The sequence below is a fragment of the Oryzias latipes genome, chromosome 4 (assembly GCF_002234675.1).
Source record: "Oryzias latipes chromosome 4, ASM223467v1".
NCBI classification, from domain to species: Eukaryota; Metazoa; Chordata; class Actinopteri; order Beloniformes; family Adrianichthyidae; genus Oryzias; species Oryzias latipes.
The window spans coordinates 23,774,549-23,888,200 of NC_019862.2; the positions used below are offsets into that span (position 1 = coordinate 23,774,549).

The 113,652-nt window shown below is 39.0% G+C and overlaps 5 protein-coding genes and 1 long non-coding RNA gene across 13 annotated transcripts; 4 read left to right on the top strand and 2 right to left on the bottom strand.

Moving 5' to 3' along the window:
* Nucleotides 1-4,090: 4,090 nt before the first annotated feature.
* LOC105353982 lies at nucleotides 4,091-16,199 on the top strand. Its single transcript, XM_011474313.3, has 5 exons — nucleotides 4,091-4,562; nucleotides 10,357-10,618; nucleotides 11,491-11,514; nucleotides 14,766-14,860; nucleotides 15,034-16,199. The coding sequence occupies exons 1-5, from the start codon at nucleotides 4,446-4,448 to the stop codon at nucleotides 15,124-15,126; spliced, it is 591 nt and encodes a 196-aa protein (XP_011472615.1). The 5' UTR covers nucleotides 4,091-4,445; the 3' UTR covers nucleotides 15,127-16,199.
* Nucleotides 16,200-28,440: 12,241 nt separating this feature from the next.
* On the top strand, nucleotides 28,441-41,230 carry LOC111947384. 5 transcript variants are annotated; one of them, XM_023954438.1, is made up of 9 exons: nucleotides 28,444-28,764; nucleotides 28,929-28,977; nucleotides 32,573-32,654; nucleotides 35,225-35,384; nucleotides 38,860-38,976; nucleotides 39,421-39,692; nucleotides 40,247-40,270; nucleotides 40,358-40,484; nucleotides 40,782-41,230. In XM_023954438.1, exons 5-9 carry the CDS (start codon nucleotides 38,906-38,908, stop codon nucleotides 40,894-40,896), a joined length of 609 nt encoding a protein of 202 aa, XP_023810206.1. In that variant the 5' UTR covers nucleotides 28,444-28,764; nucleotides 28,929-28,977; nucleotides 32,573-32,654; nucleotides 35,225-35,384; nucleotides 38,860-38,905; the 3' UTR covers nucleotides 40,897-41,230. The 5 variants fall into 5 exon arrangements, 4 of the variants coding, with proteins under 4 accessions (XP_023810206.1, XP_023810205.1, XP_023810203.1 ...); XM_023954437.1 differs by lacking the exon at nucleotides 32,573-32,654; XR_002873193.1 differs by lacking the exons at nucleotides 28,929-28,977; nucleotides 32,573-32,654 and having other exon boundaries at nucleotides 28,441-28,764; nucleotides 39,893-40,270.
* Nucleotides 41,231-42,710: 1,480 nt separating this feature from the next.
* LOC101166864 lies at nucleotides 42,711-46,175 on the bottom strand. Of its 3 annotated transcripts, none has more exons than XM_004068144.3 (5): nucleotides 46,109-46,175; nucleotides 44,309-44,555; nucleotides 44,164-44,181; nucleotides 43,191-43,305; nucleotides 42,711-42,869 (listed from the first exon to the last, which is right to left on the bottom strand). In XM_004068144.3, exons 2-5 carry the CDS (start codon nucleotides 44,553-44,555, stop codon nucleotides 42,800-42,802), a joined length of 450 nt encoding a protein of 149 aa, XP_004068192.1. In that variant the 5' UTR covers nucleotides 46,109-46,175; the 3' UTR covers nucleotides 42,711-42,799. The 3 variants fall into 3 exon arrangements, with proteins under 3 accessions (XP_004068192.1, XP_020558237.1, XP_020558236.1); XM_020702578.1 differs by having other exon boundaries at nucleotides 43,191-43,308; XM_020702577.1 differs by having other exon boundaries at nucleotides 43,191-43,323.
* Nucleotides 46,176-47,555: 1,380 nt separating this feature from the next.
* Nucleotides 47,556-62,762, top strand: LOC105358497. The gene is made up of 5 exons (XM_023954439.1): nucleotides 47,556-48,029; nucleotides 53,876-54,137; nucleotides 55,058-55,081; nucleotides 61,270-61,364; nucleotides 61,538-62,762. The coding sequence occupies exons 2-5, from the start codon at nucleotides 53,876-53,878 to the stop codon at nucleotides 61,628-61,630; spliced, it is 474 nt and encodes a 157-aa protein (XP_023810207.1). The 5' UTR covers nucleotides 47,556-48,029; the 3' UTR covers nucleotides 61,631-62,762.
* Nucleotides 62,763-67,549: 4,787 nt separating this feature from the next.
* LOC111947383 lies at nucleotides 67,550-77,243 on the bottom strand. 2 transcript variants are annotated; one of them, XM_023954434.1, is made up of 8 exons: nucleotides 77,081-77,243; nucleotides 69,525-69,658; nucleotides 69,020-69,142; nucleotides 68,780-68,819; nucleotides 68,661-68,693; nucleotides 68,119-68,222; nucleotides 67,807-67,938; nucleotides 67,550-67,662 (listed from the first exon to the last, which is right to left on the bottom strand). In XM_023954434.1, exons 1-8 carry the CDS (start codon nucleotides 77,130-77,132, stop codon nucleotides 67,651-67,653), a joined length of 630 nt encoding a protein of 209 aa, XP_023810202.1. In that variant the 5' UTR covers nucleotides 77,133-77,243; the 3' UTR covers nucleotides 67,550-67,650. The 2 variants fall into 2 exon arrangements, with proteins under 2 accessions (XP_023810202.1, XP_023810201.1); XM_023954433.1 differs by having other exon boundaries at nucleotides 67,557-67,662; nucleotides 67,803-67,938.
* A 50-nt stretch (nucleotides 77,244-77,293) lies between these two features.
* Nucleotides 77,294-84,837, top strand: LOC101167112. The gene is made up of 3 exons (XR_177355.4): nucleotides 77,294-77,638; nucleotides 80,032-80,191; nucleotides 83,812-84,837. It is a non-coding gene; the product is annotated as an uncharacterized LOC101167112 (long non-coding RNA).
* Nucleotides 84,838-113,652: the final 28,815 nt, after the last annotated feature.

The window sequence follows — 113,652 nt, forward strand, 5'->3', positions numbered from 1 at the left end:
ATGAGGGTTTTTATAAACTCACATTTCCAGAGAGTCCTTGTTAAAAAAGTATTTGTGCGTTTTTATTTTTTCATTAAACATTTGAAAACCAGATGTTAAAAAGAGACATTTTCCAATCAAAACCAGCTTTCAGGGAAGAAATAAAGATTTGATTGAATTTCCATTTTTTGGAAAGCGTTAACTACTGCAACCGTGTAATATCTTCTGATGATAATCAGAAAGTACTTCAGCTTTTTCTGTTTTGATTGAAGTCTGGTGCAGTAACTCCAGAGCTGTCTATGTCATCAGCTGTTGTCTCCATCAACTCAAGAAACTCTGCTATGAGGTCTCTTTAACACATCTAATTAATATGCACAGCTGTATAGATTTGTGATGTCGGTGTTTTCATCAATAGGGACCGAAAATGCAATAAATCACTGGATTCCGTCATTTGGCGCCCAAGTCTCCTCAGAGATGTTGTATCTGTAATCCTAATCCTTGACAGACTCATGTCGGCAAAGGTCGACTGCTTTTTGGGGCACAAACCTTTTTCAACAAGTTCACTGTCTGAAAATGGTTTGGATGTTTGCTCCAACTTGTTTGCAATAAGGTAGCTAGGTATGTCTGCTCCATCACTGACGTCACGGCTGCAGTAAATGCAGACGTTCTTTTGTCATTTTAGCTAATAGTTGGTAAATCTTCTCTTTTCTTAACTCCCCCTGCAAATGGTGACACTTTTCTTTATGGTGAGTCTCATAGTGGTGCTGAATGTTGTATTCTTTGAGCATCTGTTGATGACATACCAAACATGCAGGTTTTGCATTCAGCTCTGTGAACAAATAAAACGGTTTTCATTTTTCCTGCATTTTTCCTCCTCAAAGCTCAGCACTCCACTTCAACCTTTTTTTCTTTTTGACAACATTTTGGTCGTTAGTGTGTCACTACTGATCATTTTTATAGCAACATAACAGTGGTGGGGCTCGCAGGGAACCAAACTGTCTCTTACCCAGAAGCACAGCTACTAGGTTTTGCTTTTAGCAAGCAGTTTCACCTGTTTTGCTTTTCTCCCCCTAGTGCCGGAATTGCGCATTTCGGTTATTTCTTTAAAAACCATGACTCGCCACAGGAATGGACTAGAAACGTGCTTTCTTTTTTAAACATAATTATAATTTTTACTCCTCATGTCTGGGGCAGATTGAACCATCTGGGGGGCCATATGTTTGACACCCCTGAGATAGAGGATTATTGGCTATGTTAATGCTTATGTTACTTACCTCATTGGTTAATTTATGTTATGTGCTCATACAGCAGTTTGTTTAGTAAATGTGTTAGATCTGCTGACTGTCAGACTTCGTGGTAACACATTTTATATATTTGTTTTGTTTTCAGACCACACACACATACACATCACCTTACACACACGGGGGAAAGCAACAGGTGCTGTAGTTCATCATACTCCAACGTTGTTCAATAAAAAGAAGAAACTTCAGTCTCTCTCTCCAAGTGCCAGGATTCTCTGACCGGAATCCTAGTCCATAATCTGCCGCCTCAACCAGAAATCTTTCAGCGAGGCTTGACCCCCTCGCACAGTGACCAATCAGATAACAGGTAACACGTTATCCTTTTCCTGCTTGAAAATCCCACTAAATTTAAATGGAGAGGTTAAATGATTTTAAAAAATAAATAAAAAGTTTACAAAGTGGAAAAAATTAGCTGTTTTTTAAATCTACGGGAAAAATAACTTTCTAATTAAAATAAGGATTTCTGGGATTTGTTTTTTATTCAAGAAATTTTTGGGCAAATGTAATAAAATCCGTTTCTAGAAATGATTTGAAAACACAATTCCTAATTTAAAGTGAAATTTCCTACAATGTGGAAAGACTGTACACTTTGCAGCTGTTTTGTTGAATACAGTATTAAAATGTGGTATATTTCATATAATTTTGTTATAACTTAAAAAATCTTCCAGCCTCACTGAGAAAACCAGTCTGCGCGTCTACCAAACCTGCTTGTCCAGCACTTTCCTCTACGGCAGCGAGATGTGGACCACCTACGCGAGGCATGAGAAGACGCTCAACACCTTTCACTTGAGGTGCTTGCGGCGTGTGCTGCAGATCAAGTGGCAGGACAAGGTCCCAAACACAGAGGTGCTGAAACGGGCCAACATGAGCAGCATTCAAGCAGCACTTAGTGAGAGACGTCTGAGGTGACTTGGCCGTGTCATGAGAATGGACGCATCACTAAAGACCTCCTCTATGGCGAGTTAGTTAAAGGCCATAGAAAAAGAGGGCATCCAAAACTGCGATTTAAAGACATCTGCAAGAAGAACATGAGGTGGTGCTCTATTGACCCCCAACAAAGTCAAGCAGATGATCGCCCCATATGGAGACTCGCAGTCAGGCGAGCTACAACAGACACAGAGGCCAAGTGGAAAGAAAATGATGCACAGAAAAGAACCAGCAGGAAGCAGCGGCAACAGCAAGAGCCACCATCCTTCACCTGTACCAGGTGTGGCAGGGACTGCCGTTCCAGAATGGGACTGCTCAGTGCAGGTAGATTCACAAGGAGCATCGTCTCTCAAGACGGACGGCTGCCGACGAGCAAAGATTCTTACATGGTTGTTAATACCAGAGGCTCAGGAATAATGGTGACGATTTCTGTTTTCATCCAACAGAATTTTGAATGGAGAAAGGATCTATGATTTAGATTAATTTAAAAAATACAATTATGCTGCAATATACAAAAGAAACCCCACAATAATCCCCAAATAAGCCTATAATCTTCATTACCAGCAACCAAACACTTTTTAAAATGGACAGAGATGCACCCATGAGGACTGAACGGTGCAACCATAAGTTGTTCAATGATTAAGCTTGAACCAAGGAGGGAAGGTGGCCTCCTCCAAGAGAAACCACAACAGAAAACAGAGAGGAAGTTAAAGAAAAGAGATTAAAAGGGACAGAAACATTTGAAATAGCTCATTTCAAAGAAACAAATCCCACAGAACACACAATTCAGTCAAGAAGAAGAGAATGCGACAGTGACTTCTTCCTTTTACTTCCCCTTACATGTAAGCCCGTTTGAACTTTTGCTTAGGGCAAGTATTTCCATTTCTGATAGTCACAGCCCAAGGTGTAGATTGTTCTTCAAGTCCAAATTCTTTCAGCTCTGTCTACTTCTTTCTCTTTCCATCCAGTGTTCCATGTAGGGCTTCTGACCGTGCTTTCTTTGCTCCTCAGTACATGTTCCATCCATGTCCAGCGTCTTTTGGAGCTTATTGTTGACATGTCTTCTTGATTTCATTAGGACCATAGATCTTTACTGGCAATCTTTTGAGGTCAGAAATTTCTTCATATTCTCCTCAGATTTCTGACAGCTGCTGTAGAGTTTTGGTTTGGTCTTGGTGCTGTGACGATTTCCAAATATTGTTCATGCTGATGAATGTAACCCTTGCTTTGTTAATCCTCTTCTGTATAAAATTCTTACTTCCACCATCTGACATGATGATGCTTCCCAAGTAGGTAAAGCTTTGTGTGAATGGTGCCGACTTGGGCCTGAATAAACCTTCATGCGTGATATATTTTCCAACTCACATTTAAGGCCCCTTGGCACCAAATCAATCTGGTGTGTTTCTTATTCATTTGTGTGTCCCATTGAATTGTTGTAGCACTCTCACTTTTTCTAAGTAACCAACATTTTTAGGTCTTTTTTTTCCACATCTGAAGGCACTTGGGCATCTTTGATTGTATAATCCATTGTAGAACTTTGACCTTTACCTCATAGTTTCTGTGAGGGAAGAAGAAATTATAAATTGCAAAGCATTCTTATAGTGTGTGGAATTATGTGCACACAAGACAACAATTCTCACGAGGCCCACTTGAACTGGCTGTTGGATGAGTCACCGTCGTTTTGGCAGGAAGCCCAGATGTTTGTCAGAATGATGAGCTGAGCCTTTTGGGCACAATTCACCACAATGTAAACAAAGACATGTGCATGAATAAAAAACTGACTGCTGCTTCTCTCCAATCTGTGGTGTAAATTATTGTGAAATTTACAATCAAGAGGAACTATTTTATGTCAGCTGACGGACCGGAACTGTGTTACTGCGCCTGCGTTGTTCCTGCCTGCAGTCGTGTCTGAAGGAGGACGTGTTGTTTTTTTCAGGGTCGAGCATAGTCTGCAGAAGCGTCAGTTTAACCCCCGGAGGAGGAACAACTCTGGACAGAAGATGGCTTTTTGTCGGAGTGCATTTATGATGGAATGTTGGAATCGTTGTTGCGCATTTGGAATTTTACAGATCCAGCTTTCGACGACGAACCTCGACTTCAAAACTGAGAGACACAAACCTGAACCACTGTGGTTGTTTTCTGGATGTTTGGAGTTAATTTGAAGTGTTTTTCAGGTTTTTATGGGGGGGCTGAGAGCTATTTTTAGTTTCGTTGTCCTTCGGATTGACAGGCCTGCTTATGCAACCTACTTCCTCCAGTGACGCCCCGTCCACTTCACACCCCCTTTTTTTCTCCTTTTCCTTCAACGGTGGATCTCAGAAGTGCAGAACGACCATTGACAAAACCATCATTGAGGTGAGTAAAACCCTTTCAAGATTCAAGGTCGGTTTTATAGTCATTTCACACAGTATTTGCATAGAAATACAGGAGAGACGAGATGTAGTTTCTCGCTAGTAACGAGTCGACAGTCAGTGCAAAAGAGCGAGCAACAAATAGCATCAACTAGAAAATAAATAGTAATACAATAAAATTTACTTCTTTGGTTTATTTCATGCAGTTTTTAGCAAATGTTTTTATTAGGTTTGACTGTTAGCTTGATAGAAATTCTCTTCTCAGAGAAAAAACTAGCGGGCTAAAATAAAGGTTTAGCCGGCGTGATGCCTTCAGGTGTTGCAGGGGGAAAAAAGTACAAGTGACATTTTAGTTTAAAGTTCGCGGGACATTTTTCGTTGTTAATCGCTCTGTTGATATCTGCACAGCTTTGATGCTGCTATTTAGTTTCCGTCGTTATTTATCCGTGTATTCACGTCTGATGTGAAGCACAAGAATGTTTGGATAAAAAATCAACTTGTGATCTCATGACACGCACACGGTTCTTTTCTTTTTGGACCAATTTTTAACACAAAATTACCCAAGTTAAATGTCTACTTTTTTGGCATTTTCGGCTTTCTAGTGCTAATATAACAGACTATTTACCTCTTTGTTGTTCAACGTTTAAAAACGGGCAGTCGGGTCTGGACCACTAGACAGTGCTCTGAACCTTTGTCCTTCAATGATTAGTGATCTTCACTGGTGTCCATGGATTGCATGAAATCATCTCCACCTTTGTCATGGTAGGAATAACTAGTTAATGTAAGGGTGGGGTCATCCCGACCTCATACATAGCCCAAGGGAAATAAAGATTTGCATATAACGCTGTTACTTTTTGCAAAGTTGTTGAAGTCCCTCAATGGATTAGTAGCAAAAACTATGCAAATGCGATTCATTTACCAAAAACAAATCTGTCCATGAGAAATATGATTGCACTTTGGGTTTTATCTTTTGGTTGCAAAATATGGGTTTTGGTTATCAGTTTATGCATGTTGATGCGCGGATTTACGGTTTTGATGCTCAAAACGCTCTGCGCTGGTTTGCGGTCCTCAAACGTCTCTGAGCTCCTCATTTACATATTTCGCTCCGCTTTCACACACACTCGCCATTCTGTTCTGATTAACTCAAGTTGAGCAACATTTAGACTTTTTTCCCCTCGATACTTTATTCCGAATTTCTGGCCAAGTGAGTGGACTTTTCTTTTCTCACAGTGGCCTTAAAACTCCGTCTCATAATAAAAACATCACAAATATTTACAATTTTGACTATTGATTAAAAGTAAAGACACATAAATATAGAGGGATATCCACAGAAATGCAATAAGCTTTCAAAACCAGATAAGTTATTTCTTAAAAAAACCTTCTCTATTGTTTTTTTCGGTCTTAGTCAGTAATAAATCAGTAATAAATTTCAGTTTTCTGTTTATTCAGTCTTCTATACCTGCTGTATTCAGATTTACACAGTTAAATGAACACTTTTACAGTTCTTTAACCTCAGTCAGTGGGTCCTTCTGGATGTTAGGACACAGCAGCGCTTCCTCTCACATTGGTTTGAAAGAGGAAGCAGCTGAGTCCGTCAGAACGGCTTGAAGATGATTGTCAGAAAGTCCGGACCTGTACTTGGACTTATTGAAGTTCAAGGTGAAGAAGAGCTTTTCCCACAAGTACCACTATGTGCTCCCAATTTGGAGTCTGTGTAGAAAGTTTTTAAGTTTGCTCTTTAAATCAGCTAAAGGGAGAAACAAAATTCATGAAGCGTTTTTGACCTTTCTATTCTCTGATCGGGGCCGGGGTCAGTTTGAAACAGAGAAAGTGTGACGATCCCAGGGGTGCCTAAATGTAAACAGAAAGCCACACATAACCACATTTTAATAACCAAATTTAATATTAAATAATCTTCACTGGGTTCTTCACAAAAAATTATAATAATCAGCACATATATAAAAATACTCTATGAAATTAGTAAAAAAAAAAAAATAACCCTCTCTGGGTTATTTACATAAAAAGTCAGAAAATATCTAGTAACAGTATTTTAGATTTTAGAAAATCAATTATCACCAAATAACTCTGTGGGTTTTTCACAGAAATAAAGCTTCTTTTGTCCAAGCACAATCTTGGGTAAATGTTCCAGTTCAGTTGTAAGAGCAGAATCTCTTCAATGACTCATAGGAGCATTCTCTTTAGGTTTTTGTGTTTTTTCCTTATAATCCAGTTTTGGAGGTAGACACCACTGTTTATTCTCTCTGATCAACTTCCTGGATTAAATACCCTGCATTCTGGATCAGTGTGTTCCTGACCTTTTAGTCATTTTTCCATTTTAATGGAAAAAAGGTCAAGTTCTCTAACGTTGAGTTTGTGGACCCCTGACTTACAGGCTAAACCGGTTTATTAAAGGCCAAGGTGCAATTCTTCTTTGAGGAAAATCCTGCAGCACACCAGCAACCAAAAGTAAAAAAAAAAAAGGGAAACTCTGTAGTCTGTATTGATCTACAGTCTCTCCATGATCTCGTTTGCATTTTTTTGTAATTGAGGAACAAGGTTGAAGCTCTTTTTCCTAAAAGTTATGATAGTTTTCCATAATAGTTTTCAGCTAAATTTGGTTGAAGTTTTTCCTTCCAGTTTATTAAATAGCAGTTTCATGTAAACCTCACAAAAACCAAATAAAGTGAAAAAAATTTCTAAACTTTAAATCATTGTAAATTTTTTTTATGTTTGCGCAAGAGAGACTGAAAATTTTGAACAAAAATATAATCACAGCATGTTTAATAAATGCATAATATAAAAGTCGCTCCTCAACGTTTGTCCAAAAGTGTGTTTAGAAACCTGACGCTCCCGCCGCGTGTGGGAGGAGCTACCGTCAAAAGTTTTTCTCGCCATCCTAATGAAAGACGCAGAAAGTGCTGGGAGATCCGGTTCATTTATTTAGAAGAGTTCCACCTGAGGTTTTTTGGGCTGTCCATCTCACACAGAACAGTGGTCGCCGCGGCACACTGGTGGAAAAACACTGAGCTACAACATTCATAACAGCAATGTTACAAAAATATTAACTCAACTGAGATGTTTTTTAAGCAATAAACAAACAAAAAATGCTTTCTTTGCTCTACTGGACAACTTCTTCTGGCCGTGGACAGTCCTCCACTCCACAATCAGATCTCTGGAAAACCAAATATGACATGATTAAATCAACATTTGTTAACTGATTGAAGTTGTAAGTTTTCAATTTAAAAATTTTTCTGTCTTGTGTCCGACTCAGTCCACCCTTGAAAATATCGCCACACAATAAAAATGAAGAAATAATTTTGAGTTGATGCTATTTTTAACGTAATGCAACATGTAGGAATGAAAAAGCCTCACAACATCACCATGAAATGTGTCTTTGAATAAGCACACAAAGAGTTAATGTAATTCTAAAGCTAACTTCAGAGATGCTAATGGATAAAACCATAAACTGAAGGTGAATTAAAGAAATGTGTTTTTGTTTAAAGGATACAACAGAGGTTATCAGCGTCAAAATCAGTAGAACACACAAACACTGGAAACAGTTTCCTGTGGTTAACTCCTGCAGAACAAGTCCAGACTAGTTCAGGTGGTGAACATGTCTGGACAATTTAGTTTGAATCAATCTATGCAAAATGAAATATGCTGGCGTTCAATAAAACCATTTTTTGTTTGAAATATTTTCAAAAATAACTTTGAGAGATTTCAAGAAAAACCTGTTTCAGAAGTAAATTCCCTTCAGTAGATAGTGTGACATGAACAAAACCCATTAAAGACTGATAACATTGTGGTTTGACTTTTTGTAAGAGTTCCTCTTTTTGTTTTTGTTTTCAAAACCTCTAAGGCACTTGAAATTAAACCTGTTTTAATTTATGAAAAAAAAGAATGGATCCCCTGTGTTAACAGTGTTAAGGCTGGGTTTAAAAAAACAATCAATGTCAAATTGATCTTTACTTAAAAAGTCAATATCTATTATCAGATCAATAAATCAATTTTCCTTTAAAGTCATTTTAATGTTTTTGAGGCAAAAGTTCTTTCTATTAGTTTTTAAAGTAAAAAAAATGATTTGATGGTAGGGGTGGGATTATCTAAGTTTGTTTTTTCCCACTCCTTTTCAAGCAATAAATCAAGCTCTACTTATACTTTATTTAATGATCACTGTATTTAATTAAGCAAATATGATTTAAGTGACTTTTTAGTTTTGTTTTATTTTCTGTCTTTTTAATCAATGCATTTAATCATTTCTGTAATGAGTTTGATAAAGATGTGTAAATTCTTTTTTGCTTTGACTACAATGCTTGAAATAAATAAATCAAATCAATTTTAAATAATAAAAGCTCCACTTTTGTAGAGTTATATCAGTAGTTATGAGAAAATGTTTCATCATTACCAAAACAAATGAACATAAATGTGTATCTTTTATAAGCAAAAAAAATACTATTCCAGATTCAAATGAATTTACAGGAAACATTTTCTTACAAGAACTTGATAGTGTAAATATACTTAAAAAATGTTGGTTTTATTTTTACAGGTGCACAAATTTGAATGGAATATTAACATCATGGTAGAACTGCAAAACCATATTGAAAGGAATAAAACTCCACAAAATCCATAATAAACTCCAAAGAGTACTATCATTTATCAGTTAAATTGAAGTACTGCTTTCTGCTCTGCATGATGGACGCTGGTATATTTGGTTGTTTGGCCTCTATAGTGGGATATATTGAGGAAATGTTTCTCCTTTTTTCTTTTCACACGCAATATTAAATGAACAGGACCTAAGTTAACTTTCTTGTTGGAGTTAAAGGCTTCATGTTTCAAGTCAAACTTAAGGCTACTGTCAAATCCAAGAAGAAGGTCCTTCTAACATTCAGCTCTGCAGCATTTACAGCAGTTAATCTAGACTCATTCTGTGGACAGGAAGTTGAGAAATTTGATGAGTCACCCTTTCTCTGCCCGAGAATTTTAGTTGTTTTATGATAGCAGAAAGACACCAGATGCTAAGCTGCTTGAAAGAAACTTTAAAGGGTAGATTAGGAGAACAAACCAGACAGTAATTACAAGTACAGCCAAAAAACTGTCACTTTGTCAGAATGTGGGTGTAATGAGGCAATAATTACACACTTTGTGTTTGACAGCTGTGTGCACCTAGAAATCATGACAGTGATCTTGATTTGATTTATTGATTTATTTCAAGCATTGTAGTCAAAGCAATAAAGAATTTACACATATTTATCAAACTCACTACAGTAAGATGAAATGCATAGATTAAAAAGACAGAAAACAAAACAAAACAAAAAGTCACTTAAATCACATTTTCTTAGTTAAATACAGTGATCATTAACTAAAGTATAAGTAGAGCTTGATTTATTGCTTGAAAAGGAGTGGGAAGAAGCAAGTTTAGATAATCCCATCCCTACTGAGTTCATTCATTTGATAGTTTTACAGTTTTTGAAATCCGGTTCTGATCTTCACATTCAATTCAAGGATTTCAGGCCTCTGAGCTGATAAACAGTCACTAAAGTGACTCAAGAATCAGATGAGGAAAAAAGAAAACAGGGGATCATAGAAGAAACAGTAAACAGCAAATAAAGTAAAACATTAACAACAATTAACTCTTTAAATAATGCGTTTCTGTGGAGTCTTGGCAGTCTGATTCTGTTGAATTTTAATGAACGTTGTCATATTGTTCTCCCTAGTATAAAGCTTCATTCATACAGTAGAAGTGTGAGTGTTCAGCCACACCTGAAGATCCTTTGTGCTCACGGCTGCTCTGTCCACAGATGGACGTTTCCTGTTTCACCTCTGCTGACTCTGCAGCTAGAAACGCCACCAGGCTGTATAATGGAGACGTGGACACAGGAGACTTCTGGTTCAGAGATGACCTGAGTGCTCCTCTCCCCGCCTGCTCCCCTTTTTCCTTTGCCACCTCCCCGTGCACGGTCTGCGTGGACCAGCTAGTCCATGCTGTGTGCCGCAACCTGTCTGCAGGGGTGAGGATGGTGATGGAGGGGGTGGGAGTCAACGTCCCCATCAGTGAGGACGGTAAGAACCTGTCATTCTTCCCTGAAGATCAGTCCATCTGTTTGTCAGCAGTTTCAGAAAGAGCAGAGACGTTTTTCTGTCAAAAGCGGTTAGAAACTCATGTTAGTCACGTTAGTTAGTCACAAAAATGTTTCTTTGTCAAAAGTGATTTGTAGTTCCTGGCTTGAACCTGGCCTGAGGTAAGTTTCCTGCACACTTCCAGGTCGTGACATGTTTGGTTGGAGAAATCAAAAAAACATTCTTACAAAAATAACCCATCATGATGAACCCCCCCCCCCTCCCGGCCAGCTAAATGTTTTAGATGTTTTGACTGGAGAGGAAGTGACACTGGAAACACTTATAAAGAGATTCAACTCTTCTGTGACTCATGTTTAAGCAAACAAGAGAGTGATTAGGGCGTTAGCTGCAGGTACTGAAGCTTTAAGTAAGCTTAGCCAGATTCCAGAGAATCAGTTCTGTAAACAGCTGAAGGGAATAGAAAGGATTTTGTAGCTTTAGGTGTTTTGTGTTAGTTTCTGCTTTTGCTGCTGCCTGGATCAAATAGAAACAACATTCTAACCTCAGAGCTGATATTTGTTCAGTTAAATCAATGCCTTTCATATTATTAAAAGCATTAGAAATATCGTTCTTTAAAAAGAAACTTCACTTTCTGTCTTGAAAACTGTTCTCCTTTTTTCCATTTTTATCACTGACTCATCCATCCTCATAGACGGTGACATTTTACTCTATGCTGTGTGTATTCTGACTGTTTATGAACACAGAAGAAAGTTCTGCTGATCTGCAAACAGGAAGCAGTTTTTTCTGGATCAGTCTTGGTTCTGCTGCACTGTGGTTCTGCGTTTGTTTTCATCTGCTTCTGTTCTGTCTTTCAGGTTGTCCACAAATCCCTCCTGTAGGTAAGTGTCCTCCTCTTTTGTGGATTTTGGAAACTGTAATAGTGAAATATCAGAGCCTCACTAAAAAATAAACAAACATAAAGTGTTTTTACATCCTCATTTGTAGACAGAACATTTCCTTAATTATTTGCCCCATAAGTGGCTTCAGAGGCATTAAAGTCAAAATTCAAACATGTCTTTATTTTTCTGTTGAGAAAAATGTAACTGGTTGTTAATTTGGTTTGTGAAAAATACCGCAGCTTTGCTAATAGTGTTATCAGGAAAAAGCGTTTTTAGAATATTTCAAATGAATATTCTAAACCAGAGATGCATCATTCAGATGGATGTGGCTGATTAGAAACTGTAAATTATAAAATAAATTTCACAAATTAGAAAAAAAATCAATAGATTAGTCAAAAACCACAACATTTATTCGTTGAGGTCCTGGTCTGTTTCTCGTTGGTCGTTGATGCGTCTATAAACTGGTGGTTTACAGACCACAGTCACCGCTGCTGGAGATCGTCAGGTGCACCATGGGAAGTGATCCAATTCCTATTATTCTCACAGTGCAGCCACTGCTGCCTTATTGCATCATATCTACTGCTCCTCCTCTTGCCCCCCCCCCCCCCCTTCCCTCCTCTAATGCCCCTTTGCCCTTCCTGCATTAGTGGAGTGCCTAAAGTGACTTCCACTCACCACCATGCAAGGTGGAAGTGAAAACCTGCTTATATCCCTGATTTATGAACGGATTCTTTGGTGACGTGTTGAGATGTTTGGCTGCAGCTCTGTGTGAGACACACATCTGCAAACGCTGGAGAAGAAACGGTCATTTTCTCTTCAGTCTTCACAGGATCCTTTGACTGGATGAAGCAGCCATACAGCTCAGCATCAGTTCTAGGAAATGACACAACGTTACCGTAGCAACAGGGAACCAAGGAAGTTGACAAAATCATTGTTTGGTGCTAAATGTGGCAGATTTCCTTTGGACTCCTCCTTTGACTGCTACCAATGATTTACTCATTCTGGTCATTAAAACGATTTCAAGAACATTTCCCACAACAATAGCTGTGTGAGCAGAACTTTTCAATCTGGACTTTGATAAAAACAAAGACAGAGATTCCTTTGTGTCTGTCTTCCATTCCTGCTGGATATCAGCTTTGTGTTCATCTAAACAGGCCCACGTTCCTCACTAAGTGAGTATAAACAGGTTTAGATACTGTCTGTTGATGCTACGTTAAGCCAAAGTGTGTTAAGTTGGTGTCCATGTGGATAAACACTGACTTAACTCTCCCTCTCAGTGTCAGATCACAGTGAGAGTTTATATTACTCATAGTTACAGTTGTGGTGTAGCAGAGATGAAGAGCTGCAGCCGCTTCAAATGACGATGTGGTTCAATGTTTTGACATAACAGGGAGCAGCTGTACAGTTATCCGCTACATTACCACACATTCCTGTAAGCTGTTTCCTCGCAGGACGTCACCACAGTCTGTGATCTGCTTTCTGCTGAAGTGGTGTCATGCAGCCGTCCACACTCACACCTAAAGCTTTCATATTTTTGTCCTGACGTTCATCAAGACACGCCTTTGAAAAAACGCCAATTTCCCATTCTCTTTGCAGCCATGGACACATGGATGTAGTTCAGGAAAGGTGACGGCAAAGACAAATCTCCATGCAGACTTTGCTGAGTCATTCACAGAGTGTGTGTGTGTGTGTGTGTGTGGGGGGGGGGGGGGGGGGGGTAACTTGATGTGGACTGTAGGACTGTATTTTTTTGGTTTGAAGTGGGTAACACATGATTGTTGATCCGTGTAGACGTTAGTGGCTGAAGGAGTTGGTTTGTCTGTGAGAACTGCAGCAGGTTTTCTGTCAGAAACCGTTCATGGGTGGACATGTGCAGCCATCATGTAGGTGGTTTCCATCTGCAGGACCTCACAGCAGCAGGTTTTTTCTCCTCCTTTTGATTTGTCGGCAGCTTCTGTCAGGCTCACTCTCTAAAATTAGCTTCACATGAGACATTCCTAAGCACCGCCTTTACTTCCTGTTTGAAGCAAACCAGCATCAGGTCGGTTTACCAGCCGTTCAGTGGAATGACATGTGACCTCAGAATAGTCTGGTCTAGAAGGGGATTCTGTTTTAACTGCTGCTGGTCTCATTGTCCCACTTTTGTGGCCATTTTTAGAAAGACAGGAGTTCCATAATGTGGAAAAGGCTAATTATAAGCTGGATCCTGAAATGCATGAGGCCCTTTCAGAATTCCCTACATTTTAAACCACCAAATGGTTCCAGAGAATGTCTTTTCTGCAGCTCACCAGGTCAAATGCAGAGAACAGATTTCATACTAGGTGCGTGACAGTTAATGGGACTTTAACTGTAGGCTGACAAAAAATGACCAAAGTATTTTAAGTGCATCCAAGGCTTAATTTTGTTGTTATTTAAAATTCAACTTCCCTCCCGAGGCCCTCCAGATGTTTTCCCACTTGCTGTTCAGATCTTCTACAGATCGTAGAGATCTTCTTCTCAGATCGTCACTTATTTCCTCAAACTTTTTCTTTTGCTCTGGGCAAACAGTGCCATCTACTTTCAGCATAGATTCTTTTACAAACTCCTTTCCTGTGGTCTTTTCCAAAGCCACAATGCTGCTGGCTTCTGTCACCGCGTCACTGGATTTAGTCATTTTTGTAAACATTGTCTGCTGTGCAGCATAGCCTCGTTGTAGTCGTTGGAGCTTATTGTTGCCAGTAAATTTGTCGTAGTTTTTCTGAATTGTAACATAGTGAAGATTTAGATTGAATTCTAATTTAGCTGCACAGGACTTTTTCCAGCTCATGAGGTAAAATAAAGTAAGCGTTTGTCCAGTTAGCGTGAAAGCGTCTTTTCTCCTCGTCCAACACGTTTTTTCCCTCAAAGGAACTTCCTCTGGCTCTCTCTCTCTGAATCCCGCTTTTCCTTCCGCTCTGACTCCTGACTCATTTCAGTCCGCGCATGCACAAATATTATGTCACAACTTTGTGATAGTTTAGTTATTCTATTTATATTTACTCCTGTAACTTGGATATTTTTATATGTTTATTGTTTCAAGATTGTAAGCCTTGTAATTCATTATCAACATTTTTTTATGATGGGAGATGATAGAAAAAATGTTTTTTTTTCTGCAACCTGCAGAAAAAAAGTGGTCTGTAGAGGAACTGCAGCATTTGATAATTCCTGGTTTGCATCAAAACGGGGACTGAATGATGGAGTTTTGTTGTTAACTCTGCTTGTTTGTCTTACAGATGATCCCAGATGGAGGATCGGTATCTTGATCTCAATCATCTGCCTCTTCTTCCTCATAGCGGCAGTTTTGTTTCAGTGCTGGAGATCTAAAAAGGTTTGATCTTTTAAAGTCTCATCTTTTACTGTTTAAACAAAATAATTTACCACTGCTCTCATGTTGACCGATGCCCCGTTATGTTTGTCCACTTTAACCCAACAACTTCCTGCTGCAGTTGTTTGTTCATAGGTGCTGCAGGTGAAAACGTCATGTATGTGTTTCTGTTTTAGTGTCGCAGCAGCAAACCTTGTTTCCAGAAACTAATGAAGAGAGGCGGAGCCAGCAATGGTTGCAGTATTGAAGGGGGAACGACGTCACCATAACCTCTGTCTCCCATGGCAACCATGTACCAGTACCTAATGAGCTCAAAGGCCCCTCCCCCACGTAGAATTAGAGTCAACAGAAGAAACTTAAATATTCTGAATTAAAACTGTTAATTGAGGACTAAAAGTAGAAAAAACAAAGGTTAAAAATACAAAACAGCAGCTGTTACAAATGTTCTTTTTCTTTCAGTTGGTTTTAATTAAAAAAAAAATCATTTCTTTCTTTCTTTCTTTTATTCACTTTGAGCTGATCCTGATTTGATCCTTTTTTTTGCAACCAAAGCTAAAAATGCCATTCTAGACCCATTCTGAAATAGTATTTTTGGGGCTTTTATGCTCTTGTTCTATTATTTCTGATAATGGAGGACACATCTAAAGAAAAAAGCATTTTTGAGTATTTCTTTATTCAAATTGTTGTGAATTGGAAGCAGACAAAATAATATCATTGGAAAAAGAGCTTCTTTGTTACATAGAAGCTACAATGGACGGGCCAGGAGTTTCCTGCTCTGCTCCATTCTGATGGATCCACCTGTAGACAAATAGATCCTTGATTTTCCCCATCTAAGTTGGATAACTCCAAATTGCTCCCAATTGTTGTTGCACTGGTAATTTTAGGTTGGGGTTGTGAGGGGCTGTAAGCTAGCGGGACAGAGCGTAAATGGAAAACGGGAAGTGGGGACGGCATTGCTCCACTCCAACAGTATAAAATCCTACAAAGGACACAGGTTTTTAATTTTGGCTAAAAAACAAGACCACTGGGAACGCTTTTATAATAGATGAGAAGATGATCAGAGTGGGACTTTAATGCTAACCTAATGGGTAACTGTAGTTTTTTTCCCTCTAGGGGACACTGAACTTTGAATGTGACCTTGATATGTATTTATAAATGTGAAAAGCTAAAACCAGAATTCTGTTGTTGTAATATCATGAAGACAATTCTGCCTTGTTGGAACGATCCAAACTGGAATAAAACGTCTGTAATGAATCAAACTGAGTTGGATGTTTGTTGGGAATCACCTGAAACGACCTCAGTAAAGAACTGAGGATTTACAAATAAAGAGAATTAAGTTAAAGTTTTTCTTGTTCTGTTTGTTCATGAAATGTTTTCTGTGAGACCAAAACTATTAAAAAACAAAAAATAAATGTGAATATTTCATTGGAAGACTGAGATTTTTCACTGACATGAGATCAAATTGATTTAGATCTCTGGTGAGTGATGGGAGGGAGAAGTTACAAATGTAATCAGTTACTATAATTAGCTGTAGGATTACTAGTCATTCTTAGCAACATTTGACATGTTGAGTAACACAGTTTTCTGTGTGTGTGTGTGTGTATTGTCATACAATGTTGTGACGATGTTTCCAATATCAGATCAGAGAGGACTGTTGAGATCACAACATTAACTATCTGTGCCTAAAGACACAAACAGAATCCAGATCCAGAGCGTATTATTCCTTTTCTACTACGTCACCAAAGATGAGGGGAATATCGTGGAGAGTACAACATTAAACCTTCATTCTCACTTCTGTGGGCTATTCTTAACTCATTTGGTTTGTTTCTGCGTTCCCTGTAACCGTACTACATGGCACTGGATTCTGGTCCTACATGATGAAGAAGCTTTGGGTTTCTTTCCTTTGAAAAGTCGCATCGCATCAACTTTCTGCATAGATGCAGTGAGGCGGCTCCTTCCCGCAGTTTGAGTGACAACAATACAGAAAATGTAGCATCTTATCTGCTTGAAACAAAGAAAAACTTGCATAAAACACAAACAGATATTAATGGAACAATTGAACACTTCTTTAGCCTGATAAAAATCTCAAAAGAGACTGAAATCGGTCTACGAGTGGAGGACTTATAGAGCAGCATCTCCAGGTCTGGTTGTTCCAATGAATTCTCCACAGAAGCAGGCCGTGAGATTCCTCATGAATCTTCACATAGCTAAAATCAATTCATGTTTGTGTCATACCGCTAATGTCTGGGTGATAAAAACAATCTTCTTTCATGCTTTACTCTGACTGACGGACTCTTGAGGGGATTTCCTTTGGGATTCCCCTCCAGATAAAATCTAGTTGGGCTTCTTGAGGAAACATCACAGCCTGCAGAAGCTGCCTAGAAAACATCTGTAGTTGTTTGCAGACTAACAACGAATACAGCATCTAGGTTGAACACTTTACTCTGACAGCAGCATGCCACACCCTTTGTTCAACAGAAACTGTTGTGTGTTTGTTTTTTCTGCATCCACTGAACTACATGATAACAAAATCAGAGCGCTGCAGAGAGCCTGAAACCTGGTTCAGGGTCACAGTCATACTAGCTCTGCTGCCTAACATGGTTTGTGTTTGCAGAGATCCATGATGGGGATCAAAATGGTTTAAAAAAACTCAGTTTTTAAAATTGAAGTCATTTTTTTGTCTTTAAGTCAGAGGAGTGTGGCTGCTGTGGGGGTTCCTGACTGGTAAAGTTGTGAAACTGGGCCTGCTTAGATCTTCACTGCCAGCTCGTACTCCTTATATTGTATAAACGACATAGATACGCCGCTGAGTTTTTTCTTTGGGTGATTCATGAACTGTGGGAAAATTCTCACTCTGATCTACAGGTTTATGTGAGTCGGCAGCTTTGCAGATCTCCGTGTGACGATGGAATACAGTCTTCAAATCACTGGAAGAGTTTCTGGACCTGCAGCCTCAGTGGTTCTGATTCTGGAAGAGATTTTTTTTTTCTTGCGTGGCACAAAAGATGGTCGTGAGGTGGAGCTGGTTCAGCCGCTGTGGTTTCGAGTGAAGCTGCAGCACAGATGAGAAAGGCTCATTATTGAACCTGTTTGCTGCTTCTGTTCCTGTTGGAACGGCTCCCAGTGTGTCAGAGTCAGCAGTATGGGAACCTGAGGGCCTTACCTTTATCAAGCATTAAAAGCTCCATTTTTATTGAAAGTCTGTCAGAAAGTCTAACCTATTTACACAAAGAGGAGAAAATCCAGGCAATTTCTAATGTATTCTGAAATGCTTTTCCTTAAAAACATCTGTGTTACTGCAGGATTTTATTGATTTATGCCTAAAAACACGAGAAATGAGGTCTGTAATGATAGATTTGATCAAGTTTGTTAGTCAGTTGGTATTTTAAGCTGACCCTGGTGAACAGCTGTCAGGATCTCCTCTCACTGAGATGAAACAGCCGTCTGACTTTGTTGTTTCATATTTGCTCTCGATTCGTCCTGAACCCCTTCACGCCGTATGCGGCTAATTGACCTTGAACAGAAAAAAACACTTTTATTTAATTAGTGGTAAACTCAGGCATGAAGGGGTTAATGTCATGAATGACGTTTGTTGCTTTCATTCAACTTTCAAACTGTAAAGTTTGGAGCAGATCAACCAAACATGTGCTCTGTGCATAAACTTCATTACCCACAAACCTTAACAAGAAGTACTACACGTACAAATGTAAAATTTAAAATGTTGTAACTTAGTCTGAAGAAGTATTCAGTTAGCATACTTCATGTACTACATGTACATGGTCTATAGTATACCTGCTGTACTCGGGTATACTTCATAAACCTTTAGTGTGTAACTATTTGCTGAGGGAATCCACCATTTCTTAACATTTTCTGGGAGGAGGTTTTCATTTGGCTTGAGATTTTAGTTTGAAATATAACGTTAAAATTTATAAGCAGAAAGTTATTTTTAACTAAAAACCAAGTATCATCATCAAAGTGTTGATGAAGAGCTTGAAACCTCTATGGTCCTGAAAGCAGGTTCATGATCATCTGTCAATTTAAGTGTTTCTTCTGATAATCTGCATTTGACTCATAATCTCATGATCATTCAAACAAACTCCTACAAAAACAGACTTTGGGATTTCCTGAATCATTTTTTACATTCTCTCACAGTTGAAGTGTTTCTCTGATGAACATCACAGACCAAACTATTCTTTTTCTACAGAATCTGTCACTGAAAAATACGGTTTGGTTTTTTCGCCCCGCTGGGGGCTTTAGAGAGTTTCCTGAATGATCTCCTTCCTGCTCCATCAAGACTGTTGTGGTTCCTGCAGTTCTTCCGGTTCTAGAGCTGAGATGAAGAACAGAAAGATCACTTTCTACCACAATGATGAGAGTTTCAGTCTGTGAGACTATATATAAGTAAAGAGATTCTGATTTCATGAATATCCCTCACCATCAATAATAAGACTATATTTAACAACAGTAAATCTTTCACCTTTATGTCAGTTTAGCTAATGGGGAGGTTAAGACTCCAAGACAAATCCACAAAAGCCAGATTAACTTTTATTTAAAAAAACAAAACAAAAAAGATGCCGATTGATGAAACCAAGAAATGCATTTAAGGAGAACAAACAGTGAGTCAGCTGAAGACATTTTTTTTATTTAGCTCTTAACACAAATAAATTTGCAAATTTTTGATAAAATTGTTCGCTGTCTTTGTCTTAGACTGCTTGGTCCACCACAGTGTGTGTATATATATATATATATATATATGCCTATATATATATATATATACACACACACACTGTGGTGGACCAAGCAGTCTAAGACAAGCAGTCTAAGACAAAGACAGCGAACAATTTTATCAAAAATTTGCAAATTTATTTTTCAAAACGTGTAAATGTGCAAAAATGGGCCCTTAAAAAAGGGTCAAAGTAACAAAATTAACTCAAGCTTTTAATCTAACAGAGGACAACTGAACAGACAAACAAACTTACTTAAACTGACTTACCTAATGGAAAACACAAGGGAACATATATAGTGGCTGATCAGACCAACTAGACACACAAGGGAAGACTAAGACAAAATACAGCAAACAAACTAAACTAATGTCCATCCTGTGGTAAGTTAGCATACACAAATGAATGAAAATAAAGGAGATAAAAATAGAAACTAAAGTAAAGCAACACAAAATAATTTCTTGTCCACTGGGCGATGGTTTAGTCCAATTAGCTGCCTGCTGAAAACAAGGCCTCCGCTGACTGGCATGCATTGTTGTGTCATTCCAGCAGCAGATGGCAGCAACAATAGTTCCCTCAGCACTGGTAACTCAAAGCATAACATCCAATTAATGAAGCAAACTATAATAAAGTAAACTGAAACGTATTAATACATTTTTTTTCAAACCTGTGTTTGTGTTCCTTTTGAAAAAAGAAATCTAAAACTTTATGCAAAAAAAAAAAGTGAACGGATATATGTAGGGTGTGGTGCTGGAGGTTACTGCCCTGATGGGGTGGCGGCGTAGGCAGCCATCACAACACACATTTTTGCAATATAGCTTATAGATGTTTGTGCAGTCCATCAAAGTATTCTGCTTAGAGTAACTCAGAATTTACCGAAAATTGGCAATGTTTGACTTATCTCTAATTTTTTAAGTTGTATCTGGAAGTGCTTTACAGAAATGCTGACGCTATTTTAAAGTAGACTGAAACTTAACCCAACTTTAACGTAAAAACGTTTCAGTAAATAAAGCCGACAGAGGACAGCAAAGGTATTAGAAACAAGCAAAAGTTCAAATACAGTTCAATAACATCTCAGCTAAGCAGAAAAGTGCTTCCATCAGTTTGTAACATCACAGCTAAAGCAGCTTCACTCTGTTTGGTCACAATATGAGGTTCAACCAACGGATTTGATTCTGGCAAAGTCCTGAACCACAAATATGACAGAAAAGTGACTTCAAACAGTCCCTGCAGTGATTTAAAGACCTGCTCCAATGAAATTCGTGTTTTTAGTGTTCTTAACATGTTCTTGTGATCTTTGGGGTCTTTAAAATTAACTGTTATCAGTGGAAAGACTTGAGGAGTGTTGGGATCAGTTCTCCAGGTTCTGATCCAAACTCTGGCAGCACCATTCAGAATGTGCAGGCACAGTTACAGCAGTGCACCCTGGAGGAGGTGCAGCCTGGAGGAGTCAGGCACTTTTTGGTGCTGCCAAATTATGTTACGCCCCCTTTGTGTGTCTAGGGGTGCTAGGGGGGGGCATAACATAAAAAAGTAAAGGTTTTGCTACCAAGTTGACTGCAACACAAAACACCAAACGAATGTCTCCATAAAATATGACAAATTTATTTACATATAAACAAACAATCCAACAATAACTAAAAGTGAAGCTAAAAGGCTTCAGGGTGAACCCAGGCCAAAACAACAAACAAAACCCCAACTAACTGCAACATGTAATCTTACCTGCAACAAAAGAAAAGGGAAATCAAAGACAAAACACTAACCTCCCTAACCTAACAAAACATGTACTAAACAAAATGGCGGTTCACCCCTACAGCTTCACTTAAACAAAATCATAAACCAAAGGACTAAACAGAGTGGGCACAGACATAACTACAAACTACAAAGAACTACAAAGTGCAACACAAGCTAAAACAAGTGGAGAAGACATAAACAAAATGGAGAACAAAACAAAATGGAGAAGAGGGCCAAGCTGCAGTGGAGGCTATTGCTGCAAGGCACCCTTCTCACCGGCTGGAGGTCCAAGTGGTGCTTTTAAAGCTGCCTCCACCAGCTTGTCCAAATGGAGGCCACACCCTTGCCAGCACACCTGAAAATAATCACAGACATACAAACAAAGATCCACAAAAAATACAGAAGTCCCACTCTGATACAAAAATAACACACAAAACACAGAACAAACAAACAAAACAAAATCAAATACAGCCCCAGCTGTAACACCCCCCTACCCAAGATAAAACTTCTTCAAAAAGAAGTTTTTACCCTAAGTGGAGCACACAAAAAAAAAAAAAAAAAAAAAAAAAAAGGTGGCTCTCACAGCACACCACACAAACTCAGATGGCCTCAGAAGACGAAGCACACAAACACAGGACACCACACAAAGCTAACAGGCCACACAAAACGCATTACAGAAACTCAGGACGCGTACAAGATGCACCACACAAACTTAAGGCACTACACAAGACACACCACAGAAACTCGGGACGCGTACCCCTCTGGGCACGCGACCGTCAAACTCGGGGTGCGCGCCCCACAAGACACGCACCCGTCAACTCGGGACGCGTACCCCTCTGGGCACGCGACCGTCAAACTCGGGGTGCGCACTCCGCAAGACACGCACCCGTCAACTCGGGGTGCGCGCCCCGCAAGACACGCACCCGTCAACTCGGGGTGCGCGCCCCGCAAGACACGCACCCGTCAACTCGGGGTGCGCGCCCCACAAGACACGCACCCGTCAACTCGGGGTGCGCGCCCCACAAGACACGCACCCGTCAACTCGGGGTGCGCACCCCGCAAGACACGCACCCGTCAACTCGGGATGCGCGTCCCGCAAGACACGCACCCGTCAACTCGGGATGCGCGTCCCGCAAGACACGCACCCGTCAACTCGGGGTGCGCGCCCCGCAGGACACGCACCCGTCAACTCGGGGTGCGCGCCCCGCAGGACACGCACCCGTCAACTCTAGTCACCAAAGACTAGTCACACAAAACAAACTCCAAATTAAACAAACAAAACAAATGTGTTTCAAACAAAATTCAACACAAGTTTGGTTAACAGTTTTTTTTTTCTTCAAAATGCTGGCAATGTGCTTGAAGCACTACTTAACATGTTATTGGCCCAGACCAAAGAGGCCACAATGCACTCAAGAGTGCCAATACAAATTCAAAGTGACTTAATCAAGAGCGAGGTGTTTACTCACACTGGATGGGCTTCTTGTAATTGTGCCGGAAAAATGAACCACCCATTCAGGGCTTTGAAACCACACAGAACAGCGGCATCTCGTGGCGGACTGGAAGTTTATAAACCTAGGTTTCAACTACGCTCCTTGTAACATTTCAATGTGGACAATGATGACAAAACAAATGAAAACAAATTGACAATGACTCAAAACAAAACAATGTTGTTAATGATGATTAGATAAAAAAAGCAACGTTAAATAACACATTTGATGTTTTCTGTGAGAGGTGCTTGACACTACAAAATATACATCACATGAAGAAAATAAACGCAATAAAAAAAAAAATCGCAGAAGACGGGTCTTGAACGCGAGACTTCTGGGTGCCAACCCCGTAGACTGCTCTGCTGAGCCATCACTACTAGTACTACTAAGGTCCACCAGGATACATTGATTGAACTATTTCTTTTTTTACACAATGTTCATAGTGGATTGTTTTCTTCGGAGAAATCGAGTTGAAACGATCCAGAGCCACAGTATGTTTTTTGCAAGGAACCATGTTGAAGTGCAATGAACTGACGCTGATTCCAATCTTGGGGAAACAATAGAACGTGTCGGGAAACGTTCGGGATTCATTTCGTATTTCTAGAGAATAGCGCGCCCAACTGTTCAAAACGCAAGTGACATATGAAGCGTGGTTCGACCAAACGAAGCATGTGGCGCGTCATACGACATCAACCACGTGATCTGCGCTAGTTGACACACGCCCCGAAACATTTGTGCCGAAACACTCTGTTTCATGAAGGTGAACCGAAACGTCTGTGTCAAACGGGCCATCCCTATCTCCACCTGTTTTACTGTGTTTTGCACTTTAGTGTTGTGTTAGTATTTTGTGGTTTTATGCCCACTCTGTTTAGTCTTTTGGTTTGTAGTAATGTTTAAGTGAAGCTGTAGGGATGAACTGCCATTTTCTTTCGTACCTGTTTTCTCCTGTTTTTGTTAGTTCAGGTTAGTCAGTGTTTTGTCATTGATTTCCCTTTTCTTTCATTTACAGTTAAGATTACATGTTTCAGTTAGGTGGGGTTTTGTTTGTTATTTTGGCCTTAGTTCTATGAGGTTCATATAGTTCCCCTGAAGCCTTTTTGCTTCACTTTTAGTTATTGTTGATTGTTATTTCTTAATTTGTAAATAAAATTGTTACATTTTTATGGAGACATTCTTCTGGTGTTTTTGTTAGTCAATTTGGTAGCCAAAACCTTTACTTTTTATGATGGGCTCCTCAAGGTACCCCTAGATGCAACTGGGGCGTAACAGTAGGAATAAAATATGATTCATTGATCAACTGTAACATGCCTATTCAGGACGATTGATCCTGTGAGAAATGGTGACTTTGGCACTTCTGGATAAAGATCAGAGCTTCACATTCTTATTCTCCCCATAGGAAGCATAGCCAGTTAAGTTGGGTTTACCAAAGATCTGGTACCAGAAAGATGTATCGATCTTTGTTACGTCACGCGTTAAAACTGAAAGTGCTGCAACATCCAGGGTTTGAAAACCTAAAAAATAAACAGAAAAAACAAGGTTTACGACATTTAATGAAACCAGCAGAATGAAGGTTTAATCAGAGGTAAAGAGACAGATTATGTGAGATCATTTACATATCAAGATGGTTAGAAAAGTTTTAGTAAAAGCAAATTTTCTCTTAAGTTATCCTCCCACAGAAAAGGTTTGGAGAAAGAGCCCCCCCCCCCCCCCCCCCCCCCCCCCCCCCCCCCCCGTGGCTCTGTTAATTTTTTTCTTCACTTGGATTTAAGTCAAGATCTCCAAACCACTGTGTTGCTCTCTGTCCTTTGAGCATCTGCCTTCGTTCGGACATAACTGTATCATCATTTAGTCCATCATTTGCTGCACGATGTGCTATGAAAAGAGCAGTTCTGCCTCTGCATACATGGACTAATAAAACATGACAAAGTGGAGGAAATGAAAAAATAGTGGAGTTAAAGCTGACACTGTTAAACTAATTGAACAGCATTCTAATAACACTTTAGATAAATGACCATCAAATTAGAGCAACTTTTACAAGACACTAATGTAAAGTAAAACTATTGTTATGAGACTGTTATATACACTCAAAAAAAGGAAATTACCAGCCAATTAAGTTAACGAAAAAGTAACTTGTCATTTCAACCAGAAAATTTTATGTTTGTAAATCTTACGTGAATGAATCATGTCGATTGTACATAAAAATAATCCATTTAAAAGTTACTAATTTCAATAACGTTGATCCAACATGATACCATTAAATTGGATGCATTAGTAATCGCAAGGAATTGTGGGATACCATTTTCTTTGTCTATCTAGGCAGATTGGGGTCTAAGTGTGAGTTTTTGTCCATGGGTTTTATTGTCTAGCTGTTTTACTCTGTTTTAACTAGTGATTTAAACTGTTATGTTTATTTATTTTTTTGCACCATGAGTTAAAGTTTGGTAGAGGATGATGACCAACCCCCTTGTGTGGCAAACTGTTAATGTCCCAATACTTAACACAGAGTTCGCGGTAATTGAGCTCCTGTCTTGTGATGGACTTTGCTGGGAAATTCATGTCTTTGATGTGAAAATTAAAAGACCCATTGGTTGTAACATTGGAACAACATATCAATTACAGATGAATAAATAAAATTAAAGAAATAAATAGAAACTCAAGTTAAATAAACTTAATTTACTTAGGTGAGACCAATTGAAGTGATTCAATTAAATTGGATCAACTTTTTTCTTTTTAGAGTGAGCAACAATATCAATTTAAAGTTGGGTGCAACTGCTCTATTTAAATTGAATCAACTTAAATTTATTAGTTTGAACCTAAATACATTAAGTTGACCCAACCTAAATACATTAAGTTGAGCCAACATAAAAAAATTAAGTAGAAACAAAATGATTCATTTTTGTTCAAGTAACGCAATCTAATCATGTGGAAATCCTTCCCATAATTTTTTTATGTTCATTCAAAGTGAACGTTTTTTGAGTGAGCAGAAGCAACACAGCTATTACAGTCTCCACCTTCACAATCAACAGTTAAATGAAAGTGGATCTGTCACATTCCTCTAATATGCAGCAAACAGTACAATGTTTGAAGAATACGATCCATTCAGACATTTTTAACTGTCATAAATGCAAACAGATTTTATTTACTTTATTACATGTTATGAGCATTTTACTTTATTAACACAAAATAAAAATTAAGTTATTCAAAATGACTCTCATGTTTAAAAGCGTTATTAGATATGAATGTGGCCACGGGCTGCTGCTTTATGCTGCTCCACATAAGAGCCTCAGTTCTTTTACTTAACGTGTTGTGGGTTTCCGCAGGCAGCGAGCGCTGGGGGGGGGGGGGGCGGTTGAGGCTGCCGGTGCCCGCCTGTTCTTTTTTTACAGCCGGCAGCGACCCCTCCCCTCCCCTCCTTGCATAGAAACAGCTTCTCCTCTCTGCATCTTCACCTCCCTACCAGCGCTCGCACACGTGTCCACTAGGACGTCCTCTCTCTCTCTCTCTCTCTCTCTCTCTCTCTTTCTGTACAAGAACGGAGCGAAGGAGGAGCGGCGGTGCGGGGACGCCTTAACAGTTATGATGTGCTTCTGTTGCTGACCATATCATAAAGTATATTTTTATAGCGTAAAACCTCGTGTGGTTCTCGTAGCTGGATTGACTGACAGGTTTTACCTGCCCTTGTTGTACCCCCACAAATATTACACTATTTATCATGTCATACGGTACACATGTAAGAAGTCCATGATGGAAAAGTGACAAACTTAAAGTTAATTTTTTGGGTCATGTTTTGAGCGAGAGAAGAAGTTAAAGCTGTGAGGAAAACTTACCACTGATCACGACGATAATGAAGAACTTCAGCAGCAGAAGACGAGCCATGGTGTGTTGACAGACGCTGTTCCTGAAACAGACAAGCACCTCAGCATCAGCAGCTGCAACTCTGAGGTGGGCGGGAGGAGAGATCCCTCCTTTCCCACCGAAGGATGAGAGAGTTTTTTTTTTAACTCTAAACACTCACATTCAGATTGTAACAATACAAAGAAGAGAGAACAAACAAAACCGAAGGAAGAGAGAGAGGTGCCTCCTTCCTCTCTCCTCCCACCCAAGGAAGAGAGAGTTTTTTTACTGAACTTTTCAAAGAAAAAAATACAAACACCAGCAGAGGATGAACACATTACGAAATACACACTCACTAGGGGGGGGGGGGGTAAATAATATTCTCAGATGTCATCAACTTAAAGTGTTAGAACACTTAGAAAAAAATATCAGGAGCCAAATGATAGCACAGGACAGAAACTAGAATAACAACCACAAGGAAATTTGTTTGGATATTATTTTAACACCTACCGAGGATTGTAATCTTTTCAGTGAGGAATAATATAATTTAAATTTGTTAATAAAACCTGGGAAGGAGAGCTTGGAACCTAACCACTTGCAACAGTGGATATGGTATTTTATTATTTTGAACCTTTTTTCTTCAATGATTTGTGATCTTCACTGGTGTTCATGGATTACATGAAATCTTTCCACCTTTATCCACCTTTGTCATGGTAGGGAGAACACGTCAATGTAAGGGTGGGGTCATCTAAGATAGCACAAGGGTTAATGATATTTGAGAAACAATCATCTAGATTTTCCATAAACAGAAGGACATCAGAAATGCCAAAAGGGGAATGTTCAGTTTTAAATTAATCCAATTCCTTATGAAGGAAGTGTGGCACCTCTCTCCTCCGACCAAAGTGGGAGTGAGTGAGTGACCTGTGTGACCTCCAAAGGCAATGCAGCAGAAAAATGGAAATCTGCATCTCATCTACATCCTCTCCCGCCAATATGCAAATAATCATTTATTTTTCAAATATTTAACACATTAAAATGATGTAAAAATGCAAAAAGGCTTGTAAATTCTTACAGCTTACAGGACTTTTAAAAAATTACATTAAGAGTAACGGTAACTCTCACAAGGATAACATCACACATGTTTGTTTAAGGTTTAAAATGACCTATGTAAGATTTAAAAAACAAACTATAAACTCCTACAATTTAAAGTTTGAAGCCCATTGAGATGACTATTGTTGCAATATTGGGCTATAAGTAAAACTGAATTGAATTGAAAATTCTCATAGCTTACACCATAAACTTGGTTTGCTTCTCTCAGTGGAAACTAAAAATGTGCCCGTCTTGCCTTAGCATGGGCAAAGTCATCAATCATATCCTCAAGTCAAGTCATCAATCAAGTATGTTGGTTTCTCAGCTATGGTGTGGTTTATGCTTATGACTGCCACACCAGACAGCTGATCTTGAGCCATGGATGATCTTGGGAACATTTTGATTAGCTTAATCTTTTCTTTTTTTGTCCTTACAGCTAATTCTTTCCAAGTTTTCATGCAGTGGATATGATCTGGGCTACTGTCATGTCAGATGATCAAAGAACCAGCATGCCTCCAGCCTTTAAATTCAGGGTTTGTTAAACTAATTTTCTTTTTGGAAAAAAGTTTGCAGCAATAAACACAAGAGCCTATTATTTTCCCCCTGTTGTGATCTTAAAAATGTTATTGTTTAAAGGGAATTGTTGAAGGATTTGCACTTTAAGGGGACCGTGCCTCTTGGACAATAAAGTTTTTTTTAAATACAGTTTTTAAAAAAACCGACTCCACTTCCTCAAAGTTGGAGCTCTGTACGAGAACTGGTTCTATCCGGTTAGCAAGGACCGAATTCTGTTCACGAAACGATTCTGGATTGAATAATTTGATAGAATTTACATAGATACGTTTAACGTTTTTAAAGGAAGGTCTTTTGGTGAATAAAAGAAAGATGGCGCTTGGTAAAAGCAGGTTTATTCGGTGGCGTCGGTGGGGCTTCGTCTCGACTGGTTCTCTCGTGTGTGGGCCTTTGAAGTGGAACTACGGTGGAAAACCTGGAAAACGTCTTTTCTTCGACCAACGTCTGGATGGTTTGGAGCTTTTCTACAGTGAGTTAGGTCTTTTTATTTTTAGCCCCCCGCCCCCGGTGGGGCCTGTTGGGTGGAGGGACAGTCCACCCTCCCTCCGCCCCTACCGTTGCGTGCTACGTCAGTACGTGCACGCTGGTTTTTGGTTTTTCCTCTGACAGTGACAGTGACAGCAGTCTCCTTAGGTCCCAACTGCACAGATTTCTTGAAGGCTTCAGAAAGAAAACAGCAAAAGTAAGTTTGAAAACAAAAAAACGGATTTTGTTCAAAATGATCATAAACTTATTTATTAGGGATTTTAAATACGCTTTTGCCAAATTTATACTTTGGAGGTAATAACTTTTCATCATCAGCCTATCAACCTAAGCATAAGAGTCTTATGTTTTTGTCTTTGAATTTTCTTTGGCTTGCCTCGACTAACTGGTAAATAGGCCTGGGCGAAAAATTGATTGAATTAATTAATTCGAATTTTTTTGTCACGGGCAAATTAAAAATAATTAAATCGAGTTTTTGTGTAATGGCGTATTTTATGCTCCCTTGAGCTTCCGTAGCGTTAGTTTCAGACGGCGGTATGGCCAGCGACAAACAACAACATCGTAGTACACACAAAACAGCTAGTGACTGCATGGCTACCTGAGAGTGGGAAGTTTGTTCCCAAGAAAGGAACATCCTCTGTTGTTTGGAACTGGTCTGGGTTTACTGCCACAGGCGTGGAGGAAGGGACCCCACGCTGCAACATTTGCCTAAAGCTCATCACAGTCAAAGGCAGCAGCACCACAAACCTATTCCAACACCTGGGGGAAACCTTTTTATGACATGTTATGTTAACTCCGTTAACTCCAAGCGTGAACGCGCGCCCCGAACGCACTTGTGGACGCTCTCACTCAATCTCGCGTGGCACGCGCTCCTTCCATCGCAACGTGCTGACACACAAACACATACTCATTCTACAACACCTATACAGTTGGCTCATTAGTTAAATAGTAGTTAGTTGTTACTGTCATTTGTTTATAAAGAATACTGCGTTGTAATTATTACTTATAGTTTATTCCGGTATTCATTTGCGACGCGGGCGGCGACGCGGGCGGCGGCGCGCGCGGGGTGGGGGGTGGGGGGGTGGAGTGTTGACCGTGACTCCTGCTGCTTCATCAGCGCGGTGATCAAGAACCCCACACCGTCACAGCTCTAGTTTATATTTTGTGGGACACTGCTGTGTGCTGATAGTCTATTATGGCTACGTTCACACTGCAGGGCTTAATGCTCTTATTTTGCTAGACCGTTCACATTTCCAAGTAAATCCGAACTTTTGTGATCTCCGGTGTGACCGTGACACGACCCAAACGAGACCGGCATGCGCAGAAGCCAGAAGAATACTCAACGGTGAACGACGTCACTTGTTTGTGGAGCCAACGTTAACAATGGATGTCAACAACAGTGTTGTCAAAAGCGGAGCTCTTTTTGTAATATTAAATTTATTTTCACGAAGGAGCAGCACAATTACAATCTTCTCATTTTAAGAAGGCATTGGAGTCGGGATCGTCTGTACCCACTGTTGTGGAAGAGGAATGTGTATGTGTTGGGGCCGCGCCCCCGCATGTGTGTGTGTGCAAGCGCGTGCCGCGATAGAGAATGGGGGGGGGGGGGGGCAGTGTGGGCGCGCATTCATGTTGTGTGTTACGGAGGACGGTAATAAAAGAAGGTTTCCCCCAAAATAAATGCTATGGACTCTTTATTAACCCGTTCTGGAGAATCTAAGGATCAGAACAGGGAGGAGGAGGAGGATCGCCTCGGGTCCCCGCGATTGAGCACGGTCAAAGGGGAGAAAGAAAAAAAAGTTATCGCGGGAAAGGTTCAACACCACGCTCTGCCATTTAGCTGGAATTTTTTTCAAAAACCGTCCAGTTGCGATCAGAGCCCTGGAGTTTGGCTTGAAAAGAGCAATCAGCCCAAATATTAATCCAATCTGTGACCTCCCTTCCCTTCCACTGACTGGTCTCAGCAGCATTGTCCACCATGGTTGATGTTTACGTTCTCGTTCCCGCCTACTTCAACGCAAAATGATGACGTTTGTTGCGTGTCGATGACGTACAGTTCGGAATCAAGTCGCCTGGCCGGTCAGACGGCGGTCGCAATTGAAAAGAACGGCTACAATTCGGAATCAGGACGGCAAATCCACGGGGCCTGGGTCGCAATTGAAAAGATCGGATCTGTGTCATTCAGGCTACGTTCACACTGCAGGGCTTAATGCTCAATTCGGATTTTTTGAAAAAATCCGAATTGTTTGCTAGACCGTTCACATTTCCAAGTAAATCCGAACTTTTGTGATCTCCAGTGTGACCGTGACACGACCCAAACGAGACCCGCATGCGCAGAAGCCAGAAGAATACTCAACGGTGAACGACGTCACTTGTTTGTGGAGCCAACGTTAACAATGGATGTCAACAACAGTGTTGTCAAAAGCAGAGCTCTTTTTGTAATATTAAATTTATTTTCACGAAGGAGCAGCACAATTACAATCTACTCATTTTAAGAAGGCAATGGAGTCTGGATCGTCTGTACCCACTGTTGTGGAATGGAAATGTGTTTGTGTTGGAGCCGCTCGCCCGCGTGTGTGCAAGCAGAATGGGGGGGGGGGGGGGGGGCAGTGTGTGCGCGCATTCATGTTGTGTGTTACGGAGGACGGTAATAAAAGAAGGTTTCCCCCAAAATAAATGCTATGGACTCTTTATTAACCCGTTCTGGAGAATCTAAGGATCAGAACAGGGAGGAGGAGGAGGATCGCCTCGGGTCCCCCGCGCTTGAGCACGGTCAAAGGGGAGAAAGAAAAAAAAGTTATCGCGGGAAAGGTTCAACACCACGCTCTGCCATTTATCTGGAAATTTTTTCAAAAACCGCCCAGTTGCAATAAGAGCCCTGGAGTTTGGCCTGAAAAGAGCGATCACCCCAAATATTAATCCATTCGGGGATCTCGCTTCCCTTCCACTGACTGATCTCAGCAGCATCGTCCACCATGGTTGATGTTTACGTTCTCGTTCCTGCCTACTTTAACGCAAAATGATGACGTTTGTTGCGTGTCGATGACGTACAGTTCGGAATCAAGTCGCCTGGCCGGTCAGACGGCGGTCGCAATTGAAAAGAACGGCTACAATTCGGAATCAGGCCGGCAAACCCACGGGGCCTGGGTCGCAATTGAAAAGATCGGATCTGTGTCATTCAGACTGTCATGAAAAGATCGGAATTGGGCCGTTTCAGCTTAGGGGCAAAAAATTCGGAATTGGGTCGTTTCAGCCTGCAGTGTGAACGTAGCCTCAGACTGTCATGAAAAGATCGGAATTGGGCCGCTTAGGGGCAAAAAATTCGGAATTGGGTCGTTTCAGCCTGCAGTGTGAACGTAGCCTAACGGCTTCACCCCGGCAGCACATCCAGAAGCTGCTGCTCGAGTCCTGACTAGAACCAGGAAGTACCATCCTCTACCGTGCTAATGTAACCGGCAGGTATGCCTGTGACAGGTGCATGCCTGCTTGATTGGGGATGTAGTTCAGCTGTGTCTGCCCCTTTATAAGGAACAGGGAGTGAGTTGACAGACAGTGGCTGCCTGCATGGTGGGTATGTATGGCTGAAGCTCCTCTTGTTGGAGAATGTAGATCACCTTTTACTCATTTTTTTTTCAGCTCTTTTAACTAGATGCTGTAAGCGGCTGGACGTGTTGCACATGTCATGAGCCAATGCGTGTTCTTTACCCACCCTTTTTTATACATTTTAATGTGTTTTTAGAGTGGTGCTGTATTTATTGTGTGGTTGACTCTGATTTCTTTTTATTGTTGCATAGGTCTGAGTCGGGCGCCGGTGCGTGTGGTGTTGGTTAGGGGGGCCCCTTGTGGCAGCGTCGTCCTCACTCCAGTTCCCTCACTGTATTTGTTTATTTCCCTTTTAGTGTGTAGTGGAAGTTTCTTTTGCACGTTTTTCTTATTGTGTGTGTGTGTGGATTTGCTTTCAGCACGGAGTGGAGTGAGGTTGCGCTGCCGCGTACTGGTTTAGTCCACGGCCTCTCTCTTCCCTCCCCCCCCCTGCACGGCGGTCGGCTTGGCCTTCCTGTTTTTATTCCTGCTCTCCCTTTTATTTTATGTGTACTGCTAATCGGAGTAAAACTGCACTTTTAGATTTTAATTAAATTAAATTTTTATAAGCTTTTATTGTCTCAGCCATTTTTGTTTTGGTGGCTCCACTCTGCACTGACGGTATCTTGGTCACACTAAGGTTCAAATCTAGACTCAAACATGCCTTTATCCGTATATATAAATCATTTATCCGTCTATAAACCTGAAGGGTCCCTATCCACACAGATTTTAATATTCTATTCGCTTTCCTTTTTTTTAAAGTACATTTTATTATGATTTTGTACGTTTGTACTCTTTGCATTGTGATTGTAATGCGAAGCACTTTGAATTACTTTCTATACGACTTGTGCTATAAAAATAAACTTGCCTTGCTCCTTTGTATGACGGATATTAGGAAAAAAAAAAAAGGAGAATAAAATGTCGTAATTTTTTTTTTTTTTTTGGTGGCCCTTAAACTCCGTACCTTTGGAACCTAGGGCCTAAATTCTGTTTTTGTCTAATTCTGAATGTACCTCTGTATTTTCAATTTGAAAGGCTGCTTGCTTACCTGAAATCATACTGGTGTTATGTCATTTTTCCATGTTGCGTTCCCTCACTAGACCTTAAATCATACAAAAATAAAAAAATATTCCATCTTGAAATGTTTAATTTTGCTGTGGAAACCTCAAAAGTTCAATCCATCATTTTTACAACGTAGAAACCATAGGTATCAGGCAGCCACTTCCCGATTCTGGGACGTATCAGAATCTCTCTGCATCAGAATAAATAGTCAAGTTTAGACAATTTTTATTCAGAGGAGCTTTTAGCTGGCACGTTTATTTTTTTACATTTTTTTAGCTGTCTTTTATTTGTGATTTACTATACTGTTGGAGCATGTTTTAATGTGTTTGCCTGTTATCTTTGGTTTAGTCTTGTTTTAACTTTGTGAAACACTTTGAGTCGGTCTCTGTGTGAAAGGTCCTAAAAAGATTTACTTACTTATTCACATAATTGTTTAGAGGATTTTCATAATATTGCTAATGCAATGTTCATTCATTATTTATTTTGTATTCAAATTGTCAACTATGTCTAAAAGAAAATCAGTAAACTGAACTTCAGTCACATTTTCTTCAGTTAGAAACAACAGTTTCTGGTGACATGAGCACTTATGGTTTGTTTTGTTGATATACTATAACCTAACAATATCCTGCAGTTTAAGAGAGACAAATAGCCTGAACTGTATTTTTACTATGCAGGGTTCCCTGGTTTATTGCAGGAGTTATGTTCTAAAGATAATTCATGACAGCTTGTAGCTCTTGAGGACCAGGATTGTTCTACATGAACCTTAAAAGTCCAGCTTCCCTAAAAAACAGAGTCTGGTGATAAAGTGACTTGAATGAATGAGAATTAGAATCATGGTAATAGTTATTACACGTGGCCACTGGGTGTCAGATTATCCTCTTTTCTACAAACCTCTGCAAGTGTTTGCATTTTCAAATGATCCGTGTTTTGGAATCTGGGCTGAAATTTGACTCCACTGTTTCCTTTCAGAGGTCTAGATGTGCATCGGTTCATTTGTATTTTGAACTGTTAATAAAAAAAAACCAATGGATTAACTTAAAGTTTGAAAAGGACTTTGGATGAAGCTTAACAATTTATCAAGTCCAGGGCCAATTTTTTTTTAAATTCAGCCCCATCTTAGATTTATGCAAGCAGAATTTTTACAAAGTTACAAGAAATAGTAAGAAATAGTACAAATGAAAACATAAATCTTTTTGAGTCCCTTATGTCAAATTATTATTTCAGCTTTTATTGCTTAGAATCTAATTATGTATAGCTTTATAATTTTAATGTCTTCCTTGCATCTATTCCACAGCTGAACCCCTCTAGTTTGGATACAGTGAAGTTTAGCATTTGTTGTCTTTTAATGGTCATCAAAGATGCTGCATGTTGAACCAACTGTCCTCCATTGCTGCTGTGCAAAAGTCCTCTGTACCTGGAAAAGAACAAAATCAGTTTTTTAACCTCTTGCCTGAGTCTGTTTATGACTAACATTTACTTTTTCACACCTCAGTCGGTGTCAGAGTCACAGAGTTTCACTCCCATCTACACAGAGTGGAAGTGTTTCTGTAAATAACAGTAACATGTTACGTCTGATCTTTATTACAGCTTAAGAATCACTGCAACTGTTTACTATGCAGGTTTCTACATTTATGCAAGACATTTGTAAAAGTTTTATCTGATAAAAGGGTCTTAAGATGCCATGTAATTCATTCATTTCAATCACAGACTAAATCTATACATTCTCTTAGGTTTATCACAAAAACAAAGAAGTTTGATTTAACCCATTCAAAGTTGACTCATTTTTGCTCTTATTGTCACAGGTCCTGCTCTTTCAGTTCTGGATCACCGTCAGACTTCCTCCATCTTGCTGCTGTTTTGCTTTAGCTGGGTGTGTCTCGTGATTAAAGACATACTCTTCTTGAAGAGAACCTTTGCTGTTCCCGCTGAACCGGACTAAAACGTCAACTCAACTGTTCTTTGGTAAGTTTACGGCACACACGTATTTGAATTGAATTTACATAAATGCTTAGTCAGCACAGCTACATCAACACATCATTCAACACACATGGCTTTAGAGACTTCACCTGAAGACTTTACAAAGGTTGAGGATGGACTAAATCAGCTGTGAATGAGGAGATAAGCTGTGATAACATGCTGATCATGGACGGAAACGCTGGTTAATGGTTCAACTCTTTAACTAGACGAGTGTGTTTACATCATGCTGATAAGCCAATGAGTGAGATGATGGGATGTTTGATCATTCCAGTCTCTTCACACATTAGTGGAAGAGTTACACATCACTGTCCTCACTGATGTGAATTCTCTTCACACAGATCAAGTTACAGGCCAGTCCTCCACTTTAACCCCTTCAGTCTTTCTGCAGCCTTTTACTGTCTGACTTACAGACACTCTGCTTGGGTGAAACATGTGAACGTGTGTCTGCTTCAGCCGTAGCTTCAACTGTAGTTACAAATCTTTTCTCAGACTTTCAAAATCCGCTAAAATGTATCAACTTTACTGCTGCTAAATAATTGGAGCTTTATGAGTCTACATATCTACACATGATCTTCACAGTATTTGTTCACTGTCCTCACATAAAGTCATGGATGGCAGAAAACGGCTCAATCAGGACATAATAGAAGTTTTAGTCTTCAGGACAGATGAAGTACGCCCACATTTCTCACAGACTTTCTGACCCTAAGACAAATGGGATCCCTCATATTAGAAATGTTGTTAAGACGGCATTATTTTCTTCCCAGAAATACTGTTCCTCTTTCTCATCACCACAGAGGTGCGGATACATGCTTTTAATTTCAGGAGGTTAGATTATTGTAATCCCCTGCTTTGTGGTTCACCCAAAGATCTTTTTGTTTTTCTACACCTATTAAAACTCTGCGGAAAGACGGTAAAGACACTTGGTGGTGGGATGAGGAATGCGTCCAGAGGAAGAGGTTGGCTAAAAGGAAGTGGGATATAGAAAGGACTGAGGAAGGTAGACAGGAGTACAAGGAAGCGCAGCGTAGAGTGAAGAGAGAGGTGGCAAAGGCCAAACAGGTAGCTTACGATGAGCTATATGACAGGTTAGACAGAAAAAAAGGAGAGAAGGACTTGTACAGGCTAGCCAGACAGAGAGACAGAGATGGGAAGGACGTAGAAGTGGACTGTAGAAGTGGACGCAGAACTGCAGCAACTATAGAGGAATAAAGTTGATGAGCCACACAATGAAGCTGTGGGAAAGAGTAGTGGAAGCCAGGCTTAGGAAGAAGGTGGAGATCTGTGAGCAGCAGTATGGTTTCATGCCCCGTAAGAGCACCACTGATGCCATTTTTGCTTTGAGAATGTTGATGGAAAAGTACAGAGAAGGTCAGAAGGAGCTGCATTGTGTGTTTGTGGATTTAGAGAAGGCGTATGACAGGATGCCGAGGGAGGAGCTGTGGTACTGTATGAGGTCGTCGGGAATGACAGAGAAGTATGTCAGAGTAGTTCAGGACATGTATGAGAGAAGTATGACGGTGGTGAGATGTGCTGTAGGTCAGACAGAGGAGTTCAAGGTGGAAGTGGGACTACACCAAGGATCAGCTTTGAGTCCTTTTTTGTTTGCTATGCTGATGGACAGGCTGACAGACGAGGTAAGACAGGAATCTCCCTGGACAATGATGTTTGCAGATGACATTGTAATTTGCAGTGAGAGTAGAGAGCAGGTGGAGGAACAGCTAGAGAGGTGGAGGTTTGCTCTGGAAAGAAGAGGTATGAAGGTCAGTCGTAGTAAGACAGAATACATGTGTCTGAACGAGAGGGATCAAGGTAGAAGCGTTAGGTTACAGGGGACTGAGGTGAAGAAGGTGCAGGAGTTTAAGTACTTGGGGTCAACAGTTCAGTGTGATGGGGAGTGTGGAAAAGAGGTGAAGAGGCGAGTGCAGGCAGGTTGGAGCGGGTGGAGGAAAGTGTCAGGAGTGTTGTGTGACAGAAGAGTGCCAGCAAGACTCAAAGGAAAGGCGTACAAGACAGTGGTGAGACCAGCTCTGCTCTATGGGTTAGAGACGGTAGCAGTGAGACAGAGACAAGAGGCTGAGATGGAGGTAGCGGAGATGAAGATGTTGAGGTTCTCCTTAGGAGTGACCAGGTTAGACAGGATAAGGAACGAGTACATCAGAGGGACGGCTCATGTTGCCTGTGTTAGCGACAAAGTCAGAGAAGCCAGACTGAGATGGTTTGGACATGTTCAGAGGAGGGATAGTGGATATATTGGTAGAAGGATGTTGGAGATGGAGCTGCCTGGCAGGAGGGCAAGAGGACGGCCAAAGAGGAGATACATGGATGTCTTAACAGAGGACATGAAGTTGGCTAATGTTAGGGTAGAAGATGTTCATGATAGAGTGAAGTGGGAAAGGATGATTCGCTGTGGCGACCCCTGATGGGAAAAGCCGAAAGAGAAAGAAGAATTAAAACTCTGCGGCATGAGTTCTGACGAGGACATGGGGGCAGGAACTAGGGATGTCCCGATCTGAAGTCCTTTCATTTTGAGTATTTGCCAATACTACGTCCTAATCTGATAATTTTGAGAAACATTGTTTTCAAATAACAAAAACAATAAAAATACAATACAATAAATAAATAAACACAATAAAAATTGTAACAAAAATTCAATTCATGTCACAATTTGTTGCAGATATGATTCATAGTCGTTATCGGTTCAATTTGAACAATTTGACTCATTGACCTGAAATCTAGGACAATTTTAAAACTTCAATCAATATGACGCATTGATAAATATCTGGATACTGTGTGTACAAACACACAAGTGAACAAGAATTCATGTCAAATCTATTCACATTTTAGTTTCCTGTTGATTTTCCACATCAAAATAATTTATATTATTAGAACATTCTAGCACTCTGTACGGTCTCATCTTTGCTAAATTGTAACTGTTTCCACACATTGGGCTGTAATGATGAACTGATCATTTTTGCTGTCATCACTAAACAGAGGACCTCATTTTAGGAAACATAAAAGCTATAAAATAATGCGACTATGTTTGCTTACAAATGTATATTAAAATACGTAATTGAATGCATAGAAATGGGTTGTCCATCTATATATTACTAAATATTTTGAAATATATCGTCAAGTTTCTCAAATATTGAAATATATTTCTTAATGCATGGTATTTGTTTTTCATTGTAAAGCGCTTTGAGTTGCTGAAAGTGTGAGAATAAAGGCAGAAAAGAATATGAATAAGGTTTTATTAGTCTGCAGTTCTTTGAGTCCTCCAAGTAAAAACATGCAGCAGATAAATTATTTTAATAAAATAAATTAATGAGCAAATATACTTATGTCATCAGGTCAAGCAGTGGGAAATGGTTCCCGTTTCCTAAATTTATTTCATGTAAATGGATAGAGACTTTTAAAGATCAGACTTTTTTTAATTTGAACAATTCTCTCATTTATTCTACAGCTGAATATATTTTGGGATCATAAAATCTCAGTGGAGGAAACTGAAGATGTGGAGGACGATGTTTTTCCTGCTGGCAGCTTTTCTCTGCTTCTCTACAGTAAACGGATCGTCTCTCAGGTTTGAATCCAGAATCTTCTTCACTCTCACCTTCAGGTTAACTACTGTGTTTTTGTCCCATGTCGGCTACAAATACGTCACTGACACGATTAAGATGAGCTGAAATCAGAATTTCCTTTATTGCCATTTTATATAAAACCAAATTTTTAGACTTTCAGGCGTTTCAAGATTATATTTACATTTATATGGTATATTTTTGGGTGATTTTGTCTGGGGTTTTTTTCATAAAAGGTGCTTTCCAATGAACTGGATTATTACTATACAGTTCTTAGTGACGTAATGAATGACGGAGGTCCCAGAGATCAAAGTTCATAAAGTTTTTTTAACTTCTTTAGCAGACAGACGAGAAAAGAACATGTCTGGCTTAGTTTTTTTTACTGCATCTTGTTTTCAATCAATCAATTCACCTGATCACTGGGAAAATTTATTTTCATTTTATTGCAGAATACCTGACTACTGGACTTGTTACAAATCAACTGACCCAGCCGCCCTGAATGCCTCGCTGCTGTACGACGATCATTCAGCCAGCGGGGAGCTCTGGAAACGAGACGACCTACAGAAACCTCTCCCCCCTTGCTCTGATATCATAGATGCTTTGTTCAATGGCCCATGTGAGGTCTGCAGAGGCGAGCAGGTCTTTGCTGTTTGTCGAAACCTGTCTGAAAGTGTGGATCTGCGGATGGAGGGTTCATCAAACATCCAGATTTCCAGATGTGGTGAGCCAACAGCTGGGTGATGAACTCACCTTTTTCAGTTTCTCATGTTTGAATGGAATGACTGCAGTTCAGGTGTTGCTGAAGCAGGAGTGGTGACTAGTGAGGCTCTCAGAGGTCAAACCATGACCTTGTAAACTGTAAACAAGCTGGGAGGCATTGGGTCCCATTTTTAAAGTCTTTGCAATGACCCTAACTGTCAGTCTCAGTGCAGACACTCTTCCACTAGACCACTGAGCAGGAAGTAGAAGAGCAGATCCCCCTCCCCTCAAAGAAAGAACAGTCAGACAGGAAGTGAACAAACTGAGGCTTCCAACAGGAAAACCTGATGAGACACAAAGAGTCACTTGAACATAAAGTAACAGAAACTTTCTGCTTGGCAGCAAAGCTTTGACACTAAAGACCTTTAAGGCAAAGCGGTGTGACGCCGTTCTCATGAAGGAATTCTGGTTTAGATACCAGAAGCTGCTCCTCCAAGACAAACCAGCAGTAACTGACATTTTACTCTTTAACATGAAGAACGGGACTCCAACTGTTTGTTTTGTTGTTTTTTGCAGAGTGTGATCAGCTGATCCAGAAAGGTAAACCTCACTGACTCTGATCTGCATTTCTCTCCATTTTTGATGTTTTTGTTAGGATCAACTCTCCCTCTTTTTGTTCACTTTCAGCTGAAACTCCAACCGCTGCTCCGACTGCTGCTCCGACTGCTGATCCGACTACTGCTTTGACTGCTGTCTCCATCATCATCATCATTTCTTTAATAGTTGGCTTAGCAGTTTACTTCAAAAACTGCAGGTGAGTAAAATGAGTTGTCTGGGTTGATGGTTCGGCCTATTTCATTCAAAAAACGTCTGATCAAGGATCTTCCTCCAGAAAACACAATCAGTATTCACATTCTCTGCTCCGTCTGTGGTCCTTCATCCACTGGACTTCCACACTAAACTGAACTGAAGGTTTTTTTTTGTTTTTTTTTCTCGAAAAAAAGAAATGTGTCAACCTTCTTTATGGGAGCACAGCTTAAAGATTAAACAAAGAATGAAACAGAAAACATCTAAACGTCACTGAAGTCGACTTCAATCTTTGTGTTTTTAGGAAAAGACGATCAGAAAACAAACAAGACCCAGAAGCTGCTGCCATGAAACCTCTGAACGGTGGACAGCCCACAGATGTGATGACAGTGGATGAAATCCCAAATGGACGTGGTTGATGACTACTGTTTGAGGGATCTGTTGGGTTTCACACTTCACACCTCTTAAAAGTCTTTGAGTGTTATTTTCCCCCCGTTAAATTAAAAAACACCTTTGACTCTCTGTCGTGTTCGACAGCTCAGAAAAAGCTCCTCCTTTATAGAGATTAAATTTGTACTCAAAGTGAAAAGAATTTGTTTGGTGGTGAGCAACCCATTAGGTCAATCAAAGACTGAGTGAACACGTCTAAAGATTCACTCCAAACAAAAACCTGCTTTGTGTTTTTAACATGTTCTTGTAGCTTTTTTCTCATGATGGACAACATAAATAAAGAGAATAAAGATATGAACTGCATTTGAGTTTTCTTTATTCCTTTCTGATCCTTTGGGTTTAATGAGGGTTTTTATAAACTCACATTGCCAGAGAGTCCTTGTTAAAAAAGTATTTGTGCGTTTTTATTTTTCATTAAACATTTGAACATCAGATGTTAAAAAGAGACATTTTCCAATTAAAACCAGCTTTCAGTGAAGAAATAAAGATTTTGATGAATTTCCATTTTTGGAACAATAACGACTGCAACAGTGTAATATCTTCTGATGATAATCAGAAAGTACTTTAGCTTTGTTATTTGATAATCTGCAGTTGGACCAAAAAAAAGTATCAATAACTTTTAGTAACTGGAGTTTGGCAATTATGTAAAGAAAAAAAGTAACGTTTAGTAAAACACAACAAGTGGGGTTTTATTTAAGTATTTGGCTATTGTTGATTGTTAAATTGGCCCCTCAACATGAAACATCTCATTTTCAAAGGATTCCCCTGTTCCAGTTACAACCAAAGATGGTGACGAAAGAGAAACAAAATAACAAAAATCAATACAATTTGGTTTAAAGTTTAACCTATCAGACCAAGATTCACTGAGACAATATTCACCTCTCTCTCAATCTTAATGGAGTAAGGAATCAGTCAATAGGAAACTTATTCATAAAGACAAAGTTGTGCACATCTTTGCAAAAATACGAATATAACATTTAGTTTTACGTTTGACATGTCTGTTTAGAATACGAATCTTGCAAGTCTTGAACACAAAATTTTCCCTATTAGCTGCTAAAAAACTGTGTCACGGGGTCACAGGAATATACATTGAGTCCCAAAACATCAACTCGACTGAGTGAGCATTCGCTTTCAGCCTCATTTATTTTTCATTTAGTTTTTACACCTAATGAACGCAGTGGTACATCTGTTACTCACTTTTGGACTGTTTTCCACCATTTCTGGGTCTGAATCTATCCGCTGGTGCATTAGTTACACGACGCCTGGCACCAGCCGGAGATTCCTGTATCAAAACACACTAAAGCCTTGAAACATTGATTTCTAGGATCCAACAGAAACTAGAACCTGTTTGAACATCTAGGATCCAACAGAAACTAGAACCTGTTTGAACATCTAGGATCCAACAGAAACTAGAACCTGTTTGAACATCTAGGATCCAACAGAAACTAGAACCTGTTTGAACATCTAGGATCCAACCTGCAACAGAAACAGAAATCCAGAAATAAAATCTTCTGTTGTGAGCCATTTTTTTATGGAAGACTGCGCCCCCTCCGGATTTTACAAGAAATATGAGCATTTGCTGCTTTTTGCCTACAAATTTTTATTTCAATCTGCAGTAGAAACCTAAATGTTTCAAGAGTTTTCCTTGGGCTGCTTTCCTTACGGGTCTTTAGAAAGCAGCAGATGCGCTTCACAGGAAGAAAATGCTGATTCGTCAGATCATTAATGAAAATACAGAAGATCCGAAAAACCAGAATAAATAAAAGTCACACAAAGATTAAAGCTGATTGTAAAATATGGAGTTTATTTGTTTATTTTTTATTTTTTTAATTGTAAAATGTCATCAGGCACACTTAACCAGCCCTGCTTGGTTTAACACAGAAAAGGACCATGAGGGGAGTTGGAATTCTCTGCATCATCTTCGTCTTCCTCGGTTTTCCCTCTGTAAACAAAGCAGTTTCCTCAGAGACTCAAGCTGACATTCATGAAGTCCGGAGAATAAAAGAAAAAAAAATCTGAATAGCATGATAAAGACAGCAGAACATCAGCATTTCAAAGTAAAAGCACTCTAAAGTGTCGGACTTTGGAAAACAACAACATATGGAAATAAATCAAAGTTTGGAAAAATAATTGTGATCAAATTTGACAAAAAAATAGTAGATTAATCTAAATACTAATAAATTACAAAGCAAAGAACTTTGAATTTATTTTTGATGTAAACAGTTCAGACAGAGTCTTCCTGTTGTGTTTTACAAAAACACACCTGAATCCCTGGAACATGAGGCAGATCTTATCTCGCTTCCAAATTCCCACACCGATGAAGAGGATGGAGAAGAGGAGGATGAAGACGATCAGTAAAATGATCCATGTTGGATCATCTGCTGAAGGAAGACCAGCTGATTAAAAAAAACATATAAGAATAAAAAATGATTATAAATCACCTGAATCATCTGCAGAATGCTGATGTGTGTTTGATGTTTTTAAAAGGTTCAGAGAAGCTTTTCTATTTTCTGATCTGGTTTTTATTGATCAGACTAAACACCAATCATCCAAAACTTTATTTATAAAGCATGTTTTACACATCAGGTGTCCTAAAAAGAACTTTATTTCCTAAAAAAAAGAAAAGAAAATGAACGCAAATTGGTTTAATTCAGATCATTTTTGGTTTCATGTTTTCCTGTTTTTTGCTTTGAGACGACCTCATCTGTGAGTTGGTGCTGCGTAACTAAAATTAATGGATTAGAGTTTTTCTGTGATTCATGTGTTCTTGGAAACAACCATCAATGAATTCTTCTGTCTTCCTTTCATTGTGAAGCACTTTGGGTCTCTGAAGGTGTTGTAAAGTGCTAAATAAATATAGCTTCGGTCATTCATTCATTCATTCATTTAATTCCAGATTGAAATTGCAGGAATCCTCAATAAATTTACATTTTGGATTCCAAATATATTTATTAGAAAAATTCTCTAATTAGACTAGTAACTTAAACACAATGACATAAACAGTTTTCTGTTTTCCCTCTTTGTGATCGATTGTTTCCTATTTGGTCAAATTAAATGATTCATTTCATCAGTTATTCATTCATTGAAGTTATAAAACACTAACAGATAAGATCAGATCTGACAGTCTCAGTCGTCTCTTACTGTTATTTGCTATCTGGATGTTTTTTCCAATGAACTACTGTATATTCATAGCCTAATGACATTCATGCATAGCAGAAAAGTCAAACGACACTCACCCTTACATGTGGGACAGGCTGCAAAAAAGGAAACATGAAAGTTCAGGTTTATGTTTTCCTTCTTGCTTCCTTTGTTCAAATCAAACAATTCATTTTCTCAGTTATTCTATCATTCAATAAAATCAGAGTCTCAGTCGTCTCTTACTGTTATTTGCTATCTGGATGTTGTTTCCATCTCCTTCCATGACTGGAGTCTCCTCTAGTAAATAGGAGCAAACGGCATAAAGGGAATCCTGAAAGCACACCAAGCATCTGGAAGGAGCAGGTTGAGACACAGAGGAGCAAATAGGAGCAGTTCCGTTCCACAGGTTCTGATTGTCGTTGTCACGGAGATACAGAACATCTGCATTCCTGATGTTTGGATCACAGGCTTTGAAGCAGGAAAACTTCATCTAGAAACACAAAGAACAGAGAAGATCGAACATTACTGACTCTTTCCTGAGAGAAGTGTGAAGAACACAGAGCTGAACAGCAGCCTTGTGGGTTTATAGACGTAATGGACACACATCAAAAACTGGAGAATCTTGGACATGTCATGTCCTAAGTCATGTTGATCTTCCTGTCTTAAGTCAGAAGCTGAGCTGGAGTCTGTTAGGAATCTTTTTTCCTAGTCTGTCTGCATTTGTCTACTGTGCTATGGCGTATTGGGGCTACCATGAAAGATGAAAATAAGAAGAAAGTCATAGAATTGTTAGAAATTGATAGAAATAAAAACATAAACAGATTTTAAATCAATTTAACTTACAATCAAGATGTAACATCAGAACAATTAGGAGTAAATTACAAAATGATAGGATGCAGAAGAAAAATGTGAAGATAATCCACTCCAGTTGGTTTTAACCACGCACAGAGTACACAAGGTACACATCTTGTTATAATAGTAATGCCTTGGATTTCATGCCCTTTTTCCAGACGCTGATGGTAGCTACTGATAGCTGCAGCTGCCCCAGGGCAGACTAAGGTGTGGCATTCATGCTCCTCTGTCAGACTGGTGGGTGCGTGGTTTTCATACCCATTCACACACTCAAGCACCTGAGTCACAGCCATAAAGTTCTGTTTACCTGAAGTGGTGAGTAATTAATCCATTACAGAAAAAGCCATCTCTACTGTTACTTTTACCAAGTTCCCAAACTTCTTATCTGCTCTGTGCAAACATCCAATATCCACAGTTGTTTGGATGGAAAAGTTTTCGTTGATTTTGGAAGAAAAGAAACAGATAAGTTCCCAGAAAGACGAGAAAAAAAGATTTTAACAGCTGATCACCTCAAAAGTAGATAATTCAAAAAGTGCAGACCTTGGACCATAAATGCAGGTTTGCAGCTTGAATTGTGACAAATGCAGAACGGTTGGGGTGATACGGAGGGGGGGCTAACTATGCTTCGTGGCTGTTTGTTGTTCTTTTTTTCTATTTGTCGCCTTTTGTCTTTAGAGGTGTGTTTTTTTAGTCAGTGGTCTGGCTGGCTAGAACTGCAGCAGCTTTATGTGTATTGCTCCTCGACACGGTGATGAGCGCATCACTGTGCAGCCACGAAGGAGCGCGGCGCATGTACGCGCGCCTTCTGACTGGTTCCTTTTTTTTTTCTTTACTCGAGCTTTGCATACCAGGGAAAAAACGGTAAGACTATATGGGAGGCACGCAGTCCATTTCTTTCTTTTCCAGAAACAGTCTTCATCTTCTTTTAACACGTTTCACTGTAAAGTTAAAGTCCTCTTGTCTCTGATGGTAAAGTCTTCTCCAACCTTTATTCCCCCCCCCCCCGACAGAATCCATCTGTCCTGATGTTCTGCCGGTTTTACAACATCGAGAGAGGGATTCATAATCTAACATTTTCCACATCTGAAGAGAACCAGGGAAGGAACTTTTGAAAACTCATACATGAATAACAGAAGTGATCTGGAAGTGGAACACAAAGAACCAGTTGTTATCTGGTAGAAAGGCTCTTACCTTGAGGAAACGCCTGTCCTGATGGGAGCTCTGCGTGCACTAAACGCTGTAAGAGAGTGGAGGCTGCAGCCAGGGGTAGTGGGAGGGTGAGCGCACTATCTCCACCCCCAAGCCTCGTGCGTCCTTATAGGTGACCAATCAGAGAACTGGTTATCTTTTTCCATCTTGAAAGTCCTACTAAATTTAAATAGAGGCTAAATGATTTATAGCAAACAAACATATTTACAAAATGGACAAAATTCACTGTTTTTAAATCCATGAAATAAAAAAATAACTTTCCAATCAAATTAAGGATTTCTGTGATTTAGTTTTTATTCAAGAAATGTTTTGTCAAATGTAATAAAATCCGCCTAGATGTGATTTGAAAACACAATTCCTCCTTTAAAGAGAAATTTCCTATATGTGGAACGACTGAACACCTTGCAGCTGTTTTGTTGAATACAGTATTGAAATGTATTTATCATATAAATTTGTTATAGCTTAAGGATTCTTACATGGTTATTAATACCAGAGGTTCACGAATAATGGCGACGATTTCTGTTTTCATCCAACCAAATTTTGAATGGAGAAGGAATCTCTGATTGAGATCGTTTGAAAAAAAGAAATGTATTCCCTCAGATTTCTGGTAGAAGTTGGAGAGTTTTGTCAACTCCTGCTGTCATTCTCCAGCATCTAATAACACTGACAGAACACAGCTGCTGTAGAGTTTTGGTTTGGTCTTGGTGCTGTGATGATTTCCAAATATTGTTCATGCTGATGAAAGTAACCCTTGCTTTGTTAATCTTCTTCTGTATAAACTTCTTACTTCCACCATCTGACATGATGATGCTTCCCAAGTAGGTAAAGCTTTGTGTGAATGGTGCTGACTTGGGCCTGAATAAACCTTCATGTGTGATATATTTTCCAACTCACATTTAAGGCCCCTTGGCACCAAATCAATCTGGTGTGTTTCTTATTCATTTGTGTGTCCCATTGAATTGTTGTAGCACTCTCACTTTTTCTAAGTAACCAACTTTTTTTTCCCTACATCTGAAGGCACTTGGGCATCTTTGATTGTATAATTCATTGTAGAACTTCAACCTTTACCTCATAGTTTCTGCGAGGGAAGAAGAAAATATAAATTACAATGCATTCTTATAGTGAGTGGATTATGTGTACACAAGACAACAATTCTCACGAGGCCCACTTAAACTGGCTGTGTTGGATGAGTCACCTTCCTTTTGGCAGGAAGCCCAGATGTTTGGTCAGAATGCTGAGCGGGGCCTTTTGGGCACAATTCACCACAATGTAAACAAAGACATGTGCATGACTGAAAAAACTGACTGCTGCTTCTCTCCAATCTGTGGTGTAAATTAATGTGAAATTTACAATCAAGCAGAACTATTTTGTCAGCTGACGGACCGGTTTGTGGCTATACCGGAACTGTTACTGCGCCTGCGTTGTTCGTGCCTGCAGTCGTGTCTGAAGGAGGACGTGTTGTGTTTGCAGGGTCGAGCAGAGACTGCTGCAGGGTTAGTTTAACCCCCGGAGGAGGAACAACTCTGGAAAAAGAAGATGGCTATTTGTCGGAGTGCATTTATGGAGGAATGTTGGAGTCGTTGTTGTGCATTTGGAATTTTACAGATCCAGCTTTTGACGACGAACCTCGACTTCAAAACCGAGAGACACAAACCTGAACCACTGTGGTTGTTTTCTGGATGTTTGGAGTTAATTTGAAGTGTTTTTAAGGTTTTTTTTTAGGGGGGGGGGCTGAGAGCTATTTTTAGTTTCGTTGTCCTCGGATTGACAGGCCTACTTATGCAACCTACTTCCTCCAGTGACGCAGTGAAGCCCCGCCCACTTCACCCCCCTTTTTTTCTCCGGTTCCGTCAACGGTGGATCCCACAAGTGCAGAACGCCCATTGACAAAACCATCATTGAGGTGAGTAAAACCCTTTCAAGATTCAAGGTCGGTTTTATAGTCATTTCACACAGTATTTGCATAGAAATACAGGAGAGACGAGATGTAGTTTCTCGCTAGTAAAGACAGTGCAAAAGAGCGAGCAACAAATAGCATCAACTAGAAAAAAATAACAACAAAATAAAATTTACTTTGGTTTATTTCATGCAGTTTTTAGCAAATGTTTTGTTTTCTGTTGGCTTGATAAAAATTCTCTTCTCAGAGAAAAAAACTTGCGGACTATAGTAAAGGTTTAGCCGGCATGATGCGTTCAGGTGTTTGCAGGACAAAAAGCACAAGTGACACATTTGTTTAAAGTTCGCCGGGCATTTTTTCGTTGTTAATCGCTCTGTTGATATCTGCACAGCTTGGATGCTGCTATTTAGTGTCCGTCGTTATTTATCCTTTTATTTACGTCTGATGTGAAGGACATGAATATTTGGATAAAATCCACTTGTGATCTCGTGACACGCACACGTTTCTTTTTTTTTGTACCAATTTAACACAAAACTACCCAAGTTAATAAAATGTCCACTTTTTGGGGGGCATTTTCAGCTTTCTAATGCTAATATAACAGCATATTTTCATCTTTGTTGTTTAATGTTTAAAAACGGGACGTTTGCGAAAGACAAACACTTAAAGTGTTGCAAATCTGTATTCCGACCATTGGGCTTTATGAAGTCGGGATGACCACATCCTAACTTTGACGTGTTCTCCCTACCATGACAAAGGTGGATTAAGGTGGAAAGATTTCATGTCATCCATGGAAACCAGTGAAGATCACAAATCATTGAAGAAAATAGGTTCAGTGGACTGTCTAGTGCAGTGCTTCTCAAATAGTGGGGCGCCCTAGGGGCCCCCCTAGGGGGGGCGCGAAGCATTGCCAGGGGGGGGCGCGCGGTGGTGGTGGTTTTAAGGCCTGTTCACACCGGGACGAATTTCGCCAGCGATTTTCGCCGACTTTTAACGCCTCGTGACTAAACAAAGGGCACCAATGTGAGTGTGCACACCGACGCAAAAAAACGCCACGCGTCAAAGCGTCACTTTTTAAAAAAACGCCTCCGGTTCGTTTTTTTAGTTTGACGCGTCGCGTCGAAATCTATTCGACCAATGAGAATGGCGCTTTTGCACACATGTCTGGAGCCTCTGAAGTTACAGTAAAACACAACTTGGGGGCGCTCAAACACAAAACTGCCTTTCTGAGCACACATACCAGCGAAGAAGATAGACGCCGAGTTGCATCTACACAGCCGCGAAGAAATAATGACAAACATTCTAAAATATCCCCGAACCAACCACCAGTTGGAGCAGCTGGTGCTTGAAATTTTCATGTTTTCTTTGTATGATTCTGACAATCGCGTAAATACTTGCTCTTTTCTTCTGAGTGAAAAGTGACTTTAAGAAGCGTAAAGTTGCGCAGCGCCACCTTGTGTACAGGAGTATTTCTGTTTACATTAAGCGCCATCTAATGTCAGGGAATGAAATTGCATGTTCGCTCGGTTCATCGTCAGCGAAAATCGCCTGGGTGTGAACACAAAAAACGTGGCGAAAAACGCTGGCGAATAACGCCTGGCGAATATTCGTCCTGGTGTGTACGGGCCTTTAGGCACAGGTAAAACGGGCAATTGTCCGGTGCGCAAATCTAACCAGGGGGCGGTGGTGACAGCGGCTCAGTGCTTGGAAAAATATCTGGTCCACTATTCGGTTCCTTTTGTCTGTTCCATCACAGTTTGTAACAGCCTCAAACCTTTTAACCTTTGAAACCCGTCCCTGCAGCTGCTCCCGTCTACTGTCACACGCGGGTGCGTGAGTGAGAACGAAAGGGGAGGGGTGGGAGATAAAACCCAAAATTACATTTTGGGTTTTATCTTTTGGTTGCAAAATATGGGTTTTGGTTATCAGTTTATGCATGTTGATGCTCGGTTTTGCGGTTTTGATGCGTAAAACACTCGCCGCTGATTTGCGGTCCTCAAACGTCTCTGAGCTCCTTATTTTACATGAACCTCTGTTTTCACGCACACTGGCCAATCTGTTTTGATTAACTCAATTGAATGACATTTCGACTTTTTTACCCTCAAAACTTTATTCCGACTTCAATCTCGCCAAGTGAGTGGACTTTTTTTTTTCTCACCGTCGCCTTAAAGCTCCGTCTTAAATGACTCATACGAGAAGTCTCTTTAGGTTTTTGAGTTTTTTCCTTCTAATCCAGTTTTGGAGATTTCCAGGAGGCTAGCCTAGTAGACACCACTGGTTGTTCTCTCTGATCAACTTCCTAGGTTAAATACCCTGCATTCTGGATCAATGTTTCCCTTTCCTAACCTTTTTGTCATTCTTCCATTTTGATGGGAGGCGGGGTCAAGTTCTCTCACCTTGAGTTTGGGGACTTACAGGCTAAACCAGTTTATTTAAGGTCAAGGTGCAATTCTTCTTTGAGGAAAATCCTGCAGCACACCAGCAACCAAAAGTTAAAAAAAAAAGGTAAACTCTGTAGTCTGTATTGATCTAGTCTCTCCATGATCGCGTGTGCATTTTTTGTAATTGAGGAACAACAAGTTTGAAGCTGTTTTTCCTAAAAGTTATGATAGTTTTCAATAATAGTTTTCAGCTAAATTTGTTGAAAGTTTGCCCAGATTGAAGTTTTTCCTTCCAGTTTATTAAATGGCAGTTTCATGTAAACCTCACAAAAACAATAAAGTGAAAATTCTTTCTAAACTGTAATTTATTGTTTCATTTTTTATATTTGCGCAAGAGAAAACTGTAATTTCTGAACAAATATATAATCACAGCATGTTTGATAAATACATAATATAAAAGTTGCTCCTTAACATTTGTCCAAAAGTGTGTTTAGAAACCTGCCGCTCCTGCCGCGTGTGGGAGGAGCTACCATCAGAAGTTGTTCTCGCCATCCTATGAAAGACGCAGAAGGGGCTGGGAGATCCGGTTCATTTATTTTGAAGAGCTCCACCACAGTTTTTTTGGGCTGTCCATCTCACACAGAACAGTGGTTGCCGCGGCACACTGGTTGAAAAACACTGAGCTAGAACATTCATAACAGCAATGTTACAAAAATATGAACTCAACAGAGATGTTTTTAATAAAAAAAAAAACAAAAATGCTTTCTTTGCTCTATTGGACAACCTCTTCTGGTCGTGGACAGTCTTCCACTTCACAATCAGATCTCTGGAAAACCAAATATGACATGATTAAATCAACATTTGTTAACTGATTGAAGTTTTAAGTTTTCAACTTAAAATTTTACCTAAATCTTCTTTGACTCTTCTTTTTCTGGCATGTGCCTGACTCAGTCCACCCTTGAATCTATCACCACACAATAAAAATGAAGAAATTATTTTGAGTTGATGCTATTTTTAAGGCAATGCAACATGTAGGAATGAAAAAGCCTCACAACATCAGCATGAAATGTGTCTTTGAATAAGCACACAAAGTGTTAATGTAATTCTAAAGCTAACTTCAGAGACGCTAATAGATAAAACTATAAACTGAAGGTGAATTAAAGAAATGTCCTTTTGTTTAGAAGATACAACAGAAGTTATCAACGTCAAAATCAGTAGAACACACAAACACTGGAAACAGTTTGCTGTGGTGAACAGAACAAGTCCAGACTAGTTCAGGTGGTGAACATGGCTGACAATTTAGTTTGAATCAATCTATGCAAAATGAAAAATGCTGCAGTTCAATAAAATCATTTTTTTTGTTTGAGAGAATTTAAGAAAAACCTGTTTCAGAAGTGAATTCACTTCAGCAGATAGTGTGAACAAAACCCCGTCAAGACTGATAACATTGTGGTTCGACTTTTTGTAAAAGTTCCTCTTTTTTTGTTTTTGTTTTAAAACCTCTAAGGCACTTGAAATTAAACCTGTTTTAATTTATGAAAAAAAAATAATGGATCCCCTGTGTTAACAGTGTTAAAGCTGGGTTTAAAAAACAATCAATGTCAAATTGATCTTTACTTAAAAAGTCAATATCTATTATCAGATCAATAAATCAATTTTCCTTTAAAGTCATTTTAATGTTTTTGAGGCAAAAGTTCTTTCTATTAGTTTTTAAAGTAAAAAAAATGATTTGATTGTAGGGGTGGGATTATCTAACTTTGCTTCTTCCCACTCCTTTTCAAGCAATAAATCAAGCTCTACTTATACTTTAGTTAATGATCACTGTATTTAATTAAGCAAATATGATTTAAGTGACTTTTTAGTTTTGTTTTATTTTCTGTCTTTTTAATTAATCTACACATTTAATCATTTCTGTAATGAGTTTGATAAATATGTGTAAATTCGTTATTGCTTTGACTACAATGCTTGAAATAAATCAAAAATCAAATCAAAAATCAAATCAAATCAATTTTAAATAATAAAAGCTCCACTTTTGTAGAGTTATATCAGTAGTTATGAGAAAATGTTTCATCATTACCAAAACAAATGAACATAAATGTGTATCTTTTATAAGCAAAAAAAACACTATTCCAGATTCAAATGAATTTACAGGAAACATTTTCTTGCTTACGAGAACTTGATAGTGCAAATATATTTAAAAAAATGTTTTTATTTTTACAGGTGCACAAATTTGAATGGAATATTAACATCATGGTAGAACTGCAAAACCATATTGAAAGGAATAAAACTCCACAAAATCCATAATAAACTCCAAAGAGTACTATCATTTATCAGTTAAATTGAAGTACTGCTTTCTGCTCTGCATGATGGACGCTGGTATATTTGGTTGTTTGGCCTCTATAGTGGGATATATTGAGGAAATGTTTCTCCTTTTTTCTTTTCACACGCAATATTAAATGAACAGGACCTAAGTTAACTTTCTTGTTGGAGTTAAAGGCTTCATGTTTCAAGTAAAACTACTGGCTACTGTCAAATCCAAGAAGAAGGTCCTTCTAACATTCAGCTCTGCAGCATTTACAGCAGTTAATCTAGACTCATTCTCTGGACAGGAAGTTGAGAAATTTGATGAGTCACCCTTTCTCTGCCCGAGAGATTTAGTTGTTTTATGATAGCAGAAAGACCAGAGGCTAAACTGCTTGAAAGAAACTTTAAAGGGTAGATTAGGAGAACAAACCAGACAGTAATTACAAGTACAGCCAAAAAACTGTCACTTTGTCAGAATGTGGGTGGTATGAGGTGATAATTACACACTTTGTGTTTGACAGCTGTGTGCACCTAGAAATCATGACAGTGATCTTGATTTGATTTGATTTATTGATTTATTTCAAGCATTGTAGTCAAAGCAAAAAAGAATTTACACATATTTATCAAACTCACTACAGTAAGATGAAATGCATAGATTAAAAAGACAGAAAACAAAACAAAACAAAAAGTCACTTAAATCACGTTTGCTTAATTAAATACAGTGATCATTAACTAAAGTATAAGTAGAGCTTGATTTATTGCTTGAAAATGAGGGGGAAGAAGCAAACTTTTATAATCCCATCCCTACTGAGTTCATTCATTTGATAGTTTTACAGTTTTTGAAATCCGGTTCTGATCTTCACATTGATTCAAGGATTTCAGGCCTCTGAGCTGATAAACAGTCACTAAAGTGACTCAAGAATCAGATGAGAAAAAAGAAAACGGGGGAACATAGAAGAAACAGTAAACAGCAAATAAAGTAAAACATTAACAACAATTAACTCTTTAAATAGTGCGTTTCTGTGGAGTCTTGACAGTCTGATTCTGTTGAATTTTCATGAACGTTGTCATATTGTTCTCCCTAGTATAAAGCTTCATTCATACAGTAGAAGTGTGAGTGTTCAGCCACACCTGAGGATCCTTTTGTGCTCACGGCTGCTCTGTCCACAGATGGATATTTCCTGTTTCACCTCTGCTGACTCTGCAGCTAGAAACGCCACCAGGCTGTATAATGGAGACGTGGACACAGGAGACTTCTGGTTCAGAGATGATCTCAGTGCTCCTCTTCCTGCCTACTCCTCTGTTTCCTATGCCACCACCCAGTGCACGGTCTGCGTGGACCAGCTAGTCCATGCTGTGTGCCGCAACCTGTCTGCAGGGGTGAGGATGGTGATGGAGGGGGTGGGAGTCAACGTCCCCATCAGTGAGGACGGTAAGAACCTGTAATTCTTCCCTGAAGATCAGTCCATCTGTTTGTCAGCAGTTTCAGAAAGAGCAGAGACGTTTTCCTGTCTACAGGGTTAGAAACTCATGTTAGTCACAAAAATGTTTCTTTGTCAAAAGTGATGGAAAGTGTGTTGTAGTTGTGTTGTAGTTCCTGCTTTGAACCTGGCCTGAGGCAAGTTTCCCGCACATTTCCAGGTCGTGACATGTTTGGTTGGAGAAATCAAAAAAACATTCTTCAGGTTTTTTAGGGTAGGGACTCAAATGGATTTCCAAAAATAACAACATGTTGAAATGTCATAAGGTCTCCATGAAACATCCCCTCTGCCAGCTAAATGTTTGAGATGTTTGGACTGGAGAGGAAGTGACACTGGGAACACTTATAAGGAGTGTCGAATGTTCTCATGTTTAAGCAAACAAGAGAGTGATTAGGGCGTTAGCTGCAGGTACTGAAGCTTTAAGTAAGCTTAACCAGATTCCAGAGAATCAGTTCTGTAAACAGCTGAAGGGAATAGAAAGGATTGTGTAGCTTTAGGTGTTTTGTGTTAGTTTCTGCTTTTGCTGCTGCCTGGATCAAATAAAAACAACATTCTAACCTCAGAGCTGATATTTGTTCAGTTAAATCAATGCCTTTCATATTATTAAAAGCATTAGAAATATCATTCTTTAAAAAGAAACTTCACTTTCTGTCTTGAAAACTGTTCTCCTTTTTTCCATTTTTATCACTGACTCATCCATCCTCCTAGACGGTAACATTTTACTCTACGCTGTGTGTATTCTGACTGTTTATGAACACAGAAGAAAGTTCTGCTGATCTGCAAACAGGAAGCAGCTTTTTCTGGATCAGTCTTGGTTCTGCTGCACTGTGGTTCTGCGTTTGTTTTCATCTGCTTCTGTTCTGTCTTTCAGGTTGTCCACAAATCCCTCCTGTAGGTAAGTGTCCTCCTCTTTTGTGGATTTTGGAGACTGTAATAGTGAAATATCAGAGCCTCACTAAAAAACAAAAACAAACATAAAGTGTTTTTACATCCTCATTTGTAGACAGAAAATTTCCTTAATTATTTGCCCCAGAAGTGGCTTCAGAGGCATTAAAGTCAAAGTTCAAACATGTCTTTTTATTTTTCTGTTGAGAAAAATGTAACTGGTTGTTAATTTGGTTTGTGAAAAATACCAGCAGCTTTGCAAATATTATCAGGAAAAAGGTTTTACTTCCTCTTTTTGTTTTTTCTTTGGTGAAAGCAGCTTTTTGCTGCATTTCAATTTCTCCACACTTAAAAAGACATCAGGTCATCTCAGAAATGATCATTTTGGATCATCGGTCACCATGAGGTGATGGTTGGAAGGAGGAATGTCAGTAATCAGTAAAAAAAATTAAAAAAAAAATCTGAGTATATGAAGAAAAGTGATGGAGAAATTGATTAAAAAAACTTCCTTTCAAATGAATATTCTAAACCAGACATGCATCATTCAGATGGATGTGGCTGATTAGAAACTGTAAGTTTCAAAATAAATTTCACTAATTAGAAAAAAAAAAGTCAATAATTTGGTCAAAAACCACAATATTTATTCGTTGAGGTCCTGGTCTGTTTCTTGTTGGTCGTTGATGCGTCTATAAACTGGTGGTTTACAGACCACAGTCACCGCTGCTGGAGATCGTCAGGTGCACCATGGGAAGTGATCCAATAGACCTTTTTCGCAAAAACCGGAAACACGTCAGCAACGTGTAAACCTAGTTCCGGTTTGTGCTTCGCTGGCGGAGAATGGCAGAGCCTAGAGTGTTTTCGAAGAGCCTGAGTTGTGTTCCGAAGTTCATCAGCGCCGATGCGATGAAGGGTGTGAAGATGCATTCGTCCACTAAAGGAAACAAATTGGACAAGGGATATAAATTCGTCCATGAAGAGTTTATCCACCATTACCAAGGTAAGCTTCAGCTAGCTTAGCCATAGCCGCATCACCGGTAACTCTGTGTGTTTGTTTACGTCAACTGTAAATCCTGGTGTTATTTGTAATATAAGGTATAACACATCGCAGTTAATATGTTGTGTGTGTGTTTAAGTGAAAAGGCATGAGATTAACATAACACCCAAAAATTTGGTGAAGCTGTAAATAAGAAATGTTAAGGTGCCCGTTTGCGTCTTCATTCTTCTTGCTGCAGACAGTTGCGGCACTTTCTTCACTTACTATTAGTATTATTTTTCTGAAAGTAGGGTGACCACACGTCCTCTTTTCCTGGACATGTCCTATTTTTCGATACTTATATGATAAAATAACATTGAACATAGATGAAATGTAATCATATTTGCTTCATGTATGCAGCTCTGAACACCAATTACTCTCGATGAAATATCTCACAAACTCACTTCACTCCTCTTTTTTACAAACTCAAATCTGGTCACCCTACTGACAGTTATAGTTTCATGTTACATTGATGTAGCAACATAAGTATGTCTTAATTTTAACCTATTTAATTTCCAGACCGCACATTATTCACAGCTGGGTCAGCAGGCTGATCCACCCCCCCCCCCTGGCCTGCACGAGTGGCTTGCAAAGATGGCACAGACCAAGAACACAGGTGGGTTTGTGATCAAATTATCATTATGATTTAAGAACGGATGTGTATCCATAACAACTGTAGATTATTATAAAAACACCCCCAGTAGTTATTACAGACTGTAATTTCTTTTTGCCTTTTATTTATAAGGGAATCCATCCTGAACCGGTTAGTGAGCTGGTGGTGCAAAAGCCCAAAACAGTTGGCTAAGACGGTCTGAGGTCCACACTGTACAAGGCATATACAGGTGAATAATTTAACTTTTTGTTGCTTTGTGAGAGCAAGTTAAGTTTAAATGTAAAAAAATTACATTAAATTTAAATGTAGTTATGCACTTATGTCTAACTTTTGTGTGTTGTGTTTCTCTTGTGTAGGACCACTGCCAGATCCATATCTGATGGCATCTGGAAGCAGATTATGCCAGGTGCAGCCCCAACCTCTCATGGCTGTGTTGGATGGGGTTTCTGAGATGGAATGAAAGAGAACTTGGATAGATATTATAGCAAATGCATGAATGCATACCTTAAATTACACTTATCTTGTCTTTAAAAATCAGTTCAGCCTTCTGTCTTACTGTTGATGATCTGTAATGTTCTTTTTTATTCTAAATCTTTGATGTTATTTGTGTTATTAATCAGTTGTTGTTACGCATACCTAAAAATATTAAATGAGGCACAATTTTGACCAAAATTGTTTTATTTGTTCATCTAATTATTTTTGTGAAGTCAAAGTCACATTTCAACAGGAAAATATTACGAATATAACAATTATATTTAACTAGATTTTAAGAATATGTGGAAACACTAAATTTTTCCATACTATTTGCACATTATACATTATTTACATACCAAACATTAATTCACTCTTCAACACAAAAAAGTCCTTGACAATTTGCCAAAACACGGCATTTAAGCCAGATCTGATTCACACCGCCCATCAGTGTGAGCGGCACAGAGAGTCCCTGATGTGAAAGGACTTTATCCTACTGATCACTCTTTCCACTATAATTCTGAGGCGGGTAATGGCTTGGGTTTGTTCTATTTCCTCCTTGCTGATGGAGCTGAAAGCTTAAAAGGTGGAATCATGATCTCAGATCCATTGTCAGTAAGGAGGTCTTCAATGAGGAACTTTTGTCCGCCATGACATCGTCTCCTGGCTGCAGCAAAGGAACTTGGCTTCTAAGTCATGGATGTAATCCAAAGCCTCATCCAGAGCACCTGTGAAGATAAAGAAATTAAAAATCAGTCTTGATATATTTATTCTACCTTTCAACACAACACAGTAATCATGTTTTGAAAAGTATGTTAAGTATTTAATTACAAATACATTTCATTTATTTTGGTTAATGACAAAATACCCAAAATTAATTAAATACATGTAATTAAAATAGGTGAGAGCGTGACCAGCTTTTATTATATACATTAATTTTTTCAGGTAGAAATGCATTTATCCAATAACGGTACACATAGTTGACTAACGTTAACCAAACACATTATGAACAACCTTACCTGCAGGTGGGTGTGTCACGTAGTCCTGATCCATCTTTACTGCCTTAGCTTAGCCACCGTGTCGCTATCTTCACAGCATAGCTGCATAGACTGACGTTTGAGGTTCTGTCATATACTGACTCCCTTCTCAAAGGAGCAGTAAAGTTTTTCCAAGGGAAAATACTCGGGACGACACCACTCTTCAGGCGACGAACGACGCAGCCGCACCACACATCCGGAGCGAAGTTAGTAAGTGCCGGCAGCAGAGGGTGCTACCTGTGTTTACATTAAAACTATGCCCTTCCTCTCTTCAGATCGCCTATATCCATTTGGGTTTCAGGTTTGGATCCACAGGAAAATAATGATATGAGAGGCCAGGCTGTTTTTGGTTGGAAGATGAACAGCCTGGAACACAACAGAAACTGCAACTCTTCGACTCTGCCATTCTTCATATGTGCCGCTATGCTAACAGGAAGTTGTTTTACACGTCATTGACGTATTTCCGGTCAAAAAATGCGGAAGTGTGAAAAAGGTCTATTCCTATTATTCTCACATTGCGGCCACTGCTGCCTTATTGCATCATATCTACTGCTCCTCTTCTTGCTTACCCCCCCTTTCCCCCTCTTATGCCCATTTGCCCTTCCTGCATTAGTGGAGGGCCTAAAGTGACTTCCACTCACCGTCACGTACGACAGATGCAAGGTGGAAGTGAAAACCGGCTTATATCCCTGATTTATGAATGGATTCTTTGGTGACGTGTTGAGATGTTTGGCTGCAGCTCTGTGTGAGACACACATCTGAAAACGCTGGAGGAGAAACGGTCATTTTCTATTCAGTCTTCACAGGATCCTTTGACTGGATGAAGCAGCCATACAGCTCAGCATCAGTTCTAGGAAATGACACAACGTTACCGTAGCAACAGGGAGCCAAAGAAGTTAAACAAAATCATTGTTTGGTGCTAAATGTGGAAGATTTTCTTTGGATAGCCTTTGACTGCTACCAATGATTTACTCATTCTGGTCATTTACACGATTTCAACATTTCCCACAACAATAGCTGTGTGAGCAGAACTTTTCAATCTGGACTTTGATAAAAACAAAGACAGAGATTCCTTTGTGTCTGTCTTCCATTCCTGCTGTATATCAGCTTTGTGTTCATCTAAACAGGCCCACGTTCCTCACTAAGTGAGTATAAACAGGTTTAGATACTGTCTGTTGATGCTACGTTAAGCCAAAGTGTGTTATGTTGGTGTCCATGTGGATAAACACTGACTGAACTCTCCCTCAGTGTCAGATCACAGTGAGAGTTTATATTACTCATAGTTACAGTTGTGGTGTAGCAGAGATGAAGAGCTGCAGCCGCTGATGTGGTTCAATGTTTCGACATAACAGGGAGCAGCTGTACAGTTATCCGCTACATTACCACACATTCCTGTAAGCTGTTTCCTCGCAGCACGTCACCACAGTCTGTGATCTGCTTTCTGCTGAAGTGGTGTCATGCAGCCGTCCACACTCACACCGAAAGCCTTCATGTTTTTGTCCTGACGTTTATCAAGACGCCTTGGGAAAAACGCCAATTTCCCATTCTCTTTGCAGCCATGGACACATGGATGTAGTTCAGGAAAGGTGACGGCAAAGGCACATCTCCATGCAGACTTTGCTGAGTCATTCACAGAGTGTGTGTGTGTGTGTGTGTGTGGGGGGGGGGGGTTAAACTTGATGTGGACTGTATTGTTTGGTTTGAAGTGGGTAATACATGATTGTTGATCCATGTAGATGTTGGTGGCTGAAGGAGTTGGTTTGTCTGTGAGAACTGCAGCAGGTTTTTCTGTCAGAAACCATTCATGGGTGGAAATGTGCAGCTATCATGTAGGTGGTTTCCATCTGCACGACCTCACAGCAGCAGGTTTTTTCTCCTCCTTTTGATGTGTCGGAAAAAGTGACCAAAGTATTTTTAAGTGCATCCGAGGCTTAATTTTGTTATTTAAAATTCAACTTCCCTCCCCAGGCCCTCCAGATCTTTTTCTCACTTGCTGCTCAGATCTTCTACTCGTATAGTGTCACTTATTTCCTCAAACTTTTTCTTTTGCTCTGTGCAAACAGTGCCAGCTACTTTCAGCATAGATTCTTTTACAAACTCCTCTCCTGTGGTCTTTTCCAAAGCAACAATGCTGCTGGCTTCTGTCACCGCATCACTGGATTTAGTCATTTTTGTAAACATTGTCTGCTGTGCAGCATAGCCTCGTTGTACTTGTTGGAGCTTATTGTTGCCAGACCAGCTCTGACCAGCTCCTTCAGCTGACCAGCTCCTTCAGCACCAGACTGTTGCACCCTCAGTGTAAGAAGGAGCGCTACCGCAGGTCATTCCTCCCCGCAGCCATCAGACTGTACAACACTGTGTTACAGGGACACTCCACGGTCCCAGGGTGTTTTTTTCATTCACTCACTTATTTATTTTCTTTTGTTGTAGTTGTTGTTTTTCAATTTTAAATTGTTTTTTATTCCTGAACAGTTGTTTGTTTTTGTTTTTGGTGTGAACTTCATTAGTTATTTCTGTATTTTGAAAAAAAAAAAAAAATTGTAATGTTTTTTTTAGTTTACATGTTTTGCAGACGGCGTGTTTTTTACACCTTTGCAGCTGTATTTATTTAATATTTAATATTTATTTCTTTATTTAATAAGAATCTCATTTTTGATAATAATTTTTCATAATAATTTTAGTAATATTTTTAATTATTTAATATAAATGTCATTTGTGATGTCCTTTATTGATGTTATATTATATATATATATATATATATATATATATATATATATATATATATATATATATATATATATATATATATATATTTCTGTCGGAAGTTGGATATTTTTATATGTTTATTGTTTCAAGATTGTAAGCCTTGTAATTCATTTTCAACATTTTTTTATGATGGGAGATGATAGAAAAAAATGATTTTTTTCTTCCACCTGCCTCTAGTGGTCTGTAGAGGAACTGCAGCATTTGATAATTCCTGCTTTGCATCAAAATGGGGACTGAATGATAGATTTTGTTGTTAACTCTGCTTGTTTGTCTTACAGATGATCCCAAATGGAGGATCGGTATCTTCATCTCAATCATCTGCCTCTTCTTCCTCATAGCGGCAGTTTTGTTTCAGTTCTGGAGATCTAAAAAGGTTTGATCTTTTAAAGTCTTATCTTTTACTGTTTAAAGAAGATAATCTACTACTGCTCCCATGTTGACCGATGCCCCGTTATGTTTGTCCACTTTAACCCAACAACTTCCTGCTGCAGTTGTTTGTTCATAGGTGCTGCAGGTGAAAACGTCATGTATGTGTTTCTGTTTCAGCGTCGCAGCAGCAAACCTTGTTTCCAGAAACTAATGAAGAGAGGCGGAGCCAGCAATAGTAGCAGTATTGAAGAGGGAATGACGTCACCATAACCTCTGTCGCCCATGGCAACCATGTCCCAGTACTTAATGAGCTCAAAGGCCCCTCCCCCACGTAGAATTAGAGTCAACAGAAGAAACTTAAAAAGTCTGAATTAAAACTGTTAATTGAGGACTAAAAGTAGAAAAAACAAAAGTTAAAAATACAAAACAGCAGCTGTTACAAATGTTCTTTTACATTTGGTTTGTTTTAGGTAAAAAAAAAAATTCATGTCTTTCTTTCTTTCATTCACTTTGAGCTGATCCTGATTTGATCCTTTTTTTTTGCAACCAAAGCTAAAAATGCCATTCTAGACCCATTCTGAAAATAGTATTTTTGGTGCTTTTATGCTCTTGGGCCATTTTTTTTTTTATAATGGAGGACACATCTAAAGAAAAAAGCATTTTTGAGTATTTCTTTATTCAAATTGTTGTGAATTGGAAGCAGACAAATAAATATCACTGGAAAAAGAGCTTCTTTGTTAAGTAGTAGCTACAATGGACGGGCCAGGAGCTTCCTGCTCTGCTCCATTCTGATGCATCCACCTGTAGACAAATAGCTCCATTATTTTCTCCGTCTGAGTTAGATAACTCCAATATTTGGGGTTGTGAGGGGCTGTAAGCTAGCGGGACAGAGCGTAAACGGAAAACGGGAAGTGGGGATGGCGTTGCTCCACTCCAACAGTATAAAAATCCTACAAAGGACACAGGTTTTTAATTTTGGCTAAAAAACAAGACCACGGGGAATGCTTTTAAAAAAGATGAGAAGATGATCAGACTGGGACTTTAATGCTAACCTAATGGGTAACTGTAGGTTTTTTCCCTCTAGGGGACACTGAACTTTGAATGTGACCTTGATATGTATTTATAAATGTGAAAAGCTAAAACCAGAATTCTGTTGTTGTAATATCATGAAGACAATTCTGCCTTGTTGGAACAATCCAAACTGGAATAAAACGTCTGTAATGAATCAAACTGGGTTGGATGTTTGTTAGGAATCACCTGAAACGACCTCAGTAAAGAACGGAGGATTTACAAATAAAGAGAATTAAGTTGAAGTTTTTCTTGTTCTGTTTGTTCATGAAATGTGTTCTGTGAGACCAAAACTATTAAAAAACAAAAAATAAATGTGAATATTTCATTGGAAGACTGAGATTTTTCACTGACATGAGATCAAATTGATTTAGATCTCTGGTGAGTGATGGGAGGGAGAAGTTACAAATGTAATCTGTTACAATAATTAGCTGTAGGATTACTAGTCCTTCTTAGCAACATTTGACAGGAGCAGACTGTAAGATTCCATACTAATTCTTCACATAACTAAAATCAATTCATGTTTGTGTTATATTATGTAATGAAAACAATCTTCTTTCATGCTTTACTCTGACTGACGGACTCTTGAGGGGATTTCCTCTGGGATTCCCCTCCAGACAAATCTAGTTTGGCTTCTTGAGGAAACATCACAGCCTGCAGAAGCTGCCTAGAAAATATCCGTAGCTGTTTGCAGACTAGCAATGAACACAGCGTCTAAGATGAACACTTTACTCTGACAGCAGCAATGCCACACCCTTTGTTCAACAGAAACTGTTGTGTGTTTGTTTTTTCTGCATCCACTGAACTCCATGATAACAAAATCCCAGCGCTGCAGAGAGCCTCAAACCTGGTTCAGGGTCACAGTCATACTAGCTCTGCTGCTTGACATGGTTTGTGTTTGCAGAGATCCATGATGGGGATCAAAATGGCTTCAACAATATTAGTTTTTAACATTAAAATCATTTTTTGTCTTTAAGTCAGAGGAGTGTGGCTGCTGTGGTGGTTCCTGACTGGTAAAGTTGTGAAACTGGGCCTGCTTAGATCTTCAATGCCAGCTCGTACTCCTTATATTGTATAAACGACATAGATACGCCGCTGAGTTTTTTCTTTGGGTCATTCATGAACCGTGGGAATATTCTCACTCTGATCTGCAGGTTTATGTGAGTCGGCAGCTTTGCAGATCTCCGCATGACGATAGAATACAGTTTTCAAATCACTGGAAGAGTTTCTGGACCTGCAGCCTCAGTGGTTCTGATTCTGGAAGAGTGTTTTTTTCTTGCGTGGCACAAAAAATGGTCGTGAAGTGGAGCTGGTTCATCCGCTGTGGTTTTGAGGGAAGCTGCAGCACAGATGAGAAAGGCTCATTATTTAACCTGTTTGCTGCTTCTGTTCCTGTTGGAACGGCTCCCAGTGTGTCAGACTCAGCAGTATGGGATCATCTGAGGGCCTTACCTTTATCAAGCATTAAAAGCTCCGTTTTGGATGAAGATGGACCAAAAGAATGTCTCTAACCTTGAGAATGTTCTGTAGTTTCAGGAAAGAAAGATAAAAAAAAGCTTCTGAAAGTCTAACCTGATTACTTAAAGAGGAGGAAATCCAGGCAGTTTCTGATGTAACCTGATATGCTTTTCCTTAAACAATCTGTGTTACTGCAGGATTTTAGTGATAGCTTTTAGACACTTTGTCATGTTTGCTTTCACTTTGAATGAAAGCCAAAAAATAAACTTCAGTGAGACGAGTGAGGTTTGATTCATTCACTAAAGAGTGACTCACTGCTGTGAAACGGTAACCTTCACTGTCAAAATACTTCCTACTCTTGGCTGTTTCATGAGTTCCAGATTTAGCTACATCCTAATGTTAATAGTTTTATACAAAAGCCGGGTCATGAGGTCATTTAAAAATTAATAGTACTTTAAACCAAACAACATTAATGTATGAAATAATTAATTCTTACATTAAAATCCAACTAAAAGCAATTTATGCCTAAAAACACAAGAAATGAGGTCTGTAATGATAGATTTGATCAAGTTTCATTAGTCAGTTGGTATTTTAAGCTGACCCTGGTGAACAGCTGTCAGGATCTCCTCTCTCTGAGATGAAACAGCCGTCTGACTTTGTTGTTTCATATTTGCTCTCGATTCGCCCTGAACCCTTTCACGCCATATACGGTTAATTGACCTTGAACAGAAAAAAAACACTTTTATTTAAATAGTGGTAAACTCAGGCATGAAGGGGTTAATGTCATGAATGACGTTTGTTGCTTTCATTCAACTTTCAAACTGTGAAGTTTGGAGCAGATCAACCAAACGTGCTCTGTGCATAAACTTCATTACCCACAAACCTTAGCAAGAAGTACTACACGTATACTTAAAAGTGGAAGTTTACTTTTGTATATTATCTATCAAATGTAAAATTTTGTAATTTAGTCTGAAGAAGTATTCAGTTAGCATACTTCATGTACTACATGTACATGGTCTATAGCAGGGGTCACCAACCCTGTGCCCGCGGGCGCCAGTGCGCCCGCGAGCACCCCTTGTGGCGCCCGCAGGGAATGCACCCAAAAAAAAATCTTTTTTTTTTTTTTATTGAAGCAAATATTCAACAAACAACCACCGCATGTCTGTCAATGACAACAATATCAATTCTGAGATAAAGGTAGACAAAGAAAACCCAAATATGTAAACAAATATAACTTAAAAAATAATCACTAAAAGTAAGGGTCTATTACAAAAGTTTAAATAGATCAAATAAATTACACAATTTCTGGACATTCTTATGATTCATGTAATGTAAAGATTTTGAGAATAGGTTGAGGTGGTTGAGTAATCCATTAATGTGAGGATTAATATTCCTGTCTGTTTTTATTTACATTTATGTTTAAAAAGTTAAAATTAAGTTAAAGTTTTAAAGGTTTAAAAGTTTAGCTTTAGTGTGTTCAATAAATATTTATCTTGTTCGGCTGCAACCTAAAGTCTGTTTTGAAATTAGGCTCCCTCTGCAACTGAGTTTGACCCCCCCCTGTAATACGAGTCTACAAAATTCATGCATGTTTTTGTGTGTAAAATGAGCAAATAAAAATAGGGCACACAAAAGGAAGTCCTCAAATTGTGTTTTTTTTTTTTTTTTTGGGGGGGGGGGGCTAGGAGGTTTTTAGTGGCGCCCTTCATACCACTTGGTGCCCATGAAATAGCCCTCGGTCTCAAAAAGGTTGGTGACCCCTGGTCTATAGTATACCTGCTATACTCGGGTATACTTCATAAACTTATAGTGTGTAACTATTTGCTGAGGGAATCCACCATTTCTTAACATTTTCTGGGAGGAAGTTTTCATTTGGCTTGATATTTTGGTTTGAAATATAACGTTAAAATTTATAAGCAGAAAGTTATTTTTAACTAAAAACCAAGTATCATCATCAAAGTGTTGATGAAGAGCTTGAAACCTCTACGGTCCTGAAAGCAGGTTCATGATCATCTGTCAATTTAAGTGTTTCTTCTGATAATCTGCATTTGACTCATAATCTCATGATCATTCAAACAAACTCCTACAAAAACAGACTTTGGGATTTCCTGAATCATTTTTTATATTCTCTCACAGTTGAAGTGTTTCTCTGATGAACATCACAGACCAAACTATTCTTTTTCTACAGAATCTGTCACTGAAAAATACGGTTTGGTTTTTTCGCCCCGCTGGGGGCTTTAGAGAGTTTCCTGAATGATCTCCTTCCTGCTCCATCAAGACTGTTGTGGTTCCTGCAGTTCTTCCGGTTCTAGAGCTGAGATGAAGAACAGAAAGATCACTTTCTACCACAGTGACCAGAGTGTAAGACTATATGTATTAGTAAAGAAATTCCGATTTCATGAATACACCTCACCATCAATAATAAGACTATATTTAACAACAGTGGCAATAAATAGTAAATATTTCACCTTTATGTCAGTTTAGCTAATGGGGAGTTAAAGACTCCAAGACAAATCCAGAAAACCCAGATAAAATTTTATTAAATAAACCCAAAAAAGATGCCAATAGATAAGACCACGAAATGCATTTAAGGAAAACAAACAGTGACTCAGCTGAAGACATTTTTTCATTTAGCTCTGCAGACCTCGAGGTGTAAACTGGTCTCTAAATGATAATCCTTCACATTCTGGATTAGATCTGAAAATTAAAATGTTAACAATGACACAGAGACGATGGCACACAAATTTCAAAGTAAAACCAAACGAAATATAAATATTTACATATGTAATAAAGAGATGCACATAAAACATTTAAAAAAGGTTGCCTACTTTAACCAAACATACATACACACGCATATTTTTGAGATATAGCTTATAGGTCCATCAGAGTATTTTGCTTAGAATAACCCAGAATTTAACAAAGAATTGGCCAAGTTAGTCTTATTTCTAATTTTTTAGTCGCATCTGGAAGTGCTTTACAGAAATGCTTAGGTAGTTTTAACCCTTGTGCTATCCTAGGCACTTTAACATTGGGAGTTGGGTCATCTAGACCCACTAGACAGTGCTCTGAACCTTTTTTCTTCAATGATTTGTGATCTTCACTGGTGTCCATGGATTACATGAAATCTTTCCACCTTTATACACCTTTGTCATGGTAGGGAGAACACGTCAATGGAAGGGTGGGGTCATATGAGACAGCACAAGGGTTAAAGTAGACTGAAACTTAACCTAACTCTAATTTAACTTAAAAGGTAATACAGCAAAAAATAAAAACGTTACAGTAATTGAAGCAGACAGCAAATGTGCTAAAAAAACAAGCAAAAGTTCAAATACAGTTGAATAACATCTCAGCTAAGCAGAAAAGTGCTTCCATCAGTTTGTAATATCACAGCTAAAGCAGCTTCACTCTGTTTGGTCACAATATGAGGTTCAACCAACAGATTTGATTCTGGCAAAGTTCTGAACCACAAATATGACAGAAAAGTGACTTCAAACAGTCCCTGCAGTGATTTAAAGACCTGCTCCAATGAAAATCGTCTTTTTGTTGTTCTTAACATGTTCTTGTGATCTTTGGGGTCTCTAAAATTAACTGTTATCAGTGGAAAGACTTGAGGGAAGTTGGGATCAGTTCTCCAGGTTCTGATCCAAACTTTGGCAGCACCATTCAGAATGTGCAGGCACAGTTACAGCAGTGCAGCCTGGAGGAGGTGCAGCCTTCAGGAGGTGCACCCTACAGGAGTCAGGCACTTTTTGTCGAGGGGGGAATCAGGTTGTCATCTACAGGATAATTGCAAAGAAACAAACAAACCATTTGAGAAAAAAAAGATTCATATTTTTGCAGAAATTATTTTTGTTCTTAAAAGTGACGATCTCGTGTCTTTGCAGTAAAAACAGGCTTTCATTTTCCTCTGAATTACCTACAGAAATGGAGACTTGTTCATTTTGTAGGTTTTCCTTGATGGCCTCTGCTTCACTCTGGGTCAGAGGCTGTGAAGGTTGGAGCCCGTTGGTCCGGGAGCTGCAACTGTTCTGAGACAGGAATCTACAGTCGACCTGTGGAACCAACAATTCAAGCTGATAAACTGTTGATGGATCTGCTGAACAGAGAGCTGCCTCCTCCAACATCAGATCAATAATCTGAACAGGCTGAGAAACGATTAGGAAGTGAGTAGCAGAGAGAATCAATGAGAGGTGACACTCAATGAAATCTGAAACAGTTTTTAAAACAACTACCTGCTTCAGAAGTCTTTTTCCAAAAATGAAGATTGTTACGATGAATATTCCAGGAAGGATTATTCCAAGAACGATGACAGCAATTCCCCAATTTGGAAAACCATCTGTCCAGACGGAGGAAAACAATTATAAAACAGCCTAAATGAATCTCTAATTGAAACATCATGGTTCTACTTGAGGTACTTTGTTCTTTTAAAAAATGTTTTCTTTCAGATTCCTGCAGCCTGTATTTGGGCACATGCACCCATAACGGGGGGTTGTCCTATATGAGTGCTGCAGGTTTTTGGGACATCTGCCCCCCCTTGGGGGGTTGTGGAGAGGAGTGGCTGCATCTTAAGTGTGTGCAGGTGTGTCCTGAAGTTCCCTTGAGGCTCTTACCACCTTAAGCTACATCATAAAAATGGAACGTACCATTGTTTGTTCATTTATTACCAGTAGAAATCCCAAATCCCCCCTTCAGGGCAGTTGTGACTAAGGCAAAAATTGCTGTTGTAATTTCTAAGAAAGTGGGTGTTCCCAAATATCACAGAGAAGAAACTCACCGGAATCTTTGGCCATCAGATCAGTGCAATTGACTGAAAGAGAGGGCAAAGGTCAAAATTTGGAAATCCTGCTGAAATTATTTAAACTTTGTGGAAGAAACTGATCCAGCATCACTCACCTTCACAGGTAGCAGTCAGTTCTGAAAGTGTTCCGTCTTTCTATTTTTGAAATACAAAGAGATGTGAGGTTAGAACTGAAATACTTCTATGACCTTTGACATTCCTGCAGAAAGTTAGGACATTTCACATCCTAACTTCAATCTGGATTGAAATGTTTTCTGTTGAACATGTCTGGAAATGTTCCACGTCTGCTGCATTGTTCAAACTCAGTAAACTATATAAAACATTAAAGTCCTCACCTCGTGCCGCTCCATGTTGTAGCGCAGGAAGTCTTCACAAACAAAAAGCTCCACTGAGTCTTCATGTAAGGACTTCACAATACTTGTGTTGTAGATTGACTTTATATTCACAATCACTTTACGCTAAAAAAGGAAAGAATTATTGAAATTGTTAAAACAGAATACTTTTACTCAGAGCAACAAAGTTATCCATATTCAGGACATCACGTGTGTGTTGTCCCCGTGATGCACTTGGTCGTTTTGATGTTATAGTAAAATTAACCTACAGGACATCAATCCAAACAGTATTTTCTAAGATAGATTATCGATTCATTTGATTTTGAAATGATTTTATAATAGTATAGGTTGTTTTGATTAACAACTTTCCTCAGACGGATCAATCTGGTTTGATAGTAGGAATAAAATTTGATTCATTGATTAATTGTAAGACGTCTATTCAGCACGATTGATCCTATGAGAAATAGTGACTTTGGCATTTCTGGAGGAAGATCAGAGCTTCACTTACATTCTTATCCTCCCAACAGGAAGAGTAGCCAGTTGAGTTGGGTTTACCAAAGATCTGGTACCAGAAAGATGTATCGATCTTTGTCACCTTACACGTTAAAACTGGAAGCTCTGCAGCATCCAGGATTTGAAAACCTGAAAAATAAACAGAAAAAACAAGGTTTAAGACATTGAATGAAACCAGCAGAATGAAGGTTTACCGGTAATCAGGGGTAAACAGACAGATTATGTGAGATCATTTACATATCAAGAGGATCATATCAACAGTTTAAATAGATGACCATCAGATTAGAAGTAATCTTCAAATGGACACGCCATGCTGCTTCACCTCTCTGAAAACAAACTAACCTTCAACTAAACCTGCTGGATGAAGAAACTCAGATAATACTTTTTTCCACCGTGAGAAGGTGATAAGACCAAATATGGATTTTTAAAGATAAACTTTTTTACTTTTGATCTAACTTAATTATTTACATCAGTTAAGATAAATCATATTTTTAGTTTAGTCATCTTAAAAATAACACGTAGTTATCAGACAGTTATTTAACTTTCATTCAAATTAATTCAGTTAAGTAGGTTTGACTTTGGTGCTGCTGTTAGATCGGCACCGCAAGGGATTGTGGGATATCATTCCCTTTGCCTGTCTGAACGGATTTGGGTTTAAGTGTGGCTTTCTGACCAAATGTGTTTAGTTGTAGTTGTTTTACTGTGTTTTGTCTAATTATTGGTACTTTTATATTTCATTCTTTCTGCACCAGGAGTGAGAAGGAGGGAGAGGATGATGAGTTTATATAGCACCCCTAGTGCTTAACTCAGTCATGTTAAAGTTGGAGAAATCATTGAAGACATATATTTGTGTTACAAAGCCATTTTGATTAATTCATTTTATAGTTATAAAAATGAGAATAGTAGTTCAAGAAGAACAATAAATTAAGATGGAAAAACATTTAATTGAATTTGTGTAATATGACATTTAATTAGATAAATATGTCAATTTGAGTTGTAAAAATATTGAATTGGATAGACGTAAGAAATTAGGTTGAAATTTTTTAACTCAATTACTTTATACCAATTGAATGAATTCATTTAGGTTGGATCTTCTTCTTCTTTCGGCTCTTTCGGCTTATTCCCATCAGGGGTCGCCACAGCGAATCATCCTTTCAGCCGAGGATGATATATATATATATATATATATATATATAGTCCATGGTGACTATATATATATATATATATATATATATATATATATATATATATATATATATATATATGCCCGTCACAATGAAAATAGAAACAAGATAGAAACTCGTGCTTTACTTTATTCTTTCTCGCAAGCAGAAACTCTTTCTTACTGAGACAGCCGTATTATTTTTTTGATGGACGCATAATCTTCATAAGCTGTTATTTAAATCTCCGACTCCGTCTCACTGAAGTATAGCGCTCTCCTTTTTTCTCCACGCATTTCCATGGTGACTCCAGAAATCGGCGATCCATTGAGAATGTCTTTATGTACTTGCTGTGTACATGCATTAAGCCAGGGTTACCAAGTCGAGCGTAATTACACTAACTCATATCCGGTCTTTTAGAACCCACATACCCAGAGTAAGCAAGTTCAGGCGGATTTCAGCCAGAGTTCAGGGTTAAAGTCAGGGTAGTTTAAACATGCTTCCTGGAATACACCCCTGGAGTGTCAAGGTCATGGAGTGATAAAAACGTAATGCGGCCTTGATCAAATTACTTCATTTTAAAGGCGGCATCAATGTGCGGCTTTCATGCGACAATTACAGTTGTTAGATGTTAGATGACTGTTTAGCTAAAATGACATTAGAACAACTGATAAAGGTAACCACGTTATTATTAATGCAAACGGCCATAAAACACAACCAACTGTCCAGAGTTGGACATTTTCACGAATGAAACGGATTATATATTTTTTTACAATTAAAATAAAATTAAGATTAGTTTTTCAAATAGGTAGATAATACTAGCAATAATATATACTGAGTTGGGCTGTGTCGATGTCTGAGTCCCGATCTAAGTTCCGGAGTTCTTTGGCATCAAGCAGAGACAGACCATGGGTGACGTTCAGTACTTTAACTTCACGTGTTGTTGTGACTTTTCCGCTTTTGGCCAAATAAGGGCAACGGGGAGGAGCTGGTTTGAAAGAAGGAAAGCTGTGAGGCGCATAGCCACTTACGCTACACGCACGGCAAAGAAACAAACCGGGACATGCTCCAACTTTCCCATAACACAACGAGTAAGGGCATTCTTCAATAGTTACATTTTAACGAAGCCTAAAATAGATTATGTCTCGGTTTGTGCCCGAATGAACGCTACAATACTATTCATTACCTCGTAAGTACTATACAGTACTATCATATGAGGTGCCGTGTAGGACATTATTCAGAATTAGCATTCACAAACACATATGAAATCTCTCACACACACTAGTGATGCTTGTATACATACAACTGAAAATGTATTCATTCACATACACATGTGAAATCTCTCACATACACATGTAAAAATGCTCTCACATACACATGTGAAAATGCTCTCACATACACATGTAAAAATGCTCTCACATACACATGTGAAAATGCTCTCACATACACATGTGAAAATGCTCTCACATACACATGTGAAAATGCTCTCACATACACATGTGAAAATGCTCTCACATACACATGCAAAAATGCTCTCACATACACATGTGAAAATGCTCTCACATACACATGTGAAAATGCTCTCACATACACATGTAAAAATGCTCTCACATACACATGTAAAAATGCTCTCACATACACATGTAAAAATGCTCTCACATACACATGTGAAAATGCTCTCACATACACATGTGAAAATGCTCTCACATACACATGTGAAAATGCTCTCACATACACATGTAAAAATGCTCTCACATACACATGTAAAAATGCTCTCACATACACATGTAAAAATGCTCTCACATACACATGTGAAAATGCTCTCACATACACATGTGAAAATGCTCTCACATACACATGTAAAAATGCTCTCACATACACTATCCAAAATGCTCTCACATACACTATCCAAAATGCTCTCACATACACTATCCAAAATGCTCTTACATACACTATCCAAAATGCTCTCACATACACTATCCAAAATGCTCTCACATACACTATCCAAAATGCTCTCACATACACATGTAAAAATGCTCTCACATACACTATCCAAAATGCTCTTACATACACTATCCAAAATGCTCTCACATACACATGTGTCGAGATAAAAGTCGAAATAAAGTTTCGAGATTAAAGTCGCAATGTTGCGCGCGAGAGAAAAAAACACGTAAATTTACGAGATTATTGTGGAAGTAAGCATGCAGAGCAGCAGGTGAACGCCGTGCAGCAGCAGAGCAGACAGACTAAACTTTGTTGAACAGGTGAGCTGAATGTTTATTGGTAACGTCCCAAATGTCTGGAGGCTCATTTGATTGATTTACGATTCATTAAAGTTTTATTTATTGATGGTTGGTTTGCAGGATCTCTGCAGCCCGATGATGAAGCCATCGGTGTCCCTGCAGCTGTCCACTTGAATCATTTCTTCCTCCATCAAAGACAAGATCTCTATGTTTGTGTGATGCTTCCGTCTGAGGAGGAGCAGCACTTTTTTGCCTTTTTCAACGTTGTAATGCTAATATAACAGACTATTTTCATTCATCTTTGTTTTTTAATGATCAACGGGTCGCTTCATCTGCAGGAATGGGCGTGTGTAGTACTGTTTACTTCCGCATTGGTGATCGGATGACAGATTCATGACGTAATGTGACAGATGAACTTCAGGTTATGTGAATGAAAAGGAGAATAAAGGCTGCAGCGGTCCTCTACACCCAAACGTGTCTCTGAGCTCCTTATTTTACAGATGAAAGTCCGCTTTACTGACGCCGAACCCCGGAAAGACTGCTACACGGAAAATAATCTGATTTTGAATCGCCAAAAGACTCAGAATCTCTTTGTTTTAAACCTATAATCCGGAAATAAAGCTTCACAAAAGGCTCCACATATTCATATTTCATCTTCAAGATAGGCTCCGATAAACAGACAACTTCAGGGGTTTTTCCTTGTTAATCTATGATTTTTTTCCCCCGTAAATTTACGAGTTTTTATCTCCTAATAAAATTACTTTTTTTTGTGACAATAAAACTCTGTCGTAAACTCTTAAATACAAAGCCACTAGCTCCCTCACATTAGCCATAACACTGAATACTCCTGAAAGACTCAGCTTCACTTCTCGCGCGCAACATTGCGACTTTAATCTCGAAACTTTATTTCGACTTTTATCTCGACACGAGTTTTTTCTCGTCATTTTTTTTGTGTCGACTTTTTTCTCGTCATGACGAGATTAAAGTCGACATGACGACTTTAATCTCGTCATGTTGGCCAGAATTTTTTTTCCTCACCATGGCCCTAAAACTACACCCGTGCTCAGTACTTTTTTCTTTAGGATGTTGTGCATAACGCGCTTGACACGGAAACAAACTGGCGCATTACCGCCACCACCTGGTCTGGAGGCGAACTACTCCTATTTAACGCGGAGAATGACACTCATTTGTCAGAGTAAAAACATAATAAATATGAACATTTTACGAAGACTATTTATGAATCTGCTGTGTTCTGATCATTGAAAACCTGACTGATTTATAAATAATTAAATTAAAAAACACTTTGGTGTTGATTTAATGTATTTGTTCAAAAATAAACCCCCAAGTTATTTTTTCATGCCAATATTTGTTTTTGTGCCGCTGAACGATTAACGGGCTCTTGCGAGGAGGCTTTTTTTTCTGTAGTTTTCTTACACCTTACTGAAAATGGCTTTGAATATGAATTTGTCCGTGTTCCTGGCAATAACTCAACCGTTTCTCGTGAGATCAAACTGAAAATGAGCAGATATGCAGCATCACAGCAAGGAGAAGCAGACGTCTCAGAAGATTTCCTCTGAATGCCCTGACCAGACATTAACAACTTGTTAGTTAAACTTAAAGTTTTTTTTTGTTAAACTTAAACTTTAACTTAAACTTTGTTACTAATCGTGCTCAAGGTTACAGTCTGTTGGGTAGGAGTTTAACATTCTTTTTCGAGGGAGTTGTGTAGTGTAACTACATGAAAAACTTGTGAGTTCAAAGTTTAGAATTTTTTATTCAGAGTCAAACCATATCACTTGTTTTATACAAAAATACTTTAATTTTTAAAAATGTAAATGAAAATCCACAAACCCAGACAAACAAAAAAACAAGATTTATCAGCATTCATAAATACTTCATAAACTGAAATGTAAGACATCAAAATAAATAAGACATTCAAAAAATGAGATTTAATTTCCTCAATGAAATAAGTAATGTTGCATTTTCCAGGGTCTTCCACGTGTCTGAGCTCTGAAACAAAATGAAAACAGCAATATCAGATCACATCTATTATATTACAATTAAACTCCTACTTTGATTTATATGGCAATAATTGATGTTATTGCCATCGTGAACCTCCCTCTACCCATCCTATCACTGCTTCATGCACACACAACGTTACAGAATAATAACCATTATGGCAATTGAACAGAAGTCAGAGAAACAATGTTTGGATCAATTGAACTGTAAGTATATCCATTTATGACCGCAATCAAGTGAGCCGTCATTTGTGGAACTGCTAGCCATCACTAACATTTTGCATGCGCATTGACATCATTTTAAGCTTCTCATTGAATGGTATATTAGTACATGAATAACATATCAAACGTACCATAATCAGAGACAAAAGTGGAGGCTTTAAATTGCCGTTCAGGTAAGAAGTTCAGGGAAATAAAAACACCTTAGACTCCAAAAATTTAACTTTATGAGTGTGTGTTTTTCAATCAATTGTGTGTTTTTCCATTTTTTCGACAGTCATTTTTCTTCAAACCTTTTGTGATGTTACTTAACATCCAGTAGAAGTTTTGCATCACCTTTCAAAAAAAAATACTGTTTTCTATGTTTCGCATGTTATAATCTGACTATATAACAAAAGCTTCAATTTGACTATAAAGAATTTTTTTCAACATTTTTCTGCAGTCCGTTTTATTCAAACTTGTGTTATGATCCTAAACATCCCTGGTAACAAAATTCCAGTGGAGGTTTGCCTTAGCTTACAATGGAATAACTAAGAAGATTTGACACGACAGCTTTACACCAGATGTGCTCTTCTACATGGAGTTTCATCATTTCTTTTTAGTACCATTCAATGAGATGCTCAACAACAGACAAAACAATCACTTTGAGTCTGTCTGGTTTATTATATTTCACACAAAATACCTTATCTCCCATTTGTTTTGCTTATTATAAAATTATAATAAAAATTATTTTTTTTTTACATGACAAAATATAGCTTACAATTGCACTCATTATATTCCTGACCACAAAAACGTTAGGTAATTGTGACATATTTATAGTATTACCACTTTATGCCGTCATTTGAGTAAGCTAAGCGCATGCATCGTAAACTATGATATAAAATGCGCATGTAAAATGTCAATGATGGCTAGTGTGACAGCATGTCGCCAGATGGCGGTTGACTTGACCGGTCATTTGCGACCACATAACGTCAGTTTAACGTACAGACACGCAGTTTCTGAAACAATATCAGAAATTCTATCTAGGCATATACAACAACAATGTTGAACTCTAGGTCGTTAATTTACCTTTACCTCTTTGTGCCCATACTCCACGAGCCAAAGGACTGCTGTACGTGATAACGTGGGGTGCGTCCGCTCAAATTCCTGGTTGTTGTTGGTGGTAACGGGACGCCACCACTGTGCCGAGACGGGAAAAGTGACGCTAGGCGATTATCCACCGTTTCCGTACTCAGGGACACGGGGGTCCCTTGCAGGGCTGCGCTTGTAGAGTTCGACAGGGTGCGAATAGTCTCCGTTGAAGCCAGGATATTAGTTAATAAAGCTGTCGCGTCGGCCAAAGTTGTTTAGGGGAACTGAGAAGACATATCCCAACCACTGCTAGTAAAATCCCGCTCTCTACCAACTTCCGTTTCCACTGAAGTGTCTTCCGTCGACCAACTTCTTTTATAACAATAAAGTTTAAAAAAAATCTGTTTCTACTGAAATTTTCAGTAGTGTGTGTGAGAGGATTTTGGATAGTGTGTGTGAGAGGATTTCACATGTGTTTGTGAATGAATATATTTTCAGTTGTATGTATACAAGCATTTCACTAGTGTGTGTGAGAGATTTCACATGTGTTTATGAATGCTAATTCTGAATAATGTCCTACACGGCACCTCATACTATCATGTCAGAAGGTACTACCACACGAGACTCGATGGTGCTTCATCATCACAGAAATAACACATTAGAACCTCCTGGCTGTTGTTGAACACTGAAGTGGATAGAAGTAGCGAAATCAATGCACGTTCTGTTTTTGACCACGACTCCACATGTAAAGTCCATGAATGGAAAAGCGACAAACCTAAAGATTTTCTGGGTCATGCTTTGAGTGAGAGAAGAAGTTTAAAGCTGTCAGAAAAAACGTACCGTTGATCAGAACGATGATGATGAAAAACATCAGACGCAGAAAACGAGCCATGTCCGCCGCAGCAACTCCCCCTGAGAAAAGTGAGCCCTGATTGAGTATGATCAGAGTCGGTGTTTCAGCTGACGAATAACTCCCGAAGGGACCCGCTTATCTGCTTCTTTTTTTTTTACGCCTATCTGCTTCTTCTGTTTGCAAGGGGCGGGGCTTGACGTCATGCCAGTGTGAACCCCCTTCAGTTTGCTGAGGAAGAGGATTGGGGCAGATATTGCAGTTTTCCCTTCTCTTCTGCAGCCCCTCTGGGAGGGAGGACCTAGAGGAGGGGCCGAATAATGCAGTGGAATTGACATAGATACATTTATACATATTTTTAAAGGAAGATCTTTTGGTGAAAAAAAGAAAGATGGCGCTTGGTAAAAGCAGGTTTATTCGGTGGCGTCGCTGCTGCTTCGTCTCGACTGGTTCTCTCGTGTGTGGACCTTTGAAGTGGAACTACGGTGGAAAACCGGGAAAACGTCTTCTCTTCGACGAACGTCTGGATGGTTTGGAGCTTTTCTACTGTGAGTTTTTTTGTTCTTTCTTCGTTTTCTTTTCTTTTGTGGGGCCTGTTGGACGAAGGGAGGGGGAGGGAAGGGGCACGTCAGTTTTTCCTCTGGTGACACTGACAGCAGTCTCCTTAGGTCCTAACTGCACAATTTCTACGAGGCTTCACAGGAAAAATACGGAAGCGATTGTGTAGCATATAAAAAAAGAAAAGTAAAAACCAGAAATACTTTTTCATTTTCAAAATGAATCTGCATTTTTGACTCAAAACTAAAATCGAAAAGCAATCCACCAAAATGCTTTTTCATTTATACTTAAAACCGCTTTTTGTGTCACAATTAAAACGAAAATGCAAAGAGGGGGGTTGCGGAGGGGAAGGACGTCAAAGACAAAATATGTCGATTATTTTTTTAAAAGATTTGCCCCACTTTAGACAACCTCCCGAGAAATTTATTTGAGTTCGAACAGAGACTGGTGCTGCAGCCGCGCGCGTAGTCAAGCTGCTGTTGTGGCATTGAGTTCCGCCGGAAGCGCTGCGCATAGGTTCCTCCCTCGTTAATAGTATGCAGGTTTTAACTTATCTTTATTATCACCCTATTCTTAGGGTTCTCTTAATTTTTCTGTAAATCATTTAGAATTATCTTTGCCCTGCCTTGACTAATTGCTACACTGAGACTTTTACTCCAAAATCAATGCAAAACATGTAGCAAATAGACAAAAATAAAACAGTAATTAGTCAGAAATGGTTAACCTTCAATCCAGTGATGGGTTATTGTTACCTCAAGAAGTGTATTGATAAATCACCCCAAACTATGTTGACTATTTATATTGTTGCTCCCTTATAGAGATGTCTGCAGATCACTCTAAAATCATTGCAGGTGAATAAAAGAAACTAGGATGTGAATGCTTCCTGTTAAACCAACATCAGCCTTTGAAATAAAGTCTAATCTACTGTAGTCTAAAATTATGTAAATACCAAAATGAATTGGTAGGTTCAAATAAAGTAAATAAAATCAAGGTTAAATAATAAATTCATTTAATAAAATGTACACATGTACTTTTTTCTTTACTGTCCAGTCCTACAAAATAACAGACTGAAACTTGATTGATTCATAAATTTTTATTGAGGAACAAATGTGTTTTGTAGTACCGTGGTGAAAAACAGGAAGATGCAACTTGAATACCAACATTGGTATAGCATCAAATTTAAAATAAATCTATTTATGTAAACTATTTACTTTACAAGACCGAAGTCGTCATCATTGGTCCACAGAAACAAAGAAAAAGTGTCAGCAGTTACCTTCACTCTCTGTCTCTAAAAGCTTCAAATCAAGTCAGAAACCTAGGGGGTCATAATGGACTCTGACCTGAACTTTAGCAGCCATAACAGGTCAGTAAAATCAGTGGCATTTTACCATCTAAAAAACATCTCCAAAATCAAAAAGCCAGACCTGGAGATACCAGGGTTGTGCCGATAGACGATATCATGTTTTAATGCGTTTGCCTGCTATCTTTGGTTTAGTCTTGTTTTAACTTTGTGAAGCACTTTGAGTCGGTCTGTGTGTGAAAGGTCCTAAAAAGATTTACTTACTTATTCACATAATTGTTTAGAATGTTTTCATAATATTGCTAATGCAATATTCATTCATTATTTATTTTGATTTCCAATTATTAACTATGTCTATAAGAACATCAGTAAACTGAACTTCAGTCACATTTTCTTCAGTTACATAAAACAGTTTCTGGTGACATGAGCACATATGGTTTGTTTTGTTTATATTCTATAACCCAACAATATCCTGCAGTTTTAGAGACAAATAGCCTGAAGTGTATTTTTACTAGACAGGGTTCCCTGGTTTATTGCAGGAGTTTTGTTCTAAAGATAACTCATGACAGCTTGTAGCTCTTGAGGACCAGGATTGTTCTACATGAACCTTAAAAGTCCAGCTTCCCTGATGATAAAGTGACTTGAATGAATGAGAATTAGAATCATGCTAATAGTTATTACATATGGCCACTGGCTGTCAGATTATCTTCTTTTCTACAAACCCCTGCAAGTCAAATGATCAGTGTTTTGGAATCTGGGCTGAAATTTGACTCTGCTGCTCGGAGGTTTCCTTTTAGAGGTGTTTACACAGAAGGGAAGTGTTTGTCTGTAAATAACCGTAACATTATCTGATCTTTATTACAACTTAAGAATCACTACAACTGTTTACTATGCAGGTTTCTATATTTATGCAAGACATTTTTAAAAGTTTGATCTGATAAAAGGATCTTAAGTTGCCATGTAATTCATTCATTTCAGTCACAGACTAAATCTATACATTCTCTTAGGTTTATCACAAAAACAAAGAAGTTTGATTTAACCCAATTGATTCAAAGTGACTCATTTTTGCTCTTATTGTCACAGGTCCTGCTCTTTCAGTTCTGGGTCACCGTCGGCCTTCCTCCATCTTGCTGCTGTTTTGCTTTAGCTGGGTGTGTCTCGTGATTAAAGACATACTTTTCAAGAAGAAAACCTTTGCTGTTCCCGCTGAACCGGACTAGAACGTCAACTCAACTGTTCTTTGGTAAGTTTACGGTACACAAGTGTTTTGAATTGAATTTACATAAATGCTTAGTCAGCACGGCTACATCAACAAACACACATCATTCAACACATGTCTTCTTTAGCCCTTAGCTTCAATTGTAGTTACAAATCTTCACTCAGACTTTCAAAATCAGCTAAAAGATATCAACTTTACTGCTGCTAAATAGTTGAAGCTTTATGAGTCGAGAGTAATCTTAATCACATTTAATTTTAGTTTTGGAATATTTCTAATACATCTCTTTCCTTTAAAAAAATAGAAACTATTTTACAATTCAGTGCAAACAGAGAGGGTTACCTGGAGTTGTGCTGAATCAAATAAACTTGGTGTATTGTGAAATATTGAAAATTAGGTCTTTTCAACCGTCTACACGTGATCTTCAGTGTTTGTTCACTGTCCTGTCCCGCTCACAGCAGCAGCACCTAAAACTGTATCCTGTTTTATACCCGCTGCTCTTAGGCCTTGTATTCATGTTGGACAGTGATGCAAATCATTTCACTACATATCTTATGCATGTGTGTGTACATGTATGTGACAAATTGATTTTTAAAGAGAACTCTCTAGAACAAAGAGGCTTTTTTGACTCTTTGCCAAAAACATAATGACATTTCTTTTTAGGAATTTATGCACAAAGCTTCGTATTTATGTCTCCTGATGACCTTGAATCTATTGATGTTCTCTTGGACTCACATAAAGAAGTTTGATTTAACCCAGTGTAGTCACATAAAGTCATGGATGGCAGAAAACGTTTCAGATAACATTATTTTAATAAACTATTAATGAGCAAATTTACTAATGTTATTATGTCAAGCAGTGAAAAACGGTTCCTGTTTTTTAAGTTTAATTCATGTAATCCCTCTGACATGCCCTCTCTTGAGGAATCAGAGGATGAGGACTTTGGGGTGAGCCTGTCCATCATCCTGAAGTCATTGAGGCTGCAGGAGTGGATAAAGTCCACCCTGAGTCCCTCAATTCTCTGGATGCTGTGGGAGTGTCTTGGCTGACACGTCTCTGCAGCATCGCGTGGCAGTCGGGAACTGTACCACCGCTCTGGCAGAAAGGGGTGGTGGTTCCCCTTTTCAAGAAGATACCGGGGAATCTCACTCCTCAGCCGCCCTGGGAAAGTCTGTGCCAGGGTACTTGAGAGGAGAGTCCGTCTTATAGTTGAACCTTAGATTCAGAACAACAGTGCGGTTTCCGTCCTGGTCGTGGAACAGTGGAGCAGCACTACGCTGTCTTTAGAGGGCTGTAGGGTTTGTGGGAGTTCACTCATCCAGTTCGTTTGTGTTTTGTGGATTTGGAGAAGGAGTTCGACCGCGTCCCCCGTGGTGTCCTGTGGAGGCGTATGGGGAGCCTCACAGGGGCCTATCGAGCTTGGTTTGCAAAGCCAGCAGTAAGTCAGACCTGTTCCCAGTTCGTTTTGGACTCAGGCAGGGCTGTCCTTTATCACCGGCTTTGTTAGTGTCTTTATGGACAGAATTTCTAGGCGCGGCCAGGAACTGAAAGACCTCTGGTTTGGGGACCATGGGATTGCTGCATGCACGAGATGTGCAGGTGATGCATAAGCGCCCATAGGATGCCTACATAAACTACACTGTCAGGCTTCACACTGAGGGCGCGCAATGCAGATGCAAGAAGCACGATTTTGGAGAAAAAGAAAAATCTGTACAACATGCCTGCATCTCACCTACTTTTCCTTTGCATGTTGCATAAGTGTTCACTATGACTTGTTACCCACAGAATGCTTGTTGTAAAATTAAAATGTTGGCTCTACATCACATGTCAAACTTGAGGCCTGCGGGCCACATCTGGCCTGGTGTGTATTTGTATCCAGCCTGCAAGATCATTTTAGATTATTGTTATTAATGGCCTACGATATGTAGTGCTGGTAATATATTAAAATCTCAAACAAATCCCATAAGCAGCGCTTTGGCTGCCTTGCCAAACACTTCCAGCATCAATAAATGATGCTGTGGGTTATTATGAAGCTACCCCTCACAATGCTGCAGAGAAAAGTTGATTCTGAAAATAGAACCTTTATGATGGGAGGCAGAATAAATATTTAATTACATTTTCCCATATATATATATATATATATATATATATATATATATATATATATATATATATATATATATATATATATATATATATATATATATATATATATATATATATATAAGTGACAAGAGAGCAAAGAAATATCAATGTATTTTTTATTGTTTACCTTACCCAGTCCAAATCCAACATGGAGGGATCAATCCAATTGTTCTCCTCCTTAACTTTATATTTTTCTTATTTCCATTGAGGCAATTAAAAAAAGGTCCCCAAATTCTATTGTTTTTTTTTCATTTCTCCTTTCTCGGACTAATGTGGGACTATAAGTCGTCAAACTGGATCGATATCGCAGAAAGTTGCCATGGTTCAGTCGCAGCTCCGGCAGCAGGAGTGAATCTCCTCGTACTGGGAGAGTCTGAATGATGTCATAACCCGGACATGGAGACGTGATTACTGATGTTTTTGTGGAGCTCTTCAAAAGAAATAAACCTGATCTCTCAACATCTTCCAGCATTGTAAATGAGATAAACACAGACAGGGCTCCATGTAGCAATCAGGCTGCAAACATTTGGTGGTAGCTCCTCCCACACGCATCTGAGGCGTCAAGCTCATCCACACCGTTCTGGACAGGCGTGGAGCAGCGAATTTGACACGCGTCCAAATAGAGGAGACCAACGTGAAGATGGAGAGAAATGTAAAAACAAAAATAAAAAAAATAACAAACATCTGTGTCAGGGTCCGCTCGGCAGAGATTGAGCCACAGGACAAAAAGATCTTCAAATCAGGGGTTTTTATTTTACCCAACACAACACGACAGGGGCTCAAATTAAAATGGGGTCAACTTAACAAAAATGTAACTGAGCGAATCAATAACAAAAGCTCAAACCAACTGAACTCAAACTGACCCCCTTACAGGAAACATTAGGGAGATTTTATACTGGCTGATCAGACCAATGACACAATAGGGAGGGGAGCACAAATACAAAACATTCAAAACCTAAATATTAATTAAAGTAGTAAATTACTAGTAATTTAACGCTTCAACAGAAACTGAACTTGTACCTCAAAGCAAGCTTAACATATTCCAAAAAATACAAACAATAGTCCAACATAAGAATACACTTCGTCTTTCCCCTCCATCTTCTCCATGCTCCTCCCTTTCCAAGTCATCAGGAACTTCTTCAGCTCCTCCCACTGCCACATCATCAGGAAGTTTCCTGCTCCAGCCTCTGCCCCAGCATCAGGCCTCAAACAGAACTCAAAGAATAGAATTACTCAAAACAATACAAAATTAACTAAATGTGTGCACAAGTCATTAAGTCAATTTTGTTATGAAATGTGTGAAATAAAATGAAATGGTTTATTCAAGAGAAAAATATAACAAATGAACTTAACTTAGCTGTGGGGCAGTGGGTTCTGCCCTCACAATCTGTTACACATGAATGTGTCGACCTTTTATATAGGAGCACAGCTGAAAGACTTAAAAATGAAACAGAAAACCTCTAAAAGTCACTCAAGTCGACTTCAATCTTTGTGTTTTTTAGGTTAAATGATGAGAAGACGAACAAGACCCAGGAGCTGCTGCCATGACTCCTCTAAACGGTGGACAGCCGACAGATGTGACGACAGTGAATGAAATCCCAAATGGATGTGGTCGATGAGACGTGCAGCACAAAGCAGACACACTGCAGCCATTAACACAACTTTTGGTTTTTTTTGTACATAGGTTCAGTGCTGTTGAATGATCCTTTCTTTACTTTTCTTACATTCTTTACATTCCTTTTCTTTAAAAGAAATTGAAGAAAACCATTTTTACTGTAAACCGCTGCTTCAGCCTGACAAAGCTCTCCCTCTGCGAGGCTGCAGACCCCCCCCCCCCTTTTACACATTTATACATAACAAATAGAAAACATATGTTTAATCTTAATTTTTTTGCCTTTTGACAACTTGAGGTCATTTAAATAGGTTGGTCACTATTTACGAATTGTTACTCTTGACATCCCATTTTGTCAGTCCTAAAAGTCCTAAAAACCTTTTCTTCCGTTACATAAATATTAACAGTTTTCTCCATTTGCTTTCACTGCTGACTGTGCTCAACCTCAACTGAAAGCTTCCATCTAAAATTCCAGATTGATGAGTCATGTTTTGCAGATTCCCTTGCTGCCAGTTCATGTGTGGTGTACTCAGTTATCCACCTCTATTTAAAACTCTTCAGGGACTTTCCATCAAATTGACCTCTTTAGAGCAGAACAGCGTAAAACATGACTAGAAAGTGTTGACACATCTATATTATGGGATCAAATCAGATTACAAACACTTTTCCCTTTTATTAGGGCTGATCTGTTCCCCTCCTGTTTATAGACTTCAATAATTATGATCCTAATGTGTCCATTATCACTTTTTTTTTTCACATTTGCACTTTTTGCATGAAATCTTGTGTTTTTTTGTGTAAATTTTCAGTTTCCTCTATACTTTTTGGCATTCGGAGCAGAAAGCAAAGAAAGAATTTCATTGTGCAGGGAAACCCGTTTCTTACTGTGCATATGATAATAAACCCTTTGAACCTTGAATCTTTGAATCTTCATTCATCTGTTCGGTTTGATGCTCTTCTCTGCATCTGTTTGCTCCCATTTCCCTGTCGGAGCATTTCTCTTTGTTCTTGTTTATTTGATTTAGTTTATTCGTAATTGGTCACCTGACACACCCTAGGGTGTTTACCTTTTTGGAGAGATCGTGGGGCAGATATGACAGAGTTCATTATTCATCCTGAAGATGAATGAAAAAAAAAAAAATGGAGGGTCAAAGGGCAGGAATGTTTAGTCTGTTTAGTTTAGCAATCGGCTATTGTATTTTATAACAGGTTTTATGTTTTGCACAATTAGTGAAGCCAATTGAGACAACTGTGTTGTAATATAGTGCTATATAAATCAATCAATAAAATAAAATAAAAGTTTAGTCTGCACGTCGTCAGATCCACCAAAAAGGCAGTTATAAAATTTTGACTTCTATTTTTGTGTGTTTTTTTAACTTGTGAGCTGAGATAGTAGATCAGAGCTGAAGGCCTTTTGTGTTGGACAGATTTTACTGTTACAACAGGAGTTTATGGATCTTCAGACAAAAAGACTATATTTGTATAATCCCCCTTTTTGTATTTGAGGCTAAGCTTTATATTTATATACATTATATTTATATATGTTCCTCGTTGGACTGGACAGAAAAGGAAAGGAGTAAATTGCATGAATTAGGGTTCACACACACCATCAAATAGTCTGCACACTGCTATTAACAGGCTTAAAGTATATTTAATGATGGAAGATTTATCTCACATCCATTTTATGCGCACAGACAAGTACACACAAGATTTGCATAACCAATATTCTTGGAGAGGGGTGTAAAAACAGTCCCCATGCCCATATTTGTGCAAACGTGAATGAGCAGGTGGGTTGGGTGAATGTGTGCTTCTTAGAGTCAACCTTGATCACTGAATGCTCCAGTAAAGGCAGGAGGCCCGGTACCCAACACTCCAGAACCAGGGGCAGACAGGGCAGCAGCCCGGCCGATCCAAGCATCCAAAAGCCCCACCGTCAGACAAAGACCATGGTAACGACCACCTTCACGCGCACTGGACCCCCACCAAGGAGGCAGAGCTGGAGGCCAAGACCCTTCAGATCCACATAAAGGCAGTAATGAATCTAAGTGGAATCTAAATTGTCTTTGATGTTTGAACAAACACATTTCAAAGTCATTTAAGAAAGCATTAATGCATAGTATATATTCAACACCAGAATTATGGGCAGCTTAAGAAAGGGGGCTTTCCCTGCACAGAAGTGTAAAATGTTTTTCTTGTTTCCATGTCAGCACGGCGTCAGAATTCAGACTCACCTGCTGCATGAGTCATCAGTGAAGATGACATTTTAAGGTGGGGCCACATCTGCAGGTGCTCCCAAATGAACCAGTTAAAAACGCATCAAAAGTGACCTGAAGGGTTTGAAATGTAACCATGGTTTTACCTATTGGTTCAAGGGTTTTGTTTTTAACATCCCTAGTGACATGCTGCCTTGCTCAGAGGACACGCCCAAAGTGTTGGAGGGAAACACTGTTTTATCAAGATCTAAAAAATAAAACAAAGCATTTTTTCCTTGTTGATTTTCTTTACTTCACTCGTGCTTTGGGTGTAAGGTGGAAGTTGGTTGTACGTCTTTCACTTGATCATTTGCTTCCTTTACCTCAAAGAGCGGTGAACAGCGACCAAATAAAAACACAAAAGATTTGCAAATCAAATAATCCTCCAATCTGTGTTTGTTTTTTATGTGGAAGATTTGTCAACTTTTTATCTGAGCTGTTTGGAACTCTTCCAGACCTTACAGGAAGTCTTTGCAGCACGCCTCAGTCTTTCTGCTGTGCAGCTCTGAAGGAAAGAACCTAAAATTCAGAGTTACAGAGAGTCCATTCTGAATTCACAAACCACTGAAGTCTTCAACATGTTGCACAATATGACTTCCTGCATACACTTCTGAGTCCGTCTGCTCCGTGTTCTCATGTCAACAAAGCTGCCCCGTGGGACAAACATGCAGTTTGAGCCTCTATTTATTATGAAAATATTCTTTCATTTTTACAGACAAAGTCATAATTCTGTATTTCCATACTTGAACACTTTAAGTCACACGTGTCAAACTAAAGGCCCGGGGGCCAAATGTGGCCCGCCATGTCATTGTATGTGGCCCGCGAGAGCATAACATTTTTTAATTTCTTAAAAATACAAATTTTCTTTAGTTAATGACATATTATTTATGTGTAGTTGTGGTAATTATTCAATGTTTGGAGGTCTTGTGTGTATGCAGACAAAAAGTTACACGTGACTGTGTAATACGTGTTCTTTCTAGCTCAGTTTTATGTTGTTTGTCTTTATTCACTTGGACAGTTTGATCCTTCATTAATGAAATGATGTAGGTTTTTATTAAGCGGACAAAATTTCAAAGGATTTATGCTACAGTAACAAGTAAACATATGTTTTCTATGCAACTGTAATTGTCCCTTTAAAAAGTTATAATAAATAAATAATGAGTTATTTAACATTAAGGAGTAGTTACATTTATTTTTCATTACATATAGTTACATGTATAAGTTATATTTGGCCCTTTGAGGACAGCCACTATGCTGATGTGGCCCTCGGTGAAAATGAGTTTGACACCCCTGCTTTAAGTCATTGCTGCATTTTTGGTTCTGCTGAAACTGTCATGTGAGGAACTTGTCTGATTTGTTCTAACTTCAACATTTGGGAATAAATACAAACGTACATGTAACTGGTTGGATATTAATGCAGTTTTTTTTTGCACAGGAAACAAATGTAAAGATGTTTTTACAGTTTGGGTAATTTTGAGACTCAAGCTATTAAGGAAATCATAATAATGTAAAAGATATTGCACCATAATTTAGCATTTTATGGGGGAATGTTTCACATGAGTCCTTCAGATGGTGGGGTCCGGGAGCATGACCAGTAAAAAAGACAAACTAAAAAAACAATGTGAGATATTCAAAAATATTTGGACTTGCTAACATTTCTGATGAGAATTGGCAAGATGTTCTTTCCTCCAATCTTTAGTGAGTATAAACTTTTTGCTTTCAAACTAAAACCACATGTCACGATGTGTTCTGTGGTTTCACCTCCACCCTCAGTTTCTCAATAAAATGGAAGTACATTGTCTGTGTTGAAGGCTGTTGGTGTTCTTCAGAATAGGGGAAGTTGTTTGGACCAAACTTTGGATGTGGCCTTTTTTATGGTTTTATGTTGCCACGGTGACAAGTTGCTAACCAGAAAAAACAACAATGACTAGACTAAAAATCAAAAGAATACATTTCTTTACAGATTCATTCAGACACAGAAGGCAGAGTGTGAAGAGTGTGATGACATCAAAAACAGGCTGTTTGACTTTTTAAAACTCCTTTTATCAATGCAGCTAGGAGGGGAGGGGGCATGATGAAGAGTCACTGCACGGTCAACTACTTTTACTACCTTTATACTTTTATTATGTTTTTAGTGAGTTGGATTGACATTATTTTCATGTTTTTATTACTTAAATACTTTTAAATATTTTTAATCTCCTTTTATGATGCTCATATTCAATTTATTGTGAATTTTTGGAGCAAGGGATGGATATGCAAGTTCCCTTGGGCTTAATAAAGTACTTTATCTATCCGTCCATCCATCCATCCATCCATCCATCCGTCCGTCCATCCATCCATCCATCCATCCATCCATCCATCCATCCATCCTTACTCTAACTCACACACACTTGTACAGTAGGTACTCTTTATTATGAAGGAATATATTTGAAAATCACAATGTGACAGAAACTAAAATGAAACATATTGGAGGGCATCACACCATCTACTTTGTTCTTTGGCTCCCTGTGGAGCAGAGATCATCCTCACTAAAACAATCTGTATTTGTCTTTCAGATTTGTCTTAAGCTCCATACTTTCTTCCACAGTTGAACTTTCCTAAATTCTAGTTGTGGTGTCTTCATCAGGATGCTTCTGAGATAGGAAATCCCGAACACTTCTTGAGATGTGGCCGAACCCCTTAATCAAAGTTATTTATAATAAACTAGGTTCAAGTTGAGATGGGAAGCCCAGGTCACACAAGCTGGATTTTCCTACAGGCGGTATCCTTTTACCAAAACAAACTATCTGCTGACAAAGTCTTGATGTTATTCAAGCACTCCAAGGCTCAGCTGTAAATAATACTAGGGCTTTGTGACTTGGTCTGGTTGTATACTGTGCCCCAGCACCACCCAGATGCAGACCCTCTGCTTTTTAAAGCAAACATAGTTATCCTGCATTTCAGGCGTTTGACCCCTAATCGACATATATAATTAAACAGGAAGAGAAGTTCATGCAACTATGTCTATGTAGAGGTGTGATTGGTAGAGATTAAACTTGTTAGTTTAAGATTTCCAGCAGAGGACGCACTGCAGGCTCATTTCTAACAAGAGTTCCTGAAAACTAAATATGACAGATAATCCTAAGTTCCCGGCCCAGGGGAAGAGAAAAGACGGTGTAACAAAGAAATAAAAGACTGGAGGGCTGTGCCAAAGGGCTGTTTTTAAAGAGGCAATAGGTGCAGGACAAAAAGAGACAAAGGAGTGAATGGCAGTTTACATTAAACAACAGAAATTCCACTTTAAAAACCACAGGTAATCAAAAGTATCTAACAGGTACTACACCCAAGGCCCACAACAAAGAGGAGAAGAGCTCCAGTGTCACACACAGTGGGCAGACTGATCACCACAAAGGGTGTCACTAAAGCTGCTGCCACCTTTGCAGGACAGAGTGATTGGTCCATTTAGATGGTGTCATGTCCGTATCCAGCTGTGGTTTCCAGCTGAGACACCTAAAGATAATTCTCATTCACCCCAGCAATCCAAACACACACAAACACACAAAGTGTGCTGGACACACCAGGGCCGTAACATCCCGTTCAGACCATCACAACTGCTAGAAGTTACAGTTCACTTACATAAAAGTTTGAATTTGAGCTTAAAGCTACATCAAAGCAGCTCTCCTTCTCCCTGTTATGCTGCCTCATCACAATTTATTGTTTCTGGAAAGCATTTGTGTTGTTTTCCTTTATTTTTGAAGCCCTGTTCAGGCTCCTGAACCATTTAAAGGACTGGAGAAGCTATTTTAAGCGTTATTGAAAATAAACAGCATTTTATTTCCTCAGTTTTACCTTAGAACCTTTTTGGTTAAGGCATTCGTTTTTTTTTTCTTAAATTAAAAAATATTTTATTGTAAAAATCAGACAATGTTGATTGTTCCCTTTAACCCTTGTGCTATCCTAAGGGGTCAAGATGACCATTGACGTGTTCTCCCTACCATGACAAAGGTGGATAAAGGTGGAAAGATTTCATGTAATCCATGGACACCAGTGAAGATCACAAATCATTGAAGAAAAAAGGTTCAGTGCACTGTCTAGTGGGTCTAGATGGCCCAACTCCCAATGTTAGTGCCTAGGATAGCACAAGGGTAAAGAGCACATATATTTTATGTTACCAAAATAAAAGCACTGTGAATTTGCTTCGGTAAAAGCACCTTGAACATAAGTTTTAGTTGCAGTGCTTGTGTATAAATATTCAGGTAGATTTTTTTCTAAGTCATTCTCTTAAAAAAAAGAAAATATGTTCCGGTACAATATCACGATATGTATAGTGTCGCGGGACGCATATCGGGATACGTATTGTATCACCGGGCTTTTGCTGATACACACCCCTACAAATGACTGATCAAACAGTTGTTCATTTCACAGTGAAAAAACAAAACAAAAAACAACTAAGATTTGATTTGATACTCGATTCACAGAACACTCACAAAACTGTAGAAAAATATTTGCTGCAAGAGAAGACAGTCCCTATCCACCATGTTGCTTTCAGACACCATCACTTCATGCATCATCAGTCTCTTCTGGTCCAGCCTGAGAAAACTAAACATGGCTCAGCTGCAGAAAAAAAATGATGTTTTCTTCTGGACTTCATGGTCTTCATGTTCCGGTGGATCGCTGCTTCGTCTTTACAATAAGCTGCATTTAAATAAAAACAAAATCGGACGACAACAAAAAAGAAAAACTCTTTTGCTGTTTTCAGTCACTGGGGGGTTTTGCTTCTTCCTTTTTCCTCCATTTCCATCTGAACCTGTGCCTGGTTGGATGGAGGAGCGTAAAACCTTCGTGCACATCTGCAGCCTCCACTTCTCCATTTCCTGACCATCCACGGGAGGAGCAGGAGGAGCAGGAAAATGCTGAAGTTGGCAGCAGCGATAATTCCTGCAGTTGCAATGTCAGTGCAGATGTTTAAAGAAAGACAAATGCCTGAAAAAACAAAGAGAAATTGCAAAATTTAAAGAAAAGACAAGCTGCAACATCAGCATTTCCAGTTAAGTATCTTGAAGTCTGACATTTCCCGAAACACGTGTCATAACTGATAAAAACAAAAAGTAATGTAACTTACTGGAAGGGGGGTGGGGATTCTTGACCACAAAAAGGCTGCAGTTCACTGGCAGAAACAATAAAAGGAATTTAGTTCCTTTGACCTTCTCCAGTGGCACAACTGACCACAATCCCACCTTTTAAAACAACCCCCCCCCCCCCCCCCCCGCTATTTCAAGCTAGTATAATGCTGTCTGCATACACTTGTGATGTAGCCCACTAAAGCTCCAAAACATGTACGAACTGTTATCCATATCTGTTCAAACACAGCCGAGTCATTCCAAGAAAATGTTTCCAATCTCACATGAAAAAAAATCTCTTTTTTTTACCAAAATATTTCATTTTTGAATATGTTCTAAATTATTGGGAATGAGAATCAGAAAAATGAGAAACAGAAAACATTATCCCATCTCAGGCATTTTTTTTATTTTATAAATTTTCTTTATTTCTAGTTGTGGTTTAAGTAAATGTTCATGAATCTATATGAATATTATGATAAAAATATTTTGAAAATGACTCATATGTCCCCTTGAAGATGGTGACAGAGTTGAAGGGACAAATACAGATTCACTTGTGATTTCACACACACAAAATTAAATCCTGGGCTTTATAGGAGCATTTTCATTTCATAACTACAGCAACATCAGATGTCCATTGTAGTTTAATGAAGTTTACAATAATAATCAAGAACAACTACAATAGCACTTAAACAAGATAGTAAAGTGAATTGATCAAGTTTAACTAACTGTTTTATCTGTGTGTGTAGACATCAAGTCATATGAGATGTGCGGTAACAATAACCTCGTTAACAAACAATTGATGAACGAACAAACAACATGAATTTATCTTGGAGTCGGTCCCACCACACCTTCTTCAGAATTTCGACATGGCGCTTGGTCCCATTCCGTGGAGCTGGAATAAGATCAAGAATGTCCTCTAACAGGTACCAGAGGATGTCATCTTGATGTGGCCAGAAGAACCTGTTCTTCCCAACACAATGGATGCATTTTACCTGTGCATGCATTTTCTGAATGTTTATGACACCTGGATACAAATTGTTATTATAGTTTACAATGCACCATTTGCCAATCAGGTCTGGATTATCCCACTGGCGCTGGCAGTTGAACTGATGTGCACATGCAGCTGACGTCTTGATATATTCTGGACCCAGAGTTACAACCTTGTGACCTCTCATTGTCCCAGGGAGAGGAGGTATTTGCTTTGGCATTTTGATCATAGCATCATCAATATTTGGACTTTTTTTTATTTTTACAAAGAACAGCCTTAACCTTGTGTCTGTTTTACCCAACGCTTCAGATATTTGCTCTGCATCTGGGATGTCCTGGCCCTGTGGCACCAGGTAAGGTGCTGTTTATAAAGCCCCCCCCCCCCCCCCCCCCCTACACTGTCTGACCTGCCTCCCTCTGGGGCTCCTGGGTCCAAAAGACTTCACCGTTGACACTTCCTGGTGTCTATGTAATTATGGATCATACCATTTTATTAAGGGGGGGGGGGGGGGGTAACGGGGTTGTTGTATTACTCAGAGACAAAAGTAAAATGATTTTAATTAATAACTTAATATTAATTTTAAAAATATATATCTTTGCTATCAAAAAAGTATAAAACGATGTTTAGATTACAATAAAATTATTAACGTTTTATAGCAAAATTGGTTGGTATTTGCAAAGTAATCTTTCATTTAGATCAGGGGTCCCCAAATCCAGGCCTCGAGGGCCAGAGTCCTGCTGGTTTTCCAGAAACCCTGCCTTACTTGCTGCTGATTACCTTGATCAGGTGTGTTTAGCCAATAAGGAGCTTTAATGGCAGGTTGATGGGAAAACATGTAGGACACCGGCCCTCGAGGCCTGGATTTGAGGACCCCTGATTTAGATCATGAGGGACATGACAAAATTGGTGGTGTATAATGAACAAAATGTTATTATTTCTAAGTAAAACACATAATTTCATTTTTTTTAAGTACTCAAAGTGCATTTCAGTGTAGTCATTAAGCTGTTTAAATATTTAACTTGATGACCATTTATAATAAATACAACTTAAGGAAACAGAGGGACACAAATTGTGCTATTTTCGTGGAATGACTCAGTAATCAAAACACATGGGTCATAGAATTTGCAGTTTCTAAGGCAAAAAATTGTTTTTTGAACCAAAATGTGCTTTCCTCTCAAGCCCTTCTCTAAGTGAAATGGATGATTCTTCAAAATTGTGTGGTCAAACCACATCCTCCTTCTGTGTTTTTCTTTTTTAAATAAAGGGGGGCACAACTTACCCCACTCTCCCCTATTTTTGATAGATGTCTGGACATGTCCCATAAGCTGCAGTCAGAACATGAGGCTGTCTCATGTGTGTTTTGGTCATTATTAAAGAAATCTTGCACTTTTCTAAAATCCCTGCTGGTCGTGTGTGTGTGTGTGTGTGTGTGTGTGTGTCTTTTTACCCCGCCACATTCACGTTTGTGTAGAAGAAAGTCCTCACAGTCTTTCAGCTCCACAGAGTGAAGTGTGTGGTTCATCACGAGGCGACTGTCAAACCTTCCAAGAATGTCTACAATGACGGTCCCCTGAGTGAAGAAAATGTACACAAACGTTTTTCTGAACCAACCACGTTTTTGAGTTTTGAGTGAAGGAGCCCCTGAGGAAAAATTCATGGTGTTTGGAGATTTAAATGAACTGAAATAGCCTCATGAACTGGAATATAAACTTCTTCTGCAGCAAACTGCCCCTGATATTCTGCAAACACATTTGATCAATCCACCTTCCTGAGAATTTCACTTACATTCCTGTCTTCCCAGGACGTGATGCATTTAGGGGAGTTGGGATTCTCTGGGATCTGGTATCTGAAGGAACCGTCTTGGGACTTTGTGATGCTACAGTTTAGATGTGAAGTTGCTGCAGCAGCTGCAGAAAGCAGGACGATCAGCGGACCTGAAACAGAAGACGGCAGGAGAATGTGATTGACAGCCACCAGGCATCACCTGAAGGTGATCTCTGTAAACACAGGCACGCTTCTAAAGACGGGTTAGGTCACCAGCGCATGAGGAAGGGGCTAGTATTTCAGGGAAATTAGTGTTGTAGCGACACAAAAGGAGCTGCAAACCGCACTCAGACAAGTCACGCGCTTCCTGACGAGCACGACTCAACACTACATGTGTAGCAAACATTTCACATCTAAAAAAAAACACACAAGAGGTTTATGCACAGATCCACGAAGCTGCTGAGTGCAATAGCACTGATGATCATACCCAATGCATTTGAGCAGTCTCTGATATTTTAACATGAAGACACATTTGGTTCTTTGCAGAAGTGGCTTTCATGTTCTGAGCTCTTCAGAAAGTCTGAAGAAAGCCGTTTCCATGCAGGTTCTCCTTTAATCTGCCTGAACCTAAACCCAACTGTCATCCCTCACATTCTTGTTGTTCTCACACTCAAAAAAATCCACAGTGAACTCACCGGCTACTCTCATAGCTTCAGAGGGAGAAGAGGGAAACAGCATCCAGCTCTAAGGAAAGTTTCAGCTTGTTTGAGGGGAGTTCTTTCGCTCAGCAAGAGTCCACCTCCAAGCTTTTATAGCCTGTGATGTCATCACGCAATCACATGATCACAACAGGCTCTCAAGTTCCACCACACCTTCCATCCACTACTGTCTTGGGTTTCCACAGAGGAGACTTCCGACTAGTCGTCGAGGCACACTGTCCTGCATTTTTTCAATCCAACCTTGTTCAAACACACCTGCCTGTCATGACTGTCACTGACTGTCATTGTTAGGCTTTTGCAGAATGTGAGGATTAGCTGAGTCAGGTGTGAATAAGCAGGGCAACACGGAAAACATGCAGGACAGTGTGCCCCAAAGACTAGGGTTGGGAAACACTGATCTGGAGAATGACCTGATCAAAAATTTCAGGGCGAATACTGAAAATGTCCTTCGTCTGTTTCTCAGTCTCCCTCCATAGATGAGATCTGGCCTTTGAGCCTCAGGGGATGGAATTAAGGGAAATCAGGAAATACACTTTACACTTCTTTCACTTTGAAAGGGAAAATAGTCTGAGCATTACTAGAATGCCAGTATATTGGCGTGCCCTGTAAGTCCCAAATCCTGTGGTATGTAATTGTTTAAGCCTCACATACCACCAGGTTTATGAATCACATCTTCACTCTGTTACAGTCTTTGGTGACTGTTGGCTTTTGACTCCTACTACTGTGATTAATTTCAACAGTTTTCTATGAATCATCTCTGCTGAGTAAAGCTGTACTAATCTCTTTGCCCCATTTATTTCAGATCAAAGTAACATTTAGCGTCTTGTGTTATGAACACTTGTGATAGACTCAGAAGATCAGGTGGACAGTTACTTAAATTTTTGCTTTTTTTTTCAGTTTGTATAAACAGTTCTCCAGAACAAATATTCACAATTAACGTCTGATTTTTATCTTGAGTTCCTGGTGGTGTAGTGTCTTACTGATGGTAGCCTTTGTTACTTTGGTTCAGCTCTCTGCAGGTCATTCACTAGGTCCCCATGTGTGGTTCTGGGATTTTTGCTCAACGTTCTTGTGATCGTTGACCCCACGGGGAGAGATTTTGCCCCAGATGGAGGGAGAGCATCAGTGGTCTTCCATTTCCTAATAATTGCTCCCACATTTGATTTCTTCTCACCAAGCTGCTTACCTATTGCAGATTCAGCCTTCCCAGCCTGGTGCCATTGCAGCAATAAATAAATAAATAAATAAATAAATAAATAAATAAATAAAAGGTAAGTGTGCAACCAATAAATAAACTCATCATCATCTTCTTTAGTTATTCCCTTTCGGGGACACGGGCCTGCAGGAGCCTATCCCGGCCACTTGTGGGTGAAGGCAGGGGACACCCATGGACAGGTCGCCAGTCTGTCGCAGGGTAGAGAAAAATTTACTCTGCAAATAAAAAGACAAGATGCAAATAACAAGGGACGCTGCAACAAATAAAACAAACAGTATTACAAATAAAAAAGAAATTCAGGTGCATATAGAAACGAAATCCAGGCAAGTAAAATAGCCACAACGGAAGTGGATTAATTGGGGATGATTTTCACCCATGTACTGCTATGAGAAGGTGTAAAAAGAACAGGAGTACAAATTGGAAAATGAATGAGAAAGTATGTTAAGGTGTTAGTGTTCAATGTCTTCATTTGTGCTTTTTAATGTGTTATTTGGCTAGGCAATGTAGCCCCCGGTTTGAAGGTAAACTGGAGGATGCCCGGTTTATTGTTAGCTTCAGCTATAGGACAGAGCAACCCAGTGTTCAGAAAGACCAATATGAAAGGCGAATCAAGTTCTCTAGCTTTACACCAGTATGCAGCAAAACACAGTCACATGTACCTACGCACAGTGCCACGTCAGAGCAGTGTCTACAGCAGACAAACACAACTCATAATCATACAGAAAGCCTGGAACAAAAACCCAGCCAAGTGGAAACAACTGATGTTCCACTTCTGGTCAGATGTATCGTTAAAAACCATCCCTTATAATTCACTTCAGTTGTGGCTTATGTATTTTCATTGATTTTGAGTTTTTATTTTTATTTTATTTGTAGCACTTCATTTATTTGCAACATCATTTTTTTTCTAGTTGCGTTTATTTTATTTGTAGCAGCGTTTCTTGTTATTACTAGCAGCTTTTCTTTTTATGGGCAGAGTTGCTTTTTGTTTGCACACTCATTTGAAACTTTTTTTTTGCTGCAGCGTAGATAACATCCAAAACAGAAAACAAATCAATGTGTTCGATTATGTCATTTAAAGTCTATTTTTGTTTTCTTTGCATCACTTTTTCTCCATAATGTTTTTAAAACTCTTTACCTCTTTATCCATACTTGTACGGCTTGTACTCTTTCAAATCAGCTACTTTGTCCTTCAGCTCCCCGTGAAGCAGAGATTATTCACAGTTAAAGAATCTGGATTTGTCTTTGAGATTTGCTTTGAGCTCCACACCTTCTTCAGAAATCGAGCTTTCCTGAATTCTCGTTGTGATGTCATCATCAAGATGCTTTCGAGACAGGAAATCCTGGACACGTCTTAAGATGTGGACTGACCCTTTAACTGTGTAAGTGTCACCCCCCTCAAAGTCGATCAATAGTAAAAAAAAAGAGTTGAAGTTCAGCTGGAAAGCCCAGGTAACACAAACTGGATTTGCCAACAGTAGGAATCCGTTTACCAAAAAAAAAGAATTTTTTTAATTGTCTGCTGGCCAAGTCTTGACATCACCCACACCTGACCATCTGCTGCAGACGCTCAGGTAAAAATAGTAACAGGGCTTTGTGAGCTATAAATAGTAACAGGGTTTGGTGAGCTACAATATTTATGGGGCTTCATGATTGGTGGACTGGTTGTGTACTGTGGGCCCAAGGTTCAGGTATCACACAAGGGGGCGACCAATCACCAGATAGGAGGTAACAAAAGCAGCCGCAGCCGCTGCCTTTTCAGGGCACAATGACAGTTCTTTTAACTAGTTGTTTATCAGTTGTCATTGGTCCATTTAGATGGTGCCAGGTGTAGAAGGCGGGTCTATGCAGAGCTGCAGCTCCTAGCTTGGACAGCTACAGAGAACATTCATTCATCCCTGCAATCAAAACTCACATAGACATATGTGCACATGCACACACACAAATAGTGCTGGACACACCGGAACCGCCACACCCAAAAAGAAAAAGAGAGTGCAGTCAGGCTAGTTTATTATCATAACTGTTATTACAGATCAGTTACATTTCTTTCAGGTTTTTCACGTGTGACAAGCGTAAGTCTATCAGTGTGTTTTTTTTCCACCACTAATTACGCATTTGTTATTTAAAGACCTACTCCAATCACCTTTTTTTAAAGCAATCCCAGTGGTCTTTTAATTATGTTTATGCTAATTTTAGCTAAAATACAAAAATGATGTGTTGTTTCCTAGGATGTAGTTTCTGCAGAGCAGCAAGAGTTCATCACAAATTTACAGAGTTGTACCTGGGACATTGGCGCAGAGTAAGCCCACCCTTATTTCCCATCATCCATCTGTTTTCACTCTCCCTCTAGCTTTCAGCCCCTCACACCTCCAACCCAACATTACCAGTGCAACAAAAACAGCAGGCGATATTGGAACCATCCAGCTGTACAGTTTTGAGCCAGATGCATGGTCAGCTACACCTCTGGCTATCCACCCTGCTATTATACTAACGCCAATATCTATGGTGGACATGTTAGTAATTTACACCATCCAAGTCCTGTTTAGTTAAAAAGGTCTCTTGTAAGCACATCACATCCTTTAGTCTGCAACAACTCGGCAAGTTTGATCTTCTGCACTGACCGAAACGTAGGCCATGTTGTTGAATTGAGCCGAGATTTTGAAAGACACAAATCTACTATTGGTGGTATTCAGCTTAAGGCATCAAACCTCATGACACATATGGCTCTTTAACCCTTGTGCTATCCTAGGCACTTTACCATTGGGAGTTGGGTCATCTAGACCCACTAGACAGTGCGCTGAACATTTTTTCTTCAATGATTTGTAATCTTCACTGGTGTCCATGGATTACATGAAATCCTCTCCACCTTTATCCACATTTGTGGAATAACAGGAATAACACGTCAATGTAAGGGTGGGGTCATAGGATAGCACAAGGGTTATAGAGTCAGAAAACGTCTCGGTGTCTAAATCTGGAGATGTTGTCACCATTTTTATGTTACCTGCTTCACATGTGCCCACGATCATACTTTAGCCTGTTTTCTCTCTCCAGGAGCAGGTAATCAAGTGCCTTTTTTGACCTACTCTACCTGCTGCTTTCTCTTTTTTTTACCAACTTCACTCCACATCTGGGATCGGGTTAAGTCTGTGCTCTGACCAGATGCAGGAATTTCACCAGTGTTACATTCCTTGGAAGTAGTCTAATTACCCAAAGTTTGATATGTCTTAGTATGAATGCATAACTGCTGATTGTATTGTTTTGTGCATTATTCTTGTGTTGATTGCTTGAAATTCAATTCAATTTTCCATTCAATTTTATTTATAGAGCCCAAATTCACAACAACAGTCATCTAAATGGGCTTCCTACCATTAATTGTAAGGTAAACATACAATCAAAAATTATCATAAATGCATAGAATTCAATCGGATAATACTAAAACTTTAACTAAACAGACTAAACTGAACTGGGCATTCCTGCCCTTAGACCTTCCATTTAGAATCTAATTCAAATCAAATCAAAGCAGGAACGTGCAGAGATTTTAGGAGGGGCAGCTGATGCTTGGAAGAGTGGGGAATCCCATTGGACCAGCTGACACAAGCACCTGCTGTAACAATGGAAACCCCAGTTGCCAGCGGGGCCTCCGGTGGCAACTGATGACTGCGTGAAGATCCGCCAACACATCCGCCTGGAGCTGTAGCGTGCACTTCATAGCGCTGACATCTGTCAAGTCCTCCAAGTAGCAGGAAACAAAGCACAGGTATTTTTCCTACATTCATTGAGGAAAGTTAAAGTTTTAACTTTCACAGCAAGAGAGTGTTAGAGCTCACCCTTCACAATCGTTGTGCCATCCACTGCCTTGTAAATTTCTGGCTTACGGTCGACGCACTAACGCAGCTGTAGAGCTGCCTGCAGCACCGTTGCTCTCTGGAATCCCTTTGCTCCGTATTCACAATTTGAATAAAATAGTAATCATAATTTTCTTCCATCATGAGAAAAGGGGTACAAGTACATGTTAAAAACACCAAAAACATGATTTCCGTTCATTTGACAGCTTTTAAATTAGGCCAACCCTAAATTGCCACAATAAATTGTGTCTATTTATGTCAAAACTACATTTTTATTTGATATTGTATTCCCCCCAAATAATACTTTAAAAAACGAAATTTCAACAAAAGTTCATAATAAAGAGTGTAATACTTTCAAGAGTATGATAAGATCTCAAGAAATAACAGCTGTATTGGGTTATAGGGATCTTCTTCTTTAGGGAATCCCGTCAGGCAAAATCTTTAATGTTTTACCAATGAAGCTTTCAGATTTCTGAGTAATAAAAACTTTATGACTGTTACAGGTGTGGAGAAAAAAAAACAGGAAAACGGTGACGTCAGCCTCTTCTGTTTTTATTCAGCACAAAGTGAAAGTCCAAATCCAAAACAGCCTTAAGTCAAGCAAGTTGAGTCATCATTTGTGCAGTGTTGACACGTTGACAAGTAAAAAAAATATATATATATATCAAAGTAAAAAATAGAATAAACATTTATTTTAAAAAACAGCTTTGTGAAAATATAACTTTTGATGTATTGCATAGTTTATAAGCATCACATAAAAATATAGAAGCCCTCTTAAACAAGATTTCACCAAAACCTTTGAAAATGAGGAATCCTAACCCGAACCTGAACCGTCTGAACATTCTTCTGATCAGTAACGGCTGTGGTTTACTAATAAACAGTGACACAATCTGGGATTTACCAGCAGCAAACAGTTTAAATACAATCAAAGCTGACTCAGCATTTTTCTAAACATGACTGTAAACTGTCTTTCTGCTGCATTACCTCCCCCCCCATGTGTCAACTGTGTGAGACACTCCCATTCCCATAAAGGTAGAAGTTGCACAATCAAAATATAGACAATATGATCATAAGCACCGTTGTTATGCGTTTGGAGTGGGGAAAAAATGTTTGAGCTGAAAATAAGACATTATATATATTTATTTTCAATGAACTGCTGAAACACTTTAAACTGGAGTAAGTGTGGCCTGAGTTCTTTAAGTAACAAACACGCCCCCTGCTGACCTGAATCCAGGTTATTCTGTTTTCAAAAAGGAAGTTAAGATTCCAGCCAAAAGTTGGGATTGAAGCCTGAAAACGAACCTTTACTTTGGTAACAGAAGCCAAACCCTGATCCAATAATTGTTAATTTCTTAATGAACAGTTAAAAAAAAACAAAGTTTGATATGATGCTGGATTCACAGAAAACTTACAAAACAGTAATAAAATGATGTGCATTTATTGCAAAAACAGAGTCCCTCTTTTCTCTGTGTTGGTTGCAGTCGCCAACACTCACAGAATCCCTCTGCTGCAAAGGGATAACCGTTTCCCTGGAAACAGCCATTCTGCTCAGACTCTGCAGAGCTCCATGTTCCAGTGCCTCTTTTTCACAATATGTTTTGTTTAAATAGTTAAAAGTTTCACTTTTGCACCGGTTTCAGTCACAGAGGTGTTTTGCTTGTTTCCTTTTCTTCCATTTCAATCTGAACCTGTTCCTGGTCACGTGGAGGAGTGTAATGCCTTTGAGCACATCTGCATCCTCCAGCTCTCCATTTCCAGACAACCCACAGGAGGAGCGCCAGGAGCAGCAAAACGATGGCAACGGCGGCAGCAGAAACTCCTGCAGTCACTTTGTCGATGCAGATGTTTGAAGAAAGACACACCACTGACAGACAAAAAACATTTGCAAAAGTTTAGAGAGGAAAGAAAACGACAACATAAGCATTTCCTGGTGAGTATCTAAAAGTCGGATATTTCCAGAATCTGGGTCATAACAGAAGTTAAACTTACTGGTAGCTGGCTGACTCTTGACCACAAAGAGGCTGCAGTTCACTGGCAGGAACAAAAAAAAGGAAGTGAATCAGAGTAATGAGCTGGTTATAATTTGATAAAACACCTTGAGCAGCTTACCAGAGCAGGAAGCCTCCAGCTGAACCTAAAAAAAGGAATAAGTTATGGTTTGTGGAAACTGATTAGAGCGCCCTCAACATTTAACATGATAAAGATCCAAATACAGACAGACATGGCCCGCATGTGCAGCAACTCTAAACAGACTGTCAGAGGCAGTGCTGTCCGACCAATTAGGAGGTTCTGATTCTGACTTTGCAGGTAAAATTTGCTTTGAGTGGCTGAACATAATTTGGGCCGGTTCTGTGGTTTATAGTTCCTCATTAAGATACCTTTCAACCAGGGATGCGTGGTCGGGGAGACAGTGTCTCACCTGCCATATTTGACCTTACCTAAATTCATGAAAAGTAAAAAGATGGACTTTCAACAAAATGGTTGATTACTTACTGCTATTTACAGCTAATGAATCCCTTATTATCTAATTAATTAAGGTTTTTACAAGACTTTTGGGCTAAAACAAACTATCCAGCAACACTGGTCAATGCTTGGTAATTTTAAAATAAATCCTATTAATGATATAAATATTAATATAATTTAAGGTTCATTCTTCACTCTTTGAATACTCTGCTGTGTGTGTGCGTGTGTGTGTGTGTGTGTGTGTGTGTGTGTGTGTGTGTGTGTTTGTGTGTAATTTTTACCCAGCCACATTCCCGCTTGTGTAGCAGAAAGTCTTTGCATCCTCTCAGCTCCACAGAGGTAAGGGTGTGGTTCATCACCAGGTTCCTGTCTGGCTTTCCACTGATGTCTTTAATGACGGTCCCCTGAAGCAAGAAAAGTCCCACTGTCATACATTTTTTCTGATGTAAAACAAAGCCTTTAAAGGGACTATACTATGCTAGTCTTAGGCCTTTTATGGTAAACAATATCCATGTAGACACATATGAATATTTACTTCTTAAATATGAGTTATTTTCCAGAGCTTTTGGAGCACAATCATGAAACACTTCTCTGTTCAGCAGCAAACTACTTCTGATATTCTGTAACAAACAGACAATAAACAAAACCAAAAAACTGACATTCCTGTACTCCCAGGACGTGATGCATTTGGGGGAGTTGGGATTCTCTGAGGTCTGGTATACGAAGGAACCCTCTTTTGACTTTGTGACACTGCAGTTTAGATGTGACGTTGCTGCAGCAGCTGCAGAAAGCAGGACGATCAGCAGAGCTGGAACAGAAGAAGGTGTGACAGACAGGGCTGTGAGTGGTAGTTTGTCCCTCATGGTGTACCATAGGTTAACATTCATAGCCAGCACCTGTCTGTTGAGCTGTGATTGGCCCATGAGGCTGATAAATAGCAGCTGCGGGAGTTCCAACTAGATGTTGGTTTCCTGGTTTGGCATTGGTGAGTGATCTTGACATGTGGACATTTTTTTACTAAAGTTTTTAAGCATTTGAGTTTGCAACATTTTAAATTGTTTTTATATTAACAGGTGGTGGCATGAGTTCTGACCCTGGGGCATGAGAGGTAACTTAAGGGTTTGTAAACATGATGTGCATGTCCCAGGGAGAACTAACTCAATTTGTCTTTTTTTTTTCCAACAGAGTTGCCACTGCTGTTTTGCAGCAGTGGCAACTCTGTATAGTGTTTTTAGTCATTGTTTTTAATGGTTTAATCAAGCTTGACCCCCTTTTATCCCCTTTTTTTTTTTTTTTTTTTATTGTGCCCATTTTAGTCTCTTGGTGGTTGGACCTGGCTGGAGGTGGCTGCCTCCTCCCTTTATCCTTACGGTAGCTGGTGGGGGCCATATGTAGTATTGTGTAAGGGGGACCCCCTGTTTTCGGCTTATAAATTAGTGGTGTCCTGGGGGGAATTCCAGAAAGCAGGTTATGCTAGCTCCCACGGTAAGTTTGAGGCTAAGGAAGTTGATAACCTCAGCTTTCGGTTCCAGAACTGGAGGTATGTTTCAGGGTATGCTTAGTTCCCATAGCAACTCATGCTCTGAACATAACCTGGTCTTGAGCAGGTTTAGTTGAAGGTTAGTTTGTTTTCAGAGAAGTGAAGCAGCATGGCGTGTCCATTTGAAGATGATTTAGTGGATGAAGAAGCTCAGATAATACTTTTTCCTCCATGAGAGGATAAGATCACATATGGATGTTGGAAAAAAACTTTTTTTTTACTTTGCTCTAACTGAATAATTTGCTTCAGTTAAGAAATCATTGTATTTGTTAAATCAGCTTAAAAATAACACTTATCAGACATTTTACTTTTATTTAAATTAATTCAATTAAGCAGGTGTAAATTTGGTCAGCACCGCAAGGAATTGTGGGATACCATTCCCTTTGCCTGTCTGGACGGATTTGGGTTTAAGTGGGTTTTGACCAAATTTGTTTAGCTTTTTTACTGTTTTGCTGAGTTATTTTGTCCTATGCTTAAGTCTCTGCACCATGAGTGAGAGGGAGAGGATGATGAGTTTATATAGCACCCTTACTATCAGACTTGATAACGACAATGCAGGAAAATTCCTAAATGAACGCATGCATATTGTGTTTTTATTATAAAAAAAGTATATCTGCCGGCTCAAACGTAGACATGAAAGTTCAACAATTATAATAATTAAGATGGGGGGGGGGGGGATTTGAATTTGAGTGATATGACATATCTGGTCTTCTGGAACAGACATACCCAGAGTAAGCAAGTTCAGGTGGATTTCAGACAGAGTTCAGGGTTAAAGTCGAGCTAGTTTAAACATGCTTCCTGGAATACCCCCCCCAGCTCAGGTGCATCTCATGATTTTTCTTTTTCTTTTAATCACTGTTTGGGTTGTGGTGTGTTTTTGTGTGTATTAGGGCCCTGAGAAGATACTCCTGGTGAGGGAGTATCTTCCCCCTTGGTGGTGGTTGTGGCTACCCGCCACAACCACCCGCCGTTGGGATGAGGACTCCCTGGAGGCAGCCGCCCTCATGCACTGTTGGAGCGTGGTCCAACTGTCCGAGTAAATTGTAACCTCCTCTTTTCTGGAACTTCTATCAAGTTTTTAATTGTATATTTTTAACCACTACCAAATCCAGTCTCCATTTGGGGTGTAAAGAGGGCATTCGGTCACAGAGGCAGAAGAATGTGATTGACAGCCACCACCAGGCATCAAGGTGATCTCTGTAAACACAGGCACGCTTCTAGAGACGGGTTAAGTCACCAGCGCATGTGTGTGGGGCTGGTATTTCAGGGAAATTAGTATTCCAGCGGCACAGAGCTGCAAACCGCATTAGGAAAAGTCACGTGGGGGGGCTTTTCCAACGAAACGCACAAGACGTACAGCACAGATCCACGGAAGCAGCCAACGTGAGCGCATAGTACTGATCATTCATAATGCATTCGATCAGTCTTTGCGTTAGACTAAGACACGTTTTTTACATTTACAGAAGTGCCTCTGAACTCCTCAGAAAGACAGAATGCCGTTTCCACGCAGGATTTCCTTTAATACGCCTGAACGCAACTGTCACCTCTCGCATTCATGTTGCCGTGAAATACATAAACAAACACGCAAAAAAAGATTCGCGATCCACTCACCGGCTTCCTTCATAGCTTCAGGATCAGGCTCGAAGACAGCAAAGCACCAACACCAAGCAAAGCCACAACCCGTTTGAGAGGAGTAGCGGTCACACGCGAGTTTTTTATTATGATGTCATCACCCCACGTGCTCACTCAGGTTACCCCAGGTTACTGGCTGGTACTGCCCCCCCTCCACTGCCGTCAAGCCAGCCGTCATTCGGAACTGCGGTGTCAAATGAGCCGCTCCTGAATTCTCACTGCTCTCGCATTCTCAGCTTTACGGTAACAGAGCAACAACGGCTAAAGTCCGGTTTTCAAAGGAATTTTAGAACAGTGAAAAGTCAAATGAATGTTTAGAGAAAAAATACACTAGCTACTCTTATCAAATAATAAAATATTTTTTTTAATAAAAAGGCTAAGAATAAATTGGGTGTTAATAAATATACTCCCAACCATATAGCCCATTCATTTATGTTAATAGTAAATATAATTTAAGTTTTCACATATGCAGTGGCGGTTCTACACTGACTTACTCCCTGGGCGAGTAACCCCACAGGCGCCCCCCCGGACACCTACAAAATTTGACAACATCCTGTTGTGTTCCCTATCTTCTATTTAGCTATTTTACACAAAAAAATGCATGAATGTTCTAGACTCATATTACAGGGGGGTCAAACTCAGTCACACAGGGGGCCTAAGTTAAAAACACGCTTAAGGTTTTGGGCCGAAGAAGATAAACATTTAATGAACACACTAAAGCTAAACTTTTAAACCTTTTAAATTGAACTTTTTGAACATAAATATGAATAAAAACAGGAACACAAGTTAAACCTTAAATAATATGTTGCTCCCCATAGAAATATATTCTGTCAAAATTATACAAATATGAACATGCTGCAGAACAAAACAAGAAAGCCTGGAAATATTAATAAGAAATTACAAATCAAATAATTCCGTTTTTTTTGCTCTTTTATCATTTTTTAGAGCATTATTTTCAGAGCATTTTTTTTAGAGCTGGACTCCTGCTTCATTTTTAACAATAATTTCTTAATGTGTGACGCCCTGTGTGTGTCTTTGTGAAACATATCAGAGGGATTAGATCTAAAAAAACAACTTATTGTGATTAATATGTTTAGGTCTTATAAAACATTAAAGACTAAATCATAGAACTCGTCAGTGGGATTACTCCAAAAATATTTGGCATTTCCCTAAATTTGTGCAACACCAACAGCAGAAATCCTCCAAAAAACCTCAATCCATAAAAAATGGTCTGCGCTCATCCCCCCTCCCCTTCCCTCTGACACACGCGGCTCCGTCTCGATGACGGGAGAAGCAGCTGCGGCTCAGAGTTGATTGTCAGATAGAAAAAGACTCCCCTCACGCCTGTTAGTGTGATTCAGCCAGCCACCGGCGAGTTGCGCCCCCCTCTCGAGTTTTTTGACTAATGTTCCAAAGACTACAGCAAAGAGGTGTGGCCGCAAGCGTCTTCCAGCAGAGGGCGGTGGTCACGTGCGTGTCGGGTCTGCCGTGTCAGAGCAAAGTATTGTGGGAAATAATCCCCATTGCCTGCTTTTGTCAAAATTGAGTTGAGCACGGGTGTTTGTTCTGCCCAATTCCTTTTCATGTGCCTGTTTTACGTTTTTTCACTCTGAGTTATTTCATCTTTTATTTTTTTATTTTTTTTTTATTTATTTTTTTGCACCATAACTGTGAAGAGCAAAGAGGATGAAGACATTCTTAACAGTCTGATGTGTCAAAGTAAAAGTGTTAAGTGTTGGTAGCTGAAGCAATTTCAAATTAAAAGCTGCAAACTTCCTCTTTGAATATCGTAGCACAATATGAGTAACGCATATGAGTAACGCACGCATCGGGCACGGCAAATGCCGCCCCCTATGAAGTGCCGCCCTGGGCGACCGCCCACATCGCCCATATCTAAAACCGCCACTGCACATATGGACATGTTACGATGTAAAATATTTATCAGAATCAGTACAGACACTTTATAATATAAAAAAGGAGACTTGATCTAAATGTCAATACTGTTTGAGATTTGTCACAACATAGCATCTTATGAGAGAGGTGCAATGTTTGAGACACTGTAGTTTAAAATGTTGCCATAATCCAGGCCATCAGCTCCATTTATTCTCTTCAGGACTATGTTGACTACACATACTGATATTTCCAGACACTCTTACTGTAGAAATTTAGAGTTATTCATGTTTGAAATCCAAAATATTTTACATTTTGACAAAGTCCAATCGTCTTTTTCTGACAAAGATGCAATGTTTGAGACACTGTAGTTTAAAATGTTGCCATAATCCAGGCCATCAGATCCTTTTATTCTCTTCAGGACTATGTTGACTACACATACTAATATTTCCAGACACTTTTACTGTAGAAATGTAGAGTTATTCATGTTTGAAATCACAAATATTTTTCATTTTGACAAAGTCCAATCGTCTTTTTCTGACAAAGATGCAATGTTTGAGACATTGTAGTTTAATATTTCACCATAATCCAGGCCATCAGCTCCTTGTATTCTCTTCAGGACTATGTTGACTACACATACTAATATTTCCAGACACTTTTACTGTAGAAATTTAGAGTTATCCATGTTTGAAATCCAAAATATTTTTAAATGTCACATGTGCTGAGCGTCTTTTTGTGACAAAGATGCAATGTTTGAGACACTGTAGTTTAATATTTCGCCATAATCCAGGCCATCAGATCCATTTATTCTCTTCAGGACTATGTTGACTACACATACTAATATTTCCAGACACTTTTACTGTAGAAATTTTGAGTTATCCATGTTTGAAATCCAAAATATTTTAAAATGTCACAAGTGCTGAGCGTCTTTTTCTGACCAAGATGCAATGTTTGAGACACTGTAGTTTAATATTTCGCCATAATCCAGGCCATCAGCTCCTCTTATTCTCTTCAGGACTATGTTGACTACACATACTGATATTTCCAGACACTTTTCCTGTAGAAATTTTGAGTTATTCATGTTTGAAATCCCAAATATTTTACATTTTCACAAGTGCTGAGCATCTTTTTCTGACAAAGATGCCATATTTGGAACACTGTTTTTCAGAATTTACCCATAATCCATGACAGTTACTACTTTAGTTCCCTTCAGAAACATGTCTACTACCTAGTCTGTCATTTTCAGACACTTTTACTGTAGAAAATTGCAATTATTCATGTTTGAAAACACAAATATTTTATGTTATCAAAAGTGTAAATCGTCTTTTTCTGACAGAGATGCCATGTTTGACTCACTGTAGTTAAGGATTTACCCATAATCCAGGACAACTACTACTTTAGTTCCCTTCAGGAACATGTTTACTACCTAATCTGTCATTTTCAGACACTTTTACTGTAGAAAATTGGAATTATTCAGGTTTGAAAACACAAATATTTTATGTTATCAAAAGTGTAAATCGTCTTTTTCTGACAGAGATGCCATGTTTGCCACACTGTAGTTCAGAATTTACCCATAATCCAGGACAACTACTTTAGTTCCCTTTAGGAACATGTCTACTACCTAATCAGTCATTTCCAGACACTTTTACTGTAGAAAATTGCAATTATTTATGTTTGAAAAAACAAATATTTTATGTTATCAAAAGTGTAAATCGTCTTTTTCTGACAGAGATGCCATGTTTGACTCACTGTACCTAACACCTGTGCTCAAATGAGTATTTATTTTCTGCTGAAGTGGATGGTGGAATGTGTTAAGAGGGAGAGAACCCCGCCGCCCCCCCACCAAGACACCCACCGCAGCAGCAGCGGGGGCTGGGACCCCCCCAGCACCCACTCAGCGCAGCAGATAGAGACGGACCGCCCGCCGGGCAGCCACATCCGAGACTCAGGCAGGGCCAGCGGGCCCGCCACGGCGCCCCCACGCCAGAGGGCAGGAGGGCGCAGAGGGGGAGAGAGTGCAAGCCCCAGCCTGACCAGCAGAGCAGCCCCTCCACCCCGCCCAGAGGGCCCAACGAGGGGCCCCGCCCCAGGGGAGCACCCCAAGCCCCAGACAGGTGCCCCACCACCACCCAGGAGTCCTGAGCATCCCCCCGCCCCGGCCCCAGATATGAGTCAGGGCCCTCCCAGGAAGACCCGCCCCCACGCTCCAGGTAACCCCCTCCCCAAGGCCAGCAGGACATCAGGCCTCCCGGCCTCAAGTTCAACACCGCTTTTTTAGAAGAAAGCTTACACCAGAAGTTAATTTTTTTAAATACATTACCTTTGGGATTGGTTTCAAGACATCAAGCTCAAAGAGTACTTTCTGAAACACCTCCAAGGTGTTCTTTAGACTTTTCAGGTAACTGATAATGTTCAAGGATCTAAATTGCTCTTCTTCAGAAGAGGCTCTTTTAAAGGCAGAAGGAAGACACCTGTCTGAAGAGAACAATTTACTAAATTTAAAAACTCAAACTCAAAAAAGTCGTGAAATGTATTAAACAACGATGTGGGGATTGGGTCTGAAGGCAGGTGGTTGGCTTTAACTGGGAGAGAACCAAGTGCCACGGCATCAACCAGGACAAAACTTTCCAGTGTTTCCTCTGATGAATACAATGTTATAGATTCATTAAAATCAAGACATTTGTGAGTTAAAAGGCTAGATCTAATAGCATTGATTTTACTCCTGAAGTGGTCTGCCAAATTCTCACATGCAGCATCTGATGGTGCTATGGAGGACCTATTTATAATAAATATAATATTATGACGTAATCAAGCACACTTAAAAATGTGTCCTCACAATGTTGTTTTATTTAAAATAGTGTAGCGTCCCTGTGTTCTGTTACAATCGTTAATGTTCTGTTGTTTAGATGTTAAATTGTTCTGTTGTATAACAGTTAGGATTACATTGAATGTGCATGGAGTTGGAAATGGAACCACAGAGGAGGAGAGCTGGGGGCGTGGTGGTGGGTGAGAAAGTACAGCGAGAGTGGAGGAGTTCCTGTGTTGTGGTTCTGGGATGTATGGCGTGGTTACGGCCGACAGTAACGAAAGCTGTTCAAATAAATGAGAAGTTTTGATAAAACCGGCATCATCATTCCTGAAATGCTACAATACACAAACTAATGCCATGAATAATTTCTTAAAGTGATTAATAATTCCAATTTTCTACAGTAAAAGTTTTTAAATTGACTGATTAAGTAGTAGACATGTTCCTAAAGGGAACTTAAGTAGTTGTTTTCATGGATTATGGGTAAATTCTGAACTACAGTGTCTCAAACATGGCATCTCTCAATAAAAGACAATTTATACTTTTGATACCATACAATATTTGTGTTTTCAAACATGAATAAATCCAATTTTCTGCAGTAAAAGTGTCTGAAAATGACAGATTAGGTAGTAGACATGTTCCTAAAGGGATCTCAAGTAGTTGATGTCCTGGATTATGGGTAAATCCTGAACTACAGTGAGTCAAACATGGCATCTCTGTCAGAAAAAGACGATTTACACTTTTGATAACATAAAATATTTGTGTTTTCAAACATGAATAATTGCAATTTTCTACAGTACAAGTGTCTGGAAATGACTGATTAGGTAGTAGACATGTTCCTAAAGGGATCTCAAGTAGTTGATGTCCTGGATTATGGGTAAATCCTGAACTACAGTGAGTCAAACATGGCATCTCTGTCAGAAAAAGACGATTTACACTTTTGATAACATAAAATATTTGTGTTTTCAAACATGAATAATTGCAATTTTCTACAGTACAAGTGTCTGAAAATGACAGACTATGTAGTAGACATGTTCCTGAAGGGAACTAAAGTAGTAACTGTCATGGATTATGGGTACATTCTGAATTACAGTGTTCCAAAAATGGCATCTTTGTCAGAAAAAGATGCTCAGCACTTGTGAAAATGTAAAATATGTTGGATTTCAAACATGGTTAACTCAAAATTTCTACAATAAAAGAGTCTGAAAATATTAGTATGGGTAGTCAACATACTCTTGAAGAGAATAAGAGGAGCTGATGGCCAGGATTATGTCGAAATATTAAACTACAGTGTCTCAAACATTGCATCTTTGTCAGATGTCAGAAAAAGACGATTGGACTTTGTCAAAATGTAAAATATTTGCGATTTCAAACATGAATAACTCAAAATTTCTACAGTAAGAGTGTCTGGAAATATTAGTATGTGTAGTCAACATAGTCCTGAAGAGAATAAATGGAGCTGATGGCCTGGATTATGGCGAAATATTAAACTACAGTGTCTCAAACATTGCATCTTTGTCAGAAAAAGACGCTCAGCACTTGTGACATTTTAAAATGTTTTGGATTTCAAACATGGATAACTCAAAATTTCTACAGTAAAAGTGTCTGGAAATATCAGTATGTGTAGTCAACATAGTCCTGAAGAGAATAAGAGGAGCTGATGGCCTGGATTATGGCGAAATATTAAACTACAGTGTCTCAAACATTGCATCTTTGTCACAAAAAGACGATTGGACTTTGTCAAAATGTAAAATATTTTGGATTTCAAACATGGATAACTCTAAATTTCTACAGTAAAAGTGTCTGGAAATATTAGTATGTGTAGTCAACATAGTCCTGAAGAGAATACAAGGAGCTGATGGCCTGGATTATGATGAAATTTTAAACTACAGTGTCTCAAACATTGCATCTTTGTCAGAAAAAGACGCTCAGCACTTGTGACATTTTAAAATGTTTTGGATTTCAAACATGGATAACTCAAAATTTCTACAGTAAGAGTGTCTGAAAATATTAGTATGTGTATTCAACATAGTCCTGAAGAGAATAAGAGGAGCTGATGGCCGGGATTATGGCGAAATATTAAACTACAGTGTCTCAAACATTGCATCTTTGTCAGAAAAAGACGATTGGACTTTGTCAAAATGTAAAATATTTGGGATTACAAACATGAATAACTCTACATTTCTACAGTAAAAGTGTCTGGAAATATCAGTATGTGTAGTCAACATAGTCCTGAAGAGAATAAGAGGAGCTGATGGCCTGGATTATGGCGAAATATTAAACTACAGTGTCTCAAACATTGCATCTTTGTCAGAAAAAGACGATTGGACTTTGTCAAAATGTAAAATATTTTGGATTTCAAACATGAATAACTCTACATTTCTACAGTAAAAGTGTCTGGTAATATTAGTATGTGTAGTCAACATAGTCCTGAAGAGAATAAGAGGAGCTGATGGCCGGGATTATGGCGAAATATTAAACTACAGTGTCTCAAACATTGCATCTTTGTCACAAAAAGACGCTCAGCACTTGTGAAAATTTAAAATATTTGGGATTTCAAACATGGATAACTCAAAATTTCTACAGTAAAAGTGTCTGGAAATATCAGTATGTGTAGTCAACATAGTCCTGAAGAGAATAAGAGGATCTGATGGCCTGGATTATGGTGAAATATTAAACTACAGTGTCTCAAACATTGCATCTTTGTCAAAAAAAGACGATTGGACTTTGTCAAAATATAAAATATTTTGGATTTCAAACATAAATAACTCTACATTTCTACAGTAAAAGTGTCTGGAAATATTAGTATGTGTATTCAACATAGTCCTGAAGTGAATAAGAGGAGCTGATGGCCAGGATTATGTCAAAATATTAAACTACAGTGTCTCAAACATTGCATCTTTGTCAGAAAAAGACGATTGGACTTTGTCAAAATGTAAAATATTTGCGATTTCAAACATGAATAACTCAAAATTTCTACAGTAAGAATGTCTGGAAATATCAGTATGTGTAGTCAACATAGTCCTGAAGAGAATAAATGGATCTGATGGCCTGGATTATGGCGAAATATTAAACTACACTGTCTCAAACATTGCATCTTTGTCAGAAAAAGACGATTGGACTTTGTCAAAATGTAAAATATTTGCGATTTCAAACATGGATAACTCTAAATTTCTACAGTAAAAGTGTCTGGAAATATTAGTATGTGTAGTCAACATAGTCCTGAAGAGAATAAATGGATCTGATGGCCTGGATTATGGCGAAATATTAAACTACAGTGTCTCAAACATTGCATCTTTGTCAGAAAAAGACGCTCAGCACTTGTGACATTTTAAAATGTTTTGGATTTCAAACATGGATAACTCAAAATTTCTACAGTAAGAGTGTCTGAAAATATTAGTATGTGTATTCAACATAGTCCTGAAGAGAATAAGAGGAGCTGATGGCCTGGATTATGGCGAAATATTAAACTACAGTGTCTCAAACTTTGCATCTTTGTCAGAAAAAGACGATTGGACTTTGT

Coding starts and splice junctions, on each gene's coding strand:
- LOC105353982 (XM_011474313.3), top strand. CDS start 4,446: ATGCAACCTACTTCCTCCAGTGACGCCCCGTCCACTTCACACCCCCTT. Junction 10,619..11,490: donor CGTCCCCATCAGTGAGGACG/GTAAGAACCTGT, acceptor TCTGTCTTTCAG/GTTGTCCACAAATCCCTCCT. Junction 11,515..14,765: donor TCCACAAATCCCTCCTGTAG/GTAAGTGTCCTC, acceptor TTTGTCTTACAG/ATGATCCCAGATGGAGGATC.
- LOC111947384 (XM_023954438.1), top strand. CDS start 38,906: ATGTGGAGGACGATGTTTTTCCTGCTGGCAGCTTTTCTCTGCTTCTCT. Junction 38,977..39,420: donor GTAAACGGATCGTCTCTCAG/GTTTGAATCCAG, acceptor ATTTTATTGCAG/AATACCTGACTACTGGACTT. Junction 40,485..40,781: donor GTTTACTTCAAAAACTGCAG/GTGAGTAAAATG, acceptor TTGTGTTTTTAG/GAAAAGACGATCAGAAAACA.
- LOC101166864 (XM_020702577.1), bottom strand. CDS start 44,555: ATGAAGTTTTCCTGCTTCAAAGCCTGTGATCCAAACATCAGGAATGCA. Junction 42,870..43,190: donor CTCATGTTCCAGGGATTCAG/GTGTGTTTTTGT, acceptor CTTTGTTTACAG/AGGGAAAACCGAGGAAGACG.
- LOC105358497 (XM_023954439.1), top strand. CDS start 53,876: ATGGATATTTCCTGTTTCACCTCTGCTGACTCTGCAGCTAGAAACGCC. Junction 55,082..61,269: donor TCCACAAATCCCTCCTGTAG/GTAAGTGTCCTC, acceptor TTTGTCTTACAG/ATGATCCCAAATGGAGGATC. Junction 61,365..61,537: donor AGTTCTGGAGATCTAAAAAG/GTTTGATCTTTT, acceptor TTTCTGTTTCAG/CGTCGCAGCAGCAAACCTTG.
- LOC111947383 (XM_023954433.1), bottom strand. CDS start 77,132: ATGGCTCGTTTTCTGCGTCTGATGTTTTTCATCATCATCGTTCTGATC. Junction 69,659..77,080: donor CATCATCGTTCTGATCAACG/GTACGTTTTTTC, acceptor TTTATTTTTCAG/GTTTTCAAATCCTGGATGCT. Junction 69,143..69,524: donor CCTGTTGGGAGGATAAGAAT/GTAAGTGAAGCT, acceptor TTCCTTTTTTAG/CGTAAAGTGATTGTGAATAT.